Source organism: Acanthopagrus latus, chromosome 13, assembly GCF_904848185.1.
Source record: "Acanthopagrus latus isolate v.2019 chromosome 13, fAcaLat1.1, whole genome shotgun sequence".
NCBI classification, from domain to species: domain Eukaryota; kingdom Metazoa; phylum Chordata; class Actinopteri; order Spariformes; family Sparidae; genus Acanthopagrus; species Acanthopagrus latus.
Window position 1 is genome coordinate 2895229 of NC_051051.1, and position 119035 is coordinate 3014263.

At 42.7% G+C, this 119035-nt stretch overlaps 12 protein-coding genes and 1 non-coding gene across 25 annotated transcripts; 5 read left to right on the forward strand and 8 right to left on the reverse strand.

Moving 5' to 3' along the window:
• Positions 1-2195: 2195 nt before the first annotated feature.
• LOC119031466 (protein FAM111A-like) lies at positions 2196-8777 on the reverse strand. Of its 2 annotated transcripts, none has more exons than XM_037119963.1 (6): positions 8058-8777; positions 6940-7050; positions 6700-6753; positions 6427-6525; positions 3227-6332; positions 2196-2673 (listed from the first exon to the last, which is right to left on the reverse strand). In XM_037119963.1, the coding sequence occupies exons 2-5, from the start codon at positions 6991-6993 to the stop codon at positions 4443-4445; spliced, it is 2097 nt and encodes a 698-aa protein (XP_036975858.1). In that variant the 5' UTR covers positions 6994-7050; positions 8058-8777; the 3' UTR covers positions 2196-2673; positions 3227-4442. The 2 variants fall into 2 exon arrangements, with proteins under 2 accessions (XP_036975858.1, XP_036975859.1); XM_037119964.1 differs by lacking the exon at positions 8058-8777 and adding an exon at positions 7439-7544.
• A 137-nt stretch (positions 8778-8914) lies between these two features.
• On the forward strand, positions 8915-14827 carry asl (argininosuccinate lyase). 2 transcript variants are annotated; one of them, XM_037119967.1, is made up of 16 exons: positions 8915-9069; positions 9182-9376; positions 9959-10042; positions 11149-11205; positions 11323-11420; positions 11493-11609; positions 11708-11785; positions 11866-11918; positions 12014-12076; positions 12155-12269; positions 12837-12921; positions 13167-13226; positions 13321-13404; positions 13734-13814; positions 14161-14267; positions 14408-14827. In XM_037119967.1, the coding sequence occupies exons 1-16, from the start codon at positions 9055-9057 to the stop codon at positions 14550-14552; spliced, it is 1437 nt and encodes a 478-aa protein (XP_036975862.1). In that variant the 5' UTR covers positions 8915-9054; the 3' UTR covers positions 14553-14827. The 2 variants fall into 2 exon arrangements, with proteins under 2 accessions (XP_036975862.1, XP_036975863.1); XM_037119968.1 differs by having other exon boundaries at positions 11532-11609; positions 14408-14552.
• Positions 14828-15216: 389 nt separating this feature from the next.
• On the reverse strand, positions 15217-21589 carry ca4c (carbonic anhydrase IV c). Its single transcript, XM_037119969.1, has 8 exons — positions 21497-21589; positions 17860-17907; positions 17516-17680; positions 17284-17429; positions 17058-17150; positions 16892-16958; positions 16645-16808; positions 15217-16453 (listed from the first exon to the last, which is right to left on the reverse strand). Exons 1-8 carry the CDS (start codon positions 21549-21551, stop codon positions 16265-16267), a joined length of 927 nt encoding a protein of 308 aa, XP_036975864.1. The 5' UTR covers positions 21552-21589; the 3' UTR covers positions 15217-16264.
• Positions 21590-22336: 747 nt separating this feature from the next.
• Positions 22337-29984, reverse strand: aldh3a2b (aldehyde dehydrogenase 3 family, member A2b). The gene is made up of 11 exons (XM_037119965.1): positions 29828-29984; positions 28319-28481; positions 27476-27707; positions 25886-25971; positions 25373-25581; positions 25137-25254; positions 24695-24836; positions 24423-24589; positions 24234-24333; positions 23763-24001; positions 22337-23039 (listed from the first exon to the last, which is right to left on the reverse strand). Exons 2-11 carry the CDS (start codon positions 28478-28480, stop codon positions 23025-23027), a joined length of 1470 nt encoding a protein of 489 aa, XP_036975860.1. The 5' UTR covers position 28481; positions 29828-29984; the 3' UTR covers positions 22337-23024.
• Positions 29985-33348: 3364 nt separating this feature from the next.
• Positions 33349-38057, forward strand: LOC119031396 (retinal homeobox protein Rx1-like). Its single transcript, XM_037119832.1, has 3 exons — positions 33349-35408; positions 35569-35747; positions 35858-38057. The coding sequence occupies exons 1-3, from the start codon at positions 35279-35281 to the stop codon at positions 36470-36472; spliced, it is 924 nt and encodes a 307-aa protein (XP_036975727.1). The 5' UTR covers positions 33349-35278; the 3' UTR covers positions 36473-38057.
• Positions 36717-36790, forward strand: trnat-agu. The gene has a single exon. It is a non-coding gene; the product is annotated as a tRNA-Thr (tRNA).
• Positions 38058-38823: 766 nt separating the features above from the next.
• vtnb (vitronectin b) lies at positions 38824-41887 on the reverse strand. Its single transcript, XM_037119831.1, has 8 exons — positions 41637-41887; positions 40973-41089; positions 40644-40886; positions 40344-40483; positions 40090-40246; positions 39685-39843; positions 39287-39607; positions 38824-39182 (listed from the first exon to the last, which is right to left on the reverse strand). Exons 1-8 carry the CDS (start codon positions 41698-41700, stop codon positions 39043-39045), a joined length of 1341 nt encoding a protein of 446 aa, XP_036975726.1. The 5' UTR covers positions 41701-41887; the 3' UTR covers positions 38824-39042.
• Positions 41888-45503: 3616 nt separating this feature from the next.
• Positions 45504-53206, reverse strand: LOC119031394 (solute carrier family 13 member 2-like). The gene is made up of 12 exons (XM_037119830.1): positions 52948-53206; positions 51272-51400; positions 50686-50822; positions 50339-50595; positions 50082-50256; positions 49865-49987; positions 48405-48608; positions 48150-48250; positions 47865-47980; positions 47570-47731; positions 47341-47478; positions 45504-47072 (listed from the first exon to the last, which is right to left on the reverse strand). Exons 1-12 carry the CDS (start codon positions 53056-53058, stop codon positions 46941-46943), a joined length of 1785 nt encoding a protein of 594 aa, XP_036975725.1. The 5' UTR covers positions 53059-53206; the 3' UTR covers positions 45504-46940.
• Positions 53207-54767: 1561 nt separating this feature from the next.
• unc119b (unc-119 homolog b (C. elegans)) lies at positions 54768-70115 on the reverse strand. Of its 3 annotated transcripts, none has more exons than XM_037120568.1 (5): positions 69458-70115; positions 58722-58835; positions 57688-57778; positions 57394-57566; positions 54768-57011 (listed from the first exon to the last, which is right to left on the reverse strand). In XM_037120568.1, the coding sequence occupies exons 1-5, from the start codon at positions 69714-69716 to the stop codon at positions 56899-56901; spliced, it is 750 nt and encodes a 249-aa protein (XP_036976463.1). In that variant the 5' UTR covers positions 69717-70115; the 3' UTR covers positions 54768-56898. The 3 variants fall into 3 exon arrangements, with proteins under 3 accessions (XP_036976463.1, XP_036976462.1, XP_036976464.1); XM_037120567.1 differs by having other exon boundaries at positions 57688-57787; XM_037120569.1 differs by lacking the exon at positions 69458-70115 and adding an exon at positions 69160-69410 and having other exon boundaries at positions 57688-57787.
• A 5247-nt stretch (positions 70116-75362) lies between these two features.
• Positions 75363-77543, forward strand: LOC119031307 (beta-crystallin A3-like). Its single transcript, XM_037119689.1, has 6 exons — positions 75363-75396; positions 75733-75799; positions 75937-76055; positions 76144-76285; positions 76688-76830; positions 76927-77543. Exons 2-6 carry the CDS (start codon positions 75761-75763, stop codon positions 77072-77074), a joined length of 591 nt encoding a protein of 196 aa, XP_036975584.1. The 5' UTR covers positions 75363-75396; positions 75733-75760; the 3' UTR covers positions 77075-77543.
• A 2040-nt stretch (positions 77544-79583) lies between these two features.
• On the forward strand, positions 79584-102246 carry LOC119031077 (Golgi SNAP receptor complex member 1-like). 2 transcript variants are annotated; one of them, XM_037119217.1, is made up of 9 exons: positions 79584-79738; positions 80713-80833; positions 81088-81163; positions 81378-81485; positions 81689-81780; positions 83653-83727; positions 100903-100932; positions 101404-101486; positions 101798-102246. In XM_037119217.1, the coding sequence occupies exons 1-9, from the start codon at positions 79690-79692 to the stop codon at positions 101920-101922; spliced, it is 759 nt and encodes a 252-aa protein (XP_036975112.1). In that variant the 5' UTR covers positions 79584-79689; the 3' UTR covers positions 101923-102246. The 2 variants fall into 2 exon arrangements, with proteins under 2 accessions (XP_036975112.1, XP_036975113.1); XM_037119218.1 differs by having other exon boundaries at positions 79677-79808.
• Positions 86133-88981, reverse strand: LOC119031076 (hyphally regulated cell wall protein 3-like). 2 transcript variants are annotated; one of them, XM_037119215.1, is made up of 10 exons: positions 88854-88981; positions 88568-88670; positions 88255-88344; positions 87798-87902; positions 87602-87694; positions 87382-87480; positions 87157-87255; positions 86817-86915; positions 86597-86695; positions 86133-86468 (listed from the first exon to the last, which is right to left on the reverse strand). In XM_037119215.1, coding segments are annotated over exons 2-10 (774 nt in total). In that variant the 5' UTR covers positions 88656-88670; positions 88854-88981; the 3' UTR covers positions 86133-86466. The 2 variants fall into 2 exon arrangements, with proteins under 2 accessions (XP_036975110.1, XP_036975111.1); XM_037119216.1 differs by having other exon boundaries at positions 88568-88740; positions 88854-88929.
• Positions 102247-102386: 140 nt separating the features above from the next.
• Positions 102387-114429, reverse strand: LOC119031078 (trafficking regulator of GLUT4 1-like). Of its 7 annotated transcripts, XM_037119226.1 has the most exons (4): positions 113674-114377; positions 103469-107452; positions 103210-103336; positions 102387-103121 (listed from the first exon to the last, which is right to left on the reverse strand). In XM_037119226.1, the coding sequence occupies exons 2-4, from the start codon at positions 103871-103873 to the stop codon at positions 103105-103107; spliced, it is 549 nt and encodes a 182-aa protein (XP_036975121.1). In that variant the 5' UTR covers positions 103874-107452; positions 113674-114377; the 3' UTR covers positions 102387-103104. The 7 variants fall into 7 exon arrangements, with proteins under 7 accessions (XP_036975121.1, XP_036975115.1, XP_036975120.1 ...); XM_037119220.1 differs by having other exon boundaries at positions 102387-103336; positions 113674-114429; XM_037119225.1 differs by lacking the exon at positions 113674-114377 and adding an exon at positions 111286-113659 and having other exon boundaries at positions 102387-103336.
• Between the last annotated feature and the right edge of the window lie 4606 nt (positions 114430-119035).

Below are 119035 nucleotides of genomic sequence, written 5' to 3' on the forward strand. Positions count from 1 at the left end.
TCCTCAAAGACAGGTTTGAATTCCTCCCAGGCGTCAAAGACAGGTTTGGATTCCTCTCGGTCCTCAAAGACAGGTTTGGATTCCTCTCGGTCCTCAAAGACAGGTTTGAATTCCTCCCAGGCGTCAAAGACAGGTTTGAATTCCTCCCAGGCGTCAAAGACAGGTTTGAATTCCTCCCAGGCGTCAAAGACAGGTTTGGATTCCTCTCGGTCCTCAAAGACAGGTTTGGATTCCTCTCGGTCCTCAAATACAGGTTTGGATTCCTCCCAGTCCTCAAATACAGGTTTGGATTCCTCCCAGTCCTCGAGGAGAGGTTCGGATTCCTCCCAGTCCTCGAGGAGAGGTGTGGATTCCTCCCGGTCCTCAAAGACAGGTTTGAATTCCTCCCAGGCGTCAAAGACAGGTTTGGATTCCTCCCAGGCGTCAAAGACAGGTTTGGATTCCTCTCGGTCCTCAAAGACAGGTTTGGATTCCTCCCAGGCGTCAAAGACAGGTTTGGATTCCTCTCGGTCCTCAAAGACAGGTTTGAATTCCTCCCAGGCGTCAAAGACAGGTTTGGATTCCTCCCAGGCGTCAAAGACAGGTTTGGATTCCTCTCGGTCCTCAAAGACAGGTTTGAATTCCTCCCAGGCGTCAAAGACAGGTTTGAATTCCTCCCAGGCGTCAAAGACAGGTTTGGATTCCTCTCGGTCCTCAAAGACAGGTTTGGATTCCTCTCGGTCCTCAAAGACAGGTTTGAATTCCTCCCAGGCGTCAAAGACAGGTTTGGATTCCTCTCGGTCCTCAAAGACAGGTTTGAATTCCTCCCAGGCGTCAAAGACAGGTTTGGATTCCTCTCGGTCCTCAAAGACAGGTTTGAATTCCTCCCAGGCGTCAAAGACAGGTTTGGATTCCTCCCGGTCCTCAAAGACAGGTTTGGATTCCTCTCGGTCCTCAAAGACAGGTTTGAATTCCTCCCAGGCGTCAAAGACAGGTTTGAATTCCTCCCAGGCGTCAAAGACAGGTTCGGATTCCTCTCGGTCCTCAAAGACAGGTTCGGATTCCTCTCGGTCCTCAAAGACAGGTTCGGATTCCTCTCGGTCCTCAAAGACAGGTTTGGATTCCTCCCAGTCCTCAAATACAGGTTTGGATTCCTCCCAGTCCTCGAGGAGAGGTGTGGATTCCTCCCAGTCCTCGAGGAGAGGTGTGGATTCCTCCCAGTCCTCGAGGAGAGGTGTGGATTCCTCCCAGTCCTCGAGGAGAGGTTTGGATTCCTCCCAGGCGTCAAAGACAGGTTTGGATTCCTCTCTGTCCTCAAAGACAGGTTTGGATTCCTCCCAGGCGTCAAAGACAGGTTTGGATTCCTCTCGGTCCTCAAAGACAGGTTTGAATTCCTCCCAGGCGTCAAAGACAGGTTTGAATTCCTCCCAGGCGTCAAAGACAGGTTTGGATTCCTCTCGGTCCTCAAAGACAGGTTTGGATTCCTCTCGGTCCTCAAAGACAGGTTTGAATTCCTCCCAGGCGTCAAAGACAGGTTTGAATTCCTCTCGGTCCTCAAAGACAGGTTTGAATTCCTCCCAGGCGTCAAAGACAGGTTTGGATTCCTCTCGGTCCTCAAAGACAGGTTTGAATTCCTCCCAGGCGTCAAATACAGGTTTGGATTCCTCTCGGTCCTCAAAGACAGGTTTGAATTCCTCCCAGGCGTCAAAGACAGGTTTGGATTCCTCTCGGTCCTCAAATACAGGTTTGGATTCCTCTCGGTCCTCAAAGACAGGTTCGGATTCCTCTCGGTCCTCAAAGACAGGTTCGGATTCCTCTCGGTCCTCAAAGACAGGTTCGGATTCCTCTCGGTCCTCAAAGACAGGTTCGGATTCCTCTCGGTCCTCGAGGAGAGGTGTGGATTCCTCCATGTCGTCCAGTGACTCTCTGGTATTATCGTTGTAGTCTTCAGCCTTCTTGCTCTTGCTTCCTCTCATGGTGACAGTTTGATTAGAAATGGTTTGTATATGTAAGTCAGACCACCTCAAATGTTTGAACATTCTAGAATTCATGACATCACCGGGGCTTTGATATGTCTCCTTTGATCTCATGCTTGGATGTTCTTCATTCTGTTGCTATAGCAACAATGACACTGTTTGTTGTGGTTTACAATAATCTGATGGTAGTTTTTTCTCTGTTATGTCAAAGTGTAAATATTTACATTTTGTATTCATGACACACACACACACACACACACACACACACACACACACACACACACACACACACACATTTTATTTCTCCTTGTAATAAGCAAACTATCCAGTCTGATCCCAATTTTGCCAAAACACATCTCTGATTATTTGACCTTATTAGTGTCTACGGAGGCCCTAAAGAGCCATAATGTGATATGAGGTGTTGGAGCCCTGACTCTCAGTCTGAAGCTCACATGGAGCTCTGACAGCTGACAGAGTACATGTACATGATGTATCGATTAGCTAATGGATGATGCAGGCTCTCTCACACACACACATATACAGACACACACAGGTACAGTCGGTGTGTATGTCGGACATACCTTCAGTCAGGTGGAGTCACTCAGCCGCCTGCAGCCTCGCTGCGACACGTCAGCCTCCTCTGCTCTGTTTCCTGCAGTAACTCTGGATTTTACAGAGTTTATTATTGACTGTGAGGCTTCTGCAGGTTCACTGAGGTCTGCAGAGAGCAAACAGTGATGTGACAGCACGCACAGCTCCGAGAAATGCTGAAATATCGCTGCAATCCTCAACACAACACACCCAACATGTGCGTCTGCTGCTGGGGACACACGGGCGAGACCAGCTCGGTCCGGAGGGGTGGCCCGCTGTCAACATGTCGTCTAATTTACAAAATACTGATTAAAGTGGGTCAGACTCGATAAATGTTGAGTAAGAATCTGTTCCTACTTTTATGTTGGTACTTATAAAAATGTAAAACTTGTGATGTCACTTCTTTAGGTCGCTGCTTTTAAATGAACAGTTCAATGAAAATAAATGAAAATAAAATAACATCACATCCAACAAGAAGAGATGATTCTACATAACAAAGATGGTATCAGGCTGGTTTTAAAGCAACATTATGTAGAAACTGGGACAGTTTTACATGCATCAAGAGCAGTTTGTAGTTAAAACAGATAAAATAGTCAGCAATCTAACAAACTATATACTAATATCAGCAGCTCTGTATGTGTGTGTCAAATGTTAATGAATGTTTGTTGATAAAAACTTACCTGGGAGGAGGTTGTTCTTCTTTGAAATTAAACCAGGCAACTTTTGATGACCTGCAGGAAACAATCAGCACTGTTATCAGGCTACATCATCAAAAATCAAAAGGATTTAAATGTGATAGTGAGGAGTGTGAAGAATAACGTGAGAGGTTGTACATGTAGTGCAACTATACAAAACATTCAGTTAGTAAAAGTTTCCTTCTTCACCACAAGCTGCTGCTGCTGCTATCCACCTACTATCATCTCATCACACATCTCATTACAGAAGTTTGTAGTAAAATACAGGAAATAGTCAGAAATATAATAAACTATGATCAAAATAAACTTGTGAGCAAAAGACAAATTTGAACAGTTCATGATCAAGAAGAGTCTCTCGATGCTCCGCCCTGTTCTGACACCATCCTGGTTGAAGTGCTGGGAGTGTCACAGGAGTGACTCAGGTGTATTTCATTCCACAGTGCAGAGAAAGTTAATTAAAAGAACTTGACTTTGAATTTTGACCTCTTATTCTTACATTTATGTTGATAGGAGCAAATAATACATTCAAAACACAATCAAAATATGAAAGAAACTTCTTTATTGAATATGAATGAATCATTCATTTTTACAAAACTGCCTATTTTTTCTAAAATGAATACAAGTGATATTATTTTGAGACATTATCAAGACAGATATATGTATGTATGTATGTATATGTATCAACACAGTGACAGTATGACAGAATATTGCTTCATCCAGTATTGAACAATTGTTTGTAAATGTAAAAGATAAAAAATCATGACGGATGACAGAAAATTGTACGATTGTTTTTGTGTAATACAGCACAAAAATAGGAAATCATTATCTCACAGGTGACTTTCTTAAAAACAGCCTAAAGCAGAAGATAGGAGGGTAAAAAAATAAAAGAGCAAGACTGATGCTGCATTTCTGAACCTGATATCATTTTGAGTTTTAAAATAAAAACACTTATTGCTCTCTCATGGACAAACACACAAAACAGATCTGAACTCTGAACCCATACAGTGATATTCTCTCTCTAATACTGGCTGAAATATTTTTTTAGAGCATTTAGTAATATAATTGTGAGAAAGCATTACTCTATTTCTTTATAACAATCCCAACAACAGCATCCTCTCATATGAAAACAGGCACGACACTCGGTGTTGCTCACTGATGAAACTGCTCTCAGTATCTTTCATCAGCAGGTCGCTGTGAACACTCAGTCAGTGTCCATTGGATCAGGATCCTCTGGCCGACAGAGGAAGTCAAAGAACTTCTTCAAGCTCGCGTCATTTATCACCTCTGGACTGTTGGCTGCATTTCTAAATGCTGTGAGATTTCTGCCCTCAACCAGTTTCTTCAGATTGCTCATAATGTTTTGGTGTCGTGCACAACTGCAAGCGAGGTATTCCTTCAAAACATCGAACTTTCCTCTTTCCACCAACTGGTAAATGACTTGTTCGATAATGACGGACAGAGGAAAGCCGTACTCGATGACGCTCTGGCTCTGACCCCTTGCATTGCGGTAGACATATCCTGCTGAATGCATTGCAACGACATTGCAGTGCTCATCAAAGACAGGAGAGCCAGATGAGCCAAAATAGAAAGAAGACTCGTAAGTTAGAACCTGTTTGTTCTGTTTAACCCATCCTGCCACGTCCTCAAAGAAACGGGGAGTAACTAACTGAAGGTGTCCTGGGTTTTCATGGTAAAGACCGGTGTGCACCTCAACACCATCTGGATTTTCACAGTAATGTCTCTCTGCAACCTGGCTGCGGTTATCAAATGAAACAATCAAACACGGCTCTATCATTTTCACGCCACCATCAGGATGCCCAATGATGCAAATTCCTCCACTTGGTGGAAGAAATCCAAAGTGTTTCAACAGACCATCAGGCAAATTCTGCTCAGCGCGCAGCTTTAATAAAGCCCAGTCATACTGATGTCCTGACGCTCCAGAATAATATGCAAAGCCAGCGACTTCTTCCACTTCTGCTCCTGACTCCATGTGGTCCAGACTCTCATAAGAGAAATGGACAGTAACCGTCTCAGTAAGCTGCCTCGTCTCCTCATCGTAAACGTTTTTAATCACATGGCCGTTTGTGAGGACGAACTTGTCAAACAGCAGGAAGCCACTTCCTCCTGCTCTCCCGTTTACTCTCACATGGCAAACAGAGTTACTGAGCTCCATCAGTTTCTTCATCGTTTTCACTTCTCTGCATGTCTGATCGTTCTTTCCATACTCAACACGGTAGAAGTCCTGCATACGAGAGGGCTTAGAGCCTTGCAAAGTTTTCATTCTTTTCACCAAATCTTTAAACTGTGACGATATCTTACGCTGCATTGTGTCTGGATTTTGCTCTGGTGCCGTGTCGCCCTCTGGCTCTGGCTTCTCTCTCGGTCTGTTGTCATTCTGCTGTGGAGGATCTTGGTTTAAATCAGAGTCAGATCTCAGAGAATCATTTTGCATCATGTAAGCGTCATTAAGACTGCCAGGCGGACTTTCTGGTGGGGGAGACTTATCGAGCAGTACGATCTTGAAGGTTTTACCATCGAGATCATCAACAGGACTTGACATTTCAGTGGTGACACCAGTGCTCGGGTCAGAGAGCACACAGTTCTTTTTGAACACGGTGTTTAGTAAACGACCATCTCTCCTCAGAGCATGCTTCACTTTTTCCCCTTTGTATGCAAACACAGTGATCGCCTCAAAGTTTGTTCTTAGCGCTGGGTTTCTCATGATTCTCACTACATTTTTTCCTCCCTTTGTCAACACATGAAACATCACAGGCTTGTCAGATGGTCCCTTTCTCCAGGAATTAACATAGCCACGATTTTCAAACGATTGCTTTGGCTTTCCTCCAGCTTTAATGTACCTGACAATCAACCGTTCCCTCTTAATCAAGCAGCATGGAAAGTGTGAACTGATAACTTTCCCATCTTTTAAAATAACAAGTTCTCTGTCTTTGTTTTTTTGTGCAATTCCCTTAAAGATTTCACTTCTCAGCAGTGTGTTCTCAACGGTTCCCGCTTTATCGCATGTGATATTTGTGGGTTTCCTGCCATCCCAGCACCACTCGAAAGAATGGGTTGCATGTAGCCTCTTTTCCTGGGAATGAAACAAAATAAAATCTCATCTCATTTCATCTCAGTACAACCAAACTGTACCACTCTTGGACAATCTAGCTAATCATTAGCTGTACCTGTTTATCAGGAGGTTGGCGCGGGGCCGGAGCTGATCCCAGCTGATGCTGGGTGAGTGGCATGGTAAACACTGTCGAGGTCACCAGTTCATCACAGCACTGACACCAGGAGACAGACAACACAGGTAGAATGGGAAGACATCATGGATCACTTATCATATGCTCCTTACACATAAAAAAAAGAGATAACAATAAAGTTGAGCTCCAGACAAATTACGTCTGTGTCTATGTTCCTTATATGTGATCACATTTATATAAAATAATACCACAAACCTTTTCAACAGGTGGTAAAACAGGACGCTGACTGCTCTTCTTATTCTGGATTTTCTGATAATGAAAACAGCAAAATTTGTGTCATTTTTTTATTTCTTAAATGTTATTAAGATATAAACAGGATTAAATTACCACAGCCATTAAAGTCAGTAGTCTCACAAGTCAAAATATTGCATTAAAGGAAACAGCTTGGATTAAAGTGATGAGACTTGAGTTCATGACACAGGAGAAAATATTTACCATGACAAATCTGTCCATTGGTCCTTTTTCTTCAGGCTTAAACTTCGGCTTCATCTTTAGTTTCCAGCTGAATATTTCTGACGCTGAAAAGAAGGTGATGTAGTGTCATACCTACAGGAGAAACGCAAATATGATCGATTTCTAATTATTTACAGTACATGTGAAGTAACGATTCAGTGCCCTTATGTGAACCACTCAAGTGTCTGCATATCTTGGCAAGTTCAAAGCAGCTTTGACACACACCCCCTCTCCCCACACACACACACACACACATTTTATTCTTTATCAACTTTGACTTATTTGAGCAAATGTAACCATACATGTCTATGAATGTAACCTCCATTCAGTAGTTGCCTTCACATTTGAAAATCTGAAAATCTGAAATGTGAAGAATGTTCTCATAATCTCTCAAGTCTACAAAATCAGTAAAACATGGGCCCCCGATATAATTACATACTTATATTATCACACGTTAAACCGACAAAGAACAAGTCAATACTTTCAAGACGCATTTTGCCGTAGAAATCACTGTGAATACAATGAATGATCCGCAGCCTACTTCCGCATTTGTTGAGCTCGTTCCCGCGAGCGGCGTGCACAACACCTATACGGTGTCCCGTTAGGTTGTGAGCGCACATAATGCGCGCCTACATTTAACATAATGGCTTAGTGCGCACTGAAAAACACACGCGATTTAACCAAGACGGCGGCCAAAATCACCCAGGCTTGAAATATTTATTGAAACAAAATGTGATGATTTTCGGAGCTCCCGCCATGTGGCCTCTCCTCCTCTGATCCTCAGACACCGCGCCGTACAGCGGCAGCGGGAAAATGGCAAAACCGAAACCAAAAGAAAGAAAGAAAGAAAAGCCAAGACTTTCGAGTCATCTGTGTCAAATCTAAGTCAAGTCGAGTCTTTCATCAGTTAGTCAAGTCTCAAGTCCTAAAATTACATCCTACATATTAATGCATAGTCGCAGCAGTCAGCATGCACAGGACTGCAGGGACTTTTAAAGGTTGCGTCGCCAGCTAGTCGATAATATTATGTTATTATACTCTGCTCTTGTATATTTAACCGACACATTGCAGTTTAAGGTTGTTTTTTAGCATGAACTCACCAAAAACTCGTCGCAAAAAAGACGTCTCTCTCAAGTCTTGCTCAGTTGAGGTGTGTGATGGTTTATTGAGAGTATTTCTCTTCCTTATTTCGCCACCTGCTGGAATAACTTTGTAAGTGATATTCCAAAAGTGTCTGCTGCCGATAATTGATCATCCACATGATTTTAAAACTGCCGAGTGGAGTGTGTTAAATGCAACCAACAAGCAGATCCGTGTTGCATATGCTTCTCTGCATGTACAGCATTTGCCGAATTTACAAGAAGGGCCAAATCATGAAGAAATTATCATAACGAGCGTTATTCAAAGTGTATTATGTGTCTCCTAATCAACAACACGCAAAATTAAGAGATTTTATAAGGGAGTCTGGGGAGCTCCTCCTCGACTGCAGCTGGTGTGGCTGCTTTGACCTGCAGTATGTTTGTTCTCACATATGCGGTCTTCTGTTTGCAAATCGTAACGCATTTCAGTTAATAACTATTAGATATAATTTATCCCGCACATTCACAATAACAGAAACACGTGTTCGACAACGTCATCATACTATGACCGATTTACAGCGTCCTTGTACATGTTTAAATAGTGTTATCAGTCCACATGAAATGGTCAGTTCTTGATAAATACATAACATTTTTTAAAAAGTCCATGATTTGGTTTGTCGCGCGCCCATCTCACCCTGTGAATGTGTAATTTTCCTAATAATAAAATTAACCGTACAAAAGAAATAATTTCTCTTATTGTTGTATTCAAACTTGATAAACTCGTCTTTGCCTCGCAGCTGGAGTTGTTTTAATTCGGGTTTTGTGAATAACGTTAATACCGGTTACGCATGACGTCACACGAAGCGTCTTCAGTGACGTCTCTTAAAGGCGCAGGCACAGTTAGTGCCGGGCAGGCGGGTCCTCGTTGGCGCCTCAAGTCACACAGCACCCCGCGGTTGAATCAGTCGTGTCGGCTTTCCGCTTCCCACCAGGCGGAAGATTTCAGCAGATAACCATCATGGCCGCTTCAGAGGTGAGGTTTATCTTCAGGAGCAGCGTGTTGTTGTTTTAACACCCGGCTGAGCGAGCTGTCAGACTCTCTGCTGCCCTGCTGATCATGTCTCTGTCTCCGCTGCTCACCCGAGGGGGGGAAACTCTGGGGAGGTCGTTTCGTGGGAGACACCGACCCCGTCATGGAGAAGTTCAACGCGTCCATCGCTTATGACCAGAGGATGTGGGATGCTGACATCCGAGGGAGCAAGGCGTATGTGAAAGCTCTGGAGAAGGCGAAGCTGGTCACCACGGAGGAGATGACCGCGATTTCACAAGGCCTGGATCAGGTAGACACACACACACACACACACACACACACACACACACACACACACACACACACACACACACACACACACGCACAGCCCTAAAGTTCATCAGACAAACACATCACAAGTTCAAACCGGCTGTCAACGTTTATTCTCTGACAAATACAAACACACTCTCCTGTTGGATTGTGGGTGTGTGTGTGTGTGTGTCACTGCCTGCCTCTCCCAGTGTGGAGGTCAGTTAATAGATGACAGCTGAAAATGTGCCACGGTGCAGAATTCCTCTCTGTATTCTGCTGTGTGTGTGTGTGTGTGTGTGTGTGTGTGTGTGTGTGTGTGTGTGTGTGTGTGTGGTGAACAATACTATCACCATGTGACAGATGTCAGCTGCCAAACAGCTCCAGTGATTCTTTGACCCACAGGGTCAGTTCAGCTGTAAACAACCAGCACAATGCACAAACACAGGCGGAGTTCATAACATGAAGAATTCAGTGGGTTCATACATATGTTACGCACAACTATTTAAAAGTGACTGTGTCTGTGTTTATCTCATTGCACCGTATGTGTTTCACCTGTTGATACGACCTGTTTAACCTGCAGGTTTCTGATGAGTGGTCCAGAGGTGTTTTCATGATCAAACCTGGAGATGAAGACATTCATACGGCCAACGAGCGCAGGCTAAAGGTGAGGCAGAGCGTGTCTGCTCCTCATAACTCTGCAGGAGTGAGTAGAGAAGTAGATTTCACACAGGAATATCACCTCATTTACACTCTGTGGTAAACTGCGATGTATATCCGCACACGTTACCTGGATAACGATTAATGTGTAAGTAAGTCTGTACAACCTGCTGGCATCTGTACACGACAGAAACACTAATTCAGATATTTGTTTTCAGTTAAAGAGAGTTAAAGCTAAATATAGTTGTGCAACAGTTGAAACAAACACGGCTTTAGTCACTGATTAAACCTCTATTTTATCCCAAAAATAGGATGCAGGATGTAACTGTTCTAATTACCGATGTGAACGCTGGCCAGAGCTTTCAAAATAGGACATGTGTTGTAATCACCCTTTAATTGATGGTGTCTGTGCTTAACAGATTGTTAAATTCTGGTGGGAGGCATTATGTGTAAAGAAGCAGTGTCATTATTTTACCATTTAGCTGCTGTAAGTTCCAGTTGTCTCACTTAAGAGGTAATTATAGTTCATTCACTCAACTTTGTGTATGTTTGAATAATACGACTCGCCCTTTTAACAAATACTGTCTGTGTAGCCAAATCGTAGCTTATTCCTGCGTGGCATAGTTGTCAGAAAACTGTTCAAGGTTATTTGATTTGATTCACACAAATCATATTGTTCATAACGACAATATTCCCAGGTGCTGATGTAATGATGTGGTGCTGTTACACACAGCATCAACAAGCATGGCTGAAAGTGAAAGTAAAGTCGCTATGACAGTTGCAGTGAGACTGTAAGGGCCAGAGGGGGCAATGAAACAAACTTAAAGGACGAATCACGATGTTTGTTTATGATAACATAGAGTCCTGGAGGTGAAGACATGTGATGATAAAGTCTCAAGAGACTAACACATGGTTGCTTTTGCTCTTTTTAATGGGACTTTTTTACAACAAGGAAAATATAGAAAAGCACCAGCCAAGTTTCAGCAACAGATGGAGAAAAACTCATGGATACTTTAAATGTTTCCAGTGTTTGTTCTTTTAAGTTATGAGCTGTAAACTAACTGTGTTCCTTGTTGATGGCTGTGATGTTATTTTACTTTGTGTTTTCTTCAGGAGCTGATCGGTGCCCCTGCAGGGAAGCTGCACACCGGCCGGAGCAGAAACGACCAGGTTCGATTTACAGTATCAAAACTGTGATGACAGGATATGTATCATACAGGCTGACTGACGCAGTATCATGATGCCGTGCTGTGTGTGTGTCTGTGTGTGTGTGTTTGGGTCGACCAGGTCGTGACTGACATGAGGCTTTGGCTGCGAAACGCAATCTCCACCCTGACGGAGAACGCCCTGCAGCTGATATCCACCCTGGTGGAGCGGGCGGCAGCGTGAGACCGACACACACTGATGCAGGCGAACACACACATCTACTCGTCGCTGAGCTTTTTTTTTTTTTAAAGTTGCCCTTTGGTGTCTTCTGTCACCTGTTTCTTTCTCAGAGAAATTGATGTCCTGTTTCCTGGTTACACCCACATGCAGAGAGCTCAGCCAATCAGGTGGAGCCACTGGATTCTAAGGTGACTGAAGACGACACCTCAAACCTCCCAACTTGTTATACATTAGATGATGTGTTGTTCATGTCAGTCTCCTGCTTCTCTTCCACCGGCTCCTCCAGTCATGCTGTTGCCCTGAGCAGAGACGTGGATCAGCTTCAGGAGATCAAGAAAAGAGTTGATGTTTTACCCCTCGGCAGGTAAAACTCGCAGTCTGGCAATGATTCTCGCTCACAGACACAATCGGTTAATAAATTACGTTCTTGTCTTTTTTTTTTAGTGGTGCGATCGCAGGGACACCGTTTGACATCGACAGGGAACTGCTGCGCAAAGGTCAGGATCAAACTGAGCAGAATCACTGTCCTGTCCAACATGTGTGAGTCTTTAGGAACTGAAGCTGTTTCATTTCTCCTCATGTGGATCTGCAGAGTTGGATTTTAACGGCATCAGTCTGAACAGCATGGACGCCACCGGCCAGAGGGACTTTGTTGGTATGTAAACCTCAGTCGGCTTCACACGTACATTAGCATACTAGTTATGTTTTCTAAGTGTCTTTGTTGTTTCCTCAGTGGAGTTCTTGTTCTGGGCTTCGTTGTGTTTGACCCACCTCAGTAAGATGGCTGAGGACCTGATGCTGTACAGCACCAAAGAGTTCTCCTTCATCGCTCTCTCTGACGCCTACAGGTCGGTTATACAAATTGCCCTTTTAACAAAAACAAATGAACAATTACAGCTCCCATGAGTCTGTGGGCTGCTCTCAGAGCCTCATGTTGTAGTGTATTAATTTGATGTTAGAACCAGAAAGAATTATTTTCCAACCGGGAAAATTCACAAGAAAGTGGAGAAACAACTCGGAAAGTCAGAGATCATGTTGGGCCACGAGCTGCACAGCTGACGTCATGTGACGCTGAACGATGGCGGAGGAAAGTAAACATTAATGTTAACGTGCATATTGTGAAATATATTTCATGGCTTAGATGATCCGTTGCGCTTTCTCGTCACTCACATACGGGAAAAACAGCTGTCAGCGTGATAAAATGAAAAACAGCGTCCATGTTGCTCCGACGTTATCACCTGATGCAACAGGAACTCACCTGTGTCCACAGAACCAGAACCAGTGGGACCATCAGAGGAGCACTTTAATCATCATAATGCTGTTTGTCACACATTTGACCCCTTATATCATATTACTCTTGGCTGTGTGTGTGTGTGTGTGTGTGTGTGTGTGTGTGTGTGTGTGTGTGTGTGTAGCACCGGCAGCAGCCTGATGCCTCAGAAGAAGAACGCGGACAGTCTGGAGCTGATCAGGAGTAAAGCAGGTCGTGTCTTTGGCAGAGTAAGACGTCTGACTAAAGATTCACTTTTGTTGCATCATTTCTTTTTCTGTTCACTGAAGGAAACGAGTCACTTTGCCTGGAAAACCAGCGCCCTCGTGTGTCATAAACCCATCAGTAGTTTTTCTTCGTGGCAGCTTAGTGTTTCACTTCTTTCCCTTCTTTTTTTTTCAGGGCAGCTTTTATAATTTCTATGACTTGTTGCAGTTTTCCTGTAAAACTCAACTCAGCTTTGTCTGTATTGCAGTGTGCAGGCTTCATGATGACACTGAAGGGCCTGCCCAGCACCTACAACAAAGACCTGCAGGTGTGAATCTTTAACCTTGAGAAGGAGGTTTTTATTTTGTGGATAATTTATCTGTAACATTTCTGTCGTGCTTCTCTCTGTCATCCTCTCTCAGGAGGATAAGGAGGCCATGTTTGACTGCTATGATACTGTTCTGGCTGTGCTGCAGGTGACAACTGGAGTCATGTCAACTCTCAAGGTCAGAGATTTAAGTCGCTGTTAATAATTTATAAAAACGCTGCTCGGTCTGAGGGGTATAACAGAGCTTGTTTGCCTTTATTGTGTTTAGAAACCTTGATGTCTTTCTTTATTTGTTCACATAAACGGTGTCTACAGATCTTTCTTTAGTGAATTACAGTCGTCGGCACCCACAGCACTGTGCAACAAAATATATATAGCAAAGAAAGGGGACTAACAATGATATATGGAAAAAATAAAGCTGGAGAATACTGTTCCTGATCCGTCAGCCTTTAAAAAGACGACATGACGACGATCTTGTGTCACCTGATGTTCCCTCCCGTGTCTCAGATTAACCAGAGTGTGATGGAAGCGGCTCTCAGTCCCGACATGCTGGCTACAGACTTGGCCTACTACCTCGTGAGGAAGGGGGTGAGAAGTGTTCATTACCATCTGCATGCAAATAGAGAGAAACGCGTGTGAGGCCGTGGTGTTTATTTCCACACTTTAATTATGAGATTTACTGAAATGAATTCAGTCCACACACGTATAATGTCTGGATCAAGAGTCGTTCCTGTTTATTTCTCGTATCTTTTACTTTCTTGGCTCAACCTGAACATCATTTTGGAATTTCTATTAGAAAAGATCCACTGAGAACAGAAACACAGATGAGTGAAAAACACTTTCTGTGTGGCGTAGCTAAATTAAATCTAATATTCAGTGTTTTTTATGGTTTCACATGTATTTCCCTGTTTCAGTGTGTTCTTCTGTGTTGCAGATGCCGTTCAGAGAGGCTCATGGTATGTCTGGTAAAGCTGTGTTCATTGCTGAATCCAGAAATCTGGCCCTGAATCAGCTCACTGTGGAAGACCTGAGTGCTATTAGGTGATTGTTAACTTCTCATGAACACGCTTAAAATCCTTAAATCCCTTAAACGTGACTGCAGTTTCTCCCTCGACCGTTTTGTGTCACGATGGTCTAACCTTCCTCTGCGTCTCCTCTCTGTTCCTGCTCTGCCACGTCAGTCCTCTGTTCGGAGGTGACGTGTCCTCAGTGTGGGACTACAGCAGCAGCGTGGAGCAGTACAGCGCTCCTGGAGGAACGGCCAAGAGCAGCGTCGCTGCGCAGGTGGAGCACCTGAGGACCTGGCTGAAGGCGCAGGCTCAGTGACCTCCGCTGAACTTAACCTCAACTGTTTTTGAATCAAGTTTGCTGCTAGAATTTAGATTTTAGGTCAAAGTGACTTGAGAACCATGTTGCCTTTTCACAATTTCCCACCTCTTCTTTTTTAAGCACCTATGACTTGTTGGTATGTAAACAAAAGATGTTTCAACTGATCGTGTATCGACTGCAACGTTACAAACGACCCGTAAGAAGGTGACAAGATAAATAAATGTTACTGAAACTGTCTGCAGCCTTAGCCATTAAAGGGGAGTTCTGGTGTTTTTGTTCGTAAATCATTCGTACTTAACAAAATGTGTTATTCTTTGGGGCAGCTACGCCCACATAAAGAGTTTGACATCATAACGGAAACTTTTTTTTCTGAGATCATTCATCGACCCGTCCACACCTGTGCAGACTCAGGGTGGTTCTGTGTCCCGGCTCAGAGACGCTTGTGTTTTCTTCTTTTTTTACAGTAGAGACAAAAGCTGATATGTTTATTAATCAAAGTCATTAAAACGGCTTTATGGTAACATTGAAATATTAGTTGAGCTCCACCTTCCTCTAAAACGAAAAGTGAAGCGAGGTAAATGTTTTGATTAAGACAAAAAGTTCGAGACCAAAAGTGCAAAAGTTTAAAATTTCTGAAAAAACAGTCGAGAAACAGAAACAGTTCGTGATCAGTTTCAGAATCTATTGACATGAAATCAACAATCGGCATTATCACTTAAAAACCCCAAATGGATCATCGAAGCCAAATGATTAAAGTGTCAACGTTCAAAAACGTTAAATCACAATTCTACTGTCCACCTTTAGTTTTTTATAGATATCTGGCAGCACATTTCTCTCAAGACTGCATCTCATAAATGTTGATTATATACAAAGACAACAGATCATACGCAGGAAAACAGAGGAATGGTTGTTACTGTAGCAGATAATCACAGATACTTATGTACATCTTAGATCTAAATAAACACGTGTACAGAAGAAATAACAGAGTGTTGTAACTGTTAGAAGATTATAAAACTTATTCTAAAACCCCTAATTCTACACATTCTACACCAGACTCAAGAATCATGAGCTCACACAATTCATATTCATTTATATTTCATAACCACGGATATAAACTTCATCGTGGCAACAGAAGAAAGAACATCAGGATCATCTGGATATAACGAGTACAACTTTCAATCTTGAGCAAATTGGCGGGCAAAATCAATATTCTTAAATAAATGTACAGCGTGGAGTGTAAATGGAGCTAAATCAAAACAAAACTCTTGTCGGCTCGCGGAAGTTGTGTGGAAAAATAGCGACAGCAAAATAAAAGCAACATTCGGTTCAGCACGAGAACTTCTGTCAGCGGCACAACAGCCGTTCAGTGGAAGTTAGCGGGTCATAGTTTAATTAATGAGCATGAACATAAATGTTGTTTCACTGTCACACAAGTAAAAGTTGTCTTTATACATACAGTAGCTTTTGTCATTTAAAAGGTATCATATGCAGGATTTTTCCCCAAAACAATGTAAAGAAAGTAAAGTAAAATCTCTCGATCATCACTTTTAATGTACAAGAAATGTGAGTATTTTTATGTGTTTGTGCTTTAACAATCAGAAAATATTGTATTTATTTGATTCCTACCAAAATTAAGTGACTGTTTACAAAGCGCGACAGAGAAATCCTGCATATCGTGCCTTTAAATCAGTTGTTTTTTACATGCTGAGTCAGTCCATCAGCCCCGTTGTCCCAAACACAACTGACAGAACACCGAACCACATGTGGATCGCGCTGGACAGAGCTGCGCTCGCCTTGGACCGGTACACCACCCTGCCGTCCAGAGGCTGCGTGGGTCTGAAGATGTCCGTCATGGGCTGGCCCGTCCAGAATCGACACTGCTTCACGATGGCGTCCAGCTGCAGAGCAGAGGAGGAAGTAAAGTCACTGATCAACGAGCTGAAGGAGTGCAGATACCAGAGGCAAACTCCAAGCTCCTGTAAGTGATTTATTGAACCATTTAAATGATGTCAAAACTCAGTTTGAAGGTTCAAGATGATGTCGTCCTGCTGAAGTGCTGACCCTGAGCTTTCTGTCTGCAGCTGCTCACCTGTCGACTGCTGATGGGCAGGGTCCTGTGAAACACCGTCCAGGCCACCGCCTGCTCACACCCTGGAGTCGTCATGGAGCCAACGTAGCGGTAGTAACTGTGGAGCTCCTTTGCTGATGGGATGATGTCACTGAGTCGAAAGTTTGGGATCACTGTGCTGCTGCCTGAACACAGAAGCAAGAGGTGAGGAGTTAGAGAAACATAAAGGTTGTTTATGTTCTTCACGTCGAAGTGACCAAGCTCATACCGTTGTTTTGTACTCGACCCAAAGCAGCTATGACTGCATCCAAGTGAGGGTGATCGTCTGTCGATTCCTGTGAGGAAGACGCCGTCAGTATTGTTGCACAAACACAAATAATAACTTGTATTGAGAATGCAGCGCTGTTGGAGATGAGAACATCCTGACGTATCACCTCGAACAGGAAGGCGAGCAGAGCTATACCGGCCATGTCATGTTCGGCCTCTGCCAGAGACCCGTACGGCTCCTTGATGTGGACGATGTGCAGCTGGAAGCAGGAAACACAACAACATCACTTAAAGTACGCTGGATTTCATTCTGACCTCTGTGTTAGGGGAAAGATGCTCTCCAGCAACACTTCTTCTCTTCCATGACAGGTTGTTGGCTCCTGTGTGACTCACCTCCATGGGGAACCGTTCTCCATCGATGGTGTGCTCTGATCCCGGTCTCCCACTGTCCCCCCAGTGGAAGTGAAACTGGGCGGCTCTGTAGTGACCAGGCAGAGCTCCTCCCGTCAGTCGCACAGACTGCGGTAGAATAAAATGAGCTACAGGGAACGAAGAGACGAAGAGAGAGTCAAGCGATATGAACAAACCAGCATCTGGTGACAAGTGGTGAATAACTCTTTGTTACCAGAGTGTCCTTTGTTTTCCGCTGTAATGTTATTTGTGTTGGTGTGGCCGATGAAGCTGAAGGGCGGCAGGGCGCTGTTGACGTGCACCTTGTTGGTGACGATGTTAATGGGAGACTGGCGTAATCCTCCACAGCTGGGAAACTGAGCCGCCCAGTGGGTCGGATCTGAACAACACAAACAGCAGCAGGAACATCATCATCCAGAGGTTTATATCTGAAAACATCTGCCTGTTGTGAGCCACAAACTGTAGAGCTGGGTCGTGTTTCTCTGTGGATTCTTCACTAAGAGCGACACCTTTTCACGTACACATGTGTTCCTTTAACCGTGGACTGGAAAGTCTTACCTCTGCATGTGTCATCACAGGAGTACTGGCTCTGGTAACACCACTGAGCTGCAGAGAAAGCACAACACTCAGGTCACACACACATTCACACACAGACACACAATATAATCCAGTTCAGGACACCTTGTGCCAAACAACGCGTTAATAACTGAGCATTAATTCTTCCGACTTTCACGCTCTATAAGCACACAGAGGTTTCTTTTTTTGTGTGTGTTTGTTTTTAACGCAGTCAGCGATCTGACTGGCTGATCTGCTAATGTGTTTGTGTTCTGCAGCTGAACTTTGAGAAGTCAGAGTTCAGCTCTCTCACACATGAGCCGAGATAATTATTAATTCTCACGTTACTAATCCCGTCCTTCAGTTGCCTTTTTTGTGCTAATCAGTTAAACATAAATTATTGCTATAGCTCTCATTTGAGCTGAATTGTCAGCAATGACCCGAGAATGATGTGTTTGAGTCACAGGACGAAGTCAGCGACCACCTGACCAGCTGTCGGATCAGTGCTGAGTTCGAGGGGGGAAATAAAAATGGGACAAAGCATCTTGAACATGAATAGTTCCAAAGAAAGCACATCAACAGCTTCAGTGTCCAGTCGAAATGTAAAACGTCCAACTGGACTCTAACAGACCCGTCTCCTCCAGAACATCTCAGAAAATCACCCGACAGAGAGACACTACAGGAGCGACGGACTCTGTGTTTGTAACATCGATGCTCAGTCAGAGTGGACGGTGTTTCAAAGCCGAAACGCTGATATACAGTAGATTTATATATGAATTACTGTGTAAATGTTCTGTAATTTGTGCAGCACGAAGGAGTTTATTAACTCTCTTTTCGATATGCAACCCTGTGTTATTTAATGACGGATAAATTACCTTGTGCCATTTTTTTTATGCAGTTTTAGAAACCAAAAGTCAAATACAGCAGGTGACACAAACATTCAAACTGTCAAGTTTCCTAAACAGCAATTTCATGTTTATAGTTAACACTAAAATTAGATACTGACCTCTGAGTATGAGCTGGATATGAGGTTTGTTTGATTTTTTTTTTATCTATTTGGTTATATTTTACTGCTGCAGGTTGAATGTTGCCCCTCCATAGTTTTCCATTCGGTCTATTTCCCTTTTTTCTTTCTTTCCATGTGTCCTTTTTCATTTGATTGAATGTATCGACCTCATGTTGTGTGTTTGGATTGTTTCCTGTTTTATTTTGTAGGATTATCCTTCCTCCCTCCTTTGCACAGTTTGTGATTCCCAGTCTTGGATTTTCACGTCTGTTTCCATCTGTTGCTCCTCGTGCTCACCTGTGTTTGCTCCCTGTGTTCCGTCCTCGTGTCAGCCTGCTTGTTATTCTTGCTTTCATCACCGGCCTTTTGTTTGTTGGATTGGTGATTAAAGCACATGTTTTATTGAAAATATTATTTTTTTTTTTTAGATTAATATCACTGCTGCATCAGCCTGTATGTTGCATTTGCTGTTGCGGAAGTTTAAAGCTGATTTTAAGTTAATATTATACTATTGGCTAGTTTATTCTACAGCGATACATCATATTCTATTAGATCGTTGTATGTTTGTAGTGTCGCTGTTCTTTTTTAGTAACATTCCTTCTCATATTTTTATGACCGTGTGTTCACCAGCTAATCCACATCTGTTGTGTGGAAGTCAGTGGGATTGTTGTCTTCAAAGGACAGGAAGTGAATAAAAAACTGCACATTTAGTATAAAATAGCATAAAATTAAATACTAGGGGGAAATACCTGTACCTGTGTAAAGTATTTGCGTAAATGTAGCCGACATAGTTTAACTCTATTGGTAATCTTAATACCTTTTACGTCTGTGTTTGTTATGTTACATGGAAGCATTAATAAACACAGTGAGATGTTAAACAGCCATTAGAAATGTGTCAGACAGGCTGGTTGTGTTGTGCACCAGCGGTTGTGATTACACTGATTGCGTTCAGCTGTAAGTGGATCAGAAAAGCTTTTCTCCGGCTCCTCCACAGCGCCGCGTTAAACGTGTCGGTCCAACAGGTGCTGATGAAGCCAGTTATTCTTGTGCTGCTCTCGTGTATTGTATTGCTGATGTGAATGAAACTCCAGTGTCCGACTCTGCCGGTGGGAATGAAGGGCGCTATAGAGAACCATTTAGCTAATATAGGAACAGAGATTAACCCCGCTGCCTCCCACAATGCCGTTCTTTGAAAGGGGACAACAGTTCTCACCAACTGAGAACAATGCACAGGTTGGAGGATGTTTGCTTTACTCCACCTGGCTCATACACCTGTGCCAGACTGACAGTGTGGAGAAGTCAAACCACAGACAATCCACCATCCAATCCAACCCTCCATCTTTTTTTCCCTTTCTCTAGAATTACATGATTTGTTCTAATGAGCCAAAATGCTTCAGAAATATTTCATCTTTTTAGGCTTTAAGGTGACAAAACATGTGTTTTAAAGGAATAAAATGACACGTTGTTCCTCTGACTAATGATAAGCAGCAGAAACACAAACAGGACGCTCCTTTCTGCTAAAGTCTGACTCGGTCTGCTCAGGCCGTTAGCTTCTGGTGGCTAACGTTAGCTAACTTAACATTGATTACTGTGTAATTTACACTCGTCAGTCCGTTTTCTGACTTTTTCAGTGACTCCTGGGAACCCTAAACAATCTGCTTTTCAACAGAAGTGCGTTGATTTAAAGGAACAGTTCACCCCAAAATTAAAATTCTTAACATATTATTACTGATGGAAAGTCGGGTTCCGTTTCGTAGTCCAGAAAATGTAAGGCCTTTGTTACGCTGAAAACTTTACTGTAGCCGCTGAACTAAAAGTGTCTGAAGAAGATGCACAAGCTCAGCTGCGCCTCGTGAAAAATACTTTCTCAAATGAATCTGGAATCTGAAGGCTGTGGAGCCATAATCTGTTTTTTTCCAGCTACTTCAAGGTTTTTTGCATTGAAGCTCCAGAGCTCCAGAGATTAAGAGAATCGTTGATCCATGGAACAACCGTTATAAACGTCCTTGATAATTATTAAATCTCTGCTTTGATACTGTAAAGCAGAAATGCTCAACATTTGGCTGTTCCAGCACCTCAGATGGAAGAATTAACTGCTTTTCCTTGTGGTGCATGATAGTAAATTAAATGTTTTGGGGCTTTGGCCTGTTGCTCACACAAAACTACACTTTTGATTGCGTCATCTGAGTTTTACACATATTTTTTCACTGTTCACCAAAGGTTAATCAATTAATTCAGAAAATAATCAGCAGAGTAATAATTGGTAATAGAAATAAATGTTGCAGCTCCTCAAACCCCCGTCACTGGTTCATGTGTCTACAAATGTCTAAGATCAGAGAAAACCTATTAATTTACATGATAAGTGAAAGTTCAGTAACATTTTTTATATTTGAGTGTTACTGAATGTTTTTCTTCTGCTGTGTAGCTGTGACTTGTGGCCTTAATGAAATGCTGCAAACAATCTCTTCACAAACTCAACAACATGGTTATTTAATGTTAAGGTGAAATATGAATGAGTTTATGGTCAAAAACGTATAGAATATAAGTGAAAGTTAACTGAAGCAACTGAGGAACACATTACTTTTATATGCAAGTGTGTGTGCGTGCGTGTGCGTGTGTGTGTGTGCGTCCTACCTGTGCAGTGCGACAGGAGAGAAAGCAGCGTCAGGAGGTGGACAGAAGAATCCATGATCAGCACGGAGACCAGAGGAGATCCTGACAGAATCATTTAAGTTGCCCTCACATACTGACTCCGAGCCGCTGATTGAGGGCGGGAGGGAGGTCATCATGAGTCTGACAAAAAGGGGTGTGTGTGTGTGTGTGTGTGTGTGTGTGTGTGTGTGTGTGTGTGTGTGTGTGTGTGTGTGAGTGTGAGAGAGAGAGAGAGAGAAAGTCACTTAAAGAAACAGCCTCCAGTTTTCAGGTGTCTAAACGGGGACAGACAGACACCTGGTGGCAAAATCAGACCCACCAGTCAGTTTTCCAGTTGTGTTTCTGAGTTTCCTGTGAGTTCAAACCAAGTTATAAATGTGTGGTGGATTATTCACAATTTAAAGAAATTATCAAATTAAAGGGGAACTGCAGCTATTTTACACACTGAAGGTATACAGGTAAACAGGTCTTGAGTTGAACTGCGAGACTGATCAAGTGCCTCATGTAAAAACAAGTGAGTTGACTGATCACTGACGACTCCTCAGCTCTGGCATAACACAACCAAAACTCTGACTTAATGCTGAGTTGTCAAGTTGCATTATGGGTAATATAGGCGGCAGGTTCTGCCAACAAAGAAGCGTATCTCCAGTTGTGCTTCATTGATTTTGATGCTTTTTTCTGTGGTTCTCACTGTGGTACTGGGAATTAATCTATAGCATCAACTGGAGATGACACGATTATCAGAATGTAGAGAACTGATTACAACACAATAATAGTTGTATCATGTCATTAATGAAATTAATGAAATCACAAACTCAAACATGTAGACATATATTTATTTGAATATTAATCCAAAACAGAAATACGTTTTTATTTATTATACGATTAATTACAAGACTGAGAGACAACTGCTGTTTAAAGATTATCAAAACATTTACAAGGTTGCTTAAATTCGTTACAGGCATTTGGTGGTCTAGGCGAAAAGAAATAAAAACATCCTTCACATCCGGTTTGATTCTAACAGTCTGAATTAAAGGAGGGCTGACGGAGATATTGCACTGGACAGAAATGATCAATACCTTCAGGCTGAACGCCGGGCTTGAAATGGAATGGACACAAACTGAGGTGTAGGTAACTCCTACATGATAAAAACACTTCACATTACTTCAGTTTTCCTGTGAATGCTGTCATGAGATTTCCATTGACATCGAACTGTCAATCCTCCAGTAGTGTTTCATTATTTGACTTGTTAAAAACGAGCTAAAACAGAACATAGAAATGCTGAACACAAACATGAGAGTCTCAACACGGAATTAAAAATTACCTTCATTAAAAAAAACCTTCTGACACGGTTATTGAAACGTAAACTAGATTAAGGCAACGACCTGAACATTCACTGTGTCACAGCGGTCTTGTGCAGGTGCTTGAAATGTGTTGATCACATGATGTTTTCTTCTCCTCAGTCTGAAGGAAGCGCCAGGATTGTTGTCTGGGAAGCAGCGAGACGTCCTCAAAGGAGATAATTCTGGGAAGAGCATGTCCATGAGTTAGTCACTTCTGCATTCACACTGCTTGAAACTGACTGACCAGCATCTCACAGGTGAACTGTGGTGGTTCTGCCTCTTGGTGGCGCTGTAGAGCAGTGGATAATACGACACTCTCTGACGCCAGAACAACCTCCTCCTCCCGCCTTGAGCACCGGCGCCAAATTGTAAAAAGCTAGTAGCATCCTGCCTAGAAGCTGTTGCATTTTACACGTCAAACAATAAAAAACACCACAGTTTACAATTTTCCTCACTTCCCCGAAGAGAAAAGGACAGTAGAAGAAGAGATCTGTGCCTTCAGGCGGTCGGAAGGGGAAGAACATCTTAAACTGTGCTGATCAGTACTGTGTGTGTCCGTCTGTGGCAAACACTCCATCACATGTCAGTGATGCTGAGGAGTAAATGACACGTGATCGTGTCTGTAGAATGAAGCCATTCAAATAAAAAGTCTTGGTTTAACAGGAGCTGAGGGTGTTAATGTTTATAGCTGACATCCACTGAGCTGACCTACTTTCTAATAATGAGACTTAAAGTAACTTGAAGTAACAGAAAATCCATCTCACTTTTATTATTTGGAACCTTTAATAAATTAAAGATTCAAAGCTCTTTGTGACAAAGATATTCAAGTAAAAACATGAACAGATTGCCATCAGGTGGTCATTAGATCACCTTATAGTGGCGTCTCTCTCTCCTCTGTTACTCACCTGTAGCACAACAGCAGCCGCCACAACCATGATGGCTAAGAGCGCCATCCGTCCCAACCAGCCCAGGTCGACGGTCTTCAGGATGAAGAAGCGGGCCCAGCCCAGTTTCTTGGGCGTGTGAGGCGGGTACCGCATGCTGTTCACGCCCTCCATCTTCAGCTGCTTGATGAGACAAGCGCGCAGGTGGCTCAGCTGGTCGAAGCTGAACTTGCCGTGGTAGCAACCCATTCCACTGTTTCCTGTTCGTGAAAACATGAGGAGGAAAATCAGACCGTTTGGTTGCAAAGATTACAAGATTTGTGACGTCGTTTATCTTTAATATATCTGAACGATTGTTAGTATTTAGTCAGTAAGAACTTTTTATCAACACTCCTGCCCTTCAGAATTTCCCCTTGCCACTGAGTGCAGCACTGAGTGAGTTCAGCAGTCAGTAAATAAGAAAAGGAGAACAATGTCTGTCAGTGTTCTTACCCACTCCACCGAAAGGCAGAGAGCTGACAGAGTAGTGTACGAGGCAGTCGTTGGCCAGCAGTCCTCCACTGGATGTCTCGTCTCTCATTTTATTTATCACCTTCAGACCGATGAGAGAAGATTCATGTAACGCCCGAGAGCCTGAATATAATAAATGTCTGAATGTGTGTTATGTTGGCCGTTAGCTACCTTGTTATCTTGTGAGAAGATGTAGAGGGCCAGAGGTTTCTCTCTCTTGTTGACAAACTTGATTGCTTCGTCCAGGCTGCCGATCGTCAGGATGGGAAGCAGAGGTCCAAATATCTCCTCCTGCATCACCTTCGCCTCTGGCTTCACGTCTCGCAGAACTGTGGGGGCTAAACACAACACAGACTTATCACATGTATGAATGTGTTTTATAGTTTGTTCTTCGCAGCTTAACAGAGTCATACACTCTGTATGGTAGCTGACAGAAGGATTACCTATGTAGCAGTCTGACTCGTCGTTCTCTCCTCCCACAGCGATGGTGCTGTCTTCCAACATGGCCATTATCCTCTTGAAGTGGCGCTGGTTGATGATGCGTCCGTAGTCGGGGCAGGTCTTTGGGTCATCTGTGTAGAACTCCTGCAAGAGGAAACAATCTCATTACTACACAAACATTCCTGTAAAATCCAGGCAAATATTAAAAACATAGGAAGCAGATACTTTTCTTCATTCAAGGTGGGATTGTTCTTTTGTTTCTACATTCTGGAAACAACTACATATTAAAGAGTGACTGCACAAGTCTAAGTCAGAACATCCCCACTTTTGCTTACGAGGAGGTATCAGGTATATCCTGGTGTCAATTAGCCAACTGTGTCAGAGATGGAGAAAAGTTTATCTACACCAATTATCACTCAGCGTGTGCTCTCAGTTCTTCTGTACCTTAATGGCCTTCTTGACCTCCTCGATGACCCGGTTCTGGATGCTGGGCTCACAGAGGATGTAGTCTGGGGCGATGCAGGTCTGACCACAGTTAGTGTACTTTCCCCAGGCAACACGCCTACAAAGCAGTGGCAGAGTTAAGAGGAGGGTCTCAGAAAAGAAGGGCTACAGTTTAACAGGGACTGGATGGAAAAAACGTTATTGACTGAAACTGAGGAAGGTTGTGAGATACTGACCTGCAGGCGACGCTGATGTCACAGTCCTTGTCGATGTAGCAGGGGCTCTTGCCGCCCAGCTCCAGGGTGACGGGTGTCAGGTTTTTGGCGGCTGCCTCCATGATCACTTTGCCCACCATGCTGTTGCCGGTGTAGAAGATGTGATCGAACCTCTGGCGCAGCAGCTCCTGGGTCTCCGGCACTCCTCCGGTTACAACAGGGTAAAGCTCCTGACACACAGGGAAGAATCACACATTCAGGTCCTGAAGCAACATGTTCAACGTCTTTGTGAGACTTTTAATTAAGTCTTTTAGTAGTCTGGACTAAAAACACGGCCCAAAATCTGTGTTTTTTTCCAGAAAGGACATGATTCTGTTTGAGAAAGTGTAAAGCTGGTAAATTGTGCCAATCTGTCTGTTTCACAATTTGCTGAAAATATCAGGCCGAAACCGTCTTCAACAATATCAGCGTGTCTTTAACTTTTATGACCCCTCTGATACATATTCATGTGAATTTTACGAGACCCGTCCTTACTTTGTCGATGTAAAGTGGCAGCAGCTCCTCCATGACCTTCGCCGTGTGAACACAGACCTCGGAGGGTTTGACCACTGCAGCATTTCCTGCAGAGGTACACGACAAAACACAAAGATGCTGAGCTAAATTTCAGCTGACTTTCCATCAGTATGAGGGGGGTTTGTTTCTTCCACTGTACCCTCATTTGGATGGGGAACAGCTGACAGTCAAGTTTTTTTTAGCTCTTTTAGCTCTGCAGCTTGTCACTAACTGTGTGAAGAAGTGAATCTATCAGGTTCTTTTTGCATAGCGGCACATTTATTACATATACCTTCTTTGCTGAGCTTGTCACTTTATTTTTTTTTCCCAAGACTTAATATTTTATTTGGAAATAAATTTCATGATGGCTCCTGAATCCCGATGATCTGTTCTGCACAACGGTGGTAATTGTAGCTTTATATCCCTCGGTGTTACTGTATGGCAGCTGACAAAAGACTACCCTCTATGAAAAACATGTTTAAATCTGCTAGATCCATCAAATCTGCATTAAATTGGAAATTCGTTCGGTAGTTTCTGTGTCATCCTGCTGACAAACCAACCACACAGCAAATGGACACAGGTGAAAACACAATTTCTGTGCTGGATGTAATGAATTAATGACTCATTTAAGATTAGTAAAATCTTTGGTGCTGGTGTTGACGGTTCCCTTTGGCCTACATTTTTATTTTGATTATCTGTATCTCGCCAGTAAATCTGGAGAAAATTCTTGTGTCATGCAAAGCTGATACGACTGTGTGATAGTGCTGCAGCAGGAGGGTAAAGGATAAAGTCCATGCTGTACAAACAGTGCACGGCATGGAGCTGCAGCCTGACAAGGAGTGGTTCATTTAAGTCCTCCAGGGATTGTTTGAGTCTAAACAGCCTTTTATCCAAATGAAATACAAATGACCTGTCTACGTGCAGCAGCTCTCGTGGCACTAATATGTAAAACCATCACTGGGGACAAGTAACAAACAAGAGATTTGAGCAGATAAAGAATCAGACAAAAGCCTGCTGAAACACTGCAGTGTCATGCTAAACAGTCACAAACAAACACTCAACACTGAGGTTTGCATCAGAAAGTGATCACAGCCGAGGCTCAATACAAGCACAGGGCGGCCATTTAAAGGCAGCTTTTAAGATGTAAATGTATTATTCATGAGCTGAATCATTATCTTGGAGCTGAGTGATTCACTCCTGAGTTTAACCTTCGCCTTTGAGCGCTCACTGATAGGAACAATGAACAGAGTTGAGAAATGTATGTTCACACGTGCAATCATACAGTCACCTGCATGTTTACATACACATCCATGTGCTGACTCTATGACCGAGGCAGAGAGTAAAGACTGCTGGTTAAAGCCCTGGTTAAAAAAAGGAACTGCTGTGGTTCAAATCACAAGACAAGGAAGAGACGAATCTCCTCTGAAAGTTCACCACAGGGGGGGAAATGACGATATCAGATAGAAATGTGAACTTTGACATTGTTACATCACACACACACATGCTGTCCTTTCACCCACTCCACACACACACACACACAAACACACACACACACACAGCACGCTACAGTACCAGCTGCGATGGCTCCGATGAGTGGCTGGATGGTGACAGCCCATGGGTAGTTCCAGGCCCCGATGATAAGCACCACTCCCAGCGGCTCCGGCTGGATGTAGACGGTGTCCGAGATGGTGAGCAGGTTCTTCTCCACGGGCCGAGGAGCAGCCCAGTCCTTCAGCTTCCGGATGGCGAGGCTGATCTCTCCCTCCAGACCCAGAGTCTCGTACAGCTGGGTCCCCACCTCACTCTGGGGGTGAAGACAGTCACGTTAGGCCTGTTTGTTGCTTTATACACTTTAACCATGTCCTGTACGGAAATCTTAAAGGTTCACTGAGTAGTTTGGGAGAAGAAATTCAGACTCTGAACTGTAATAATTACAATATTAATGAGCTCATAACGCAAACTCAGAAATATTTATCGTTTCCATAACTGCATAAACAACCTGGCAGGGTCCGCCACATATAAACAAAGTGAAACAAGATATATAAACAACCAGGTCAGGTTGTTTATTCAGTTTATTCAGTCATGAAAACACAGAGTTTGTTTATTTGGTTTGTTTGGACATCAACATCAGACAATCAAGAGCTTTCTCTTTAGACCCTCATGTAAATTAAACCATGCTATCCTATTCATGCTACAACTAATGATTATTTTGATTGTTGATTAATACATTGATTATTCTCATGATTACATAATTAGTTGTCTATTGTTTTTTCCCAAAGCTCAAGATAACGTCTTCAAATGTCTTGTTTCGTCAGCAACACAAAAATATTCAGTTTACTATCATAGAAGAGTGAAGGAACCAGAAGGAACGCACACTTGAGAATACTCAAACCAACATATCGCCTTACTGATCACCTTATTGAGGTCTTTCTTTATGGCGTCCGAAACATCTTTCTGTCTCTCGATGAACAACCGCTGTAGGCTCTTCAGCTGGTAGATCCGGTACTCTAAAGGTTTGGACCTGCCTGTTTCGAAGGCTTTCCTGGCAAGAGCCACCGCCTGCTGCTCTCGAGACATCCTGGGAGAAAAAAAGAGAAATCTACTGTTAACTGCAGGCGACACTGTATGCAACTACAGCAGTAGAGTCTGGTTTAAATAATATCAGTAAGTCTGGTTTTGAGGGACTCGTCCAGCTGATCCGTAACCAAATAAACAAACACACGTTTTTAAAAAGGCAGCACAAAGTCAACATCTTCCTGAAGCACCTTCAACAGCAAGAATGTGGTTTTAATGGTTTAAAACCTTAAGTATTAAGTCTTCAGTGCACATCTGGTCAATTTCTGAAACAACTGCTCAATTAATCAACTGTCAGAGTGATTTTTCAAATAGAATTGTGAAGAAGTGGTGAACATTTTTTTAAGGGGCAGCTTCTCAAACATGAGGATTTGATGTTAAACTGAAAATAAGTTCTTGAAGGTCCTCAGTCATCCAGGTTGGGGTAATTCTAATTCTGAAACAAGTCCAGCTGCCTACGACACATCACTTAATATATATTTGTTTTCTCTATTTTGGACTGAATCAACTGTTAGCTGATTAATTGAGACAATAATCAACATCTAAATAATAAATGCAATGGTCCTTCATTGAAAAATTAAAAAAATAGCTCTTCAACTAACTACTGCAGAGGAATCCTGCTGTTGCATTCATATATAAGTAATAATAATGTAATGTTAGAACTTGTAATACTTTAAGTACATTTTCATGATTATACTTACATTGCAGGACTTTTACTAGTCATGGAGTATTTTTCATGGCGGTATTAATACTTTATTAAGATTTAATCAGCTTCAAAGATCTGAATACTTACTCCATGGTAGCTTACTGATAATATTACCAGAATAAAAGCATACTTCAGTTACTATAGCAACAACATATGGCAGTTATGCCTGTTTGAGGTGGAACAGTTCACCTTCCTCTTCTCTGGTTCGGTGTGAATGAGCCTGCAGCCTGACGGAGACCTGCTGTGTCTCTGTGCTGCTCTTTGTTTATAGAAAACTGCTGTAATGTGAAACCAGATGAATAATAATCTTCTCTGTGTCAGAGGTGAAGCCGCAGCGCTCAGCTAGCATAACACACCGTGTGACATCCGGTTGGTCCAATAACGGACATTTCATGTTTTTAACTCAGTAACTGAGCCACAACTCGACCACAGCTGTCGTTCAGTGTCTTATTAACCTGTCACAATGGCGGACTTGGGTTGTTTTATCACATATTTTCCTTCATAAACAGACTTTATCAGCTACTTTATCGACCCTCTCGCGGCTCCGCTGGTCGCCGTCGGTCAGCCGTTAGACCAACGGTCTCTGCCGACACGGACAGAAGCACAGCACGGTGGGTTTGTCTCGCTCCTACCTGGTTTCCTACCTGGTTTATGTGAGCTGGGGGTCAGTTTGTTGAGATTCCTCTCAGTCTGGAGGTGAGACAGTCCGCAGCGGAGGAGCTGAATGATGACAGCGGCGGACAAACACAGCTCCGCTCTCCCGTTAGGTCACGCCCACGCGGGGGCGGGGCCAACCCGCCATGGAGCTAGCATTAGCCACCGCTAGCTGTGATGGTGACAAGATGAGCTGCCATGATTCATGATCCCCAGAGGATAAAACTTAATAACACTGTAATAATAACAATGATGGCCGTTTTTATAGGATATTTCAGAAGCAGTTACAAGGTGCTGTACGAAATACAAGAACATTATATTACAAGATCAAAATCAGTCAACAAATAAACAAAAACAAACAAAAAATAAATAAAATAAAACAAAACAAATTCGTTTTCCTGTACTGTTGCATCTTGAGCTGTTGTAACAAGCGAATATCCCTGTTGTGGGATAAATAAAGCCAATCTTAATCTTATCTTAATCTAAACATGACTATAAATCTGTAACTTTAAATGTGACAGACAGGAGGCCAGTCTTTCAGGCCATTTCATTTTATGAACTGATATTTTAATAAAATAACTAAATTAACTGTGTGCATTTCATCTGGGGGAGAAGTTGGACTTAAAATATCGATCTATATCTAAGCCAAAATGCAGCAGCATTGAAACAGCTTGTTCTTCACAAAAAGAGCTTCTGTTGTTTACGTCAGAGAAAAACAACCAAATACTGTTTTTTACAGAATGCTGCCTATATACAACTTTGAATAGAAACTCTTTGAATCTGTTTTTAACTAAATATTTATGAGGCGTTCCACCATTTTCTATCTCAATAGATGATTTATAATAACATTATAATGCAATTCAGTGGTGTAGCGATGACCCTGGTTCCCTTGATAAAATACCTCTGGGATTATTGAACTGGATTTTGGGATATCGCAGAAAGAAAGATCTGTGGCAAACAATTTTTAAATTATATATTACATTAGAATAAAACAGGCTATGTAGAGTAATCAATTATTTATTACACAACTTTTTAGTAACTTTAAAAAAAATGCCCAAATAATCTATATGGAGCAAATAAATACCTGAGATCTGTATAGTGTAGTTTTTGTCCTGTTATTTTTTGTCCACATTTGGAGGCAAAGGTCTCTAATCATAAAATAAACAGAGGCGTGTTATAGAAGTTATTGATGATAAAGCGCCAGAAGGTTCAGCTGTGAGCTTCAAGCTGGAGGTTTAATCACAGCTTCTCTTTCTAATAAACAGTTTTAAAGAACAGGAATATAAAAAATCCCTCATGATTCAGGACTTTTTCCTGTATTGTGAAAAGTGGAATTAAAGGGAAAAAGCTCCCAAATAATACTAATAATAACAGTAATAAAAATAAAGATAAAAAATTAAACCTTTGTGGTCATATTGCAGAAGAGTATATGATACGTATAAGAAGCTATCTAAATATCATGTTTAAAAACATAGTAGTATATGATAATAGGGCCCATCATGATCAATAATTATATAATATACAGTATTTACTCAGTTCTATGGATACGTCGCTCTTTTATCAGATGCCAGCAGTCACACTTGAGCTTTAAATCTCAGCACCATGTGAAACTCTCTGACATAATGATCCAGGCAGATTTTCCTGGAAATCCTGGAATTGAAAGAATAATCTATTTCAGGAGTCGTTCCTGATGCAAGACCACCAGAAGCTAATATCCAAACTAAAACCAGAGTCAAGATGCAGTTTTCACTTTGCTTTGTTTGTGTTCGTCTTCATTTGGTACAAGGACGTTGGGTCGACTGGTGCCGGAGCATCATAGTGTCTGTAGATGGTTATTAAACAAACACACGCAGCTCAAATGGAAAATATGAACGCAGAACACAAACAGATGCAGTTTGTTTTGTGGCGGGACATTTTGAGTAGTGAATTCTTTTAACTGAGCAACAAATGACTCAACCTCAAACCCTCTTCGTCTCTTTGCTCTGCACTTCTGCTTTCTGCACTTGCATCCAAATTCAAGCTCCATTCACACCGACCTCTCAGATCGCAGCGCTGTAAACTAGAATATTTCAGTTTCTTGTCCTCAACATTCCTCCTGAGCCGTAATATCTGTTTGTTTTGTAACTATAGCTGCAACAAATCATGTCTCCTGCTTTCCCTTCTTCCTCTACAGAGTCTGACAGTCTTTTATCCACAGCCAAGTTGGAATCACACTCAGCTTCTATTTCTCAGATCCAGAAAGGCTCCCCCGACACACACACACCTCAGCCATGCAGCTCATGGATTAGGCCCAAAAATCTCTCAGGTTGACAGGAAATGTGGACGGAGTTTCCACATCAAACAGCCGGCCGAGGAATGGTGTTTGTGTATTGTGAAGGGAAGGAGCGAGGGAGGATGTAGGTGAGGGAGAGGAGGGCACAGCGTCATTCACACCTGAGTGTCGATCCTGATTTCTTAGAGAGGAGTGTGGACACAGGAGTGCAGCGCTGCTCTGTGTGCACACCTGAGTTTGTGAGGTATAAACCGAAGCATTCAGACGCAGAGAGGAGGACAGTTTGTGTATTGTGAGTTTTGTGTGTGTGTGGAGGTCAGAATGAGATGAACGTGTGTGAGGAGGAAACATCGGACGTTTTACTATCAAAAGTAGAAATCTCGTTCAAACTGACAACAAAAACAAGATGTGGGGTCAAGTTTGGTAAAGATGTGTGTGTTAGAATAAAACGACAGGTTTTGTGTGGTGAGTGTGTTTGTCACGTCTGCGTCATCATCTTTATCACTGTGTGTCTGTATGTCTTTATTCTTATGATACTGGACAGTCAAACACAAAACACATTCTAAATATTGAATGTTTCAGGTCACTACATTTGTAGCTGTAGGAAAATTTGGTTTGCAGTAGAAAATGAAGCATCCATCTTGTCAGTAGACAAACATGATGCAACATGATAAAAGTACTTAAAGATCCAGTGTTTAGGACTTAAGAGCGAATTAATAATTTTGAAACAAAACACTAAAATAAATGAATATGGCGAGGGAAAAATGTGGTGAAAGTGAAAGTCGTCCATAAGAATATTACTTGAGTTTAAAGTCTTGATAATGTTGTAGCATTAAAAGTAATTTTCTTGTAATAAATGTACTGCAACATAAAAACTGCAAGTTAAAAATCTGTCAGTAGAATAGATAAAATGTAATGCTGCCACCTAGTGGCCTCTTTGGATGTCGCGCTCCTTTTGCCTCCATAGCAGCAAGAGGACAGAGATGGAGGAAGTATTCAGATACTTCACTGAAGTACAAGTACTAATACTACAACTGTAGAAATGTAAGGCTGCCAGCACCTTTATCTGTTCTCCATTAGACTTACTCAAATTATTTAATGATCAAACTATTATTTTTGGCAAATCCATAGGCAGAATTGAAGTGACACAAACAGTCCAAAAAACTGTAAGAAAAGCAGCAAATCCTCATATTTGAGAAGCTGACATGTAAAGTTCATCAATTAATCAGCGATCAAAACTTTTATTTTTATGATATTGGACAAATCAACTCAATGGTATACATTTATACTTGTGTTCTGGAACAGTACAGCATGATTTAAAAGGTTCACCATTTTATTTTCCTTCAAATCATGATCTGCAAAGTAACTTTAGTGTTCAGTCAGTTTAGTAAAAATGTACAGCAGCTCCGAAATGTGGTCAGACAGAAGAACAAGATGTCATGAAATATTGAAAATATTCAAGTGAAGACACCTTGAAGTTGTACTTCAGTAAATAAATCTACCTACTTTCTGCCACCATAAACACAATATCACCAATAAATACCAAAAATAAAATAATAAATGTGTGAAACTTATTTCCGTGCTAAAAAGAAACATATTAACACTTTATAATAACCATCATTAATAAATAGTAAATGTAAAGTCAGTGAGATGTAGTTACATAAATTCAAGGTAAAAAAAACAACTATAAAATGTCTCATGAAACATTTTTTAAACAACTGTGAAGGTTAAAAACATCAATTGCATCAAAATAAAGTTTATAAATGAACTACACAGTTTTTAGAAACCTCAACTGAAACTTTCCAATAAAGAATTATTAATAAACAGCAAATTAAACATTTTATTGCTTGTTAACTGTAAAACAATTAATAACTAAAGTCTAATTAACTACAAATGTGCCTTTTCATCATGTTCATTTGTTCACTGTAATGATAGAACAGACATTATATAGTGTTAACAGATATATTCAGATATCACAGACCCAGAAAATATACCGAGGACGTGACGTCAGAGTCCTGCTGGGTTCTGCGGCATGTGACCCGGTTTCGACAGCCCATCTATTTTTGGTATCAGTATGTCGTGTTGATGTGCGTCATGTGAGCAGCAGCAGCAGTTTGAGCCATGATCTTAACGCTCCTTTGTCCATGAAAGCAGGAGTGGATGTGGAATACTTCACCGCTCATCAGGTTAATGCGTCATCATCAGGAAAACCATCTCTGACATCACGTGCTCCTCATGTGACCGGCGGGATACCTGTCTTAGCTCTTTTTTTTTTTTTTTTTTTTAGGGGAAATTCAAATCTAGTGGGCCTCAAACACACAGTGAGTCTGAGTCTGAACTGTCTGCGCTCTGGACTGACTGCGAGTTATCCGGTGTTTTGATGTCTCGATCGGTGGAAACGCGACCGACCAGGAAGGAGAACAAGTAGCCCGATTTGTCACCTCGACACATTATAGCTGACTGAAGCCTCACACTCCGGCGGCTTCAATACACTTCCACTGTCCACACACACACACACTTTTGTTTCTTCTGGTGCGCACCAGGAGGCAGCGGGCTGGGGAGGAGAGGATGTGCCACAGACTGAAGTGTCAGAAAAAGTGTGATTGTAGCTTCACCTGCATGCTTGATGTGTAATATATATTGCCAGAATATACTCCGGAGATCCCTTCACATGAAATAAAAGGACTTTAGAAGGCAGAAAACAAAAATATTTCATCAACAACCTGTGCGTAAACGCCTAAATATTGTATTATAAAGTGGACATGTGGGCACATGTTGTCATTTAACCCTCAAACTAAACACTTGTGAGTGCGTAAAAATCATTTTGGATGCAGAGATTTACCAGATAGATCTCAGTGTTGTGAGCTCTGACACTTCTGCAGGACAGGACGAGCTCCGTCTGGCCTAAACGGGCATATTAATGGGTCATCGGGGATCAAACAGACACCTATTAGCCGGGCAGCAGTTAATAGGTGTGCAGCACATCAAAGGCACGCGTTTGTAAGGCTCGACAATATCCACGGAGGTGGGTGCGGGAGGGTGGGGTGCGAGGGGAGTCGTTATGTGCCAGTCAAGCAGAGTATAAAAGCTTCAGGTAACCTGCGTGTTCACAAGTACCGAGGAGACACTCGAGGAAACACGCACTCTCTCTTTTGCTCGACATAGAAGAATGGCTTTTGGATTGGATTTAACCGGAGGAAGTGTTTCTGAGATGAACGCGTTTTACTCGGGGCACTACTGGCCCGCTGCGTGTCTGGATATGAACGACAAGGACAATTACGCACAGGACTCCAGCAGAGGTGAGTGACTCAGTACCTCTATTCCACATTTTATTACGATTGTTACATTTGATAGAGTTCAGTGTAAATATATATCTGTACTGAAATGTGTTTGATTTTAACTTAGAGGTCAGGAAATGTCATTACTAATCGTCACCATTTGTTTTTTTTCTCCCTGTAGTGCATCATGACGCTCCCCACAGGACGCGCTCGGACACCCAGCGCCGCCGGAAGCGCACAACTTTCAGCAAGGCGCAGCTGAGCGAGCTGGAGAGGGCCTTCTGTGCCACTCAGTACCCGGACATCAAAATGAAGGAGTCCCTGGCAGCTAGAACTGGACTACTGGAGTCTACGATCCAGGTATAACATGTGCTTCACACACTCCCCATGCGTAATTTCTGATAGTGATGCGTATTTTTCTTTTTCTACGTGTTTCATGAAAACTGACCACTGTTCATTCTTTTCAACAGGTCTGGTTTCAAAATCGACGCGCGCGCTATTTCAAGAGCAAGAAACCATCCAGAGAGGTCCGCAGATCCTCCACAGACCACCTCCACCCGAACTTCACCCTCACCACAACTCCCAGGTCGTCTTTCCCCTACTTGGCTCCGTCGTTCCCTCCTGCCCCCAGCCCGCCGTCCCCACCCGGATACCCTGCTCCAAGTCCACCCGAGTCCACCAGGCTCTCCGCCACGTCCCTGCCCGCACCCACGTCCCCTGTCGCCGCCGACCAGGCTCCATCCTGCTCCCCGCACGGTCTCCACGGAGCTCCCCAGTTCTACCAAACCGCAGACTTTACTCACTACTGCCACGACGTGTTCCCACACAGCGGGCTCGGTGACTGGGATCTAACTGAGGACTTCGAGGCCTTCCTTGCGGGAGCTCAAGGGTCCGAGCCGGAGGGAAGCCGCTGCGCTGCAGTCGCGCATCCTGGACCCGGTGAAGGCGTCCAGACCCGGCCGGACCAGCAGAACTTCTCCAGCTCTGAGGACGACCTGTCCGACCTGTGCTTTCACGAGCTGGGCGACTTCAGTGTGTCGGATTTGGACATTTCAGCTGCAATGATCGATTATCTATTAGGTTGACTGACAGAACGGAGATTTGTATTTAATGTAAAGTTTCACATTGTAAATAGTCTTAGTTTAACAGAGTATTTATGACGACACGGATCCTTCTCATGTGAACAAACACTGAAGCATTCAGAAATGTTAATTCTCATATTGTGAAGCGTCACATCACGCGAGCGTTACAAATAAAACCTATTAATTTAAATAGTTTTGCCGCCCTGGTGTTTATTCATAAAGCGTACTTCCGCTTCTGTCGTCACGTGGCGCCGTGGCTTAGTTGGTTAAAGCGCCTGTCTAGTAAACAGGAGATCCTGGGTTCGAATCCCAGCGGTGCCTTTTAGCTCCCACAATGACGCGTGTGTATGAAACTGAGAAGCGATAAACTGTATTTTTATACGTTGCTACACCGCGTAACATAAAATAATGTGATATTCAGGAGGCGATTTTACAAGATGGCGAAAAAAAAAAAAAAACCAACAACAAAAACATTTTAAAAGGTGTTCAAGATCTAAACTTTGACGTCTGTCCAACAAAACGATCAATCTAAGACGTCCAAATCCTTCAAGCTATGTCACAAAAAATAACAGCAAAACAAAATTGATGCCATAAAAGTAAAAAACAAAACAAAAAAACAACAACAAAATGAGCTGCAAGTGGATTAAAAAACTTTAAGATTAAATTGATAGAAGCAGGGAGAAGATAAAGTTTGGAGTCTTGCGTTTCTATGAGGCCAAATAAACAAACTAAATAGTGTCGTTGTTCACCATCTCTGGTCCAGCAGATGGTGCAGTTAATCCAGGAAAACCACTGAGCTGATTGAAGGAGTTGATGTCGGCACAGAGTCACGGTGCAACAATACTTTTACTTCAGGACGGATGAAGGTGGATATTTATACCAGCAGAGGCCAGTGTGTGTTTATTTACAACCACCAGCATGTACCACTGTGAGCTTCTGTGTATGTTTGAGCTTTAGACCTTCAAAATGAGATTTGAGGGACTTGACTTGTAAGAAAAAAGTAAGTAAATTGATTTGAAGTCTTGGGGGCGACAGCGTCTCCGTCCTATGATCCCACTGTCAGTTTGTGACAAGTTGTCATTGTTTGGTGAGTTGGAACTGAGACTTTTTTTAAGTAGGACTTTTATGGTCAGAGTTTGGTTTAAGGTCGGTGATAAGGTTACACATATAGGCCGTGTTCAGACCATCAGCTGGGAGTGATCCAGTTATAAGAGGACAGTTCACACCTGACATGAACGTGCATCTGAGTGTACATTTGTGAGCTCAGCTCATTTGGACAAACAGACATTTTACACAAAGAAAGAAAGTGTCTTGTTATGTTTCCCCAGAAAACAGAACCTGAGGGACGGGTCAAAGCAAACTGGTCCCTCGGTGTCTAAAAGGCAGCAGTGTGTTTTTTCCCCACCGCTGCCTTTTAGACATCGTTTCTATTCCCACTGCTGCCGATTGACAAAAAACACTGGACCCAAAAAACCAACGGTGAAGTAGGAGTTAAAACAGAATGTGTAGAAACTAGCCAAAAGACAAAAAAAGAATCACAAACACAAACAAATCGCAGAGAGCCGACTGATGGTGTCGACTCCCTGAAGACACACGACCACTTGAGCAGGTGAACTGCAGCCCTCTGATAAAACCTCCCAGCTGACTGACTGCAGCCAGCTGACGGAGATCAGCACAGGTGAACCCAATAGATCCTGATTACCTGAGAAATCCCTGTTCACATGAGGACCTTGGTGAATCTCTGACATCTCATGACATTTTGCCAACTTTGCAAGAAAGCCCAAATGATTAAGATTTTGTCAAAGACAGCATTTCACACATTTAAAAAAGTTCCTTCCAACACAGCAGCGCACAAAATTAAACAATTTTCAAAGGGAGTCTGGGGACTTTCTTTGACGATTGACAAAGAAGTATCACTGTTTGTTAAATGTGACATGTTTACCATCAGTAACATGCTGTCTTCTCTCTTAAAGTGTGTGTAAATAGTGAAGTCAGTAGAAACAGTTTGTTGAAACAGCTGCTAAATGTTCTGAAGCAGACAGGCTGATGTGGCGATGTTGCCACAAAAATAGAAAAACTTAAAGTATTGAATTTATTGTCGAATTTGAAAGAAGATAGCAGTGATTCTGAATTCACCAAAATTGTTTCGAGAAATGTTCTGTAAGTTTCTCCTCACTCAGCAACCCTCAAAATGACATGATTTGTTAAGGGAGTCTGGTGTTGAGTTCAGCGGTTGGATCCGTGTCTACAGACATCAGCTGCTAACATCCACACACATGTTGACACAGTCATGATACCTGGCAGTGTGTGAGGTGTGTGTTGCCTTTACAGTCTGGACAAGATCAACATTGAGCCAGACGCAAACATTCTTTTAATTCTTTTAATCTTATTAAAGTTTATTAATCATGCAGATTTTCAGCCGATCAGCCTACATATACAAACACATACAGAGGGACGTTGTGGTGTCAGTCATGAAGAAGAAATCTGTAACAACTAAATAACAGAAGCTATTTATACGTTCACGTTGTGGTTAATTTGAGAATTATCACAGATGTCAGGTTTTTCCCTCCAGCCTATCTCTTCTTCTCTGCCCTCGCGGCGTCAGGTGTGTCCTCGCGCTCACAGCCCAGCCAGTATTTTGCAATGGATCGTGGGTAAGGAGGGATGGCGGAGTCCACACGTTTCCTCTTCAGATCCACTCTGTAGTATTTATCTGTCGGCATGAAAAGAAAAAGAAAGGGAGGAGATTACAAAGAGTCTGTTTCATTCTTGTTGCCTCAGTTTTCAAGAGACAGAAGTGACTCTGTAGATTCTCACCTTTCTTGAAAAAGTACACATTTTGAACTGGGGTGTGCTCTTGTGTCCTTGGGGCGCTCTCAACGAGGAAGTCGTTGTAGTCGTTGTATACGCTGTAGTCCAACAAGTCGTCTAAACCGAACAGGTCATCGAACACATGGCGACTCTTCCTTCCTCTCTTCTTCGTGGGCCTCCTCCTCCGACTGCTCCGTCTCCTGGCCGGTGGAGGAGATGTGGGCTTGGGACTGAGGTGGACTCGTCCCACCATGGCAGCGTCGACAGGGAACCTGATGCCCTGCCAGTCCCTGCTGGTGTAACGTGGGCCTGTTCGGTCGCTGCTGACTGAACAAGGAACAAAAATATTAGAGACACACACACGTGAGTACACCAGAAATCACACAAACACAGGTGAGCCTTACAGGAGCTTCCAAACAGGTCCGTGAAGAGACTCTCCAGGGTGTCCTCGCAGTAGATGTCCGTGTAGCTCGTGAACAGCACTGACGGGGACGACCTGCTCATGTGGACGCACTCCTCGTGGGAGGGCTGGTGCTTGAACTCATACTGGTGATACTTGTCACCTGGAGAAAAGGACGAACACACGAGACACTGTGATGTTTCCTGACGGCTGCCTGTTAAGATTTCATCCACGCTCGCTTCCAAAAAGTTTAAAAAGCTCTGAATATCTAAACGTTCAGCTGTGGTGAGGTTGGAGATTGCAACAAGCTAAACACAAAGTGCTCATACACTAATGAAAAATACATAATTAATCCTACATACTGGCCCTTTAAATACTGAACAATATCAGGCATCTTTTTGTAAAATACCTTTGAAAAAGTAGGCTTTCTCTTTGCCCCGGTGACTCGGTGCGGGAACGGCAAACGCGGCATCGATGTTATCTGGTATGTCGTCGAAGCCGACTGAAATGTATCGTGGGAAGTCCTCATCCAGGACGTCACCCTCAAACCTCCAGTACTTGTTCCCCTGAAGAAATACAGAGTTGTGACATACTGACCCTTCATGTGTCTGTAGGCCAAGTTCTAAATTAAGCGTCTTTCAGGTCCGCTGTAGAAGCTTCTACCTTGAAGATGTAGGACTTCCCCTGGCAGTTGATGCGTGTGAATGCAGCGTCGATGGGCCCGGGGATCCCCCACACATCCTGGATGAGTTTAGGGTAACCGGGAAGTATGGACTTGTCATCCAGCTCGAAGAAATATTCACCTCGGAGGAAAAGCACGAGACTCCTCTCAGTTTATTCAAGCAGGATGCGACAACTTTTCTGACTTCATCTAACTTGACTGGCGGATAAACTCAGACCCACGATCATCATCTTAAAAGGACTTTAGGGTTACAACAAATGCACCTCAGGACAGAAATGTACCTCTGAACGCGTAGATGGACCCGTTCTTCAGCTGCAGAAAGGCGTCAAAAGCTCGACCGCTGCAGGGCGCCGCGTCAGGGTCCACGGCTGATGTGGGTCCTGCTGTGGTGGGCGGTGGAGGAGAGGCCGGGCGGGTTACTGCAGCCGCGTCGAAGGTTGGTTGCATCGTCACAGCGGCCATGATGGGAGTCGTCGCTGCTTCTGTGACCTCATCCGTCTCCTCGAAAGTGTCGCCGCGGGCAACTGAGGGAGAACCAACAAGAAACTCTCTTCATTAGAAAACAACTGGGTGATTCAGGGAAAGGATGATATTCTGTGACCGCACTGACTCTTTTTAGGGCAAATGGTGTCAAAATCCCCACAGCAGCTTCCGTAGTACACACACATGGAGTCACACTGACATTTCCTCAGCGGGTCGAAGGTGCCGCAGCGACGCACACAGGTCTCTGTGGAAATGTAGTTCATGTCAGTGTGAAACGGTTTGATCCAGTACAAGTACAGAAGCGTTAGCAGCCAAATGAAGAATCAAATGTAAAAGAGATGAGCTCCTATACTTTTTGCAGATAAAATGACTGGATAGCTCCTGATGCGGAGTCGTTAATACCTGCTGTATTTTACTGCTGTGGCTGATTGAGATTTTAAATACTTTAATTTATGATCAGGGATTTTCAGGAGGCCATAAATCAGAGGGTTCATGAGATGATTAACAGTGAAATCATCGTTTAACTATGTCAGATTTTTCTGATCTTTGCTCTGTTTTTTTGCCTCTTTGGGCCTCAATTGGTTACATGAAATAAAAAAATATATTTATAATACAGTGAATCAAAAACACTTTGATCAGACACTAAGAAGCTCAAGAGTAACTGCAAAATACACGTCAGTCTGTTTATTTTATTTTCAGACACACAATCTTGGAAAATACTCCATTAATTATGTTAAAGATAACAGATTTGATGATATTTAGAGTGAAAATCTGATTCCAGGACGATTTACCTTCTGCAGCAAAGGTGGCGTCCAGCAGGAGGACGAGGCCCAGCAGAACCACCGCTGGCTTCATGCCGACCCGCAGAAAAATATCCCACTTTCAAAAAAAACACCAACCTAAGAAACTTTCCTTCGGGAGCAGACTGCACACTTTACTGCCTGTTCACCACAGACTGGTTCCAGCTCAGTGTCCCACTTTGGGGTGCAGCGCCGTGTGCAGATGATCAATATTTTGTGTTCAGGAGCTGCTGACCCTCGGGGCGGCTGCCCTGCTGATCTGTCAACACTCAGCTGTGATAATCATTAAACTGTGATCTCTGTCCCGTCTATCCCACAAACATCATCCCAACATGACGACTTCATGGCACAAAACACATCCAGCCATCAGGAGGATTTAACTCCTGATATCAACCTCTGAAAAACACGTCAGGTAATGAGAATATTTCTCACACCGGTGCTCGTCTGTTTGTCTGAATGCTTCTAGATTAGGAGCAAAACTACAAATCAGACAAGAAACTACAAAAGTGTGATATCGTCCTGTATAGACAACATATAAATAAACTATATGTAACTTCTGGGAGAGTGAGGGTGAGTATCTGACCTCAGACATTGTGAAACCAGGGCAAACTTTTTTTCCTCTATTGATCTGTGGTGTAATAAAAAACAACAACTCCAAATCAAACACAATACATTCCTCCACATTCAGCCCTGATAGTAAAGTGACCCACTAAAAAGAAGAAAAGGGAGGAAAATTGTTGAAGTCTGTGGAGCAGCTGGTTTGTTAAATTGTAGACGACCGACATGAAAACCGTCGGATCAGAATCAGAACCATGGAGAGACGCAGAGGCTGAAACCTGGACTTCAGCTGGCGCCGGCGGAGGGATTAAAGCCGCGTTATTGCTTCCTCATCACCTGGTTAAACATTAAAAAATATTGTTTGTTTGAAACAAATCTCTCTGTACAAGACGATATTCGTTCCTCTGAACTCAGACTGCAGCCGGTCTGAGCCTGCAGAGCTCATCAGAGAGCAGAGAAATCAATGCAAACAATGGAGGTCGTCGGTGTTTAATAATGTGTTTGTGAAGTGCAGAGAAAGCAGATCGTAAACCTGATAACCTTGTGTAACCTTGACTGATTATTAGTGCAGGTGGACTTTGGATCCCAGCGCGGCTCAGATCAGTCGACTTGGGTCGCTGCCTTATCTCTAATAGCTGTCAATTAATAAGACGAGATATTTCACAAGACCGTTTAGAGGCTCACTTAGAGAGAAGTGTTTGATTTGATAGATTTAGCAGCAAAGCAGCAACGACCTGCTTGTTTCTGGTGCAGTAAAAATCCAGAAAACAGCTTCCTGGAGTTTATAATGACTAAGATTTGATTCTAGGATGAGATGCATCAACAAGAAGAAAATTGAAGGTGCTTTTAAAAACATTCAGTCTATAAATGTCGCATTTCATCTCCCTCTTTCCATCACATTCATGTCACAACGTCTGCTGAATCATCTGCTCCTTCCAGAGGTTTCTTACTGTACTTAACGTTGCTAACGCTAGCTAGCTAACAGTGTGTTGGGTTCATTCTGTAGAACTCGGACTCCAAACCCGAACCCTCATAAACTAAACAATCACCTGTTCATTCACGAACGTTTCATTCCGCACCTTTCTACAAGCTCTGTAGGTGCATTATTAAAAAAAAAAAGAAGAAATTTGTACACATGAAAATGTTTCTGGATTCTGGATTTCAAATGAGAAAAACATATTTTTATCGTTTTTTAACAAGTTTGGACGTGGTGCAAAATCTTAAATACGAGTTGTTTTGGAATTTCAGGATGAATTGTGATTTGTTCATGTTCAGAGGAGACAGATTCAAAACAAAGTGGTTAAAACACCGACATTAAACAAACCCTCCTCATCGTCTGTGACCTGTGCACCAGCCGGTCCTCTGCAGCCGGATGTTGGACTTTCTAACCCGCGGACCCTCCTCAGCTCTGACCCTGAACACTGAGTCCAGCCGGGCCGTGTGCTGAGTCCTCTCCTGTTCTTCCCTCTTCACCTGCACATGCCTGCACACAGTTCTCGTATCAAGTCTGAGGACGATATGGCGCTGATTGGCCTTATCAATGATGAGTCGGCCCCACAGGTCCAGGACCTGACAACAAGAACCAGGTCCAAGGAGCTCGATGTGGATCAAGGTGGAGCTGGTCTATTTTTATACTGTACTCTAAACCACATTCATACTGTTTATACTCTACAGTACGTATCAAAGGTGCACAATGTAGTTTTTAAATCAGAAGATAAAGACCTTCATCAGCTGAAACATAAATAAATAAATAAACTCTCTTTGTTTTCATGCTGAACTTCAGTTTCCTCACCTCAGTTTTTTTTTTTTTTTTTTTGCTCTCTGTGCAAAGTTGAATTTAAAGTCTGATCTAATCAGTGATGAATTATTACAAGCTGGAACAAATGATCATGTGAGCTCATTAAATGGAAAGGAAGATTTTATGTGCATCTCCTATCCATTGTCTCGACCTTCGTGTGATAAGGAGTTATGTACCAACTTAATATCCGGTAAGTGAACGCGTCAGCAGCTCTTCTTTTGACGGGAGGCCGTCTTTCCGAACACAAAGATCGCCGAACCTTTGAACCTTTCATCACAGAAGGTGCATCGTAACACAGCCTGTTATTAAATCTGCGCTAAAGACAGTCTGCAGCTCGGTCTGATCTTTGAGTCTAAACCTGGTGGTCGTTCCTTTGACAATCATCAGTGGTCGTTAAATCTTTACTGAGCGATGCAACGCTTAATAAATCACCTTGATGGTTGTGTCTGAATATTCACTGTAATATAAACTCTTCTGAAACTACAAAAATAACTTTCTGTGCAATGTGAAGTAAATCATTTACCAGAGAGAAAATCAATAAAGCTGCGATTGTTCAAGAACATTTGACGTCTACATGTCCAGTTTATTAAAACACAATCCTGATATTTAGCTGATTTATTTTCTGACCACAGTTTGCACAAAACTAAAAAGTGAGTCGGGAACTTGAGTTAGAAAGAAGCCGCGTTCTCCGCACAGATGGTGTTTTATGACTGAGGCTAATTGAAGCTATCCTTATCTGATTTGTAGGGAAGGAGTTATAAAAACAAGAGACAGTTCTCATATAACTTCCGTGTGTTGAGTAAGATCATAAAATATTCCACTGACATGTTTATTATCAATATATAGACTCAGGTTGCTCTTTTATTGGCTTACAGACGTATTTCTTGTCTGTAACTCACTCTTAAAGTTAAACTCCAATTTGTTCTGAAGTTTTAACACCATGGTTCTGATCTGTACGAGTCATCTTGAAACCATCGAGGACAAACGATGCTCAGACGTTCGTAGCTCCGCATGTCAGATGTTTGTCCAAACTGTGGTCGAGTTAGCTGAGCATACGCGCAGGAAGCAGCTAGCTGCGCCGTGCTAACATACAACTAACATATCTTCATGTTGTAGTAATAATAAAGCAAATGATGTGTTTTATTTTCATTATATAATTTAAATTTCACAAACCTCAGGTGGCTTTTGGACGCTGCTCGTGTTAGCAAACATTCAGGCTAGATTAGAAAGTTGCGTAGCTGTTGGGGGTTTTTGGCCAAATAAAATGGCTTAAAATGGCAAATTGTTGTTTTGCAGATGTTTAATTTTGTGTGTATTAAATAAAAGGGATGTGAAATGGTGATTGGTGAACTTGCTGTGCTAATGTCAGGCACGTTAACATGATGGTGCGTGCTTTAAACACACTGCAGTTAGCTAGGGAAGCTAGCCGCGCCGCGCTAAAGTCGCCTACAAGAACTCTGACTGTCGCTGTCGTGGGAAACAAAGCGGACGCTCAGTCACTGTTCACATGATGATGCTTTATTGTCAGAATACTAACAGCTCTGCTACATACACACAAAAAGCGTTGAGGGGAAAACAGTCCGCAGGGACGTTGCGTCTCTTCACCTGTGATCACCGCCGGAGAGTCTGACCTCCACTGCTCCTCCTGCTGTATCCTGTTGGCAGCTTCTTATCTCAAAGTTATTCTTCAACCAGCCTTTACATCTGCACTCACTGTACACTCGTAACACCTTCCTGCTATTGATCTGTGCGCTTTCAGAGCTTTCATTCGGAACATTTTTCACCTGCACCCCTGTGTGCATCTGTTAAAGGAGCATTTCAACATTTTGGGAGACGATCCTCGTGTCTGTTCGTTCATTGTGCTGCTGGAGCTTGAAGTCGTTAGATAAGCTCAGTGTAAAGGCTGGAAACATGAGGACACAGTCGGCCTGGCTCTGTTTTCTTTGTTGGTTTACCTTTGGACAAAGCGCGGCTTGTCTTCTCTCCTTGTCTCCAGACTTTCATGCTTTAACCTTTACCGTACAGTCACGAGAGCGCCATCGATCGACTCTCAGCAAGACAGCGAAGAAGCATATTTCCTAAAATGTCAAAATGTTCCTTTATTATATTTCACCTGTGTTCATCGAGGCAGCGTGTCACTATTAAAGATGAACATTTTCCCTCCGCGATAAACGGAACAAATCACAAGATAAAAAGTATAAAGTCGACGCTCGTCCGGGGTAAAAACAGTGTGACGAAACCAAAAAAACACAAAACAAAAAAAGAGGTACGGTCCAAACAAAAAGGACCACAGCAATAAGTTAAATTAACTGATACAATTAATTAAACGTCAGCTCATTAACATATTCTCTACAAACACAACATCACTCAGAAAAATCACATCATTTCAAACAATCACTGGCTGTGCTGCATCATTTGTTACTGATAAATAGATTCTGATCACATTCAGGGAAACGTGTACAAGGAAATGACCTCATTTTCTCATTAACAGCTTGTTCTTTGTTTTCTTCCGTCACTGGAATGACACCAGGAAGTAGTGAATGCTAAAAGGGGAGTCTGTTTAATTACACAGCTTGTTGTCTGATTATTCTGGATCTTTAAAACTTCCAATTTCTATAATAAATCTCCTGTAACCAACCTTTTCATTCACTCCCCGTCTTTCTGCTACAGCTCCTGAGATTTAAAGTGACTTCTTCTTCTTCTTCTCTCCTTTTAAAGACCCTGAACAACGTTTTATCCGTCGGCTTCTTCACATGATGGGATCCAGTATTTTCCTCCAGTAGTTTGAAAAGTTCTGCTTATTTCACTCAAGATGTATTTTTATATTCGTGTTCTCTTCCAAACAGTCCAGATGAAATGCGCAAGCTGAGGTTTTGACTGTTAAATATTGGGTTGTACTGTAGAGGAATACTTTGCTCCATCACTCATTCTGTCCTCTGTTAAGGTTTGGTGCTAGTCGTGTTGGCCCAGGTGGGGAAGGTGCCCATGTCGAACATGGCGTACCCCCAGGTGTTGACGCCCAGATTAATGGTCAAGATCCCGATGATGTTCAGCATGAAGCCGGTTCTCACCTGGAGGAACATATTACACATTTTACTATAAATTGATGCATCTACAGGCGAGTTAGAACAGTTTGACGTTTATGTCTCCGGCAGCCTCTGCAGTGATTCTTTAAAGACATGTAAAAGCTTCAGAATGCTCATGTGGGGCACTTACGAACAAAACATGAAACTGTCTTTAGAGGGAACGAGGGAACTAGAGGTGCAAAAGTATTAATTTCCAGATTATAAGACTCTTTAAGGAACTCCGGTGTGTTGGAGACTTATTTGATCGACGTACCATATCGATGACTTTGAGGTTTCCGAACGAGAAGGCGATGGCGTTGGGCGGTGTGGCCACGGGCAGCATGAAGGCCAGAGACGCGGCGATGGTGCAGGGCAGCATCACGTACAGAGGGTGGATCCGGATAGCCTGGGCCTGGGAGACGTGAACACAACACAGTTAAATACGGCGAGAAGCCGCGTGTGTTACCTGAACGCGACACGCCGACGTGTTGAGTTCTGCTCACCATGGAGCCCAGTATGGGCAGGAACAGGGTGGTGGTGGCTGTGTTGCTGGAGCACTCGGTGAACGTCGCCACCAGCATGCTGAGCAGAATGGAGATGGCGAAGGGGGGGATTTTCTCTAGAGGGGCCAACATCTCTCCCAACCACAAGGACAGACCCGACTCCTGGAGACAGAAGTTACAAGCAGAGATGTTCAGGTCTAATAACTACCCGTCCTGTGTTCCCAGAGCTCAGTGAGATATCTTACATCATTATGAATCTCTATGAACGGATTAGAAAGGGGAACAGTGTGTTTACCTCACTGCCTTTAGCCAGAGCGAAGCCTCCTCCCAGCAGCAGGATGATGTTCCAGGGCATCCGCTCGTGAACCACCTGCCAGTTCAGCAGCGGTTTGGGATACTTCACCTTCTTACCTGTGAGTCCGGGAATGAAGCGTGAACACGGAGCAGTAATTAGTTTTAAAGAGCAGCGTCACATCCACTGGGTAATCATCACCCAGCGCTCTGATGAGATGAAATTTAGGTCACAGGAACATCATTAATGCGCTGAGATAAACTGTGATCAGTGGGATCAGCGCTTCACCTGATTCATCGAAACCGTAGTCGCGAAACCTGGGCATCCGGGAGGGGACGACGAAGAAGAGCATCGACATGAAGATGGCGGTGGATCCATCAGACACGTACCTGAGAGGCAGGAGATCACATTGTTCAACACATTCGTTCTCACAGCGTTTCCTCACGATGCAAACTCAGTGAAACGCAGCAAATACGCAGACAAACATTGGTCTAAAGCTGTTAAATCGTTTATGTTGCTAACAGCAAACGGCTAAAGACTCACCCGTCCAGGAAGAGCACTGTAGCCCAGCCGGGTATGAAGCCCGGCTCCCTGGTGAACCACAGGCCCACCAGCAGGGCGAAGATGATCAGAACCGCTATCTCAGCAAACTTCATCGGGCCCAGCTTCCTGTACTCCTCCCTCATCACCGCGTACGCCTCCTTGTCTCTTTCGGATTTCCCGCCACAGCCGAACGTGTGCTTGAAGCTGAGGAGAAAAACGTGGAGGTGGTTCAACAGAACTGAGGAGCTGTGTCAGGATTTATAAGTGAGCTGGTTAAACTTGGATTTACAGCTTGTTGGTTTCATAATATGGATCAGCAGGTTTGGACAGAGAAGTTGAAGTCTTCATTACTACTGATTGTCCTACTTTAAAGATATCATTCGCCTGATAACAGCAGCAAAAATAAATAGTAGCCTGAGTTTGACCCTGATAACGGATCGTCCTCTTTTACGGCACCATAAAACTTATCTTGCAGCTTTAAGGGTCAGCAAAATGATCGGAAACAAGTGAAGCTGGTGCACAAAGCAGCAGCAAGAGCGCCGAGGTTATAGAACCGCCCAGAGATCTGATTTATTATAGTTATTACCAGTAACATTAACCTCAGCTCCACTGTCACAGTCAGCCATGAGTTAGCGAGTTGTTTTCATAATGCAACAGACCAGTTAGTTTATTACACGATCTGGACACTGGGAGCCAGAAATCCAAACAGAATAATCCAGATTCATTATCTACATTTCCTTGTCCACTACATATTCGTGGAGCTTGACAGCGAGACAGTGTTGAAGAAGACGGGCTGCAAAACATTAAATAGATCCGAACAGCTTGTCTGGTTTAATCAAAGTCCCCAGAAGCTCCAAGATCACAATTTGATCTGAAACTACATTATGTTCAGTCCTGTTAAAGCTGAAATCTTCTCTGGAGCTGCCAAGAAAAAAGAATTAGCATGCACCTAGTATCTGTAAAATAAATAAGACTTGGATCATGTTGTAGAAGCTGTACGTGTTCAGCTCCTTCAGTTTTTAGGAGAATGAAGCAACTCTCTTTTATTGTGAAGCTCCAGAAATGTTCTGTGGACTACCATCAGCGTGGGATTATTAATCATTTTTAATCCCCTGACCAAGTGAAATGTCTGAGCCAGGGAATATATCTCACAGTATATGCAGGATTTAGTGAGCTTGAGAGGTGCTAGTTGTTGGCCAGGATGGATGTTTGGCCTATTTTGTGCTAAGCTAAGCTAACAGGCTGCTGGCTGTTCTCAGTTAACTCTCCGTCAGAGAGAATTATTTACATATTTACCAAAATGTTGGAGAAATTTAAGGTGAGGTGTGTTTGCAGCTCCACATTTTTGAGGCTCACTAAGAAGAAACAACTTTCCTGATAATTGTAAAAACACTCACATGGTTAGACAGCACACAGTGTGAGACGCACAAAAGAAAATGTGTGTCATCATGTCGTCTTACTTGAAGCCCAGGAAAACAATCTGAAGCCAGAACCAGGTCAGTATCAGCATCAGCACCATGTTGGGAAAAGCAAAGCCGAACCAGCTGGCGAAGTTGATCACACCACCGTTTTCGGGGAAGAGCCTTCAGGAAAGACGAGAAAGACAGAGGGTTGAGATAATGAAAAGGAGGATGAACATCTGGAATGATAACACCGCTGGGTTTATTGGTGCCGTACTGGTCGATTTGGCCCTTGAGGATGAGGTTCGGTGTCGTTCCGGTGAGCGTGGCGGTGCCTCCGATGCTGGCAGAGTAGCACACGCTCAGACTCATCCCTTTGGTCAGGAGGTCGTACTTCGCCTCTGTCGCTCTTCTCCTGAGCTCCTGAGACTCTGGAGTCCACTGATGTTCATCTGGAGACATTCAGTAAACTGGTGTTATTGGAAAAGTCAGAAAGACGATAAACACGTTCATCTCGCTGACATGTTTACTTACACACTCGTTCCTCAGGCTGAGCTTTGGTCTCAGGCAGTTTCTCTTCTGTTAGTTCCTGTTTAGTTCCTCTGTTTTCAAGCTCAAATCCGTGGTTGTCCGCGGCTGCAGCTTCGAAGTCTCGCGAGTCCGCCTGGGCCTCCGTGTCTCTCAGCTGCTGCAGCACGGCGTTGGCGATGGGCAGCATCATCGCCGTGGTGGCCGTGTTGCTGATCCACATGGACAGGAAGGCCGAGACGACCATGAACCCCATCATTAACCTGCGGGAGGACAGTGATGGTGAGCAGAACAGCAGTGGAGGTGATCGGCTGCAGCGTGGACGGGTGAGCGGCGTCACGAGGATTTCTTACAGGGAGGGACGAACGCCGACCAGCAGCAGAACTCGGAGCGCGATGCGCTTGTGAAGGTTCCAGTGCTCCACCGCGATGGCCACCAGCAGCCCGCCGATGAACAGCATGTTAGAGTCCTTCAGGTACTCGATACTGACCTGAAACAGATCGCAGAATCATAAATACAAATGTGGCCATTTGGAGGTAATGTATCATCACGTTTATGAGCAATAAAGCTGAAACGCAGCGATCAGCAGATCTACAAAGGCGGACGGAGTATGTCCTTAAAAGAACTGGCTGCAAGGTCAAACCAACACAGAGAAACGTTCTTGTTCTGTTGGGCTTTATGTGGTTCTGGTCTCGTGGTGTCTTTTAGCTTTTCTGGAGGAGATCATGACCTCTGACCTCTTCGTCTTGGGGGTGGATGTGAGGTGGAATCAGGAGGTCTGAGCAGTAAATCCCGCTGCATTTAACTTTTCCTTTAATTTAACGTTTCCCTTTTTGACTGTTTGTTGACACCCTGGACTCAGCGAGGCCTTCCCTTCACGTTACTCGAGACAAACACCTTGAGGAACGCTAAGAATGAGAAAATAAATAATAAGTGTACCTTGTCGGCCTTCATGATGCCCATCATCGGGAAGAGTATGACCGGCAGAAGGGCCGTGACAGCCAGAGGCATACACTCCGTACACCAGTACAGAGCCATGAGGATGATCGCGTAGCCGCATTTCGCTTCCTGTGAACACACACACACACACACACGATTCTCTAAACGGTGGGTAACAAACTTCACAATGTCAGTGCAACATTTTGTCCCTTTGTTTTACTTCTAAAATATGCTGAGATGTTCAAAGATCCTTGTGTTGTTACCGAAGCACACACACACAAACACACTTTCAGTAAAGTACATAAAGCGTTTCATGTTCCTGTCTTATCTCCGGCGTTTCTTTAAAAGGCAATAAGATTTTACACATGCAGATAGCAGTTAGCTTGATCATAAAACAAACAGTTTGTCGAGCTCTTGTCTCACAAGATAATTCTTTACGAGTTAATTGTTAATCTCTGTGTAAAAATGTGGTTTATTTCAGCATCTAACAAGGTTTGTCAGCCAATAGCATGAAGCTGTTGGTATCAGATATCTGATACGCAGATATCTGTGTGTCGTCTGCGATCAATAGTCTTTATAGTTTACAGTTTGTGGAAAAAAATATAAGAATGTCTGCGTGCAAACGTTAGCTGACATTAGCATAGTTAACGTCTGCTAGCTAGTGTTAACAACGTTAGCTAGTGCACAGTCGGGGGCAGATGCCTCGGAGGACAGCGGTGTTGTAACGTGAATGTAAAGGAATGTTTTCAGTAACACCATTTAAAGAATGAAATGAAAAACACCTGGACACAAAATTGTTTGCTGGGAACATCAGAGATAACTCGCCGCGCTTTGCATCGTGGGATAGTCAGAAGGAACCAATCGAGCTTGAGGGAACAGCCGTCTTTAAGGGTTCCTACGTGGTGTTAAGATCAGCTGTAGATTGTGCTTCATTACCTCACCTCTGTCTCCAAACCATCATTAAGTAACGAGGCCTGAAGTCAAACAATCAAGGTGAGTAAATTTACATGTCAGTCACTAAGCTTGTCAAGTCGCAGCGCTAAAAACACATAATAGGTAACCTGAGGTGTGTTTCCAGTGATCACGTCAGGAATTTGGCTCCAGAGACTTTATCTGTCTTTATTCCCCTCGACAACACGAGCTGCAGAATAAACGCATGAATGTTTACAGAGAAAAACTTCAATGTTGGTCGTTGTAAAATTCACTTCCACCCAAATGTAATTCTACATTTCTATATGTAAACTTTAGCTGGAAAAAACTGTCTGATTCTGTGATATTAAGAGTCAGTTTTATGGTTTCAAAGCCAGAACGTGTCAATAAGCCATCGTGGCAGAGGAAGGTTTCTTTAAATCTGTCCCTCGATCAGTGACTTGCTTGTGTTGACATGAACTTTCTGTTTGGAAGGAAAGTTGGCAGCTCAACTGAAGAGGCAGATATCAAAACCTCAGGACAAATATTTGTTGTGCATGTGAAACCACATGTGCTTCTGCCGCCGTCCTCGCTGAGTGTCGACACGCAGGACGGCTTCAGCTGGTCACGACAAATGTTTCAGTGATGAATCAAAAAGCAGAATAAGACACAAATACACTGAGACGCAACTGTGATGTGCTTTCAGTCGAGACACACATGAATTAAAACAGCTGGATAAAAAGTTACGCTCACACACAAACACTCACCGATGAAGGGTACTTGAGCGGCAGAGGAAGGAGTATGATCGGAGTGAGGAAGATGATGAAGTAGTTTCTGTGGTACCACAGCCACCTCAGAACACTACGCAGCAGTCTCATGGCAAAAAAGTGACGAGCTCAACTCAAAGATGAAAACTATCCCAAAAGTCGGCGGCGTGAAGAAAACAAAGCAGGCAGGTAGAGATGAAGTGAAGCTGAGAGAAAAGCAGGATGTGCTCCACTGAGAAACGCTGATGTAATGAGACTAAAATGACTGCTATCTGCTATATTGTGGTAAAAAAATCAAACATTAACTCAACAGCGAAGAGATCACAAGAGGCTGATAAAGCTGTTGGGAAAGAGATGGTAAGGTGACAGTATGGGAATAAGGAGGCGGAGGGGCTGACAGGTGAGGAGAAAGGTGGCAGGTTTATCATCTACAGGAGAGCTGCTGGGTCATGTTTAATCGAAGGTCAGGTGTGTGTGTGCATGTGCAGACTGTAGATCTACTGTCAACAGGAAATCAAACAGATTCTGTCATGTAAGTCAAAAGTTTCTCCTTAAAATCTAAAGTTGAATGTTTAATCTACAAACGCTTTTGTCTCTGCAGCGTTGCTCCGCTACGACTGCTAGTTTTTGGCAACTTAAATGTAAAATACTGCTGAGAAACACTGAGTCAGATTGATGATTTTATGACTCTTCCCAAGTTTTAGGTGTGTGCCATCAGAGTGTGAGTCCTAAAACTCAGACATCAGTGATAAATGTTTGCACCCTCGTCTCCGAGTCGATGACTTGATTATATCATTCAGACTCAAACACTTTAAGTACCGATCAGTGTAGTTAAACAGTCTTCTCTGGTAGTGTTGTAATTTGGTGTGACACAATAAAAAATCAGTTCACTGGAAAAAAAAAAAGGGTCACTTCCTTAAACACATTTTCCCGAATGTGATGTCAAAGATGCAGCACATTCAAAACAATGTGATTATTCTCAGTGTTGTGTTGAGTGAGCTGAAACGTAATTAACGTAATTTGTTAGGACGAGAAAAACAGGACGGACGGGACACAATAGAAGTTAACTTGAGGATAAACGTTACTAATATAAACGCACTTTTTTGCCAAAGAGCTGATAATTAGCTAACTGTTGTGCTGCACCAGCAGGTGCTCCAGTGTGACCGTGTTCCCTTTTTATAAGTTTTGTAATCTGAATTGAGAACAAAAAGTGGATCGGTGCATCTCTACACTGAAAACTGGAAACAAGGGAAACTTTGTGCACAGCTTTGTCCTCAGCTGAACAAACTGTGACTTCCAGGAGTCGAATCATCGTCCTGCAGAGAAATGATCCAGCACAGAATCCACCCAGGACACCAAAACATGTCGATTTACAAATGCAAATGTTGACACTTTTCCTTTAAATTGACTGAAACAGTCGGTCACTCATCAAAGTCGTTTCTTCACCTCCACATGTTTTACTTTCAGACTGATACAGGTGAGCTGAGTGTTCCTGTTTCCAGTCTTTACGTCTCGTGGCATCAACCTCATCAAACTCTCAGTAAGATTAGAAGCGTTTCCCAGAATGCTGAATTACCCGATTAAAAGACGCAGTGCAGTAATTAGGAGGACGTGTAGTGCAGGTGACTCTGACAAACGTTCTGCAGCACAGAGGAAGAAACAACTTGAAGATAAGAAGCTTCCAGCAGGATAAAGTGGAGAAGAAAACAGACAGAATGTGTTTTTTTCTCATTACTTTTGTGTTTGTGCATCAGAGCTGTTCGTATCCTGAAAATAAAGCACTCGAGTCGACAGTCAAGACGCTGATATTTCAAAAAAAGTCCCATAAGTCTTTATTTATTTCACTTTTCTTCAGTCACACCAACATTTGAATCGTCAAAAAACTTTACATCGGCTCAAAATAATTTGCACACGAGTCACAATCGGTCATAAATAAACACACCTGTTCTACAACACGTCTGACGTAACATTCAAGTCAATCTGTTTTGTCTCTGATTAAGAGTTTCCTCCTGGTCATTTCACTACCTTTTACACATTTTGTCTTGTTATTCGCTGTAACTCACAATCAACAACTTGTGCAGGACCCAAAAATCCAAAGTCATATTCACATGGCGGCCATTTTCCTCCGATGCCACGCTTGATTTTCATTATGTTTTCGGCTGCTGATCAATCAGGAAGATGTGATGTGATAACGAGTCAGATTAACAAGAAAACAGCGTCATGATCCTGAGTCTGACGTCAGAGGAAAATGGCCGCCGTGTGAATATGTTCAAAGACAATCTGAGTCTTTTTGTTGCTGTGTTGTTCTGACCCGACAACAGGCTGCAGGTCCTCACAGTTCTGGCTCACGTAGAATTTTCAGTGTTTGTTGAGCGACAGTAGAATCAGTAATCAAACACAAGAGGATCAACCGACTTTCAAGTGCAAATCAGACGTTATTTGAAGATGTGCTGGAGAAAAGAGCCGTTTGGATGCTGGATGAGTCAGACTGTGTCTCATTACAGACGGAGAGAAAGCAAAACTGTGCATGTTAGACTTTAGAGGCGTCCCAGGACGGTTCAGTCACCGATTCACAGTGTGATCTGTGGAATAAAAACCCTCCGATAACAAGAGATCGACACGCTCACTGGAACGTGTCAGAGCGACGACAACGGAATCAAAACGAGGCAGAAATCAGATTACACACAAACAAAAAAAGAAAAAAAAACTACATGGGATTTAAGGGTGATTTATTCTTTTAAAGGCGCAATACGTAAGAAATGACCTCTAATTCACATACCTGACAAACAGCAGATCACCAGAGTGACTGCTAACTGCTAACTGCTAACTGCTGCTGACTGGTAGCTTGTTAGCTCAGTTAGCCGTGCAGCTAGCTAACAACCAGGGGAGTGTTGGTGTTTACATTACTGGCACAGGAGCTTTGAACGTTAGCTGGTTAGCATGCTAACTCTCGTCAACCCTGTAATTTCCTAATTTCTTCACATTCTTTCGTTAACGTTTAAATAATCTTACATATTGCACCTTTAAACTTCTGCTACATTCCTAAATCTGACTGAAAACATTTACAAATCCCTTTTGTTTTTCCCCGTCTTATGAAGCAAAACCTTCACTCGGACACACGCAGTTAAAGATTTTATCGACTTCGTTATCAGCCTAAACAAAGTAACGTGAGGCCGGGAGAGAGAACAGTCGGTGCACAGATGACAAAGTACGTCTGTGTGAGATCAGCTCACGTTTACAAGTCGTCTTGTTGTCGGCTCGGCGGAGAGTTTGTGCTCTGAGCGAAGACAATAAACACACACACGCCCTACGATCAAAACACACGACTTGAGAAATGAACGAGGAACAAAAAGGGGGATAAGAAGCTGAACGTCTGATAAAGTAAACATGGCTCACTGCCGTCTACTGTGCTATCACGTTTTCTGGAGATCTATTTGACCGATAATCATGCGTCACACAGACGGACGACCATACAAAGTACAGGAACACACACACACACACTCCATAAAACACACACACATACACACACACTCACTGAATGGGTTATTTAAGTCCTAAAAACACACCTTTTTAGATGCAAGTGTTGCTCCTAAATCCTACCATGTACAGGAATGAAAAAAATAATTTCTATGAGTATTTAAAGATATTTTTATTCATGACGTGGCTAAGAGAGCGAAAAACCAGCTGACGAGTCCTAAAAAGTTGCTGACTCGCTGGTTTATGACGTTACAAACACACTTTGTTACAGCGACGCCACACCGAGCTGCAGACTGTGTGTCCGTGTGTGTGTGTGTGTGTGTGTGTGTGTGTTGTCTACTCTTTGTCACACACACACACACACAGATTTCAGTGGACACATCTGCATTTTTGCGGGTGGCCTACAGAGAGACAGGATGTTAACCCCACCAGCGATCATCCCTCAGGTGAGTCCGTTGCGTCGGCGCGTCGTCTCTACGTCCCGCCGTTGTACGAGTAGTCCGCCTTGTTGTGCATCACCAGCTTATTGTCCACAAAGTAGAAGCTGTCGGACTGCGTCTCGTACGGGTGCAGGATCATCTCTCTGACTGTGAGCGGAGACAGAAATCACATGAGACGCAGTCAAGAAACTCGAACACTTAGATAGAGAGCATTTTTAACTGTTTCATGACGTCCTTTAAAGCGACGTCCTTTAAACGTCCTTTAAAACGCTCTGAACTGACAAACAAAAAACAACCACGCTGCTTAAAGAAACTTAATCCAGAGATTTGGATGAAACACATGGAATTAAATACAAATCCAACAACTGATACTTGAATGTGGAGCCTTCAGTCAATCTTTGCTGCACCAATTAATAGAGATCTGTTTTAATAACAATTAAATGTTTTAATACAATTTTAAAGGACAAATATGTGAAACAAATATCTAGTGTGTGTGTGTGTGTGTGTGTGTGTGTGTGTGTGGACTCACTGCTGTCCTCAGACAGAGGTGGGAATTCGTAGATGTGTTCACACGTGTTCTTGCTGCTCGGCATGCAGAAGCCGAACTCAAAGTCGAAACTCTTCAGCAGCTTCTCTCTGAAGTAATGTCTCTCGATCATCCTGAAGTTCTCTATCGGCATGTCTCCCACCGTGAACTCGACGCTGGACGGACGAAGGACAGAAAAACTGAGCGACGTGGAGAAATCACAGGGAGACGAACAAAGACAGAGACACAGCTGACGAGATTCCTTGTAGGTAAAGATTCACACAAGTTCTCACTTACGTGGCTCCAACCTGCCGCAGTCGGAGGAAAGCGGGGGTGAACTGGTAGCGGACGAACCGGCCGGCGTTTGGGTCGATGTCCCTCTTGTCTCCTGCTTTGTCTTACGTAATGATCAGTTTGTGTGAACGGAATCAAATGAAATGACATATTATTAGATGAGGAGGTTTTTACATGACGGGAAACAAACATTTTTAATAATGACAACAACAACAAAAGACAGAACAAGTAAGAGGTTTATTTTCCAGGTCAAATCTCTTCATCTTGTGGAGAGTAAACGCAGATTTATTTTCCTAATTTAACGACAGTTTTAGGCTTCATCTATTTTCAAGCCTGTACTGTTGGTAAACCGGCACACTGACAAGTTTGCCGAATGAGCTATTTGCAGTTTCTGTATGAATAAAACAACAGCTATGGAAGAATTACTGACATGCTCAAGAAAAACTGAAACAACACGATGATTTTCTGTCGTTTTCTGTGATTTCCCAGCAGATTCAGACGCTTAATGATGATGATGTGTCTTCAGGAAGTCCCACCGCATCTAAAAATATGTGTATCATGTCTGCTTGTTTGGATTTTTCCTTAGTTATGACTCAGAGGAGAGAAAAGTGTGATTTTTATGCAAATTGTTGGTGAAGCACTTTAATGAGTCGTGCGTCACAGCTGACGGAGACGGACAAACTGTGATAACAACTACAGACACGCACCGACAGTGTTTCTGATGTTTGTAGCGTTTCTCGGCTGCTTGTTTTCCTTTTAGGATCACGATGGGAATGTTTTTACTACATTTTCTTTACTTAAAATGAAAAAATACTTTAGTGTGTCTTACAAAGATGTTTCTGCAGGTTACTGGACTCGTTTACTGGATGTTTGCATGATGCAGCTTTAAAAATCGTGTCGTGTTCGCACTCTTTGTTTTGTGAATTAAGTTTGGAGTGTTTGCAGACAAAAAGTTAAGTTCCCGGTCTCGTTTATTGCTGCAACCTCCAGTTAAATGAAACAAATCAGCAGCAGCAGCAGTAGTTTGGGTGACTCGCCTGTGGACGGAGGTTTGGTGATCTCGAACAGCACCGTGCCGGTCTCCATGTCTCTGATCTTGAATCTGGTGAAGTCAATGTTGTAAACGTTCTCCGCCGGGCTGCACAGATAATCTGAGACAGAGACAGAAACAGGGAGGAGGGTTACAGATTAGACTTAAAGTACCTCAACCAACATATAACATCATGTGTTTTTCCTTTTCATGGCTCTGTATACGTGGATATGGGAACAACTGGTGCTAAAACAAGGCTATTACATATGCTGAATTTACGAGAACACACACAAATTTAAGAATTTGTGAGAAACAGCGCTTCACAAAGTTGATAAAGTCTCTCCGTATTCAACAACTCCCAAAATTGAGCGATTTTTTAAGGGAGTCTGGAGAATTTCCCTCCCTCTTAATCTCCTCTCTGTAGGTGACAACCTGAACCTTAAAATATGTTGATTTTCAAGTCTGCTGTTGTTCTCAGAATTGTTGTAAATGTCGCACATCGTTTACCGTGAGGTCATTATATAGACTGACTTCCTGATGCTGTGACCTCACAGCGTCAACACCAGGAAAGACAAAATAAAACCAGCATAAAAACAGTAAACAAATTCTCTGAACACGCACAAGTTGCACTGCAGTCGGGAAGCTGTAATCCTGCGAGCTGCTTTGCACTGAATCCTCTCTGTGAACAAACAGTGGCTGATGAGGATGAGTGACGGTCTCTTAAAATGAAAATATTCACACAAACACATTCACATACGTCAAAACAAAAACCAGGCTCTGCAGCAGTCAGCAAAACATTCAGATGAACAATAAAATATCAACTTGTTTCCTTCAGTTTTGACTAATCGAGCTAATTGACAGCTGATCTATTAGAAAACTCCATTTTAAGTGGACACACACACACACACACACACACACACACACACACACACTAAGAGAGGGAAGTTATTTTTACTCCTCTAATCCTTCCTGCCCTCACCAGGCGGTGTCACTGCTTATCAGCCGTCCCCAGCGGAGCAGACACTTCCTGCCTGATCCGATGATGCCACGGGCCGACATGTGTAGCTGCAACATCTCTACATTATCTCCACGGAGACGCTGCACGTGAGCTCATGTGATGTTCGGGGATGATGAATGAATAAATGAACACTGTGTTATCAGTGCAGGTCTGAGCAGCTTCATGCCGTGTTCGTCGTTTAGCTCTCAGATCTGTCTCACACACACGATGTCCTCTGAGATTGAGACAGCCACATCTGTCTGCTCAGAGTCGGCAGTAAAACAGTGGAGACATGGACGCCTCTTCGTTCAGAGGGGGACAATTGAATCTCTAACGATGGCAGCACTGACTGGCCAATAAAAACCCAGCAGCTGTTCGTCATGACACATCGACAGCCGCGGCCTCCCACCAACAAACACGACAACTTGATATTTCCAGATGTTCCCATCAGCATCCAGCTGTGCTCTCATGCATGTCAGTGTTTCACTCTCTCTGTGTAGACGCCAACGTGTTAGCTCAGGTTAAATTATTAGCTGAAGGGGCTGCTGTGTCGTGTCGGAGAAGAAATTCAAACTCAGAATTTGGATATTTATAATATTCATATTCAGACATATTGAATAAAACTGTATGGAACCGTGTTTTCCTCGAAGGTCAAACAGAGAGAGATCACTGAGTTCCCAAATTGATTTGAAAAAGATGTTAATGACATGTAGCGTGTAGCATGTTAGCATCGTGCTTGGCAGCGCATCAAGGATGCACATAATGTCTTTTCAAATCACTTTGGGGTCTCATCGCTTCCAGAAACTTGGAGCTGTTTGGAGCCAATTCAATTTTTATTTTACTTTTGTTGTTTTCCTCCATATTTTACAGTTTTGGATGAACTGACCCTTTAATTACTGGCAGGTCTCAGCTAATGCCAAAGAGTGATCTGAAAAACATCATAGAAATGTTTCTAAACATGTCACACACTCCTCAGACTCACATTTCAGCAGCTGAAACCAGAACAGGTGTTTCCAGACGAGTGCACCGACCTTCACACGCGCCGACTCTGCTGGAAACTACAGAAACATGCTGCTTTTTTTAATCTCTAGCAGGCAAAATGACACGGAAAATAATGTCAGCCGTGCGCAGGTCGATACTGTGTGCCTTCAGCTGCAGTTCCTGAATGTGAAATATGAATGAGGTGATATGTAGGTCAGGATCATTCAGGATGAAGGTGTTGTCAGTCACCTTTTTGTTCCCTGTGGGATGTTTATTATTCCTACATTTATTCTCCCGGGAGGATTCTTCACAACCCTCCCTGCATGGTGTTGTTGTTCGTGTTTATGTATTCATGCTGCGGCACCGAAGAAGAACCTCAGCCTGAAGTCACGGCGTGTTGTCAGCACCGGTTACTGTACGAGCTGAGGGCTCCTGCCAGAGCTGATCTGATTCGCTGAGACGCTGCGATGCCTTTGCTCCTCTGTCAGTCTGAACGCTGAGGTCGGCTCTTCTCGGCCTCGTCAGCTCCGTACGAAGAGCTGAACGCGGCTGCTGTGCGACACCTGAGGCCGGATCGCGTCCGCCTCACACTCACGAACCGGTATTTATGAGAGGAAGAATGTGCAGCACACACACACACACTTTGGTTTAGATGATTAATCGAACAATACAACAAACAAAGATGGGAACAAAAATGAAAACGACAAAACAGATTGTGTGCACGTATTTCTGTCTTCAGTGTACACACACACATACACAGACACACGCACATGAAACATGTGTGTGTGTCTGTGTGTGTGTGTGTGTGTGGCTGTTATTGTGTCCCCTGTGTCTATTTGTGTGTGTTTGTGGTCACTTTGCCTCACAAAACCTGAGGTGTTGTTGTAAAATACATGCAGTCTGTCAAGTGTCAAGTCATGAGGCGCGACACACTAAGACGACTGTCAGAAGTCAAAACAGGAAGCGCTCGTCTGAAAACCACTTCTTCAATCGTAATCAGCGTCAGCAGCTTTGAACAAAGTCCGACCGCGACCTCAGACTTCACGTCCTCATCACTCGACACGTTTCTACCCTCAGATCTTAGAACTTTCACTTATAATGGCGACATATTTGTGTACACATCTTGTCTGATGGGTACAGGAGGATGTGTTCTGGTGATGTTTTGGTGCCTGTCTGCGCACATGAATACACTTCTACATGTTTCCTACAATGGATGTCGACACATGAGCCTAAATTATATTAAAAGACGACACTCACACATCCTCGGTCTGTTCACCCTGCTGAAATCTGACAAAAGTATCTGCTGTAACACCACCAGACTACAGAGCAGCTCCACTCTTCAGACTGTGTGACTCCCGAACTCAGCAACACTCAACAGTCTATAAATTTGATGTAGCAGGACTCAAGGACTCTGTCATTATTAGTTAGCAGTGCAGCTAGCGGTCATGTTGGCTGACTCTGCCTTGACTAGCAGCTCATGGTAAGTGTTAATGTAGTTTACTGTTGGTCAAGCACGCTAACTTTGATAGATATCTCTGCAACACACCACACAGAGGTATTTGACGTCCAGCATGATCAGAACTGTTGTTTCTTCTTTTATTTCTTGAATGAAAGTCTTTCACCTCCAAATCAGCCTCGTTACAGCCGAACTTTAAATCTGTTCCCCTCGAGGTCGTCAGGTCCTCATCTGAGGTGCACACAGCAACACAAATATCATCTATTCACTCAGAATGGAGGCGCTCCTGATCGGAATACTGTATGTAAATGATAAAAGTGACAGTTTGAGCTGTAAAAGTTACAGCAAAGATGGATAATGTGCCAAAGTCGACCCAAAGAGCAGCACGCAGCGAGAAAGAGACACGTCAGAGCATGAATTAAACTTTCAGTCCTTCCTGTCCACTTCTGCAGACGTGTCGGGACTCCACACACTTTACAGCCACAGTTCAACACAAACTGCACCACATGACCCAGATTCAGCCAAAATAAACAGTCCTGCGCTCGTTTTAGCAGTTCACCCAGATAACGGTGGGACAGGACGGATCTTAGAAACCTTCCAGTCGGACGATTTAAGATCGCCGCCACATGAAACCATATTAAAGGCTCATAAACTTTAAATTACAGCTGACAGTCATGATGGGATCTAGCTCAGACTGTCCCACTGAAGTTTTTCACCTCACTGCATGCAGGATCCAAAGATGTACGTTTTATTTACAGTCTGGGCTTATCAAGCGACGTGACAGTGAAGGTGACGTGTTGACCTGAGAGCAACAGTCCCTTTAGATTCAGTCGAGCCTTATCAATATCAAACTCCACCACCCAGATCTGCATTATATTGACCTCACTCATAGACAGCAGACACTAAATATTTTCATCAGGATCCAAATTTACTCGCTGGAAAATGATCAAAAATGTCGAGACAACAGGATATTTTTGAGCACATACCTCGATATCGATGTTATATCATTGTTAGGATGTCTATTTTTAATAAATAATCATCATTAATGTGGATATATAATGACTAAGTGGGTAAAAGTAAGTATCTAAACAAGTAGAACAGACATGACGACATGTAGTCTCCTATCAAGCTACCAAAACCATATCAATATATTGATAATCGGAGTACACAGCATGACGGGAGAGTCTTCTGTCTGTGGAAGAATCCTGCCCACAAATTAAGCAATAAAATAATATTATTATAATACAATAAATTTTATGAACAGATTTTCATTCATCAGGCTGAAATGAGCATTTGGCGACAAGTTTGGTGAGTTGAGAGACTGATGAACACTCGTACATGTAAGAAAACCAAATAAGTATTTAGGCTGCAGGTTACAAGCTTCCCTTCAGCTCAGTGAACGCTTCTCTGCCACAACACACTCACCTTCTCTCCTGTCAGCATGTAAGACTCACATTTTGTTTCTCCTGCCCTCTCGCTCACCTCTCGGCGTCACACGTGGACGGAAACGCAGCTGATTTCCACTCGTTGCGTCTCGACGAGGGTCCTCAGACTCTCACAGACGCCAACATGTTATTCTCTCGGCAACGTGACAATAATCGCGGCGCCGCTGTCAGAGCGTGTCATGAAAGCACCGTGATCCATTACTTTATGTATGATGATACATAAACAAGCTGGTGAGAAAAGGCAGGACATAAATGTTTTATCAGCTATATTTTTATGTATATTTGAGTCTCTCTAACTCTGATTTCACTGTTTTTATATTCCGGCTCAATATATAATAGTCTTTATTTATTTACGGGATCCTTGACACAACCGGCTACAAAGACAGCCGTGCCAACACTGTTTTGAAATATTGATTTCAGTTTTTTAAAACATCCAGCACTGGCCGAGCACAGGGCCACTACAGAGCAGTGAAACACACTGATGGAAATATGAAATGAAGGGTGCCGCGCTTTGGTCTGTCTTAGTAAAAGGGGATGGAGCTGTTAGGTGGGAGGAGGAGGGCGCTCGGGTCCAGAGCAGCTCACAAGGTCTAATCCGGTTTAGTTTCATGTATGAAGGCAAATCCATCTAATCACTGGAGGGAGGGAGCAGCGTTGAGGAGTTTGTAACCTCGCTAACATTTGGTTGACATGAAATGTGCCAAATTACAGGAGGAAGAGGTTCGATTCATCATCACTTCATAACTTTTTATATTACCGTGAGAGACAGAGGAAGAGTTTGTAAGTGTTTGCAAAACGTCCTGCAGATGAAAAATGCAGAAGATGATGTGATGATACAGAAAAGTAGCCAAAATAGCGGCGTGGCTCTGCTGACGGCGGTGGCAGCTAGCTACCTCCACCAGGGTTCAGTCGGGTCTGATCCATATTTAAATCTACAAGATCCAGATCAGATGCACTCACTCATAGAAACTGTCCAACTTAATAAACCTTTTTTTTTTTTTGTACTATTCCCCGAGAAATGAATGACAAATGTAGGAAAACAACCTGAAGAGAAGGATCCCTTTTATCTGAAACTGCACCACTCTGGACTTCTGGACTTCCTCCATCCAAGTTTAGTTGAAATCCACTCAGTATGTTTTGTGTAATCCTGCTGACAAACCAACAAACAGCCACAGGTGAAACCACCATCATATATGGTAACTACGATTCACCAGACGTTGCCCACGATAACGACAGTATCAGAAAACAGTGATTCTGCAGTAATCGATACACTGCAAGACAATCATCTAATTACATATCATATCTGTCGAACTGAAGAATAGAAAATGCTCGGGAATAAAGTATTTATTTGCTTCATTGTGGCGTCAGTTTCACAGAATTTACACCGACAGCAACTTGTCCACAACATCCTCTTTGGCGCCGGCTTATCAATAATTGTATCTCAAGAGGAAGTTCCACAATATGTTTCCTCATGAATATTTAATCTCACTCGTAGTTAGCGTGCTGATGTTAACGTTACTGAAGCGGTCGTCTCAAAGAGCTGTGAGCTGCACTGAATATCACGACTGTAGTCACAGAGACAGAGTTAAAAATCCAACGACTCTTAAAAACTCTTGATTGAACGCAGCATGTAAATTGTGTTTGAGCTTTCGTGTACAAAAAGGTAAATTAACGACACTTAAGTTTCACGTTTGGATTGTTTGAGATGCTCCTGTGATGCAAACGAGGCACGAGATTATTTAACTCTGTAAAAATTGGAGACGTTACATTTTTGGGGTTTTTGTTTTGTCAGTGTAGATCAAACTAGATGTGTGACAGTTTCCTCTGGGTGTGAACTGCGATGAAGTTTGACACACGCAGGTGAAACACATGGCGACGCTGCCTCACTGGCCTGATTTCACCTGTCGATGACCGCGGCGCCATGGCAACGGTGCTCCGATAAAAATAGTGACGGTTTTAAAATCAGGGACGGCGAGTTTCGATGTAGAACTGCAGAGGTTCAAAAGTGCAAACGGTGAAATTAGTTCTCTGTTGTCTTTGTATTAATGAGAGTTGGACCCTCCCTTTGTTATATGACTCGTCTGTGTCATCTCACAATGATCCTGACAAGCAAACTACCTGGTTTCATCACCTGACAACACATTCAACTTCACACAGCACGGAGCGTTTAACTGCATCACATCTGCAGCAGATAAAGGAGCCAAAGCCGACAGCACTTTGAGTCTGAGCGGGTTTATTTTAGCTCTGGATGCTTAACAGACCCTGTGGGTTGTAAAACAGAGTTTGTGCTCTCGGATCATCACTCGGCTATTTAGCTTTCCGCACCGAAGGCCTCACCAGTCACAGTCTGGTTCACACAGTTGTGTTTTATGCTTCTGACAACAGAAATACGTCTCTGCAACGTGAATCCTTCTAAAGACACTCAGGAAATGTAATCAGCTGTGAAGCTGCATCAGCGACCTCTCAGATCGACCACATTCAGCACAGGAGTTGAGGGTGTGAGTTAAATTTCTGTCATCTATTTTAGAAGTCAACACCAAGCAGAGGCAAAGCAATGTTTAAACAGCTAAAACACACAGCTTAGCACACAAACTGCAGCTACAGGATTCACTCGAGTCTGACTGGATGGTGCACGTCTGCTAAAGTTGAATACAGGAACAAGTTTGACAGGAAAGAAAACACTGCCGGCAACGCTCACAACAAAACCTTTACACTTCCAAGTTAAACCTGCTAGAACTAACTGGGAGTTAAATCAAAAAAGATTACCTCTTCATCTTCTTCTGTCACTGTACAGCCAGTCCTCTACCACAGGAACTACTGTGTTCGTTAGCAATTAATCTGATAATTCTGTTAAATGTCAGCGAAAACAAGCAGCAGATCTTCATATTTTAGCGACTGAAACCGGAGAGTTTTCTGAAAGTCTGCTTGAAGAATAAATTCTCTAGACTCAAAATTATTGCAGATTACTTTCAACCTGTTTTCAGATTAAGCAATGGTTTTATCTTCACTCCTGTGTTTACAGATCAGGTGATGTTTAATGTATTTATTCACCTTAAATTTAGTCTTGTTCGCCAAAGTCGGCAAAGTGGCAGCGACTTTGTGAAACACAGCGTTACCTTGACTTTTGGAGTCCTCTGGGTTTTTTGAACATCGTCGCAACACAAATCAAACTGAAGCAAACTGTTTGTTCTGTCATTAAAAAAAACATCTGTCTGTCTTGCAGCTCTGTTTCCACACTGACACGTCAGGTTAAGATTAACATAAGTTTGGATCAGATCAGTCGACTGAGCAGAAAGTCTGTTCTTTCTAATCTTCATCAATCTCAGCAGTCTGCTTAGAGCACAAAATGATTTTGAATCACTTTTTAGTCACTTTTCTAAGAACATATCTGAGAACAGACATCTCAGTGTGACATGATCCAAACATCGACCCTACAAAAAGTCTTTCTGAGCTGATTTGACTCGGGACTGTCGTCAAGTCAGAGCCGAGCTGTGCTGCGTGTTGTTGGTTGTGTATCATCCTCAGTCAGAGAGGGAATCAATTTCAGCCACTTGAGAGCGAAGAGCATGAAAAACAGAGACAGACGAGTCGCAAAACAACACCAGGGCTCGAGGAGGAGGAGGAGGAGGAGGGAGAGCTGTGGCTGCCTCCTGCTGTGACTGACCGCAGGCAACAGTGTCAAGCAAGCATGTGTGTGTGTGTGTATGTGTGTGTGTGTGTGTACATATGTTTTGTGTGACTCGTCAAGCGACAGCACATCTACACTGTTAAACAGGTGAGCAGAGGAGAGTCGAGGAGGAAGTGTGTGGGAGAACAGAGATGTAACCACGGGGAGATGCTTCACGTTGCCGTAGTGATTCAAGCGTGTATCCATGTTGCTGTGGTGATTCACACATGCCTCCTCACGCCTCGAGCGATGACGCTGCGAGGCAGGAAAGTGAGAGTTTCCAAGACCCCAACAGGGTCCAGCGTGGGAGACGGAGTCATTATGTTCCGGCACGCGTCGCCATGCAGCCGGACAGCGATCCATCACTCAGGGGGGAAGGAGGAGGAGGGGGATCACTAACGAACGACTCCCACGCGCTCCTCTGCTCCCGTTAAAGGACAATTAAAGAAACCACCAGACTTCACAGTGACAGTCAGTGAAAGAGGAAGCCGAGCCAAAGGATGTTCCTCTCCTCAGTAAGCTGTGATTACGCTGGACAGGACGAGCTGCATCTCGCTCCTCATCACCGCTTCCTGTGTTATCTACCGAGCCACCGAGTAATAAAAACAAGGAATAAACAAGAAGACGAAAAGCAAACGAATCCTCGCTCACAGTCACATGTGCGAGTGTGTCCAGTAAGGACACTGATTCTGCTTCAGCACATGTGTAAATAAAGAAAAATATGCGACCAGTGCTCGAACACTTTTTTAAATACCTGGGAGAGAATCCAAGACAGCGTTCGTATGTTATCACTCCGGGAATCGTAACATCGCTGTAACCGTGTTGTGTAAGTAAGTAAGGTATTATACCGGCCTTTAAATAGTCCGATGCCCTGCTGGGCCACCTGTTAGCTAACTGCTGGTTTAAGACCTGAGTTGGTGATAGATGTGGGCGTTCCTGTGCACATAAGAGCTTCCTGGCTGCTATTCCGTCCCCGAGTTTCTCTATAAGAGGCTTGGTTGAGATTTACAGGTGTGACATAATTAAAAAAAACAAAAAAAAACAGCTTCATTAAGTAATCAGCAGCTTCTTTTGGTAGAGACATTAATGAACGAGCAAAGCGAGCTGGTTCTGAGACTTTCTGCAGTGAAAACACATCAGATATGTTTGTGTACGAGTGAATAAGCAGCTCCACATCGACGAGTTTCAAGACTTCCCCTGAATATTTCTTTTTACCATGTTTCCAGAGGAGGACTCCATATCCATGGAAGTTAGCATGCTAACCAGCTAGCCTCGGTCCAAAGTATCTGTGCTAGCTGTGTCAACACAACGCTCCCCTGGTCTCCGTTAACTGCACGGCTAACTGAGCTAACTGAGCTAACGGCAGCTACAGCTACTCTGAGTATTAGAGGTAGAAAGTGACTCAATCACCAGAATAAATGAATTAATTGATTAATTAATCCCTCACAGTAGATAAACAACATGATATATAGCTTCAGAACAGTCACAGAGGCGACTGTGAATGAGCAAAACAACAACACACTAACACTTTTAACTGTAACTGACTTTCACATTGTGGTATTTCTGTATATTTTGTACTCACTTGACGACCATTTTTGCTATTTCTACTCTGGTAAAGTAAAAACCACGGATGAAATAACCTGCAAACTCCAACTACAGGTCAGTTAAAAATGGTCTTTTAGATATCAGCAAAAAAAACTCAAACAAACTGAGATTTTGGACCACGAACAGAGCAGAACAAGAAAATGACGCTCAAAATAATAAAATTAAATGTGTTGCATTGTCTTTGGGGACTAAATTCAGATATGTAACAGAATAAACAAGCAGTGAAAGCCTCTCACATCCAGGCTGTTTGAAGTTTGACCCCTCCGTCACCCCGTCACCTCCCTCTGCACCTGCCTGCTCACTCGGAACCACCTGAACTGAGCCCGCTGTCTCCGGTCCTGCAGCCTTCAGACTGCACACATGCGGCTCCATCTCTCAGCCACCTCCACAGGTTCCTGAGGTGCACGTCAGACAGGTGGACGCTCTGTCATGTGTCTGGATGTGAGTCGGGCCTGTGTACATTACATAAATATAAGGGGACCCAGTAATGACGTGATGCATGACTCACAGAGGAGCTGGAACATTTTCCAGCACCTCCGTCCGAACCTTCGGTCCCCCCACACGCTCGACGCACCAGCAGCAGTGAACTTACTCTCTGTGATCTTCTGCAAGCCCAGAACATCCTCCGGGGTGATGACCGCGCTGGCGAGCAGGTCCTCCTCCGTGGTCACCGGGACTCCCACGTCGGTCGAGTTGCAGCCTTTCTTCACTTTCATCGCCGCCGTTTGCTTCGGGCTGCCGGTGCTGCTGCTGTCGGTGGCTCCGGTGTCTCTGCCTGGATTATCACCGGCAGGCTTCTTAGCGCTTGACGGGTCCTGGCTGTTGCCTCTGCTGGTACAAGAATAGCTCATTCTGCGCTCCTCCTCCTCCCCCTCTCCTAACCCAGGGCTTCCAAGATACAAAACAGTTGCCTCCCTCTCTCTCCCTCCCTCCCTCACAGAAGGATGCACAGTTGCTGTCTGTTATCCGGTGCTTAATTCAAATCCGCTTCGTCTTTCCGAGCCGGCAGTGTGTCCTCCCCCTGCTGCAGCCGGCCCCGGCTCGCCTCGGCAGCGCGCAGTGTGCGGACGCAGCGCCGGGCTCCTCTCCGCTGCCTCTCTGGCGCAGCTGCTCTCTCGGACGCCGTCTCCGCTTGTGTCAAGTGAAGCTGGAAGTCTGTGGGAAATAATCTGCTGGGTTTGAAACTGAAAAAAAGAGGCGGCAGATGGCCGCTGCTGCCAAGGAGGAGGGGAGGGGAGGTGAGGGGAGGGGAGGGGAGGGGAGGTGAGGGGGGAGTCTCAGCCGACGCGTCCCCATCAGGCCTGTCTGGTGTGTTCAGTCTGACCAGTGAACACATGAAGGGGAAGTTACTCACACACAGTTCCCAGAGTTCACCTGGACAGAGACCTGAGGCACAAACATCAGGCCTGCCACAGGTGCACAGGTGTGATTGGATAATTTCTTGTGCAGGATTTCTAATCGATTGGACGATTAATCTGAAGGCGGGAGTTGCCATAACAAAGGTCCAAGCGCCCATTGTTTCTCCCATCAGCCCCATCTGTCACAGATTCACCTTCCTTTAGGCTCCCCAATGAGAAAAAACACATCCAGCAGACAACTCAGCCACTTTACAGACGTTTAACAAAGCCAAATCTTACTCCATGCAGCAAAAGATAAAGACAGGATTCAAACTCCTGGTCAGTCTCGACCTCACCAGATATCTTACACGCCATGTTCTGATCCAACCTTTGAAGATGAGCCCACATGATGAGAAGTAGCTCACCTGCCTCATTCAGGGTTACTGAGGTTGAGACCAGGAGTTTGAATCCTCTCTGTTCCTTCTGCTGCATGGACTAAAATCTGTCCGTCATAAAACATTTCATTTTGAACCACGATAAGTTCTTTAGACATCTGAAAAACGTTCGCTCTGGCTCTTTCTCTCTTGTCACAGTGCTGCGATGCTCTGGTTAGGTTTATGTTGAAATAAACAAAACATTTGGTCAAAGTTAGAAAAACATCATGGAAGTGACTGAAGAAGAATTGAGGAAACTAATAACCTCAAACTTACCAGACTGATCATTTTAAGTAGTCTTATGTATTTGATGAGTTGGAATGAGACTCAAAATGAGCTTTTCTTACAAATAGGACATTTATTAGTCTTCTTCTCTTGGTAATTCTGAGCCAACTTTTTAAATTCACAGTGTGTCCCGACTTCCTGTAAAAAATATCTGGTTTGGCTGGAAATCTTCCAAAGTTCTCCTTAAATAGTATTTAGTGGTGTCACACTTAGAAAATGCAGAACCACAGAAACAAAGACTCAAACCCAGAGAAATCTGTAATATTATTCAGACACGGTGCGTTTCATTTGGTCACCTTTAGCCATAACTTCCAGGAGTGAGTCAGAGATTCAACACCAACACGATTAACTCTGAAATGCGTCGATTGTTCTGTGAACATTTCTGCCCGAGTCACCTCCGATGGATTTTAATCTGCAGTGGTGGTTGTTCAGAAGTGAAGACAGAAACTCCCATGACCCCTCGCTCGCTATTTACATCTTTTGTTTTGTTTTGTTTTGTTGTGTTGTGCTGAGAAACCTCCCCGAGGCCGGATTTACATACCGTGCATCTGTGCAGACCAGTGAGTTGATAACATCCTGACCTGGAGGAGGAGGGTGATTCTCTCTCTCACAGCTTTACATTTTGAATCCTGTTCAACCAATTATCCAGTGACTGTACGCGAGCTCTCGGCTGACAGCATCATGCCCTTTGTAGTTTTGGACTCTTGTGAATTAACAATGTGTTTGTCCCCTGTTGCTCTTGGAAGTTCACAGTGACTTTATAGCCCTTGATAATAAATCGTGAAATATGACAAAAACCTCATTGCTAAATCTTCGTTCACCGCTGTGTGTGTTCTGCAGCCTCACACACCGAACGTACATTGTGTTAAACAAAATTTAGTCAATTTATCCAGATTTCACATTGTCATCTTGGAAGCAGTCAATACTGAAGTCTGACAGCTGCATAGAAGGGAAAAAAATATCACCTATCATATATGTATGCTCTAAAAACAAACAAATTCTCAGCTTGAGAAGCTAAAAAAGGAGCAGAACGGGAAGAACTCAGAGGTTTTAATCCTATTTCTGTCTCTCTTTCACTCTCTACTGATGCATGTCAAGCCTCTGCATGAGTCACTGGAGATCTCAGTCACACACGACTCTCCCTCTGAGCTCTGCGGTGGCACTGTGTGTGGAAGATAACGCTGCCAAAACAGCTGTAACAGCAGCGGCCACGACAAAAAAGCCCCACTTAAAACAAAAGGCCTGCACACGTGTTCAGAGTGAGTGGAGACGAGCAGCGTCGAGTCTGTTTCAGCCACGTTAATGTTTCACATCTGAGCTGAACGACCCTCGAGAGCTCGTTAAGAGGGAGACGATTCACTAAATTAATCATCCTGATAGATTTGGAAACTGAGGGTTTATGTGGAAATGTTGCACCCTAGAGGCAGCGTGCATTCACTGCAAAACCTCAGATTTTGGTTTGTCACGTAGCAGAGGAAGAAAAAGGGGATTCTTGTCGCGATGCTGCAGCTTTATTTTGACCCCCAGTGTGTAATTTAATTCAGATTATGTTAAATGTGACTGCAGTGGTTTTAGTTAGTTGTTGCAGGTAAATACATAAAGAGAGATTTTTAAATTTGAGCTTTTACTTTCCTGTCATTTTGTTCATCAGTGTGTGTGTGTATGTGTGTGTGTGCTGCAGGGTGGGTGAGTTACACATGTGTAGAAGAGAGTGAAGTTGTGTGTGTGTGTGTGTGTGTGTGTGTGTGTGTGTGTGTGTGTGTGTGTGTGTGTGTGTGTGACATCTGTACGTACGCACTGAGAGTCGGCTATATGGTCACCGCGGGCTCTTCACATCGGCCTGCTGAGTTTGCTCGTCTCTTTGTCACGTCTGAGCTGCTGCTGCTACCATCAGCAGAAACACACACACTCACACGCAACACACACACAGACTCACACACACGCACACACACAGATGTATATGCCTCTCCTGACTCACATTCCGATCTGAATAAATCCACTTGGATCAGGAATGTGCTCATAAACATAATTTTATTGTCACATTATTTGTAATATACTCACACGTATCTCTTCCTCTGTTGTAGACACAATCAGGGAATTACACACACACACACACACACACACACACACACACACACACACGCACTGACAGACAGAGAGTCTGGACAATGTGCTGACCTCAGTAAGCCATTCCTAAATGTTTATTGTTCAGAGGAGAGAGGAGGGTGCACACTCAGTTATGTACCTCCCAGTTGCTCTTTTTGTTTTGTCGGCGTACTTTAAAGGTTCACTGTGTAGTTTAGGGGGAAGAAACATCTTCATTGACTCACTTGTAAAACTAAATGGACTAAATAAACAGGCTCGCTTTGTTTTTATGACTGAATGAACTGAATAAATGAACTGACCTTAAAGAACAACACAGCTTATACTGTTTGTCTTTGTCTGTATGTGGCGGACCCTGCCACCTTTCTTGGTTCAAACAGTGCTATAGGACCTTATTCTCCTCTAAGAAGAGCTTGTTTATTCAGAAATGGAAAAAAAAATATATTCTTAAATGTTGCATTATTACCTTATTAATGTTGTTAATATTACAGTTCTGAGTTTGAGTTTTCCAAAACTACACAGAGCCCCTCAACAACATCCTGGAAATGATGCAAAACACCTTTTTTTATTCAGATGTTCCTAATAAACACCTCAACAAAAACTGCAAAAACTCAAAATCTTACCAGTCTTACTATATGTCACTGCACTTACTTGAGTCACAGTCACCTAGAAACTAACACTGGATTGAGATTCTCATTCCACAAACAAAAACTATTTTTTCCAGCATGCTCGTGTGCTCTGCTCGATGTGAGGAATAATCAAAAGTATTTAAAGTACCGGCTCCCTCGTCTGTCAGACAGTTACCACATTATTTCCCCTGGTGTTAATAATGTATTGCAGCTGCCAGTTGCGGCTCATCAGTCGATGCCAAAGCGCCGCCAGTTCTGCCAGCGAGGCCTTTCAGTCGGTGCCTTTGCCCTCTGCTAACCTTCATTGTTGATTTATTCACTTGTACGCCCACAAATTTTCCAAAAATAGCAGCAGGTACTTTTCATTCACAACTCATTCAAACCCCGATGTGATAACAGGACCCAGTTTTAACTCTGCTGGTGTTCACACAGAGGAATAAATCAGGCCGGTGCATATTTTATATCCACCAGAATCCCGAGATGGACAGCAGCAGCTTTCTGATCAATAAAACAGCCTGATTAGATTTCCAACACGGCCACCGTCCTCCTGCTAATGTCACAGAGCCAGCTGTCATTAAACATCAAGTTTCAGGAAATTGGATTATAGTTAAAATGGATTTTTTAAATGAGCGAACACAGAGTGGAGAGCAAAGTGAAACGCAAACTACACATGACATCATGCAGCAGAAACAGAGAGAAGGGCATTCGTCTGCTTTACTTGGTCATTTTGAGGAAATTGATTTCCTCGATTTTTCAACAAATTTCATGCAAATCATTCCAAAGGTGCCAGAAAATTCATCTCTTTCATAAAAAAAAAAAACATTTGTAAACTGATCACCTCAAACTAAGTAAAGTAGAGAAGAAATTACATAGAATTAGATTAAAAGCCTTAAATCTTATGGCTTATTTCACTACGTAATTCTAAAGTAATCGGTTTAAAAGTAAAGTCAACTTTTAATATGTAGACGACCATTCAGTTGTAAAAAGGACCCAAAATAAATACTTCAGCAAAAGTTAGGACAACGAGATGCAAAATATTACTTTGGTTAAGTGAAAGTTACCTGAACAAATGTTCTTTTTAAGAAAATAAATGTTGGTATGAAGACTGCAAGTAAAGTAAATTACACATATAAACTGTATACTATGATTCGACTGATTATCTGGTTTGATATTCAGAATTTTTCTGATTAAAAGTGCAATATTTACCTAAAAAATGTGGCGAGATGGAAGAAACTACAGCACAGTACTGAGTCACATTTCATCACTGCTAACATTCATATGACAACGAAACACTACGAGTAGTTAACAAACTGTCATTTCCTCATTCGGTAATTTAAAATATTGTTTGAAAGTTATTTCAGAATAAAGCAGAACAGCAACATGAAGTGTTTAATCACTGAGCGGCAGTTTCACACAGTTTGCCCAGCTGATAATAGTTCTACATACTGGTCGGGAGCGCTGCCCTGTTTTTTCACCCCAACATATACATTTACCATAAAGGCATAGGTGATGCAGTATAGTTGTGTGCCCCTTTTTGTGTTTGCATGAATCACTGTGTGTCTGTGTGTTAACCCCTCTGTGGCTCACACAACTAAACAATGGAGTCCAAAGCAAAGTGCTGACACGGGTCCAGCCGAGCCTGCCCCCCGGCCCCCGACACCCGCGGGTGTATATATACCCCCACACACACCGTCTCTGCAGACCGTTCAGTGGAACACTGCGACACACAGCTCACCAGTTTGGGTAGGTCAAACCAGTTCAAAGTACAGAACAGTTTCCCAACTATGGACATGATGTAGTGATGTATTCTGGTCCAGTATATCAACTAACAACAGGGAGTCTAATCTGAGTCGCTTTACTGCAAATAAGGTCATTTAAAGTCAGGCGGTTATAACAAATCAAGAGGAGGACACTGTTGTCTTGACGTTATGGGCTGATAGTGGAGTTTCCTGTGAGACACAAGAAAAAGTTGAAGTGCCACCCAGAGTAGCAGACTGGATGAAGATTAGCTGAAAACTAATATACAGATTTGTTTTTTTAGTATTTTCTCCCTGACTGTCTGTGTATTTTCTCTTGCAGGTACTACTGAAAAAAAAAAACCACAATAATGGCTCAGACTAACGTTATGCCAATGGGCCCTTGGAAGGTAAGCTTATGTAACATATGCTGAGCACTACATTACCCATCAGCACAGGGGGCAGCAGGAGGTTGAGATGCATGATCAGGTGCAGTGCTGTTTCAAATTTCTGCGTACGTTTATGGCGTCACCTTTGTGCTGTGCAGATCACCGTGTACGACCAGGAGTACTTCCAGGGCAGACGCATGGAGTTCACCGCCTGCTGCCAGAACATCATGGAGTGTGGCATGGAGAACATCCGTTCCCTGAAGGTCGAGTGTGGCGCGTACGTATCCAGAGATTGAGATTCTGAGGGCCTTGGGTTTTGTATCTCCTCGGTTTCTGACTTCATGATTTTCACTTTCTGCTTGCAGCTGGGTGGGATACGAGCACTCCAGCTTCTGCGGACAGCAGTTTGTCCTGGAGAAGGGAGACTACCCTCGCTTTGAGGCCTACAGCGGCAGCAACTCCTACCGCATCGAGAGGATGATCTCCTTCAGGCCCATCTGCTGCGCTGTAGGTTTAACATACAACACAGGAACAGCGAGGGCTTGGAAATATGTATATCATTATCGTGATATGAAAGTATTTATGGTCTTAGATTTTGGATCCTGTCATTGTGATGTGATGATGTCTTTTCCTGGTTTTAAAGGCTGGATTACAGGAAGTGATGTGATCTTTACACACTTTCATCATTATATCCACTTCACTGATGATTTATCAAAAATCTCATTGTGTTGATATTTTGTTAAAGTCCAAATAGTTCCTACAATGGAAACATGTTATGATAATTACTTCCCTGACAAGATTTCATTTGCAGATACAGCCTAAAAATATCGCAATATTATTTTTAGGACATATCTCCCCCCACCACGAGCAACAGATGTGCTTAAACCTTCTTCCTCCTCCTTTGCACAGAGCCACAAGGAGTCCCGCATGACCATCTACGAGATGGAGAACATGATGGGTCGCCAGTTCGAGATGTGCGATGACTACCCCTCTCTGCAGGCCATGGGCTGGTTCAACAACGAGGTTGGATCCATGCACGTTCAGAGCGGAGCGTAAGTCCATCGCCATCGTGCTTGAAGCTTTACACACCTTCAGCTACTTGACACTATCTTAAGTTTTTTTTAACATGTTCTTGTGTTTCCCTGCAGCTTTGTGTGCTACCAGTACCCTGGATACCGCGGACACCAGTACATCATGGAGTGCGACTGTCGCGGAGGAGAGTACAAGTGTTACCGTGAGTTTGGCTCCCACTCCCAGACTCCCCAGATTCAGTCCATCAGGAGGATCCAGCACTAAGAGGGGAGCATTTCCTTCACATTTCCAAATCTCCTCCTCCTCCTCCTCCTTCCTCTCCTCCTCTCCCTCCTCTGGCACTTCCATCCCACCTTCTCTTCCTCCTCTCCCCCAAAACCTCCGGCTCCGTCGGTCCAGCTAGTCTCGGCGGGATCCTGAGCTGGAGTTCAGGTGCTTACTGGTGTCAATTGTTCACAGCACTTTTTTTTTTAAAGAAACATCACAAAAGAAAGGAAAGATGTAAGAAAGACAGAAAATAGGAATGACAGAATTGAGAGAAAAAGCTGAATCAGTGTGAAAGAAAGGCCTCTGCCGGGGCGACTGCAGAACTGTGAGAACACCTCAAAGTTTTTGCTCTTTTTTTTCACCTCCACCATTGATGACATCATCATCATCATGATCGTCCTCATTGTCTTCTACATCAATACAACCACCAGTCTTGCTGTTACTGTGATTTCCATGACTGCATATGTTCAAGACGATGAATAAAGAGAATGAGCAAAGAAACAGAAATTCACAGTACGAGTGACATGTACCTCCATCACACCTGTGTCTCGCCTCTCTCCACTGACACGTTGACACCAGCGACAAACAGCTCAAACTGAGTGAGAACAAACACGTCTGAACCCCGCTGACCCGTCCAGATCCAGAGAACAGAGAACTCTCAAAATATCCTGAATTTTGGGGGGAATGTGTATAAAACGGTGCACAAAATATCAGCAATATTGAAGAAAAGGGATTAAATATTTCAGCAGAATACACATGAAACAGAGAGTTGGAATACATCAATAAACAAAACAAGATGATGTAAAACAATAAACAACAATTAAAATCTGTTGAGGGGGAAATAAAACTGATTAAATATCGACACAAATTGCATTAGGATCAGTTTGACCAGTGTTGTTGAACTGCATGTGTACTGAATACTAAACAAACCAAAACCACCAGTTATAATTAAAACACTGTCAATGTTTAAACATTTACCTAAAATGAAGGAGAACATACAGTAACCAGTTAGTTCAAGTCTCTATCATTTACACTTAAACCCCTCTGATATGAGAAGCAAAGGTAACTTCTGATTCCATTAAACATTTACTTATTTATTTATTTTTTAAATTGGTACATTCATTCTCCCCTCAGGACTGATTCACTGGTTTTCCAATAAATACTTTAGATACCTGGAACCCGTGTGTGTGTGTTGGTTGTTGATGTGATGAACCCCGGACCACCCCTCAGGTGTTTGACTGGCAATAGAGAAAAACTAAAGAGTAAATGTTGGAAATTATTTCTGCTGTTGATAAAAGCAAAAAGCCACAGGAGTGGTTCAACATCTTGTTCCAGATGTTGTGGCTCAGGTGGTCCAGGTGTTTGGCCTGGTCCCTCAGTGTTCCTGAGGACAGTTCTAGATCCTCCAGCAGGGGGCGCTGCTGGACTCTCTTCACTGCAGCCTTGAAGTTCTGCAGGAATGAGACTTCTTCAGCCCTCAGCTCCCCCTCTGAGGTTCTGGTCGTGTCTTTACCCAGAGCTTCAGTCTTCCTCTTCATCATCCATCAGCAGAGATCCTGGCCTCTTCTTCCTCTTGTAGAAACTGATGAAGCTCCTTAAACTGCTCCTTAATCTGACTCTCTGTGTGTCGGGCCTGGACCACATCACAGTTTCCTTTAACTTGTTCAAAGACCTTCAGACCTTTCTCCTGTAAGACCATTTTTTCTTGAATGAAGCTTTTTCTTGCATAAAGTTCAGTAAAAGTGTGCTGACATATCAGAGTCAAAGGTCTTTACAGAGGGACTCTTGAATATCTGTTTTCATCACTCTGTAAATCAGAAAATACTTACTGCATACTACTTTTTGTTATGTTTTCAAGAATAAAATGTCATCATGTTAATGTTAGAATGACATGAACAACCCTCTCTATAAAAACGTATATTGCCTGTGTGAGGAGCCGCCCCTGCATTTACCAGAAGTTAGGTTTTTAAGGGGAAAATCCAAGATGGATGAACTAAAACAAAACAAAACAAAAAAAAGAAAGGATTCTAAGGACATGGGAAGTCAGGAAATGTTTTCAAGTGTCAGTCTGCCAGACAGTCATGATCCAGTAAAGACCTCTGTGGATCAATGAGTAACACGCTGTTTGTAGACTGCATCAGAATTAAGTTACTATTGTGCAAAATTTGGGTTTTTATTGGACATATTATAACCGAAAAGCAAGATGTCCACATTTTGACTCACTTATACATAATTATGGGAAAATATACTGTAATTAATTGAGCTAAAAGTAAACCACCTTCAATATGAATATACCGCTCACATACTAATGCACCATATTACAGCCTCATACTAAATATCTTTATTTCATAATGTCTGTGAATGTTAATGCAGAGCTTGTAAAAGCATCATTTAGGTTCATAAGAGCAGATATTGGAGCTAAATGAGGGGGAAACACGACATGACCGTATTTCAACCACTAATCAATAATAATTATGATTAATCATCTATAAACCCTCTGTTGTCCAGTTTCAAATGGATTATCTAAGTGGTGCGCTTGCGGCCAAAAACCAGCAGAGACCGCTGTGGCTCAAACAAGAATTGCGACAGTTGGGTCTTCTTTACGGCCCGTGATGACATGGTCAACAACAAACATGGCAACCAGCAGCAACTACTGGGAAGGTACATCACGTTACAGCATCCATTTTACAACAACTGTCTGCTTTTACACGTCTTATTGATCGTCATGGAGGTCAGACACATTTAATACAATCCGTGAGACGTCATGCTAAATAACTTTATGCCCGCGGGGAGGAGATACGGTTAGCATAGCTGTTTCTGCGGCTAACCTGTTAGCTTGTTAGCCGTCGAACTTTAGAGTTAACGGCAGTTGTCAGTTGTTAACTGTTAACTGTTAACTGTTAGCTTAAATGCTCCGTTCAACTGACCGAGTTAGCTTAAAATTGTGCCGGAGAGTGTTTAATTTAACTTGGCTGTCTGACCCGATGTTGACCACCTGTTTGCAGGAAAAAATTAAAGTTGTATTCTAGCGAAGGTCTGGCAGAGTTGACAGTTAAACAAATGAATAATATGTTAATGTATTGTTCTGTCTTAAGTTTTTAGGCCGTTATCAATTATTTAAAATATCCATGTTATCACTACCAACAGCTTTAATGTTACGAGCTTTTCAGGCAGTATTCGTTCCACATGCTACTGATTGGTACTGATTATATCGACAGGGATTTGGGCAACAACAGTGTGACCCAAAAAAAGTATTATTTCAACACTAGCCAATGTCTTTTTTTGTGCCATCTTAAAAACCACACTACGATTTCCTGGTATGTCCCTTGACATTTACAACTTAATGCCAACAGAGCAAACTTGAAGCCACTTCCTGGTCAGATCAGTCTGTGGGTTGTTTATTTATAGAAACACACACACACACACGAAAGTACATTTACTCAAAGACTGTGATTAAGCAAAATTTGAGGATACTTGTGCTTCACTTGAGCATTTCATTTTCTGCTACTCTATACTTCCACTGCTATTTGTAAGGGTGACTTTTACTCAAGTAATTCTTTCCCGCAGTCAGATCTGGGATGTCTGCTTCCATCTTGAACTGTTTGTCCTGAGAGTTTCTCTATTGCTTCACTCAGATTTGCGCAAACAGGCCCGACAGCTGGAGAATGAGCTGGACCTCAAGCTGGTCTCCTTCAGTAAGCTCTGCACCAGCTACAGCAGCAGCAGCAACCGGGACCAGCGGACAAGAGACAGCAGGTCAGCAGCACTGTGGATGCACACTGACTTTTTCTGCTTAAACCAAACCTGCCAAATGAGCTCAGTCTGCTCCAATTAAATATACTGCGATTTTATTTGTGGTTTCAGAATATGTGAAAAATCTTAAATTTCAAAGGCAACACTTTAGGTGTTTAAGTGTAAACACACAATCAAGCAATTTGGTAACAAAGAAATTATTGATCTTAAACTTGAATTTAAATTTAAGCATTCCTTTCCCTTCATCCTTACATCAGGTCTGACTCTGTCGGCCCATCTCAAGACAATATGCTTGTGGCCATGACTACTGAGCTGGAGCAGCTGTTGGCCAATGTAAGTCAAATACCACACAGAAATGGTCGCTAAAAGATGTAATTGAGTAATTACTTAGGGTATCTCTCAATATGAACTGTTATGTAAGTGACGTGAAGTTATTTATAATCTTCAGAGTTCTTTTAACATTATCTATTTACCCCAAAATAAATGTTTTTAGGTATTTACTTGATATTAATTGTGATTTAAAAAAAACAACAACTTTTTTTTGCAGCTTACAGCAGTCAACGACAAAATGGCAGAATATACAAACACGCCAGGAGCTTCGTCACATAATGCTGCATTGATGCACACCTTACAGAGACACAGAGACATTTTACAGGTACATACAATTATTTCGCTTTCTTGTAATGCTTGTATTTCTTGTACTTTTTGTATTTCAGCTCCTTACATAACCATTTAAAGTATTTTCATCACATACTCTAAAGAAGAAACATCGATGAAATTGTCACACATGGCTCTCTGTTGTTCTGTCAGTATCATCGCGTCTTGCCGTGTTTTATTTGATAATGCTTTGTTCTGTAGGACTATACTCACGAGTTCCATAAGACCAAAAACAACTTCTTCAGCTGGCGAGAGCGCGAGGATCTACTAGGCTCTGTTCACAGAGACATTGAGTAAGACACCATCATACTTCTCTTTACAATGAAAAGATTATATAAACCATGTTTCTGGATTCTGCAGTTTGTGTGTCTCGTACCAGACACTTATTTAAACATTTGAAATCAAAGAACTGTTGATAAAAACCCAACAGTGCAAAATAGAGATGCTATAGTCCTCATAAGATTTAAAAAGCTTGATTATATATCCCCTGTTCTAATGTCAATCAAATCAAGGGCTGAAGTCCTTCTTCTCGCCTATTAGGTCTCGAACAAATTGGCTTCTTCCCACATTTCTAGTGTTACTCTTCTGTTATTCTGAATATTCTATGACATTCTTTTCAAGTATTATTCTTTGACATGTACTTACCCCTATTCTGTTGTTTTGAATGTGAAATGTATTTTTAATTTCCTAACCTGAGTTCTATTGTCATATTATTACCTGCCCTTTTGAGACTGTGTGTACGTCTGCTTTATGTTGGCACAGTTAATCCTTTATATCCATTGCTTATATCTTTACTTGCTGTTTTTTCTCCGTGCCGTTTCTTAACATTTATATTTTCAATCTTTTATCTTTTGCATCTTTCATCTCCTTCTCCTCTGTGGACTTTTGCTATGTTATCCTTAACCAGGAGGAGGCAGAAATGTCCAGTTAGTTCCTGAGTTCCTCCGCCCTTTCATGGTATTCATTCCCTCTATAATGTTTCATCCTCTAATAAGAGGTACCTCCTCTTATTCGCCAATCTCCCTCCCTCTCTTTGCTGGTCTCATTCTCTCTCAGTGTCTGTATCTCTCCCTTTCTCCTGGGATATCACTCCTAAGTGCCTTCTACAGTAAATCAAACCACAAGGCTTTTATTCAGGCGAAGCTGAGAGATAGTGGTTACATCTGGCCTGCCTGATACAGAGAATTGCTTTATCTGAGGACAAGATGGGGAGCAAGATGGAGATAGAGAGAGGGGGAGGCAAACGTCGCCCTGGTCTGATGACTGATTACAAAAATGATGAGAGTGTATTGTAATTACTTTCTCAGAGATGGTGGGTGTGGAGGAGCAGTGAAGAGAGAGGCACCAGAAGACGTAATGGTTGATGAATTGATGATTAGTCCAAATATGGAGGGGATGGTGTAAATAAGAGATGGAGGACAATCGTGGGTTAAGCAGAACTGATCACTTAAAAGCTTTAACACAGGAAGTACCTAATCAGCATCCAGGCATCTGTTAATAGGAGGCAGTGAGAAAATCCTTTCAGACTCAAACAGATATTGGGGAAAGACTTTTTGTGGAGACTTTGAAACTGAAAGTTTCTTAAAAGGTAACTCTACCAATTTCATACATTAAGGTGTGTTTCACATCTTGGGTCCCATCTGCTGCATATTTAAAAACAGTAGTATGAAGCCTTTTGTGTCTCCAGAGGAAGTTGTGTGTAATCTGATAAAGTGCCTCCAGTGATGTCACTCTGTGCTAATGGTGCATTCTGGGAGATGTAGCCACCCCTGATATCTGGTGTCCCCAGTAGATCAAAGTTTTAAGTTATCTCAGCATCTGCTGGATGGATTGGGACAAACATCAGAGAGTCCCAGGCAGTGAAGTTAACTGACTTCAGACCAAGTTGAGGTTGACATTTATGGTTTTTAGCTCAGTGTGAAAAACTTTTGGATGGATTACAGTGAGACTAATCAGGCACATTCATGTTCATCAAGCACCAACATGAAGTCAAACGTTCACCTGACCTCAGTGTCTCTGGTACGATTCTCTCTTACTCCACATCTCCTGTCTGCTCTTAACTGTCTCTATTGAATAAATCTTCCATTTGCTGTAACCTATTACTAGTCTTTCAATCCAGTTTCCAGTCATTTGACGTTTCTGTCTCTCTCTGTCGTCTTACTCAGGTCCTACAAGAGCGGCTCAGGAGTGAATAACAGAAGGACTGAGCTCTTCCTAAAGGAACACGAACATCTGAGAAAGTAAGACATTTCTTAAACAGTTGTGACATGCATCATTACAAATGAGCTTTGATATCAGTACTACATGTGTTTGATATGTATCCACATTATCACTGAAAAAGTGGAAAGCAATATGCAGGCAACATGTTTGTATAGTTACTTGTTGAAACGTCATCAATACGCTTGTCGCTTCCTCTTTCTTCTTTTGTACGAGGGTCTTGGCAGGTTAGGGTTGCAGTGTACGTGTGAAAGAGAGGGTATTGTGGTAGGAAACATGTCTACCAGTATAGTATGTGCTGGTATTTGTGTGTTTATGTCTACATGCACTCAAACATGTGAGTGGTTTACTAAACATGTTGTTAATCACGTTACCTTGTGGCCGATCATTTGATTCTCATGCACTTTCTGTTGACTGAACTCAGAGGAATATTAAAAGCATAGACAACTAGAAGGGTCTCCGTCAAGGCCAACAGTCCACGCTTGGACAATGTGCAGTGCAAGTGCAACCACATTATATGTCTGAATATACTTCTAAACTATTAGAAAGATGTCAAACAATGATTGTACGTAGCTTAGGCCTCATCGTCTCAGCTGTGCTTTTATTGTGTACTTCTAAACTGGAAATATTTCACTGGCAGTTTGTTACGTGATGGTTTTCTGTGGCTGTAGAGTTTGACATGAGAGAACGGTGAATGAATGATGACGTGACGAACATTCACGTAGACGTACGAGTGCTTTACGTGACATGTTATCAGTCACGTGTCTTTGTGGCTTATAAAATGATTTTCATGCACTTTCTCATGGCTTTTCTCAAACAAAGGGACGATTTAACATCAAATGAAAACAAAAGAGCAGAAGTAGAGCAGGAGAAGTGGTGAGAAAAGGATCTGAAAGCAGATGGCGTCAAGTGAATTACAGCTTCTTGGAGCTCTTGTCGTGGAGAGCTTAAGTGTGACATTAGAACGAAAAGAGGAAAGAAGTCAAGTACATAATGTTTTAGTGGAGGATGTTCTGAAAATGTATTTTTGCCCCTGATCTGAGTCCTTTAATATTTGGTATTTGCCAAAAGCACATTCACTATGATCCTTATGTTTACCTAAGTATTTAGGTTATGACACAAGAGCTGTAGAACTCCCCAAACCTGACAGTGCTTTTTTTAACAAGCTACTTGATCCAAATACTGGAAGTCCTGATGTAACAATATCACGTTTATAAGCTTAAATTATATGATTAATAATAAGTACAATACATGATATTTTATGATATGATAAATAAGGAAAAATGTAGCAAATTCACGTGTTGTGATCCACTAGAAAGCAGATGAATCAATCTTTTTTAGTTGTTGGAACTACAAAAGCACTCAAAACTTATGCTGTGTTTTGTTATTGAGCACAGGTGAGTGAAGTTACTCATGGAATCAACATTGATAAGTCTCAGCTGATAAGAGCTGTGGACTATGACAATTGTCTGAGTTTAGCTAATCCCTCCATTTTGCAAACATCAGTGTCAGAATTGTCATTTGCAATTCTGCAGCCAAATAACTTTTCAGAATTACACACTTAACATTTTCACTGGTATGTGTGAACTGTAGAGCCCAGCTGTCATAACATGTAACCAGACTGCAACACCATTAGGCTGAAGATTTCACTAAAGAAAGGATTGGATTTTGAATGGATTTATTTTAGTCGATACTGATCCATTAAAATACGACCAGATTGACTCTGGAAATCTCTTCTCTTTGATGCATTAGTGTTTGAACCAATACAAGCCTCCAGAGCAACTTCAGCGCTCCGTGTCATAGTTTATAAACTCTACAAGGGAGAAAGACACAGTTCCTCAACAGTATCTTCCAGCATTTGGTGTTTTGATGGTGGTGGTGCAGTACGCTGCCTGACTCATCGGTCCAAAATCTCCCATTTGGTTCAGTTATGTTGAGATCTGGTGACTCTGAAGCCACAATATGTCATTCACAACTAGATTTTTCACTGTGTGAATCATATCTCTCTGTTTTTGGATAAATGTTAGTACAATTTGAATCCTCTTTTCTTTGGCGATCCCCTGACTTTTCCTCCAAACATCAGGTCAGATTTCTAATTTGCTCTAAACTTTGACAAAACACAAGTTTTCTCAAATGAAAATAGAGCATGAACTAAATGGATTATTGCATGGATGTTGGTGTGTGACTGGATGTAAACATGTAGACTGGAATGATGATTTAAATTATAAAATCTTGAATTTCTCAGTATAAATGTATTCTCTTTACCCACTTAGGTGCTGAACACCTAAATATACTTCTTGCTGTTAAAGAACACCAAAATTCATAATCATTTTGTATACACACAATTATTATTAATTGTTTCCCATTCAGGTTCATATTCACATGAATGTGATTTTTAAACTGATTGAATATGACAACTACTGCGGTATTTTAAACAACAAGAGATGCTTTTAATAAATCCAAATACTTATATGGTACAAATGAGTTTTAAGGTACAGTGAATGAGTTTAGTTATTAATATTGTGCTTAATGCTTTTACATATTATCTAGTAGTTATTAAACAAGAAAATGAAGAAAATGAAACAAGATACAAGGCAGGCAGAAATCTGTAGGGTTAAAAACCAGTGAGCACATTTATCAGACCATTGATCAGTAGTGGACAGGTTCACAGATTTTATGTCACAAACAAGCTTTTGTTACTCTGTTTCATTACTTTCCAATAACAGGACGTCACTGTGATCCATGATCTTTGGAAAGAGATTTCCTGAAAGAAAAAAAATGAGAAAAAACAATGAATAGAAAATTCCTGGGTTTGTAATTTCCACAAACACAGATCATGTTGTTGAACAACAGACAAACTGTGACGTTGTTCCAACTAAAATTCGTCCTTACAGTTGATGTTGATGTTGTTCCCGACACCAAAGCCTCCCAAGTTGAAGCCAATCCCTGTTTGTGATGCGTTGCCAATACTTATTTCAACTCCTTTCCCTCCTGTTGATTGACAAAAAAAATGAACACAAACTATCAAAACTTGATCGTAGTGTAAAGGTTACAGTCTCAACATCATTATAGCTGCAATTACCTTCCCAGCCACATCAAACACAGGACTCACCGCTCACATTGCAGTTGTTCCCGACACCAATGTCTCCTGCATTGTGTCCAAATGCTGCGTTGCTGATGTTTCCAATACCTATTTTCACTCCTTCTCCTCCTGTTGAAATGTTCAGAATAAAACATGGAAGAGAATCACAGTCAAACATTCACAACATCTGCAGTAAAAGGATAAAGTCATTGTGTCACTGTGATATCCAGTCCTGTGATACTGGTCACATTGAGATTAAATCTCCTACAAAGAACTTTTAACTGATTATGAAACTGTCTGAAAAGTTTTCTGTCTCAATCACAGAAACTTAACAGACAGAATTAATCTGCCCATGAGACATAAAACTCACCCAGTATATTACAGTTGTTTCCTGCACCGATGTCTCCCATGTTGGATCCAGCATCCATGTTACTGACATTGCCAATATCCACTTTGACTCCTTTTCCTCCTGTTGAAAAACGTTGAATACCACTTCAATGTACAGATTCAGTCTTAATACATAAATAACCACTCAGAAATCACAAATATGCCCGTTTTGCATTGACTTCCCAACAGTCTGAGAGACTGTACACACCACTGACGTTACAGTTGTTTCCTGCACCGATGTCTCCTTCGTTTGATCCAACGTCCATGTTACTGACGTTGCCAATATCGACTTTGACTCCTTTTCCTCCTGTTGAATTCATCGATAAATACAACAAAATCCCTTAAACCATAACAAAGCAGTAAAGATTATAAATCTTACATTTGCTTGTTTTTATTAACCTGCCAACAACATGAGAGACGGGACTCACCGCTCACATTGCAGGTGTTCTTTGCACCGATGTCTCCTGCATTGTCCCCAAGGGTCGTGTTAGTCACATTGCCAACATTGATTGCTTTTTCTCCTGTTGCACACAGAAATAGATGCATTCACTGTTAATCTTGCTGCACAGATTCGCTGCCCTCCCCTTCTGACTTCCCATTAGCAGTTTGAGACGCAGAAGTCACCTCTCATCTCGCCAGCATTTCCTGATGCACTGGATCCAGAGTCGCTTCCAGTTCCACAACCCTTGCTGCATGAGTTGCCAGTATTTATCTGCGCTCCTGTTCCTCCTTTTAAAATTCAGAGAATCAGAAAATGACCTCACTTCAGAGAGATTAGCACACAATCTGGTGAAATGCCTCAAATTATATCACTTGAGTCAACATCCATTTTAAAGAATTTTGAAAGTTTATTAAAAAAACTGGGGACGCAGAGATTGAAAGAAATTATCTTTCCCAAACTTCTCAGGCCTTGAGCCATTAGCTCCATTAGCTGCCACTAGCATTAACATGGAAGAAGAAAACAGCAAATATAAAAGAGAAAATCTCTGCTGTACTGATTTTGATCATGATAAACCAACACTGTCCATCATGAGTACGACAGTGTGATAGAAGCTCAATGATAGATCGACAGAGAACTCACCACTCGCATCCCCTGAAGCTTTGGAGCCAGCAGAGCAGCTTCCACCTCTTGTGTCACTTGAGTTGCCAGTATTTGACTGGGATCTTATTCCTCGTTTTGAAATACAATAACAAGACTTAATTTACATTATCATACTCGTACTGTAACATACAGCACACAGCATGTGTTGTAGAGATGCTGGTCTCTCGACGTAAGTGACAGATATGAAATGGATTAACAGCCTACTTCTACTTTCTGCATCAATGATAATTGCACCAACTTTAAAAACTGAGTGAAACAGCAACAACAGCTAGAGTGCAAAGGTTTAACTCACCACTAATGTTGATGGCATTGCCTGAACCGATCTGCCCTGTGTTGCTCCCGGCGATGATGTTTTTGGTGTTACCAATGCTGTGTGCCATCGTTCCTGCTGAAATCTACACAGCCAAAATAATAAAACAGTATCTATAAGTTCGTTCATCATCAGTCACAGGATCAGTTGAATGCCTGAATGTAAAACAGAAAGTTAAAAAGATAATTATTGTGTTGTTATTAAAGACACATTTGATGTTGACATTAAACAGAAGGAGAAACAGACACAAATGCAGCTGTTATCTCACCTCTGGTCACAGAAGTCTGTCCCGTGTTTGATGATCTGAGGAGAGAAGACTGATTTATGTGTCCTGCTCGTGTGTCGATGATGAGAACTTCCTCTTTTGTTCAACACAACAAGTTTTCCCACAGACTCTGAAGGGTCGGTTCGTCTAGCACTGCTCTGTTAGCAGATGGTAGAAACTGACAAAGCAGAAAACTCAGGACATTATTATTTTTGTATTTGCCTACAGATTAGTGAGATTTATATCCTGAATATATTTCTAACACACACTAATACAAACAGGGGAAATGTTTCACGACGTGGGAAATGTTAATGCTTTTCAAAATGGTGTTCTATAAATGAATCCTTTTTAAAAGTCAGAAATGAAAACCAGCAAAATGACTTCATTAGATTTATATTTTACATTCATGAAAAGATCAGAATGATGGTGATACATGCTGCATTGAAACCTGCAGTACGTTCTTATCAAGACTGATATTAAATTTAACCATGTGAATGTTGACATTAGTGGGATTCAAACTACCCACAATTGGTTCCCAGCTACATCTACAGTCCAGTTCAAACCACAAAGTACTATGTTTTTTTGTTTTCTACTGTTTGTCCCATATGCAGCCCAAAGCAGCTTAAACTGAGTGTTTGAGTGTTTGCAAGCAGTTGTAAAGTGAAAAATGAATTAACATTTTATTTCAGAAACAGCCAAATAATAAGATATATTTCCCTTATTTTTATATATCATAGATCCTTGAGGTCGTCATATTCTGCTAGCTGTGCAGTTGAAAGTCTGAAAACATTTGATATCTTCACATGAATCTCTTCTTTCATATCCAACAGCTGAATCTCATTTTTAGCACTGAGCTCAGATATAAATGTTGGTTCTTTGACCAACAGCCTCAAAACAACATCCATCCGTCACTATTTGTTGTGTCTTTGAAAATGTAGACGACCTCACAGATGCAGAATTTAACTAAGTCACGTGTTCATTTTAGCCTGCATTTTCCAAAGTGAATGATCAGCGCAGTCAGTAGCAAACTGCTACAAGTACAGAGCTGGGTGATACAGACCAGTGATTAGATTATAACTGGAATAGATTTATGACCTGTGTTGTCAGTTTCTGTCCAAAAATGACAAATTAAAGATGACAAACTCTCAAAAAACATGCTTGATTAAAAATAGTAAGATCTGTGTTATGTAACAACTCAGCACACTGTTATTCATTTTCACACTTTGCAGAAATAAGATGAAGATCACCAGCATATGATCAAATAATAGTAAATAAGTTAAATTCTGGAATAATTTATTTTTTGAAAACTGCTGATTTTGTTACTTTACTTGGTACTTGTACTGAATATCAATCAGAACGCAGCAATGTCAGAAATAAATAAAAAACAAAAAATATTGAGCCAAGACAGAATGATTCGAGTAGATGGACTTTATTTTCATTGAAACTTATTTTACATTCAGCTCATGAGTCATTTTTGAAATCATGAGTTAAACATTTGCTAAAATCTGTTTCAACTATTGATACAACTCTTACTACTGCTAAGGCATTTCAATTATTAAGCTTAAAACATGTCTAGAAGAGTTATCCATCTGTTGAGAGGAAGTTTCCTGAGAGGGAGAAAGACAAAGAGAATCAGATACAAAGAGAAATCAGAACGATGCATTCACAGGAACAAACAACACACAAGGATGTCAAATACACACATTTTTCAGCTGATGTTTATCTTGTTGCCGGCTCCGATGGATCCTGAGTTTTGACCAACAACGACCTGAGAGACGTTTCCGATACTGTCACCGTCTTTCAGTCCCCCTGATGAAATATGAGGATTGAGAAAAAGTAAAATGTGAACAAAAGAAACTCAGATTGTTGGCAGACAGATGCTTTCATCTGAATATTAGTAATGAGTCAGACTCACCTTTTATTCCATACTGGTTTTCTGCTCCGATTTTGCCGTCATTTGTTCCGCCGACAAGGACCTCATTGACGTTACCCAGAGAAGCTTTTCCAGCACCACCTGTATGTTCAGTCATTAGAGAGATTTAATGAAACTGTCAAGTCAACCTGACAGAAAAGTAAAGTCCTGCCCGGATTTACCTTGAACATCAATAGAGTTGTCAGCGCCCACCAGCCCTTTGTTGTCTCCAATGGCAACGTTCTTTGTATTAGCAATGTTTGCCATCGTTCCTGGAGAAGTCTGCACAGGTAGAGAATCACTAAAGAAAAGTAAAACGGTGTCAGGAAAATTAATTCAGTCGTAAAGTTTGTTTCTCCCTCAGACAAGTTAGAAAATGTGATGAAGAAAGCAGTTGACGCTGACATGAAGCAGAGAAACAATCACGCATGTTGTCTTACCTCTGGTTCAGGGGTTTGTGCTGGGCTGTGGGATGAGCTTGTAGAGCTGATGAGAGACTTATATTAGGGTACATGGTGCACGTGGTTGATGGTGTTTGCGGTTTTAAAAGGAGGAACACTCTGAACATGTTTGTTCAGCAATAATCAGTTTTTTTCCCCACATAGTGTGAAGGGGATATGTGAACAGTTCTTCAACCAAAGTTTCGTTTTAATAACTTATTTTTCATTTTTACAGAAAATGTTCACATGTGGCTATAATTCATGTTGGTTAAGTTTTCACAGTACTGATAATAAAGTTGTTGTGTAGCATGAGGCCTCTGCCCCCACAAACATCCACTAATATACACAATAAGTACATTTAACATTTATGACAGTCGTCTCCGTAGGAACTCACAAAGAGCAATGTGATAGATCCAGAACTCCCTCACGTGATTCATTATTTACATTATTCATTAACTTAGTTCAACACATTTTAGCTCAACAATGTATTTTGTTAAACCAAATACCTTTTAAGTCACTGTGGACACATGAACCCGTGTACTTCATCGTTGTAATGTGCTGTGTTGTGTTTTACAATATCAAGTTTCTGTCCTTTAACAAATGTGTCTGATTATGTCGTCATGGCTTTAGATAACAAAACAATGTGTTTGCCCAAAATTAAATTGAAATGCACGAACATCAGTAGTACATATCTGATCCAACAAATTTGACTATTTTTATTTGGAAAAAATAGCTTCTTTATTTATCAGTTATTTTATTTTATGTCACTCACGAATAAAAAACAAAAAATAACAAGCAAAGACAGAATCACAGAGCAGATTTTTATTGATACTCATTTTACATTCAGCTCATCAAAGAATCATGTTTGCCAATTTGAAATCATGAGTTAAAGATTTACTAAAATTTGACACAGCAACTAATACTACTCCTTCTTTTACTAGCACTACCAAAGCATTTCAATTATTTATCTTAAAACATAATTTTTTAGAAGAGTTGTCCATCTGTTGAGAGGACGTTTCCTGAAAGGGAGAAAGACAAAGAGAATCAAATACAAAGACTGATGAGAGAAATCAGATTCCAACGATGCATTCACAGGAACAAACAACACGTGGATGTGAAATACATTTTTAAGATTTGTCTAAAGTGACCAATAAATCTTCTTACCTCAGTTTTTGATGTTAATCCTGTTGCCGGCTCCGATGGATCCTGAGTTTTGATCAACATCAATCTGAGAGACGTTTCCGATACTGTCACCGTCTTTCAGTCCCCCTGATGAAATATGAGGATTGAGAAAAAGTAAAATGTGAACAACAGAAACTCAGATTGTTGGCAGACAGATGCTTTCATCTGAATATTAGTAATGAATCAGACTCACCTTTTATGTCATACTGGTTTTCTGCTCCGACTCTGCCGTCATTTGTTCCGCAGACATGGACATCATGGGTGTTACCCAGAGAAGTATTTTGTCCAATACCACCTGTAAGTGTAGTCATTAGAGAGATTTAATGAAACTGTCAAGTCAACCTGACAGAAAAGTAAAGTCCTGCCCTGATTTACCTTCAACGCCAACAGTGTTGTCAGCGCCCACCAGCCCTTTGTTGTCTGCAATCTTAATGTCCTTTGTATTAGCAATGTTTGCCATCGTTCCTGGAGACGTCTGCACAGGTAGAGAATCACTAAAGAAAAGTAAAACAGCGTCAGGAAAATTAATTCAGTCGTAAAGTTGTTCCCTTGTTTCTCCCTCAGATTATTTTACATCTGCACAAGAGATCTCAATATAAATTGCACGATTAAAAACAAGATAGAAAATTTGATGTGTTCAGTAGAAAGCAGCTGATTCAGACACAAACACACATGTTGTCTCACCGCTGGTTCTGGAGTTTGTGCCGGGCTGTGGGATGAGCTGTTGAGAGAAGACTTATATCCTTACTTCTGTTCACGTGGTTGATGGTGTGTTTGTGGGTTTAAAAGGAGGAAAATGTTTGTTCAGGGATAATCAGTTTTTTTTTCCCACATGTGAGAACAGTAACTAAAGTTTCATTTCAAGAACTTTATTTATTAATTGTACTCAAAAATATTCAAATGTGGCTGTAATTATTGTTAATTATGTTACGTAGTACTGATAACAAAGTCATTGTGTAGCATGAGGCCTCTGCCTCCACAAATATCCACTAATATACACAATTCTGACAGTCAGCATGTTAGAGAGCATGTGATTGATCCAGAACTCCCTCAGGTGATTCATTATTCACCTTATTCAAATACCTTTTTAAGTCACTGTGGACACATGAACCCGTGTACTTCATCACTGAAATGTGCTGTGTTGTGTTTTACAATATCAAGTTTACGTCCTTAAACAAAATGTGCCTTATTATGTCATTATGGCTTTAGATAGCAAAACAATGTTTCCACCTATAAGTAAATTAAAATTCATGAATACTGGTACATATCGGTTCAAACAAAGCTTATTTATTGTTTTATGTGAGGTACATGACGTTTATACATTTAAGGCATTTCATTTAGGAATCATTTAATCATTAGGTGCCGATTCAATGGCTATAAGCTTCAATGTTACTTAACTGGGGTATTTTTTTTAATGGCACTGCTTTTTAAAAGAAATCCATTCAGAAACCACAAAACCAACATGAGTCACAAGTTTGCAGTCTGACACTTTGAATTGAAGTTTCACTTTCAGTTTGAGTTTTGTAACCTTTGACACTGTAATGTGAGGGATGGGAACAGCAAACACACTCAGTCGCTGGACAGTATTCGATGGGTTCAGGCTAAATGTCCATCAGCATGTTCAAGGTTTGACCCATGACTGCTCAGCAGTTATAACTTCCTTAATTCCTGAGTACTCTGGAGTCATGGGTTGGACCACATCCATCTTTGCACCCATCTGGATTTATTTAGTATGAAAAACTGTCTCTGTAGTTCCCACTACAAGGGGTTTCTCCAGGACCACATTGTGTCCTTTGAACACACACTCATGCAGACTCACGAGTTCTTGTGGCTGCTAATCAGAAATAAGAAATCCCCACAAAGTATTTAATTTGATTTGAATAATCCTCTGCAGTTTCTTGTTCCTTTACTGTAAACTGTCATTGTCAAAAGTTCTCAGAGTAAATCGTGATGTTACTTTGTGTTTTTGTGCAGATTACATTATATAACAGAGCAAAACTTCAAGTCCTTGCAGTTTGATATTTTAAAGTTCCTTTAGTCCAAAAGATTCTTCATAAGAAGTGTGAGGTTTACTGGTAATCTCCAACTTTGCTTGATTATATGAAAGTGTCTTTTGTACGATCCACATCTTACGCTTCTTTTTATCATGTTTAACATGTTTAACATCATCAAAGCGTCAATCACAGCTCGAACCACAGATGTGGATACAGCCCCACCATGCTGTCACTCTGTCATAATACAGTAGTTCACTAGTCTGACGATCACAGCTGCTGTCGCTGTTAGCTGGTGTGTTTTGTTTCGTCCTCCACGTGGCTTCATATCCCACCAGGAGCCTGCCTGATATTGTTGACTTGTTCCTTGTGTTTATGTCCTTTAATTCAAATTTTCCTTGATTTTAATGCTTCTACCATGAGTGTGTAGACTGGAAATCCATCTCATTAAACAGGATTATGGTGATGAATCAGACATGTTATGTATGTTTCCTATGTTCCCAGTGCTCTGCTTAAAATGGAGAGGAAAAAACAATGAAGGAAACCATGAGACGGTTTTCACACTGCCTATTGACTTTTATTAATTTGTGCTTCATACTTAAGCTGAAGAATCTTGACTATCTAATTTAATTAACATTTATAATTATGATGATATAATTTGTATCAGGTTGATTTCCTAAGAGAGAGGAGGAGATGGAGAAAGGAAGGAGAGAAAGAAGAATTTAAGACAACGCTTTTTCAAAACCACTAATGCACTGACACAAAGTATTAATCCAGAGACATGTTATATGAACAGTCACACTTTCAAGATGCATCTTATGTGTCCAGTAAATCTGTGATCTTCCTCTCTTCTTACCTCAGGAAATATTAAAACGGTTGCCTGAGCCGATTGATCCTGTGTTGTGACCAACAGTAACATTACTGACATTGCCAATCTTGGACTTGGCTGGGATTTGTGCTGCTGAAACAAAGGGACAAGACAGATGTCTTGATCATGCTCAGATCTGTACTGTAATGACCTCTGAACATGAGAAATGAATCAGAAATCAACCTCTTACCTGTCACAGTGTAGTTGTTGTTTCCTCCGATGCATCCTCGGTTTGTCCCAGAAACATGAATGTTGCTGATTTCACCCAGAGAGACATTTTCTCCTTTATCACCTGTAGAGGAATAAATATCAGAGACGTTTGTGTCTCCACATGACCCCACAGAAAGTCTCAGTCCAGCCGCTCAGAGTGTGCAGGTGTTACACTTACCTTTAACATTGAACTCATTCCCTTCACCGATGTTTCCTTCATCGCAGCCGATGGAAGTGTTCAGGTTGTTGACAGAGATGTTGGAGATCGGTCGGGCTGAAATGTAGACGGATGAGGCTAAAAAGATGAAGAAGATGAAAGATGGCAGAAGAAAAAATGTGCTTTTGAATCCCATGTTCACACTTGTTACTGCTCAGGCTACTCAGGCTGTAATGTGTTTGAAGGTGGACTGTTCAGCATTATGACATCTGGAACACAGCGTCAGCTTAATATGTAACATGTAATGTCAACAAAACAAAAACATGAAGGCAGAGCAGTTCACCTGGACCGCAGAAGCAGAGTCAGAGACTGACACATGTAGAGTCTGTGAGGTTGATCTGAAGTACCAGTCGCGTTCTCTGGATCCTGTACAGAAGCTCTGAACACGTCTGTGATGCACAAGGAGGACGTTCTCATCTGTGTTTCAAAGAGGTTTACTGATTTAGCTTTCGTCCTCATTTCCAGAGACGCTAAAAGACGAGAGCAAGTGTTTGTTCGACAAAGTTACATCAATGAATTTGCAGAACCGAAGTCCAGGGTCACAGGCTAGAAGAGAAATTAAAGGGCCACTAAGTAGTTTTGGAGAAGAAATTCAAACTAGTAATTTCAAAATTTACAGTATTAATGAGTGAATAACACAAACTCAGATTTTAAAATATTCAGCTCTGTATTGTCAGTCAACTCAGGAAACATCTGCAGTGAAAACATCTGTTGTCGTCGTGGTAACAGACGGCTGACAGCACAGCAGGAAAAAGGCTTTTCTGCCTGAGTGATAAAAGGACGACAGTCATCTCAACACTCACACTAAACATTCAGTCTGCTCCTCAGATGTGCCTTACTGTCTCTGCCTCCATAGTTAATGTCTGATACAAATCAGGAGACACAGACGGGGCCAGAACAAGCTTCTCCTTGATTTTCTGGATTACCAGGGACACAGGTGATGAGTGCCGACCCTAATATATGATTGGTTGCCTGAATTAAAGCGACAGTGATGTCACCAGAGTGTTTCTGGAAATTTGAGAGATTTTCATCTAGTGCTCAGAGCAGCTGCACAAAGTAAGTGACTGTGTTTTGAAAAAAAGACAGAGGTTGCAAAAAAAAAAAAACCTTAAGGGACATTATGAGTCACATTAGACTTATTTGGGAAATTCAACTGATGATTCATCAATTTCCTGATAAAAACTGTGGCAAAATTGTTTAGCATTCAAAACAAATTTATGACGATGTTTGGATGAAGAATAAAGGAAACTCCTCGAGGACACATGTAGTCATAGACAATAATAATAACCTGTATGTCTTTAATATTCATCTGATGATTCTTAACAGAAGAGTACAGCATCATCAGTCATACTTAAGCTTTATAAACCAGCCAGTCACACAGTAGATGTAAAAACATTTTTTTAATTTGTGCTTCTTTTACATTGATCTCATGAATGACACACTCATTTCTTTAGACCATGAATTTAACATTTGTTAGTACTTATTACTAACTGCTGCTGCTACGACTACTTAGAGCGTTCAGTTATATGATCGTAAAGCAAATGGTTCATCTCCTGAAAGAGAGCAAGTGAACAAGAAAGAACAGTGATGTCACCAGAGAGAGAATAAAATATCATATTGAAAAAGAATTAAGATAATAGTTTTCTCTTGATGCATTCACAGGAACACGTCTTATGAAGTGTTTAATGAGGAGCATCTCTGACTTCTTGCCTCATCCGATGTTATAAGTATTCCCTGTCGCAATGTTTCCTTGGTTATTCACAGCATTAACACCAGAAGTGTTGCCGACAAGTGCACCATCTGATATTCCCCCTGTTGAAATGTGAAGAATCAGACATAAGTGATGAAGCAAAAACAAACTCCACATACCGTCCCAGCAACATGAGGAGTCACTCACCCTGCATGTTGAACGTGTTCCCTCCTCCAATGTTCCCTGTATTTAATGCTGTGACCTTGATGTCAGTGGTGTTGCCCAGAGGAATGTTGGGTCCGACACGTGCTGTGAGTGTAGTCATGAGAGAGAAAAGCTTTAATGAAACTGTCAGATCAACCTCACAGAAAAATATAATCTGCCTCACATTTACCTTTAACATTATAGGTATTGTCTGCACCAATTTTCCCTGTGTTAACACAAGTGGTAACATTGTCCACGTTGCCAATTTTCGACATCGTTCCAGCTGAAACCTGGACAGGCAGAGAGTCACTAAGAGGAAAGTTAAACAGTGATCGTCAGAACAATCCTTACAATCAAATGAAGTACATCTGCTCTAGTCTAGTAGCTTAACTTTAATATAAACGCACAATTAAAAATGAAAAAGAAAGTTGCACATTTGTTGTATTTTAAAGAAAGCAGTTTACAGAGATGTGAGGATGTCTTCAGCTTACCGCAGGATTCAGCTGTTAGTCGTGAGCTGGTTGACTTTGGCAGAGATGATGCTTTTATTACCAAGTGTCCAAGTGTTCTGGACATGCGCGTTGATGATGTTTATGAGGAGGAACTTTCCAAATATGGTTAACAGGGTTTATTGACTTAGCTTGTCACCTCAATTCCACAGAATTAAAAAAGAATGGAGGGATTGTGTTAATCATATCAGAAGGTTAAGATAAGGTTACAACAGGCTGCCTATTGTTCAGTGCCCAGAAGTATAAAGTATAAACAAATTTGTGTAGTTTTCTGTTGCCAAGGTCATCCATCCCCCTGACCTGATTACACAGCATGGTTATTGCACAAGAAAAAGGCAGATGGAACTGCAATTTTATCACACAGTCCCACAGATGTCACAAGTTTTGAAGGAGCACATAGTTGGTGTGCTGATAGCACAAACGTCCCAGAGCTGTTACGTTTTTCAAGCCATCTCCATTGATGTTCCCAGTAATCCTTTTACAGGCTTAAACAGGTATTGATTCAGATCGTGCCCTCATTTCACCAGAATCCAAAGGGCATAGGGAGTGTTTAATGAACAGAGGTGCATCAGGAAAATTCCACTGGCAAAGTCAAAAATGTAAGATAACAGGCAGAGTGCTGTTTGGCATCCAGAAGTATCAACTCAGCTCAGAACTGGGGGGAAAATAAATGCTTGAAGGCTTTAAAAGATCATTTTCAAAAATAAACGGGGCAGTTTTCAGAGTATTGCCTAATCAGTCGCCATTAGTCAGGTTTCATCTTCAGCTCTGGGAGGTCATGAGGAGCATTTGTCACTAGCATTAGCATTTTTTGTTTTCTTTGCATAATTATGTTGGAACAGCCTTTTATAGTCGCCATGTTCTTTCAGTGTAGTTTTCTGTTGTTGGTGCCCAGACTCACTTTCTGTTAAAAATCAGGTTCCTTGTGTGTTGTTAGTTTAATGGTTTTATCAGTAGCTACAAGGTATTTGTGTTGTGACTAACAACAGGTGTGTTTCACAGTGCACCATTAGCTTTATGACTCGCTGTAAATATTCCCAGCCGCCGCTATTGTCCAGCCTCTCAGCCACATCAAACCAGCGTTTCCCTGGAATGCATCCGTATCTTATCTGTGGCATCGTGTCTTTGAACTTGCCAACAACCAAATGTGATTGTTGTTCGAGCGAACACATTTCAAACTTTCAGTACCACTCTGCTTTCCCTCCTGGTCCAGCCTTTTGGTGTTTCAGCCTCACTTACCGTATTTTAAAAGTGTTAATTTGAAGTATCCACACGAGTATAATTGTACACAGTTCAAGTACGATGCTTGCAGAGCGATGCAGTTTACTTCTGTGAGGGATGTGTGGTATCATTTAGACACATCTTTCTGTGATGCAGGTTTTATTTTTTTCATTTATTATTAATGCTTGTTTAATGAAGTTTACTTTGTGGTCACAGTGCCTTTTCAGTTTGTGACAAAACTTAAGAGACTTGTCACTCCGTCACCGCTGTATGGTTTGATTTTGAAGTGTTGCACCCTGGAGCTCGGCTGGCTCGGACAGACTCGGGTTTATAGACGGCGACCAGACTGCTTTGTGAAGTTGTGTAAGACGGATGATAGTTTGATGTATAAAGGTAGTAACTAAGTATAGAAAGAAGAACATAAAGGCAAGAAGCCGCCTTGCCTGTGCACTCAATTGAAGAATAGAGAGAAGAAGAGGATAGATGCGGAGAGAGGTAGACGAAGAGATGGAGGAAGTATAAAGCACAGTATTGATTTTTGGTCTCCAGTGGAGTCTGCCAGGATGCTCGCTGCTGCCTTTATAAGCTCAGCTGAGCTCTGGACTGAACGCCTCATTTTTCTGTCCGTCACTTATCTCGGCAGCTAATGGCAGCCGAAGTGAGTGTGTGTGTGTGTGTGTGTGTGTGTGTGTGTGTGTGTGTGTGTGTGTGTGTGTGTGTGTGTGTGTGTGTGTGTGTGTGTGTGTGTGTGTGCGTGTGTGTGTGTGTGTTCAGGCTGTGTTTCATCCATCTGTGTGTCTGGTTTGCACCTAAAACACGTAACGCAGGGATCAGTTTACCATCTTGCAGTGTGTACGTCTGTGCGATTTGTTGGCCTCTGCTGCGATGCGGTTCTGATTTGACGAATCAGAACCCAAAAACCCTCCATTAAGCAGCACTCTGTCCTGTCTGGCAGGAAGTGCCCCTTTCATCGTAATAGATCCAAAGAGCTGTGTGGTTTCATGGCGAGGGCTTTCCCAGTGTGCTGGCGTAATACTTCTACAGCCAGATAAGTGGGCCGGCAGATAAAACAGTATCAGCATGTACGATGCCTATTATCCACCAATATGAGAACTGTTGCTTTGAGAGTGAAAGGCTGAAAGAAATGATTTATATACTGAGTCCCACTGCAGCCAGGACTTCTTCCTCTCTGACTATTTAACCTTCACCTCTAAACTTTCCCTCTGCTCCGGCCAGCAACACCTCGTCTGCTCTGAGCTACGTCACCTTCATCAACATCGCCAGGAAATATGAGATACCATTAAAATGCCAAAATACAGTTTAGTGGGACTAAAGTAGCTTCCTCTGTTACAAACCTTTGCCACGTCTTAGGAATCATTGCAAAAAATGTTCAGGTACAATATCGATATTTGGATTTTTCACTGGCATTGGCATCAGCCCCCTGAAATGAATACAGATGGAGTTTGAATTATGTCTTAACTCTAAATGTGGATGGATGAAGGATTCTAGGTGTGAATCTTTGTCTCAGATGTTATAAATCGAAGTGTTTCAGGCAACTTGATCTGACTTCTCTGTTTTTTTTCTCTCTTTTCTGTTTCATGTTCACAGCTCAGACAGTCTTATTGACAGTGCGATAAGGTGAGTTTTATTGGTCCGTTCACTCGCCGCCACCTTTTTCTCTCACTCACTAAACTCAGACACACGCATATAATTTAGTCACTTTTATAGACATGACAGAGACTTCACCTTTGTCTAACCATAACCACCCCGCCCTTAACCCTGACCTTAAAACAGCATTATTTAAGGTAGTTGATTGTTGAGGCTCATTCCCAGGTCGTCAGAAACACTGACACTTTGGGTTTGTGGCCAGTCCGACCTACCGAGCCAAAGTGTCAGTAATTGACGACCTGCGAACGAGACGTAACAATCAGCTATCTTTATCCAGCGCCTCCAACCACTGAGCCAACTCCACCACTTTTGTTCCCAATTAACTCTTCGTTAGTCACATCACAAGCAGTGAAACACTCAAACTGTCTCGGTGTGATGCCGTGCAGACAGCTCGGTGCAGCTCTTCCTGCCACTAACCCCTCCTGGTTTCTTTCCCTCCAGCATCGCCATGGCTACCAAAGAGAACATCACATTTCAGCGTGGGATGTTGAAGTCCATTCAAACCAGGGTCACAACTTTGGCCAGTATCCTTCTTTATCATTTTATCAGTTGTTCTCCTTCTTTCTGAGCTCTCTGGAGAGTAAGCTTGTGTGAATCTGTCTAACAACCTCAGTATTTGTGGACGCTGAGCGGAATAACAGCCTCACTTACGGTGAGATCCGGTATGACGGACATTAGACCAAACCATTAGGCTCCATTTAGTCTTTTTTCCTGGTTGCGTTAGGAGCTGTGCTGATGTATTTCCCCCCGCTGCTTTCTGTCTCTTACTCACTGCAAGGAAAGGGAAAACTCTTCTTAATTATTTTCCTTCACCACACACTTCCCCGCCCCTCAGATCGTTTCCCCGCCATCAACAGTCTCATCCAGAAAATCAATTTGCGCAAGAGGCGGGACTCTTTAATCCTAGGCGGGGTGATCGGCGTCTGCACCATACTCCTGTTGCTCTACACTTTCCACTGATGACACCGACAGACAGTCAAAAATATCAATTGTAAATCTGACCAAGTCTTTTTTTATATCTCCTTCCTTCTGCTGTACTTCAAGAGTTCACAGAGGTGAAAAATTACTGTTTTGGAAAGGAAGGGAAAGTATATCACTTTTTTTTTTATATAAGTCTTAATTGGAAGTTTATTTATTTTACTGAATTATGAGAAGATTTCCATCTGGGAGTTTTATATATTGCTGCTTGTATCCTGTTGTAATCTTTGAGTATAAAGTCACGTTTGATGGGATCGTGTACCGTTGATGTTGTACTTCCTAATAAAAATGAAGGTGATGAGCTCATTCTCAAGTTCGTCATGCTCATTCAAGTTTATTTCAGACATGCAGAACTATGGCACAGTAAACCAGTCATACAGTATAAATGTATAAACATCAACATCAGAGTGCCAAGAGCAGTGCATACAGGGAGGACCACCCCAGTCATATACTGTAAACATAATGAGGCGTAGAGATCAGTCCAGTCGAGTCCCAACAGGAATCTGCTCAGTTTATCATAGTAGCACGCGAAGCAGGATAATGAAGGAGCTGCAGGAGGGCTTGTTGTGATAAACGTACATGAGTTTTATGTAAACAGTGTAAGAAATCAGTTTATACATCTTCCCACAGCCGCTGACGTCCCGTGCCGATAGAACAGAGAGAGAAACAGGGCGGGCAGCGGCGGCATTAACAGACTAGAGGTGCACTGATGTCTGACCGCCTGGTTGTAAGACCATGATATTTGTTTTTGGGACATCCTCAGGTCTAATGATGCCGAGCCAAATGTAGTGCCGTCCAATTATCTGTGTGTCAAGCAGGCGTATGTGCTTCAGTGCACCACTAGTAAGGACAATGAGTAGTTACGCTGTCTGGTGATGGAACACTACCAGTGTGTGCACGATTCACTCTCCTCTCCTTTAGTTCCTGAGTTTGTGGGGTTATTGAGCGTGGGCGTTGCCAGAAAAAGAGAAACAGCCCGGGACTTCTTTCTTGTTTCTTTCTTTTAGCCGTAGCAGGTGAAGAAAAAGTGTCTTCGGCTTGTTTTCAGCCCAGATTTTGTGCTTTTTCATCTTCAAAACGACATTCCTTCCCTCCTCCTCCTCTCTCTCTCTCTTCTGTGCAAACTTGAGATCAGATGAAGTTAAAGGAGGCTCACTCCATTCCTCAAATCTTACGCATATCTGAGAGACACAGAAAAGAGACATTTAACACATACAGCTTTGCACTGGGCCTTGTAGATGAGTTTGTTGTCATGACTCTCTTTTATACCTAACGAGATGCCCATGAAGATGAGGAGAGCCACACCCAGCAGTATTGCCACACAGCTGAACAGCAGAGACAGGCGGCCATACTTTCTTGCTGCTTGAATATCACCAGAGTGGAGAACTGATGTGGACTAATGGGAGAGGAAGGAGGCGATCAGCCATCAATAATTTAAATATAAGAGAAGTAAAACACTTGTCGTGGTGACAGACTGGGCCTGTAGAACACACCCAAGCATGATAATAATAACACACATGCAACTCACCACATGTGCGTACCACAGGGCGCACAGGTTGAACGGCACGCCGGTTAAACAGAAACAGGACAGCACGGCGGCCCAGAGGTAACTCGGGGGTTCGGCTCCGGGCGGCACCGGGGAGGGCTGCGGGCCCAGGCTGAGCCGGGACGTGGACTTGGGTGGGGTCGCCAAATGCCCGACGGAGCCCGACTTTAGCGGTGATCTGTGTCCGTTCTGGTCCGCGTCCAGAGACCGGACGCTCCCTCTGATGGTGAGGGAGAAGGAGTCGGACTGCTTGATGTTGGTCTGCCCGCTGGGCTCGGTGGTCGCGGCGCTCAGCAGCCTCTCCGTGTCGTGGAAGTCCGTGGGGTTGGAGACCTCCCTCTCGCCGAGGGCGCTTTTCCCAAAGGCAGCATCAGTGTTGATCGCCATCAGTGAAAGATGAGAAACCTCGAAGCCGGATTCTCTGTGTGACCGAGCCGCTGTCTTGTGGAGAGAGAGATGCTCGAGTGTCTTCCTTCAGATGTTCTCCATGGGGGGTCATTAGATTAGAGAATATTTCAAATTCAGAGAGCCCAATACCTTTAAGGCGAACTATTTAATTAAGCAATCTAACTCCATCAAAGTGTCTTATTGATGAGCGAGATGTTATTGATGTCAAGTCCCTCTCGCGTCGAGTTGGCGGTGAGTGTCCGGACGCACGTCTTGCCTTTTTACCCCCCCTCTTTCTATAAAGTAGTGAGGTATTACCGCAACCCTCACATCTCCACAGCACATCCCCAGTATCTGAAGCCTGCTCATGCACCAGGCGAGGCGTGTGACAGTGCAAAAACAACAATTAAACCCCCTCTGAAGTGAACACGCGCGGTGCGTAAAAGCTTTCCATTTACGCACGGGGGGCATCGAGCTGGATCAGCATGTACGACGACGCACATTGTGAGTAAGGGAGAGAGAGAGGGAGGAAGAGGGAGGAAGAGGAAGCAAGGTGGACACTATGAGCCTCTCAACACATGCACGCCCTGCTGACTCAGGTCCTTCACTGAAGTCTTATTCTGCCATTTTTAAGTATTTAACAGGAACTTCACTCTCCACTGGATCTCTAAACTTCACACAATGCTCCACGAATTGTTGCTTTTAATCCAATCATATAAAAAGGAAGAAAGAATATTTGAAATTAGCTTCACCTCGACCAGCTACAGCATAACTATATCTGTAGATGTACGCATTAGTGATAGAAACACTCAAGATGTATTTCTGTGTAATTATAAATACTTCATGTTGTATTTTTCGGATCATACATGAGTTTCATTGAATTAAACAATCTGAATACTTCTCTCACCACCTGCACATCAGAGATACTTACCAACTACAGAACATACAGCTGTATTATAATCCACCTGAACAATCTGTGATCTGAAGCTTTGTTCATATCCAGGATTTACAAAATAATATTTATAATCAAATAAACTGCTCGGATGGGCTGTTAGTTAATACAGTCACAGACACACTGACTGAATGAATCAGGGAACTAGTTTTGAGACTAGCCCAGCACACTACTGATCTAATGATCCGTCTGATTTAATTTCCCTGAACCTGCTCCATGAAGCCCTCAGCCATGTTTTAATAGACTGCTGCGCCATCTAGTGGTGATTCAGTGGAAGCTGCACCAAGACACAGAAGTTTCAGGTTTAACAGTGCAGCAGTTTATAGACATCTGCCCTTGTAATGTCCTAAAGATCAGTTTAAAAACCAACAGATAGGAACACATCAAAACTTACAAGCATTTCATTTGGAAAACATGATGACTGAGGGAGTTAAAGTGATAAAGTATTATTCAAAGTGAATAATAACTAAAGATTCAGGAGACAATCATTTACGACTATTTCAAGGAACATTTAGAGTTTTTCTTGGTGTTTGGTCAACAAAACAGTACAACTGTACTGTGCTTACACACTTTTTAGACGTTCTTGTACTTGAGTATTCAGCTGCATGTTGGAGGAAAATATAATTCAGCTGCATCAGAGCAAAAAGTGGCAGATTTTAAAATTGACTTATTTTGTCAGGAAAATATTTCAGGCCCTGAAGATATTAAACCATTTATTAGTCTCTCTCTGATTTCGTACCTTATTCAGTTTAGAATGTCAGGAAATTAACTTGTTAAAGGGTAACGCCACCAGTTTTACACATTAAAGTGTGTTTACAGGGGAGAATGACTGCACTTGTGAAAAAGTTGTATAAAGTCTTTTGTGGCTCCAGAAGAAGCTGCATGTAATCTGAGAAAGCGCTTCCAGTGATGTCACTGGTGGCCAAGTTGCATTGTGGGTAATTAAAGCACAAAGTCATACACTAGTTTTGTATGGCACTCCTGTAACACTTGCTGTGTCTCAATTCAGGGTCTGCATCCTTCGAAGGACACTTCCTTTGTGGTGTTGAGAGCGAGTCCTTCAAGAGACCTTCGAAGGCCCCGTCAGCTGTTGTGACGTGGGACGGTCTCGTGTTCAGAGCATTTCCTGGTTGCATCACCAGATGTTTTACCCTTATGTCACGATTTCTGCCACCCAGGCCCACAAAGTGACGATCTATGCCACGTGACGTCGCCATTTTCTCTCCTTCTTTCTTCTTTTTCAGGCGCTTAAAGAATCCTGGGATATGTGAGGCCATGAAGGATCGTAGCGGTGCGTCCTCCTAAAAGGAAAAGAAGGAGCATTTGTGGGCTGCATCTGGAGGAGCCTTCACACAGTGTTGAGGTGTAATTGGCCTTCAAATGCAGCTCCTGAACCGGGACACAGCCAGGGATGGACTCCTTATGGACCTTTTATTAAGAAATCATTACCTAGAATGCAACACAGCCGCTGAGTGACGTCACTGGAGGCAACTTTGGAGGAAACTTCCAACTGGTTTCTGCTTAACTTCTGCTGATCGAGCGACTTTCATTTCCAGCTAGTTTCAGTTTAACTTCTCTTCTGCCGGCCACAAAGCTGAAGTGAGTGATGCAGTGTGATGTGAACAGCTGCTGTTACAGGAACGAGCTGGACTAAATCAGCTGATCAGCAGAAACACACACCAAATAAAAGCTTCCTGGAAATCTATTAAAGAAATTACAAGGTATTTGTTAACTGCACACTTCAATGAGTCAAATTGGTGGCGTTTCCTTTTGATGTGGTGCCGTAGCCTGACGTTGCTTTACGTCTGGGGCCTGCTGACGATGTAAAGAGCATCTGATGTTGCAGCTTCCTGTCGTTGGCTGTCCACATGTTTTTATTCTTGCCTGGTTGAAACCTGCTTCTATTTTAATCTTGCACAAAAACGTCCTCACGCCTGTTGACACGTCAGACTTTGTTCAAACCTGTTTGCCTTCAACGTGCTTTATAACTGAAATAAACAACTTTAAGCTTGTTGACCTTTAAAAGGATCGTCTTAAAAGTTTGACACATTTGTGCACACATCTTTTGTTTCCCTCTGTGTGTGTGTGTGTGTGTGTGTGTGTGTGTGTGTGTGTGTGTGTGTGTGTGTGTGGTTTCATCCTCAGCAATAAACCTCAAGTCTGAGAAAATATTTGACTCTTTATTGTTCATCATGTACACAATTCAAACAGACAACACAAACAGTGACCACAACATAAACAGTTCGTCCTGACCAAACTGAACGGTGGCTCAAATCTAGCAGGTTAATTAAGTCCAGTCTGACTGCTGAGCGTGAGAAACGCCGCCTCCCCTCCGTCCTCTTCCCCCCTCCGCCCCCGCCTGCTTCCTCCTCTTGAGTCATCCGGTGCAGGGCTGACCAGAGCAGTTCTTCAGCTGGCAGCTTTAGCATGTGTACAGGAACATAAAGCTTGCCAGTGAAGAACTGCTGTGTGTCAGCCATTTGAGGCCGAGGGTGAGGGAGCTCTGGGAGTCAGCCAGCGAGCGTGAGAGTCCGAACCAGACAGCCCGGTGCGACGACCGGCCTCCTTAAAAAGGCACCAACAGCGGCTCCGTCCGCTTCCTCTGGCTGCTTCAGGTGCACATGCTCCTGCAGAAAGACAGAAAAAGAAGAAGAGATCATTTAACTTCCCCTCTAAACTCCCGGCTCCAGCAGCGTGGGTATGAGCTGGCCTGCAGCCAGTCACACACGTACAGTAAGTGGGTGCAGTTGAGCCACAGTGTGTGCGATCAGCTGTGAGTAAGTGGGTGAAATGAGCTGATGTGCAAGAAAAGGCCGTGGAGATGCGCACAAGATCATGCGTCAGATAACCGGGAGGGAAACGTGCATCAGCAGCTCCGCTCTGCCTCTGCACGTTACACCGTGCCAGCGAGCAATTCTTAGATATTCTCTCAGCTGTGATGCACAAAATCACAGACCGGCCTCTGGAAGAAAAGAAGAAGAAGAAAAAAAACACTCTCTCGTCTTTTCTCTTTTTTTGGTCGCCAGTTACCGTGGTTACAAAGCATGAGCGAGAGGCGATGAAGAGGAGAAGACAGCCTCGACAGGAAAGCAAGAAATCTTGGAATCCTCTCAGAAGTCAAGAGAAAAAACTATTTGTTTCTGAGGTCTCCATTAAGAAAATGAGTGCTCGGGTGTTTTCCTCCGCAGCAGCTGATCTCTGAGTGTGGCAGCCTTTTTAAAAACACAGCTGGAAGTTTAACATGTGGAAACGAGTGGAGTCGAGCTTGAGGATGTAAAATAAAAGCTTTAAAACCAGGTTAAAGTTGAATACAGATCAGATTTATCGTGTTGAAATTAAACCGGTTCGTATCATCTTTCAAGATAAAGTCAACTGACTTTCATCATCTTTCAGTGAAACGTCCAAACAACATTAAACTGACTGTCTCACGTTTCAGCCTGAACTTCACCTGCCGGCCTGTGGACACACCTGGAGCCTCCGCTGGGCTCTGTGCTGTACGAAACACCGGATGTTAGCATGCTGACACACTTTGCTAAGATGGTCAAGACGTGGATGTAATACGTGAGATACAGACACGGAGCTCCATTAATGAAGCCAGAGAAGTTGGACTCCTCCGCGGAGCAGCTGAGGCGGCTAATTTACAGGTTAGCACCCAGCTAGCTTGAATAGGGCAGAGATTATTTAATGATGTGGCTCTTCAGATGTCATCAGGCCGAATGGATTCTGATGGTGAAATGATTTATATCGTTAGGCTTTGTGAAGTATCCCCCCATTTTTACAGCTGCTTCGTCCACAAGGTGAGTTTCTGGAGGCGGAGCCTGTTGGGACGTTGCCACGTGGTCGGCTAAGATGCACAATTGGCATCAAATCGTGGAATTCATATATTATCATTATACCTGCTAAACTGAAGCATGTTAGCTAGTTAGTTAGCATTGTGAGACTGATTTCTTTCAAATTTTCGTTTCAAAACGTTCAGTTTTAACTCATCTGCGGTTCTGCAGAGACGTACCGAGCCAACACTCACTCTGGTGACCCAGACTTTATCCAACACTGGAGCCGCTGTAGAAAAGTAAATACCAGTTCTCTGATAACTGCATGTAAAAATAGGTGAGGCTGAACATACTGAAGGTTGAAAACCAACCACTCCGAGACTAAACACACACGAAGCTAAAGCAGGAATTTTTCTTTTCTCGTCTTCAAAAGAATGTAATCTTGTGGTGATCTGCAGATATTGGAGGACATGCTCCACGTCTCTGGTTGACGATGAGTAACACATGCTGCACATTCCTGCAGTAAGGAGAACCAGAATAATCTCAGGTATTTGAGTGATCCGGAGCCCTCGGACTGTGCACAGCAGGGGGGGTCAGGTCACAATCAGCAGGCCTTATGAAACCTTTACAGACAGCGCCGCCAGGGAGAAATCGTTTGTCTCACACTTATTTAGATGTGACTTCGACATCATCCTTAAAAACAGCCAGAGTCATTTAATCCACGAGTTAAACTGTGATCGAAAGCAAAACTAAGCAGGTTGTAGATGGAAAAACACAAGTGAATCGTTCCCGACAAACGTATCTACAGGTCGCACGTCACAATCTCTCTGAAGTGGGTGAGTCAGCAGGCAGAGGCCCAGGCTGCCTGTTCTGACTTGACTGATGCACGCTGACAGAAGTTAACCCATAATCACATCTCACTTTTCTAAACCACTCAAAAGACATTTTGCTCACGCTCTGCCAGATTTGCACTAAATTTCCCGATCAAATCAAAGTCAAATCACGTTTTAAAAATCAGTGAGTCGAGTAAATGATTTCTGGAGTCTAAAATGGTGGCCATTCACTCCGAGATAAGTTGCCGTCGTGTCCCTGCTGCTCTGAATATTTTCATTTTTTCACGTTTCACTGCTCTACACCGCTGACGCAGCTCACATCCACACTCCACATACGTTCACACAGGATTAAAAATTAATCTGAACTGAACCTCAGGTGATGTGATGCACTTTGTAAAGAGTTTCTCAGCAAAAAAAGTTTCCTCTCTTCCTGGTTTGCATCCATGTTGTTTGACCCACTGGACACTTGACGAACATCAAGCTGTCATGCACATAAAAATGTCTTTCCTAGACTCACAAATATTACACTTCCCGATACAAAGAGCAATAAATTATTATCTGTGTCACATCTGCTTTATAACGGCGGCCTATAAGGGAAACACTTCCCAACGACTTCACTCCTCAGACCTGGAAGCTCCGTCCGTATTTTATAATCCACTGTACACCCTCATGTGGCTGAGCTAAATGCTAACGTCACCATGCTAACATGCTGTTCTTGTTGAACACGGTGTACAGCTGAGGGTGATCAGATGGCCACTAGTCTGTAATCTGAGTTATTACACTTCATCCTGACAGGAGCATTAATATCTGCACCAAACTTCACCCCGATCCATCCAACAGTTACAGAGATATTACAGGCTGGAACAAACAAAGTGTTGGACTGACGGACTGACAAGCTGGTCCTCAGAGACCAGCCACACCAGTGATGATGCGATTGTGTCGGCAGACTGTTCCCTCGACAAAATCCAAATTAGATTTTGGATAATTGCAGAAGTTACTGATCATCACAAAACATTCTATCGTTTGTGATTCCTGAAGCTTAAATGTGACTGTGAGAAGTAAAAAGCTAACGTTAGGCTGTAAACAAACTACATCACGGTCACCAATACGAACTTCTCACTACACTGTACAAAAGACGGACTAGCGAGTAGACGAGTCTCCGCGTTCAGCACGATGACTTTTAATGTTCCTGCTAAACTTCTGTTGTCTCGTCAAGTTTACAGATTTATTTTGTGTCGTAGAACAAAAATCACTGAAACTGAACTGAAATTCAACTTCAGGATCAGGTAACACAAAGATAGCTAAAGATGTTAACTTGTTTCCAGGTTTATGGACTCATTCTGGTGGCAGCAGGTCTTGAAAACTGTGGATCTGTAAAGCAAAAGAAAGTCATCCGTCACACCGGCATCATGAAGCAAACCACCACCCTCCTCCTCCTCCTCCTCCCCCACACACACAAGCATTCACGCCAGCGATATCCCGAATTAAGTCAGGGAAGAGGACGTACAGTACAAGACCTCGGGCCACACACAGGGACGGAGCTCGCTATAGCTGCTTCAAACTGAAACTGAATTAGTCATTTGTTCCATAGCGTGCCAGTCCCTCCACGAACAGTGACTCTGTATCTTTACGTTCACAATGACTGGCAGTGTTGAGCCCCCGACTCTTTTACTGTGCCGCTCTTCTTCTTCTTCGTCTCCTTGGTCTTTCCTGACTCGTCTGTCCTCTCCACCCTCTTTCTCGGTCAGATCAGACTGTCCTGCATTCCTCACATTCCAGCTGCGTATGTTAGAAATTCCATCCAGCTGCTGCGGGCTCGCACACTCTCTCCTTTTCCATCCCTCCATCCCTTCTCACCCGTCTTCCTGCTCGTCTCCATCTGGTCTGCGCTGGACAAGGGCGGACGTGGCTTCGCTGTCAGGATCACCCTCACCTCCGAGCTGCATCTCCTCCTCCTCCTCCTCCTCTCCTTCCCTTTCTTTCTGTCTTATCTGAGCGAGGGAGTCAGACAGAGCCACATGACAGCCAGTGTGGAAGGCCTTGAGACAGGCTTTTATACACGGGGCAGCAGTGTAAAAGGAGATAACAGCAGTCTAACACACAAAAGACTGAGCTTATCTGCCACTGTGGACGTGCAGGGAAGACGGACACAGGTGAACAGGCAGGACGTGTGTGTCACAGAGAAATATGAATGATGGTGGAATTATTGACGATCAGACGTTTGAATTTATCAATCTGAGGGAGACGCAGCAGAAGACACATTTTTTAAAAAAAGGGAGCGTATGATGGAGAGGCTACGAGCACCGTCATCCATCTGACCTTTTCACGATCAGGGTCGTGACGCCGCGCGAGGAAATATGTGAGGAGTTGCAGGATAATCGCGGGAAAACCTGCAGACCCGTCCTCGCTGCTGCAGCTCTGTTGAATGGAAAACACAGGATAATTAAACGTTGCATGCATGCATTCAGGTGCATTCCTCTGCTGTGGGTGCGGCCCAGTGGGAGAGTGTTTACTGCCCCAGATTGTAGTCTGTAATATAGACTGATCATTTTAGACTGGGAATGGGGACAAAGACAGGGAAAGGGCGGCGGCTTTGGCAACGCGCTGATCATAGTGCAGAGAGCCTCTTCTTATGCTCTGCTGCTCGCCGGTTGCTGGACTTTAAAGGCTCTCCGGCTTTAACCCCGAGATCGCTCCACGTCGAGGGGTTCGGTTTGTCTCGCTCGCTGCGAGGAGGAGCCGAATGCCTTTCTGAATTCACGACATCCCAGGAGATGGTAACGTGCTGCATGAGGCCTGTAAGCCTGTCCTCAGGCAGTCTGTGCCATTTTGTTTGAAAAGAACTGGATCTTCTTTTTCTTCTCCCCTCTTCTTCTACTTCTGAACAAACCTACACAACACATCCCTTCTTGCCCCATCCTCCCTTGACAAGGCACGCAATAGGAATGAAGGGTGTAGCCCAAGTTGAGCAAGATGGCTTCACTTCTGCAAAATGTAGGCGATTAGGAATAAAAAGCAGCACGGGAGAGGCTGCAGAGCGACACACGGAGACGAGATGAGTTGCTTTTTAACCGACACCCTGTCACTGCCATGTGATCCTCATTGACAGGGCGGCTTATGTCACGCTCCGGGTTGCAATGGCACAAATGCAGCTCGTGACACAGCCTATTGCGCATTCCTACCGGTGCACTGAACTCTGGCTGTGCAATTATGTAAGACGGGCTCCATCGATGAAACGTACACTACAGAGAGCTTCCAGCACAGAAACACCTCCAACACGTCGCTGCAGACGGTTCATGCGAGTGTAAAAGGCTGTCAGGGATCAAATATACGAGTTGTGGAGACTCGAGAGGCCGACGACGTTTTCTGTGGAGAATGTGTGACTAATCCTCACAAACATCTACAGTTGTATTCTCTATAAACACGTCGTTCATGTGAGGAAATATCTGCCAGATGACTGCTGGTGTCACCGCATTTCTGAGGAGTGACTCGCCCCCGAGTCATCTCACCTATCCCCTACTCCAGCACGGGCTTGTTCCTCGGCCTGTTATGAACTCAGCAGTTTTCTGTTTTTTTTAAAGGGGCTGAGAAGGCTGACACTTTCTGACAAGTTTGTGTTATATAAACCAGGACGCCTCCTGACGGTCAAAGCAGTGAAATTAATAGAGTTTCCTGATTTTCTAAATGTGGAAGTCCTGACGGCTTCAAACACACAAATCTGATCATCTGATTTTCTGTTCCCTTCTCTGCTGATTTAGACTCTTTTGAGCACATTTCCAGCTGCTCTGTTTAGCTGCATGTGCTGTCACTCCATGCAGCACTCGGTCCACCATTACACCCAGACAATCCTCCCAAATGTTGATGAAATGTTTGCAGGAGCTGGCTGCTTGTGGTCAGATTTCTAAAGGGAGCTCATAATTCCTGTCAGCTCCTCCTGTGTGTCAGCCGGACGATATGATCTACATGACACACAGCCAGGCCTTCAGCCAGAGCTCCTAGAACAGCTCATCCATTTCCTCGACGCAGGAAAATGTGCAGAAAGCAGCAACGAGAGCCTGAGATGTGGATCTGACTTGGGTAAAGTCGTGTTGAGGACGAGCTGCCCAGGTTGGCGTTTTTTTTTTTACGCAAACTGGGTCATCAAGCCGCCACAGGCTAAATCAGGCTGACAGGAACAAGCATTCAGCAACACACACACACACACACACATACACACACCGCCTCGCAGACAGTCACACGCCCCACCTTGACCACCGGCCGGGTCGCTCCTGCGCGGCCCGCTCGTCTGGACGCTCCGGCGGAGTTCAGGCTGCCTCGCCCACCGCGCGGCGGAGTCCGGGACCTTCAGCAGGGTGTGTCGCCGTCTGCTCGCTTCCCTTCACATCCACCATGTCAAACCGTGTGGCAGCCGCTCGTGAATCTGCTGGTGACTCTACTTTTCAGCAGCAGGAGCAGCAGGAGCAGGAGGAGGAGCAGGAGGAAGAGGAGGAGGAAGAGGAGGAGGAGGAGGACGCAGCGCAGGACTTCAGCCCCTTTTACACAACTCCTGCCCCGCACCTCTCTCTCTCTCTCTCTCTGTCTCTCTCTGTCTCTCTCACACACACACACACACACACACACACACACACCCAAGTCAGACACACACCCGGCTTCCCACTCCGATCAGCTGGCAGCGTGATGACGTAGCAGCCACGAGAGGCGGACGTCAGAATCTGCACGGATCTGACGTCTCCAAAAAAAAAAAAAAAGAGCTTTTCATGCGGACAGTTTTTAGTCTGTTTATCTGTTTTAAACTTATACCAATTTTATATTATATCACATATATGTGCTGTATATTATATATAATAATATACTCATATACAAAACGATAACTGGTCAGTATGATTAAAATGATACAAATATGTAAATAATACATTTATATGTATATCAGTAAGGAATTTAGTCATCATGTTGATTAATGAATGACTTCTTCTGACTCCTTTTTTAAACAAAGAGTCCTTGATGGTTTATTTTTGCTTTCATGCTTTTTTATTGTCTGTAGATATGATTTGTTAAGCTGTTAATGTATTTTTGTGATTTGTTTTTGAATGTTTATTCTTGTCTGTCGTTTCTTGTTCTTAACATATTAGAATAAACATTTTAATCAATAATTTCCATCAGAAATCTGAATCATATCAGCGATGCCACACCTGCTGTGCTTTACTAGCTGGAACAATAATGTCTGTGTGTTGAAGGAGCGTTCTGCAGCAGTCACTGAGCGTTTGCAGCCTCATGAGTCTGCACATGGCCTCCAGAGACATCAGCAGGTCAAGATGAACTTGCTTCTCTCTGACGCAGACAGAACGCGTCTCCTCTCGTTGTGCCCTGAACCTTTTCTCGTCACTCTGCAGCTTTAAGGCTTCGGCTCTCTGAGAATCTGCTTCCTCACCATCACCTGACACAGCCAGCGAGCACACACAGCAAATCCTCACGCGACCAGAATCAGCTGTCTCATTCTCACGTCCTCTCCTTCCTCTGCTGGTTTCATGCTTTCCACAGAAACAAATGACTAAAGCATGTTCACAGTGAATCACATTGGTGGTGGGTTTCGAATTCCTGAATTCTTGGTGAATTTCTGAGCTTCCCACCAGACTTTAATGACCTCCCAGCACACGGATATGATGCTGTTTTCTGTGGAAACGTTAATCACCCCAGTTGCTCACAGCTAGCTGGTAACCTGTAGCCTTCACTGCCCACTGATTCAGCCACAATGTCCTTTTCAGGCATGTGCGGAGGTGGAAGTCATTATGAATCAGTGATCATCGTTATAGCGCTTATCGTTTAGGATCAGCATTGGAAATAAAGGAAATTCACAATTCACCGTATGTGGTCAGTATGAGCAGCATCTAAAAAATGTGCATATTTTGGAATCTTTTACAGTGAGCTCATCAGTCAAATAGTTGGTTCAGGTTTAAACGTCCGTGGTGAAGATTATTATAACATTTACTAATTTCAGGCACTAATTCAGCCTGAGGAATAAGATGTACTAACGAGTTGTACTGCTGAGTTTGAGTCTGTGTTTGGGCATGTAAGTGTAAACACAGCACTTCATCTTTGTAAGCGTGACACCGGTGGTTATATTTAAAGAGACCTCGGGACGTTTCTAGTCGTGTTTTGCGATGCCAAAACAGGATATTTTTCATGGGAAGTCGTGCTAATTCTCGTCAGTTTGTGGCGCAAGAAGAACAGGGTGTTTTTAAGAAGACCTCTGCAAATTTCACAATGTTTTCTGAACCATTCCCAAGTTCTTTTTTGTGCCTAAACCTAACCAAAGCATAAGCACAGCGTCGTGACAAGAGAGAAATAGCAAATGTAACCTGAGGAGGTAAAGCTGCAACATAAAGTAACATCAAGTTTCAGCCTATCTGTGGTTTTGCAGAAACATACGTAACCAACATGTCTGGAGCTGTAAAGTTAAACTCCCTTCTGTAAAACACTCACCAAGTTTGAATTCTAATTCTGCGTGTTTGTAAAAGCTGTTGAGCTGATGTTGAAACACAGTCTTGGGAGCAGATGCCAGTGCACTTACTGAAACTGAAGATCTGCTTATGTAATGATGTCCACACCAGATGGAGAAAGTCACGTCTTCCCCCCGCTGCCCTCCGCTCACCAGGACGAGCTGGAGCAGCGGGGGCAGGGTTCACTGCACATAAAAACCCAACCAGTCACATGACGCAGCACAGTCAACAGTGAATTGTGGGTCAAAGGTTGTGTGAAAATCTTAAATAAGTTCAGCTGTCGATGCTGAATGTGTTGTGTGTTTGGCTGGAGGAGATCCATTTTGCCTGGACAAACATGTGAAGTGTGTTTTGTGTGGAATCCCGACAGCCGAGTCTTCAGAAGAAGGACGTGTCTGCATCTCACTGTGAACTTTGTCACTCCAGCGTGAATAAATGTTACGTGTCCTCTCTGACTCAGCATCATGATTTTTCCGCTTTCTTTCTTCCTGTAGTTGTTACTGGAAGGTATGTGGGGGAATGCAGAAGCAGGACAGACTTGTTTTGAGCTCAGTGAGCAGCAGACGGAATATAGCATCACAGTTATCAGAGAAGGTTACAGTGCTTCACCTCAAAGGGTTCGATTTGTGTTTGTGTCTGTTTACAGGTGATGTGATGTGTGAGCAGCAATGAGGAACCAGCGGGGGACTGGGTTCTGTAGAACTCCTGGGGAAATACCACACTGCTGTGAATGTTGTCAGATGAGACATGTGAAACTCCCCATGCAGCGATTTTAGAGGAAACGGTTTCAGAAACAGTCTTTAGTTCCTTGATCATCAGTGAACACATGTGTGCATGCTACTCTGAATGAATGTTATTCTTTTAAAGCAGAGATAAAAACACTAAACTATTCCGCCTCTTAATAAATATTTACTTTAATTTTCATGAAACACATTAGTTTTCAGATGGTCCATCGCTGCAGCTCCACTTTACACACTTGCTGTGTCTCAGTTCAGGGTCTGCATCCTCTGAAGGACTCGGCCTTTGCTGTCTTTGAAGGCGAGTCCTTCAGAGTCCTTGTTAACCTCGTCAGCCGTTGTTAAATGTGACGGTCTAACCTTTGGAGCATTTCCTGGTTGCATCACCAGATGTTTTACCCTTACGTCATGATTTCTGCTGCTCGGGCCTGCGAAAGTGACGATCTACACCACGCGATGTTGCCATTTTCTTTCTTTCTTTCAAGGATCGTTGCGGTGCATCCTCCAAAAAGAGGGAATTTGTGGGCTGCATTTGGAGGAGCCTTCAGATTGGGACAGAGTTTAGAGCTATCAGTATTAAACTGAGACTGTTTCATAACCAATTAAAGTTCCTTGTGGTAGATTTAAATGGTCCATCAACAGCACGAGATAAAGCAACAGTTAAAAATAAAAATAAGGGTAATATATGTATTTACCTTGAAATGACCATTAAAGCTGCTATAGATGCAGCTTCTGACACGTCTCTTCACTCGAGCGGAACACAGCTGTTTCTATGAGTGACTGGTACGGCACGTCAGTCATTGGTGAAGATCTAGGTTATCGACTTTATTGAATGTGTGAACAGCTAACACTATAACCATTGCTTAGCCCACTAAGCTAACAGTTGTAAAGCCTTGAAAGTGCTGCTGAGCCAGTTATTATGAAACGCTCGTTCTGCTGAGCTCTGTAGGTATCACACATCATCGTTTCCCCAGTAACCACCACAGGATTGATTAAATATTGACGATGAAAATCTCTACTCCACTCTGAAGACAAAAAATGAGCTAAAACTTGCTTTGAAGATACATGGAGGCTTTGTAGCCTGTTTTAGTTGGTTGTTTTGGTTTTCTGGTGTAGCTTTGCTCTTTTGGTTCACTCCCACTGTTCCCAAAGCAGCACTGAAAAACTACCTGCTCAACGCCACACAGCAGTCAGACAAAATTAATGATTACCTGGTGAACATACCGGAGCAGCTAGCAGCTAAAAGAGCCACACGTTTTTCTCAGAAGTTGGTGGAAAACAGAAACAAAGCTAAAAGGAGAGTAAGTATAAGGCTTAAATCCATCAGATGGCCTGAAACATGAATGTCGAAGGCGTTCTAGATATTTGCTGCATGTGAGAATCTTCACTTCTACGTCTTTGACTGTTACATAAAGATAATTTATTTTCGTTCACACTGACCAACATGTCCTCCTTGTTCTTTTTCATCAGTTCAAGGCCAGCTCTGTGCAGCTCACTCAAAGAACTCATCGGTGACTGAAGGACCGCGGCCCACATCTATCCAAGAGCTTAAAATAGTTTGGAACAACAGGTCTCACACTGTTCTGGCTCCAGATGATGATCATGTGTTCTTACTTGTATTGAGATTTGATATCACTGTGATGACAAGAAGCACACAGTTTGAATTTCTTTTGTTTGCAGAGATCAAATTCAAGGAAGAGGGAGATCAGGTGTCTGTCCTCAGCTTTCCCCTGTGCCACACCCCCCTGGGTGCCCTGGACTGTTTATGTTGAAGATTTTAGTTGACTTTTGTTTAAAATATCATGATGAATGTCGTACCGTGAGCTTTTGGTATCATTGTTAAGAGTTGTTAGAAGTTATACTTGATTAAAAGTATATGTACCTGTTATGTGTGTGTTTGGTTAATTGAGGAGCGGATTGGTTCCAGCCTCCCAGGTGCTCTTATCTGGACTGTCTTCTGTCCTCTTTCAGCCCGACTGGCTGCATTCCATTTTTTTCCCTCATATGCTTAAAATAAAACTCTTAAAGGTGCAGTGTGGAGAATCAGAGGAGAAAGATCTTCATCGAATATTTCTTATTTAATTATTTTTTGTTACACCTAAACAGAGTAAACAAACTAACCTTAAAGAGCAACACAACTTCTGTTCTACTTTGTTTATATGTGGCGGACCCTGCCACCTCTCTAGCTTCACGCAGAGAACAGCTTGTCTATTCAGTTACAGGGGGAAAAAAATAGTACTTCTGAGATTGTTTTATAATGACATTAATGAAGTAAAAATTCAGATTCTGAGTTTGAAATTCTTCTCCAAAAAACACAGCGCCCCTCATTGCCCCTCAGTACTGTACTTGAGTAAATGTACTTTAGTTACTTTC

Excerpts from the sequence above, each read along its gene's own strand:
- LOC119031077 (XM_037119217.1), top strand. The coding sequence starts at position 79,690 with ATGACATGGTCAACAACAAACATGGCAACCAGCAGCAACTACTGGGAA. Across the intron at positions 81,781-83,652 it reads TCTGTTCACAGAGACATTGA|GTCCTACAAGAGCGGCTCAG; the intron begins GTAAGACACCAT and ends CGTCTTACTCAG. Across the intron at positions 100,933-101,403 it reads CTTATTGACAGTGCGATAAG|CATCGCCATGGCTACCAAAG; the intron begins GTGAGTTTTATT and ends CTTTCCCTCCAG.
- unc119b (XM_037120567.1), bottom strand. The coding sequence starts at position 69,716 with ATGAGCTATTCTTGTACCAGCAGAGGCAACAGCCAGGACCCGTCAAGC. Across the intron at positions 58,836-69,457 it reads CTTGCAGAAGATCACAGAGA|ATTATCTGTGCAGCCCGGCG; the intron begins GTAAGTTCACTG and ends TCTCTGTCTCAG. Across the intron at positions 57,788-58,721 it reads CACCAAACCTCCGTCCACAG|ACAAAGCAGGAGACAAGAGG; the intron begins GCGAGTCACCCA and ends TCATTACGTAAG.
- LOC119031078 (XM_037119220.1), bottom strand. The coding sequence starts at position 103,873 with ATGGCGATCAACACTGATGCTGCCTTTGGGAAAAGCGCCCTCGGCGAG. Across the intron at positions 103,337-103,468 it reads CCCTGTGGTACGCACATGTG|TCCACATCAGTTCTCCACTC; the intron begins GTGAGTTGCATG and ends CTCTCCCATTAG.
- LOC119031396 (XM_037119832.1), top strand. The coding sequence starts at position 35,279 with ATGGCTTTTGGATTGGATTTAACCGGAGGAAGTGTTTCTGAGATGAAC. Across the intron at positions 35,409-35,568 it reads CGCACAGGACTCCAGCAGAG|TGCATCATGACGCTCCCCAC; the intron begins GTGAGTGACTCA and ends TTCTCCCTGTAG. Across the intron at positions 35,748-35,857 it reads TACTGGAGTCTACGATCCAG|GTCTGGTTTCAAAATCGACG; the intron begins GTATAACATGTG and ends TCTTTTCAACAG.
- aldh3a2b (XM_037119965.1), bottom strand. The coding sequence starts at position 28,480 with ATGTCTCGAGAGCAGCAGGCGGTGGCTCTTGCCAGGAAAGCCTTCGAA. Across the intron at positions 27,708-28,318 it reads TAAAGAAAGACCTCAATAAG|AGTGAGGTGGGGACCCAGCT; the intron begins GTGATCAGTAAG and ends CTTCACCCCCAG. Across the intron at positions 24,590-24,694 it reads CGAGTCAGACTGCTACATAG|CCCCCACAGTTCTGCGAGAC; the intron begins GTAATCCTTCTG and ends TGTTGTGTTTAG.
- LOC119031307 (XM_037119689.1), top strand. The coding sequence starts at position 75,761 with ATGGCTCAGACTAACGTTATGCCAATGGGCCCTTGGAAG. Across the intron at positions 76,056-76,143 it reads CTGAAGGTCGAGTGTGGCGC|CTGGGTGGGATACGAGCACT; the intron begins GTACGTATCCAG and ends TTCTGCTTGCAG. Across the intron at positions 76,831-76,926 it reads ATGCACGTTCAGAGCGGAGC|CTTTGTGTGCTACCAGTACC; the intron begins GTAAGTCCATCG and ends GTTTCCCTGCAG.
- ca4c (XM_037119969.1), bottom strand. The coding sequence starts at position 21,551 with ATGGATTCTTCTGTCCACCTCCTGACGCTGCTTTCTCTCCTGTCGCAC. Across the intron at positions 17,908-21,496 it reads TCTCCTGTCGCACTGCACAG|CTCAGTGGTGTTACCAGAGC; the intron begins GTAGGACGCACA and ends CTTTCTCTGCAG. Across the intron at positions 16,809-16,891 it reads GGGTCGAGTACAAAACAACG|GCAGCAGCACAGTGATCCCA; the intron begins GTATGAGCTTGG and ends TTCTGTGTTCAG.
- LOC119031394 (XM_037119830.1), bottom strand. The coding sequence starts at position 53,058 with ATGAGACTGCTGCGTAGTGTTCTGAGGTGGCTGTGGTACCACAGAAAC. Across the intron at positions 49,988-50,081 it reads CTCAAGGGCCAAATCGACCA|GCTCTTCCCCGAAAACGGTG; the intron begins GTACGGCACCAA and ends TCTTTCCTGAAG. Across the intron at positions 47,732-47,864 it reads CTCTGGCTAAAGGCAGTGAG|GAGTCGGGTCTGTCCTTGTG; the intron begins GTAAACACACTG and ends TTCTGTCTCCAG.
- vtnb (XM_037119831.1), bottom strand. The coding sequence starts at position 41,700 with ATGAAGCCAGCGGTGGTTCTGCTGGGCCTCGTCCTCCTGCTGGACGCC. Across the intron at positions 40,887-40,972 it reads CACCATTTGCCCTAAAAAGA|TTGCCCGCGGCGACACTTTC; the intron begins GTCAGTGCGGTC and ends GTTCTCCCTCAG. Across the intron at positions 40,247-40,343 it reads GGAAGTCCTACATCTTCAAG|GGGAACAAGTACTGGAGGTT; the intron begins GTAGAAGCTTCT and ends GTATTTCTTCAG.
- LOC119031466 (XM_037119963.1), bottom strand. The coding sequence starts at position 6,993 with ATGAAGCCGAAGTTTAAGCCTGAAGAAAAAGGACCAATGGACAGATTT. Across the intron at positions 6,754-6,939 it reads CAATGGACAGATTTGTCATG|AAAATCCAGAATAAGAAGAG; the intron begins GTAAATATTTTC and ends TTTCATTATCAG. Across the intron at positions 6,333-6,426 it reads GCCAACCTCCTGATAAACAG|GAAAAGAGGCTACATGCAAC; the intron begins GTACAGCTAATG and ends TTTCATTCCCAG.
- asl (XM_037119967.1), top strand. Across the intron at positions 11,206-11,322 it reads GCCGGAGCAGAAACGACCAG|GTCGTGACTGACATGAGGCT; the intron begins GTTCGATTTACA and ends TGGGTCGACCAG. Across the intron at positions 12,077-12,154 it reads CGGCCAGAGGGACTTTGTTG|TGGAGTTCTTGTTCTGGGCT; the intron begins GTATGTAAACCT and ends TTGTTTCCTCAG.
- LOC119031076 (XM_037119215.1), bottom strand. The coding sequence starts at position 88,655 with ATGGCACACAGCATTGGTAACACCAAAAACATCATCGCCGGGAGCAAC. Across the intron at positions 87,695-87,797 it reads AAATGCTGGCGAGATGAGAG|GAGAAAAAGCAATCAATGTT; the intron begins GTGACTTCTGCG and ends TGTGTGCAACAG. Across the intron at positions 86,916-87,156 it reads AAACAACTGTAATATACTGG|GAGGAGAAGGAGTGAAAATA; the intron begins GTGAGTTTTATG and ends ACATTTCAACAG.